General features: G+C 27.7%; 14 protein-coding genes across 35 annotated transcripts; 6 read left to right on the forward strand and 8 right to left on the reverse strand.

Moving 5' to 3' along the window:
• Positions 1-756: 756 nt before the first annotated feature.
• On the reverse strand, positions 757-6041 carry LOC141526183 (peptidylprolyl isomerase domain and WD repeat-containing protein 1). Its single transcript, XM_074241023.1, has 8 exons — positions 5803-6041; positions 5578-5680; positions 5297-5493; positions 4162-4355; positions 3739-4076; positions 2892-3081; positions 1513-2088; positions 757-974 (listed from the first exon to the last, which is right to left on the reverse strand). The coding sequence occupies exons 1-8, from the start codon at positions 5897-5899 to the stop codon at positions 831-833; spliced, it is 1839 nt and encodes a 612-aa protein (XP_074097124.1). The 5' UTR covers positions 5900-6041; the 3' UTR covers positions 757-830.
• A 632-nt stretch (positions 6042-6673) lies between these two features.
• Positions 6674-9154, forward strand: Cnbp (CCHC-type zinc finger nucleic acid binding protein). 4 transcript variants are annotated; one of them, XM_074241105.1, is made up of 3 exons: positions 6674-6834; positions 8331-8605; positions 8749-9154. In XM_074241105.1, exons 2-3 carry the CDS (start codon positions 8351-8353, stop codon positions 8968-8970), a joined length of 477 nt encoding a protein of 158 aa, XP_074097206.1. In that variant the 5' UTR covers positions 6674-6834; positions 8331-8350; the 3' UTR covers positions 8971-9154. The 4 variants fall into 4 exon arrangements, with proteins under 4 accessions (XP_074097206.1, XP_074097222.1, XP_074097214.1 ...); XM_074241121.1 differs by lacking the exon at positions 6674-6834 and adding an exon at positions 7003-7113; XM_074241113.1 differs by lacking the exon at positions 6674-6834 and adding an exon at positions 7042-7182.
• A 408-nt stretch (positions 9155-9562) lies between these two features.
• Positions 9563-14738, reverse strand: Mrpl14 (mitochondrial ribosomal protein L14). The gene is made up of 3 exons (XM_074241183.1): positions 14604-14738; positions 13695-13891; positions 9563-13620 (listed from the first exon to the last, which is right to left on the reverse strand). Exons 2-3 carry the CDS (start codon positions 13873-13875, stop codon positions 13367-13369), a joined length of 435 nt encoding a protein of 144 aa, XP_074097284.1. The 5' UTR covers positions 13876-13891; positions 14604-14738; the 3' UTR covers positions 9563-13366.
• An 18-nt stretch (positions 14739-14756) lies between these two features.
• Positions 14757-19016, forward strand: Pms2 (mismatch repair endonuclease PMS2). Its single transcript, XM_074241012.1, has 5 exons — positions 14757-14943; positions 15019-15178; positions 16270-17507; positions 17583-17832; positions 18673-19016. The coding sequence occupies exons 1-5, from the start codon at positions 14845-14847 to the stop codon at positions 19014-19016; spliced, it is 2091 nt and encodes a 696-aa protein (XP_074097113.1). The 5' UTR covers positions 14757-14844.
• Positions 18948-21568, reverse strand: L(2)09851 (WD repeat-containing protein 1 l(2)09851). Its single transcript, XM_074241048.1, has 3 exons — positions 21334-21568; positions 19685-20596; positions 18948-19560 (listed from the first exon to the last, which is right to left on the reverse strand). The coding sequence occupies exons 2-3, from the start codon at positions 20581-20583 to the stop codon at positions 19071-19073; spliced, it is 1389 nt and encodes a 462-aa protein (XP_074097149.1). The 5' UTR covers positions 20584-20596; positions 21334-21568; the 3' UTR covers positions 18948-19070.
• Positions 21569-22105: 537 nt separating this feature from the next.
• On the reverse strand, positions 22106-26768 carry Aps (diphosphoinositol polyphosphate phosphohydrolase 1 Aps). Of its 5 annotated transcripts, none has more exons than XM_074241162.1 (4): positions 26750-26768; positions 24485-24599; positions 24043-24207; positions 22106-22767 (listed from the first exon to the last, which is right to left on the reverse strand). In XM_074241162.1, exons 2-4 carry the CDS (start codon positions 24581-24583, stop codon positions 22468-22470), a joined length of 564 nt encoding a protein of 187 aa, XP_074097263.1. In that variant the 5' UTR covers positions 24584-24599; positions 26750-26768; the 3' UTR covers positions 22106-22467. The 5 variants fall into 5 exon arrangements, with proteins under 5 accessions (XP_074097263.1, XP_074097254.1, XP_074097245.1 ...); XM_074241153.1 differs by lacking the exon at positions 26750-26768 and adding an exon at positions 24801-24959; XM_074241144.1 differs by lacking the exon at positions 26750-26768 and adding an exon at positions 24768-24959.
• On the forward strand, positions 26562-30305 carry Ppt2 (palmitoyl-protein thioesterase 2). Its single transcript, XM_074241084.1, has 4 exons — positions 26562-26821; positions 27564-27813; positions 28831-28949; positions 29029-30305. Exons 1-4 carry the CDS (start codon positions 26666-26668, stop codon positions 29380-29382), a joined length of 879 nt encoding a protein of 292 aa, XP_074097185.1. The 5' UTR covers positions 26562-26665; the 3' UTR covers positions 29383-30305.
• A 21-nt stretch (positions 30306-30326) lies between these two features.
• Positions 30327-37229, reverse strand: LOC141526190 (venom serine carboxypeptidase). The gene is made up of 2 exons (XM_074241036.1): positions 36756-37229; positions 30327-31764 (listed from the first exon to the last, which is right to left on the reverse strand). Exons 1-2 carry the CDS (start codon positions 37062-37064, stop codon positions 30646-30648), a joined length of 1428 nt encoding a protein of 475 aa, XP_074097137.1. The 5' UTR covers positions 37065-37229; the 3' UTR covers positions 30327-30645.
• On the reverse strand, positions 31870-35776 carry LOC141526205 (uncharacterized). Of its 2 annotated transcripts, XM_074241071.1 has the most exons (3): positions 35655-35776; positions 34993-35564; positions 31870-33444 (listed from the first exon to the last, which is right to left on the reverse strand). In XM_074241071.1, exons 2-3 carry the CDS (start codon positions 35123-35125, stop codon positions 32639-32641), a joined length of 939 nt encoding a protein of 312 aa, XP_074097172.1. In that variant the 5' UTR covers positions 35126-35564; positions 35655-35776; the 3' UTR covers positions 31870-32638. The 2 variants fall into 2 exon arrangements, with proteins under 2 accessions (XP_074097172.1, XP_074097162.1); XM_074241061.1 differs by having other exon boundaries at positions 34993-35679.
• A 1038-nt stretch (positions 37230-38267) lies between the features above and the next one.
• On the forward strand, positions 38268-40616 carry LOC141528511 (uncharacterized). Its single transcript, XM_074244594.1, has 2 exons — positions 38268-38466; positions 39208-40616. Exon 2 carries the CDS (start codon positions 39227-39229, stop codon positions 40232-40234), a length of 1008 nt encoding a protein of 335 aa, XP_074100695.1. The 5' UTR covers positions 38268-38466; positions 39208-39226; the 3' UTR covers positions 40235-40616.
• A 216-nt stretch (positions 40617-40832) lies between these two features.
• Positions 40833-66375, reverse strand: Piezo (piezo type mechanosensitive ion channel component). Of its 12 annotated transcripts, XM_074244488.1 has the most exons (18): positions 65901-66375; positions 62026-62139; positions 55886-56787; positions 55055-55186; positions 54745-54792; positions 54581-54619; positions 53457-53568; positions 53281-53390; positions 50358-53205; positions 48510-48572; positions 48064-48209; positions 47379-47555; positions 46581-46874; positions 46446-46522; positions 46074-46148; positions 45691-45759; positions 45313-45393; positions 40833-44189 (listed from the first exon to the last, which is right to left on the reverse strand). In XM_074244488.1, the coding sequence occupies exons 2-18, from the start codon at positions 62087-62089 to the stop codon at positions 41357-41359; spliced, it is 8070 nt and encodes a 2689-aa protein (XP_074100589.1). In that variant the 5' UTR covers positions 62090-62139; positions 65901-66375; the 3' UTR covers positions 40833-41356. The 12 variants fall into 12 exon arrangements, with proteins under 12 accessions (XP_074100589.1, XP_074100619.1, XP_074100594.1 ...); XM_074244518.1 differs by lacking the exon at positions 55055-55186; XM_074244493.1 differs by lacking the exon at positions 54581-54619.
• Positions 66376-66980: 605 nt separating this feature from the next.
• Positions 66981-70578, reverse strand: LOC141528519 (peptidyl-prolyl cis-trans isomerase 6). 2 transcript variants are annotated; one of them, XM_074244605.1, is made up of 7 exons: positions 70541-70578; positions 70157-70455; positions 69632-69836; positions 68749-68951; positions 68537-68679; positions 67595-67687; positions 66981-67225 (listed from the first exon to the last, which is right to left on the reverse strand). In XM_074244605.1, exons 2-6 carry the CDS (start codon positions 70208-70210, stop codon positions 67657-67659), a joined length of 636 nt encoding a protein of 211 aa, XP_074100706.1. In that variant the 5' UTR covers positions 70211-70455; positions 70541-70578; the 3' UTR covers positions 66981-67225; positions 67595-67656. The 2 variants fall into 2 exon arrangements, with proteins under 2 accessions (XP_074100706.1, XP_074100714.1); XM_074244613.1 differs by lacking the exon at positions 70541-70578 and having other exon boundaries at positions 70157-70262; positions 70356-70444.
• Positions 70579-72234: 1656 nt separating this feature from the next.
• LOC141528502 (carboxypeptidase B) lies at positions 72235-76858 on the forward strand. The gene is made up of 8 exons (XM_074244580.1): positions 72235-72375; positions 72461-72691; positions 72777-72971; positions 74011-74133; positions 74797-74930; positions 75020-75195; positions 76070-76301; positions 76382-76858. Exons 3-8 carry the CDS (start codon positions 72833-72835, stop codon positions 76742-76744), a joined length of 1167 nt encoding a protein of 388 aa, XP_074100681.1. The 5' UTR covers positions 72235-72375; positions 72461-72691; positions 72777-72832; the 3' UTR covers positions 76745-76858.
• A 1001-nt stretch (positions 76859-77859) lies between these two features.
• On the forward strand, positions 77860-82375 carry Jasper (JIL-1 anchoring and stabilizing protein). 2 transcript variants are annotated; one of them, XM_074257309.1, is made up of 9 exons: positions 77860-78171; positions 78424-78494; positions 78585-78742; positions 78814-78977; positions 79767-79947; positions 80124-80219; positions 80313-80542; positions 80653-80905; positions 82030-82375. In XM_074257309.1, exons 1-9 carry the CDS (start codon positions 78091-78093, stop codon positions 82041-82043), a joined length of 1248 nt encoding a protein of 415 aa, XP_074113410.1. In that variant the 5' UTR covers positions 77860-78090; the 3' UTR covers positions 82044-82375. The 2 variants fall into 2 exon arrangements, with proteins under 2 accessions (XP_074113410.1, XP_074113345.1); XM_074257244.1 differs by lacking the exon at positions 82030-82375 and adding an exon at positions 80976-81236.
• Positions 82376-128321: the final 45946 nt, after the last annotated feature.

Genomic DNA, 128321 nt, shown 5'->3' on the forward strand with positions numbered 1-128321 from the left:
AAAGGGTAAAAAATCGAACTTTTTTTTTTGAGGTGAGCCAATTTACGATTTTTTGACTTTTTGATTTTTTTGTTGGTTTAACTAGAATATATATGTTTTATGAACACATACAAACTAATTTTTTTAAATTCCGATCACCGTACGAGAAGTGAGAATGCCCGCAAATTGATGTTTTTTTTTTACGGCGGCTATTTTGAAAAAAAAAAATTAAAAAACAATTTTTTTCTGTACTTTAATATATAATAAATAACCCTACAAATTTTCAAAATGATTACTTCATTCTTTCCCAGTTAAAAAAATCCTTAAAAAACGGTAAAAATTAAAGCGTTTACATGTATCTCTCCCCTGAATAATATAAATTATCCCCATACAACCGATTATAATTTAAATTTAATTCTTAGACTTACTCTTGCTAAAATCACTTTTATTAATTGTACAGAGATTTTCATCAAACTATTTCAAATTACAAAATTCGCAATTACAGAAACCATCTGGTTCACCTTCTTGTGTTCAAATTCAACGTCTTAGAACAGAAATTAATTGCATGTAATTAAATTCCTATTAACAATAATGTGGTTTAATTTTGTGGGGAATGCATTTTTACAATTTATTCTAAAGAATTTTAACCGCTTGAGCGTTAATATATTTATAAGTACTGTATGATTGCAAGTAATTTAATTAAAGCCATTATGTATAATATTAATTAAAGAAAACCCTCAACTGAAATGATTAAAATTATAAGACAAAGTAACTTAGTTATTTGTACAGCAAAAAGTTTATTAAATTAGAGACAAAATTTTTCCTTGGCATACAAACATATAAAAATTTATTTATTTAACAGTGATGCTAATTATCCTTATGTCATCATAAGGCTTGTCTGTCTTCGGATTAGTTTTAACTTGACTTATATTTTGTACAACTTCCATTCCTTTGATAACTCGTCCAAATACCGTATGTTTATTGTCTAACCAAGGCTGAAAAAATTAAAAAAATGAGATTATTAAATTAAAGAAATAAATTTTTAGGTAAATATTTATAAATGGGGTCAACTATTTTAATTTTTATTTTTTTGAACGAAATTTCTGTTTGTTTTTTTGATACATTTTTTTTTAATACATAAAAAAAAAAAAAAAAAAAGTTGATTATCACAATTTTAACAAATTTTAAAAATTTTCAAAAAAATTTATAAATTTTTTATAAAATTGTGATTCAACTTTTTTTTAAATTGTTAGTTTTTTATGTACTTTTAAAAAAAAAGAAATTTTATCTAAAAACATGAACCGAAAATTTTTCCAATCTTTGAAGGAAAAAAGCTATCGAAATCTTTATTTTTTTCTTTCACGATATTTTTTATCTTAAATGCGTCATAAAACAAAGCAGAATAAAAAAAATTTTTAAAATGTTAATTTTTCACCTAGATCTAGCCAAAAATAAGGTAAACCTCACTTGTAAATAATTACCAATTTTTATAATGCTTAATTACAATATAAAAAAAATAAAATAAATAAATACCGTTGGTGTGAGAGTTATAAAAAATTGACTGCCGTTGGTATTAGCTCCAGCGTTAGCCATACTTAACGTGTAAGGTCTATCGTGTTTCAAATGGGGCTTGAACTCATCTTCGAATTCTCCACCCCAAATAGATTCACCGCCAGTTCCAGTTCCAGTAGGATCACCCGTTTGGATCATAAACCCTTTAATAACACGATGAAATATGTGGCTGTTATAGTACCCATTTTTTGAGTGTACACAGAAGTTCTCAACGGTCTTGGGAACATCTTTGCCAAATAACGATACGTGAATATCACCCAGAGCTGTGTGAATAATAGCTGTGTCGTAAATCTTTTGCATAATACTGGCTTCAGTTGAAGAAATAATATCTTCTTTGGATGGTTTTTCGTTGAAGACATCTCTGTCATTCTCTTGGCCTTCTACTTCTTGAGGTCCACGTCGTGAGAATAAGTAGAATCGATTTTTTTTATGCGCTGTACAAAAAAGTGTCGGGTCGGGTTTTATTAGATCGAGCGTTGGATTATCTGCGGCTTGCATTTCAACTGTCACAGCTACTCCTGTTTGACGTGCTTTACCCTGTAAATTGAAAAATCAATATATTAATAATTAACGAGTCATATAAATGTATTAAGGGATTACATAGGTTTCTCGGTTTCAAAAAATCGACTTTTTTTGTCTTATTAAATTCTACAACATCTCTAGAATAGTGTCCTAAAGTTTCAAATCGATTCAAATAATAGTTTCGGAGATACAGTTTTAAAAAGTTGCGCGCTCAAGGCGCTGTTGTATTGTCACTCAAAACTTTAAACGCGTTTTTCTCAAAACTATGTTTTCAAAAACGACACCTAAGATTTCTCGAGAACTACTCAACCAATCTTGATGAAATTTTAGATAAGTCTTCAAGATATAATTTACAAGGTCTTGAACGGAAGATTTTTTTTTTCACTTACAACTATTTAAAAAAAAAATGCCGCGAAAATTTAGCCAAATTTTTAATATTTTTTGTAAAAACTTCTGCCAAAAATCCAATTTTCATTTTTTTTTCCTTCGTTAAAGACTTAGTTTAAAATCTCAACTAAAGCACTTTTTTTTTTTTTCCATTTCAAATAATCCTGCTAGGAGTTCTGCTGATCACGCGAACACATATTTTTTCCGAGGGCTCGCCGGAAATGACGTTACATTAGCAGAGTTTTTAGTATTTTTTTTTTAATTTCAGTAATCCTTTATTTAACATATATATTCAAGACTGTAAAAATTGGGAATAAAATAATTTATTTTTCTATTAAAAAAAAATTTTTTAAAATAGGCCATTTTTCCCCGGAGGAAACCCATGTAACCCCTTAAATTATTTATGTTATTTAAATTCATAAATGAGTTACCTGAAATAATGCTAGCTGCATTGGCCGAAGATTTTCGGGTTTTCCTAATATCCGTATACAACGATTTGTATATATATTTACTAATTTTATTCCCAACATGGTACTGTACATTATTATATAACCAGATTCATCGAAAATTATATTGCCTAAATTAGTTTTCGTTTTATCTAATTCACGTTCAACTGCCATTCTGCAACAACGAATACATTCTTTTAATTAACACTTGATTAGAAATTCAATAGAAATGGAATATTAATAACTGGTCAAACTCTAATGCTTTTACTCTTGGGATCGTCAGTGAATATTACAAAAATTGATTAAGTAGTCAATAAACTTATTAAATAATCAGTGTGTTGATTGAAGCTTATAATAAAGGTAAATTAATAGGAAACTCAAAGGATGCATATAATCTAAAATAATTATTCAAATGGTCAATTACTGATTGCTAATATTAATTCAGAGTAAATAATTATACGGCTCTATTTGATAACTACAACTAACAATTATAACTGATGATTTATATTCTATTATTGTACATAAGATTTTTATACCCTGAGAAAAAAGTTGACTTCATTCAAGAAAAAAAATCTTGACCGAAAAATACCATTTTGAAAAAAATTTTTTTTTTGCGTCAAGATGAAAAATTCTTTAACTAAAATAAATTTACCTAAATCAAGAATAATTTTTTTTTGACTCAAGAAATTCATTTTCTTCAAAATTATATTTTTGGGTTAAAATTTTTTTATCAAGTTAATTTTTTATGGAAATAAAATTATTAACAACTTCTGCAAAGTAATTTTAAAAAAATTTTTGTTATTTAATAAATGAGTAAGGAATATTATACAACCTTCGACCGAACTCCATATTTGGAAGCTGCTGTGTCATTTGTTGAAGTTCACTGAATTTTTGTAATGATTCGTCAAACACTCGGTACAATTTACCGGTTAAAAAAGTGAATATTCGTATTTTACGATCACTACTCAGCGTCGCAAAACGTTTGCCATCAAGAGAAACAGCTAATCCACATGGATAAGTTTTATTCTTAGCAAATTCAAATAAGTCAGTGTCTAATTTAGACTCGAAAGACACTGATTTTGGAAACTGATACTGAGATTTTTGGCCCGTCCAATACTCCAGTATTCCGGCTTGGTCAATTGATATACAAGTATCGTAAGCTACATTAAACTGTAATACTAAAAATATTAGAACTGTTTATTTTTTAATTATTGAAATAAATATTTTTCAACACATACGAGTATATTTGTAATACCTTCATTACAATAACGGGTTTACGGTGAAGATTTTCAAAAACATGGAGGATTTGGCTAGTTTCTTGTCCATTGTATACGTAAATTTTTGATGAATTTTGATCAGCGACAGCTATAGCTGGTATTGCATCTCCAGTTGAGTAAACCCACTCGACACACGATGGTTCGTATGATAAGTCGATTATATTATTCATATCTGTTCAAAATTTTTAAATAAATTAAAGACGTTGACTTAAACACAATGTTTTTGATCAACAAATTTCGCGTGCCAAATGCCAAAAGGGCGTACAATATTTTTTTGTCAATCGTTTTGTAAACATGTTCAAAGTCTGAAAATGAAAAAAATTTCAAAGCCAAAAGGGCGTATGTCTCGAGTTATACATCTTTTTGGTTTTAGAAAATTGAAAATTTAGTGATCTAAAACCAAAAGGGCGTATAATTTTTAACTTCCCGCTATGAAAATTAAAAATTTTCTAAAATCGGAATTATATGGGTTTTACTCCGTTTTTCGAAAATAGAGTTTTCATCAGATCTATATCCAGCTCAAAAAAATTTTTAACGGTTAGCTTATAATTTCTTACTTAGAATAAAATGTTTTTTATTCTATATATACATATTATGGACTTTAACTACAATTTTACGCAACGGAATCGGTGGTTTGAATTTTTAGGCGAGAGTAGAGCATACTTACGCTCGCGCTTAAGGTACACAATTAAACAAAAATGTATCTTTTATTGAGAGCTTTTATAAGGAGTAAAAAATTATGATAATTATTCGAAGTTAAAAAATACATGAAAAAACTAAAATCAAAATACGGAAATCTTTTACATTTTCATCTTAAAAAAAAGAAACTTATAAAAAATATGAAAATTTTAGTACGCGAAAAAATTTTTAATTCATATGTGTTTTTAATCAATGGACTGTCCAAAATTATGAAAATTTAAAGTTACTACCATTGAAAATGTTGACTTTTTCAAAAATTTTTTTTTATACAAATCTCTGGACAATTTTGAAGACGGTTGTTCGAAATTTTGAAAAATCCTGATTTTTTTATACGCCCTTTTGGCATGGAACTTTATCAAACTGCTGTAATATGTCCGTTTGGTATTTGGCACGCGAGTTTTAGCTTATAATTACCAAAATTAGTAACATCGTAAACTTTTAAAACTTGATCAAGACCCACAGTAGCAGCAAAAACTCCATCATAACTTCCCGCTAGACCTTTTATAGCCTTTGTATGGCTTTTATAATTTTTTACAAACTCTATTGACTCATCCTGCTTTTTCCAAAATTTAACAGCACCATCGGAACTTGCAGTCATTATGAAGTTCGTTCTATCATCAAACAAAAAAAAAATTAATTTAATTAAAAAAATACTTTATATCCTATGTAAGAAAAAAAAAATACAACATACTTACTTTGTTACCAACAAGTGTGTCACAACATCTTTGTGCATGTAAGACTTTTCATAGCACTCGCTCGAAGGTAAATTGTTAATATAAACTTGTTCATACTCCAAAACTAAAAGCAATCATAAAAGTCATATATTTATTATTTTTAAGATTAAAATTGTTAATAAAAATTATAGATGCAAATAATTATAATAATTAAATATAAATTTCAATAAATAGGTTACAAAATACCTTTTTGTTTTTTTACCGGAGCAGCTTCACTGGGTGTTGGACCAACCCACTCATTATCGCTATCATGAGTCTCTTCAATATTTCTTTTCTCAGACATAATTTTTTTTTTTTCTTAAATCAAAGCCTTTAATGATAAACAAAAATAAATATTTATTAAACAGTACTTGTGTAGGAAGTAGCTGTCACTTTTCTGATATTTTGAAAGAAAAACTTGTAAAAGCCACCGTAAAATTCTAAAAAAAAATGTCGCTCTAGTTTTCTTCCAATGTTTTGCTAAATTTCTATGTAACCCTTCAACGACGGAAGTAAACTTCAAATAAATACAATCTCTTGAATGAAAAATTAAAAAAAATTATATGAAGAGTTTTAATAATAGATCCAATAAAAAAAAGTAGGAATAAATATGATAATATAATTATTTACCAATAAATAAAATGCATCAATAAATTAAATAAAAAAGTCTCTACAGCCATTTGCAACGTTGCCAAATAACTGACCATGCGTGTCGTGATCTGCGCAAGTTTTTGGCAACCTCGTGCTCCAAGACGCCGGTACGCCGACACTATTTCAACTCACCCGACATTTACACGGACCAATTAAAAAATTCAGCAAGTCAAGTTTGGAAAATCGTTACATTTCAAACAGATGAATCTCCGGGTGAAAACTTGCCAGAATCTGAAAAATAAAATTTTTATTACTTAACTAATAATCAATTATTAATTTCAGGAAACAATTACAAGGAAATAAACGAAAAATTTAAGAATTGTAAAAGTTATTTTGACTTGCGTAGTACTGGAGAAGGGAAAATGGTGGCGTTCGTATCGCAAGTAAGAGGTTTGGCGGGTAGCTAGCGCGCCGATTGGCCGGTCTCGTTCCCATAGTTGATGGTAGCCGTAGTCGTTCGGTCTAGCATCGGTTGTATTTTTACAAGCACTCGAAAACATTATTAATCTCGACCTCATTGCTTCAACTAGTATCGTCTGTTGTAACAACTCGTGGAGATATACCACATTTATTCACCTTTTTAATCAGGTAACTACTTGTAATTTTATTATTAATAACTTATAGTTTCAACAATTATACAGCGGCAACATATACATACATATATACATATATATAGATTTCATACATATCTGTCGCGATATATACACACATATATATATATATATATATATATATATATATATATATATATATATATATGTAAATCCATACATATATATGTTTAATCGAGGCGGTCTAACTATTACTGGATAATCATGGCCCGCTCTGTGTAACTCCACACGTGGTCCTCGAAACATCTTACTAGGCGTATGTAATATTTATAAGTGACAAAAGAATATTGTTATGATATTAATTTATAATTGTTTATTATTTTAGGTGTGTATTTTATAAAATAATTATTAATAAAGCATGTGCAGTGACGTTAAATATTAACCGTTGATGCAAAGAAAAAAAAATTTATCAACGGCGTCACTCTCGGTTGCCATTTTCGCGCCGTGGCGTATGTGCGTGGTTATTCGCAAAGTGGGGGCGCAAGCCACGTTGCTCAAAAGTCCAACATTTATTGAAAAAATATTATTTATTGCTAAAATAAGTCAATTTTTTATTTAAAATAATTAATTAATTAATATTAAAATATTAAATAGATTTTTTTTTAATTTTACAAATTTTTTTTATGAAGTTTTGTCAACTTGGATTTATTTCAATTTTTTTTTCTAGTTATTTTTTTATTACATCGCAAATGCGACACCATGTTCTATTCCAGTGTGTAGAATGATGCGCAGTTTACAATGACGCCCTACTAAACACGTGTACCCTTCATACCCCCGGTGTATCCTTACTAGTCAAGATGCCATTTTATTTACCTCGCGAACGTTGCCGACTCACGATTTTGGCTTTATAAGAGAAAGATAAAATAAAACTAGTATTAAGAGAAAGAGAAAGTTGAAAAATTTTTTTACATGTGTTCTCACTTTAGTACGACGGTGGCGCAACGGGATTGAGAGGAAGAAAGAATAGGATACGAGTAAAGAAATAAACGTTAACGGAAAAAGATTTAAAAAAAAAAAAAAAAGCTAACAAGAGAGAAGAAGAGAGTCGGACCTCCCCATTTGTGTAGCAGCTATGGCGGTGTTGGTGGTGCCGACGAGAACACTCTCCCTTCGTCTTGCACTCCCGGAGCTTTCCCCTCGCGAGTGATATATTTTAAGAATGGAGTAGACTTTTTAAATGCCATGAAAGAAAAAAAAAATATGTATAATCAACCGTCAATTCGTTCATCGCAGTCCTGGCATCCTTATCAATTAAGTAAATTATCCAACCCACCATTCATTTTCTTTAGTGTAATAGTATTCTCAATAATACATTTTTTTTTTTTTTATTATTTATTGTTTTTTTATTTAATTTTCTTTTGTTATTATCAGTCGTATTGAATATATGTGATTTGATAATTTATTTTTTTTTTTTTTTAGTGATTAAATAATGTTGATTTGTTATAAATATATTTTTGTTTTATTTATTTGTAGAGATTAACAATCGACGAAAAATGAGTTCGAGTACTTGTTATAAATGCCACCGAATGGGTCACTTCGCGCGGGAATGCCCCCAGGGTAATACCGGCGGACCAAGAGGAGGAGACCGTGGAGGACGCGGTGACAGAGACGGCGGTGGTTTCGTACGAGGCCGCGAGAAGTGCTTCAAGTGTAACCAATTTGGACATTTTGCTCGTGACTGTAAAGAAGATCAAGAACTTTGCTACCGCTGTAGTGGTGTAGGACACATCGCAAAAGATTGCCAACAGGTAACAAAAACATTCAATATAGTTTATAATTTTTATCAACTTTTTTAAATTCTTCCTTTTATTATTTAATGGTGGAAGCAATATCAGCTATTAAACGTGATTATTCATCATTTATTTATTTATTTTTTTTTTTAATGATACAGGGACCCGACTTAAATTGTTACATCTGCAACAAACAAGGTCACATGGCCCGTAGTTGCCCAGACGGTGGCAATGATTCCGGACGTTTTTCTCAGAATTGCTACAACTGCAATAAACAAGGACACATTGCACGTAATTGCACCGAAGGAGGCGGCAAAATTTGCTACATTTGTGGCAAAAGCGGTCACATAAGCCGTGAATGTGACCAAGATGACAGGAAGTAGGAGACAACAATAATCTGAGGCGCTCGCTTAACGATTGCGATTAGCCGTTTAGCGTGGTGCACAACGCCTACATCGAGAATTGTATCTAGGTAGAGGATAATTATGTTGAAACAATTTTATATTGTCAGCTAAAGTTAACACGGTTTGATGTGCGTAAATAATAAGTCTTTTTATATATATTAAACATTGTTTCGTAGTAATTAATCTCTACTGACGCGTCATATCTCGGTTGCCCAATACACCACAATAATCTCCTATTATAATCCCGGTCCTAAAATCCTGAATAAATATTCCTCTCTATTTCCCAGTTTATTAAATTCGATTTCCCTTTTACAAAGTATACCCGAGGTTGTTCTCTTCGTAAATAAAAAAAGGCTTAACATTTTTTTTTTTAATTATAATTATAATAATGCCTTTAAGTTTTTTTAATTGTTACACCGATCACGTGCGCGTGCGCGCAACGACATGAACACTATTATTATTAATATTATAATTATACCTGTGAGGATGAAGAAAGCTTGACGACGACGACGACGATGATGATGATGATGATGAATGATGATAATAATGATGATGATGATGATGATGATGATGATGATGGTCGTGATAATGAAGATGGTAAACGAGATGAGGAAGATTTAAATATTTATCGAAAACAAAAAAACTTACAGACACAGTACATTATTAATAAGATGTAATAATAATTATAACAAAAAAAAAAAAAAACGAATGAAAGATTAAGTACATTTGATTGATCTAGCTAGCGTGTAGGTATGAATCCTCAGCTCCCATTTTTACCTTCTGCTTGTCTCGTAATGGCATGTTGCGATGCAAGGTGTCTGGATTTTTTTTTCGTGTTGACCATAATCACAATTGATGTGAAAATAAAGATGAAGGAAACTTATAAAAAATTTATGAGATAACAAAAAAATTACTGATAATTGTATTGTACATTAACTATTATTATTATTGTAATAACACAAAATGGTTTTTTTTTATTGTAAACCGTAAATATTTATTCACGGTCGATCATGAATATTTTGTTTTAATTTAATGGTGATTATATGGTTGGAACATAAAAATTTTTTCTTGTATAAAATGAAGACTGAATTGAACAGGCTTTTAATTTTGATTTTCTTAAGTAAATGAGAGTTACAAATGGGTAAATAGTTGTTATTGTTAATTTGTGTTTTTCTTTCCGATATCCACACATCTTGTATCTGATCCTCCCTCTCTAACTCTCCCTAGCTGTTTAAAATTTTATTATATGGGACTAATATTGATAACAACTCATTCAATTACTATACGAAGAAAAAATTTTAATTTTAACTAAACCAAAGTCGAAAAAATTTCGGCTCTGAGTGCATACAAGAAGAATTTAATAGCAATTGTACGCAAAATGCGTGAGGATATCATCTGTTGTTTTTTTTTTTTTTTTTTTTTTTGTTAATTAATTTTCACAATTAAATGATACATTTATAATTTTGACAATTTTATAAATATTTTTTTAACGCTAAGAATGTTAACGGTGCATAAATCCGTATCATTTGTATTTCTACTAATTAAATTTATAATATTTTACACTATTAGAAAAAAAGAAGATACATTAAAAAAAATAAGATTTATAAATATGTCCTCATACATTTAATTAATGCGTTACTAGATACATGTATATAATACCATGTACGTGTATACACTACATGTATACATGCATGTCTACAGAAGATGTATTTTTTACTGTAAAAAGCTAAGTATACTCTGGTCGTTGCTGGTGGCTAATTTCTAATAGTGATATTATTTGTACATCTTGAACGTATTAACTGTACACGAAAATAAGAAAAAATTAACTATCTGATTTATAATAATTAGAATAATTTTTTCTTTTTTATGAATTGCGAGATTGTAATGTTACAAAAGATTTTCACTTACTTAGACTGAAAATAGAGTCATGAGAGCACTATTTTTTGAGTGTATGAAAAAATTTTAAATTTATAAAATAGAAAGAAGAGATGTTTATATAACTATCAAATATTTTTATTAACACCTATTATGAGTGATAATAAAAACTTTTGTCCAGTAATATTTTATAATTATATAAACAATTGTTAGTATTAACATGTGGGGTAAACAGATCGGTCTAGAAGTACGTGATAATAAATTAGAAAAAAATAAATACACACGACAAAGAAATAACACAATTGTTGATTGAGATTATTAGTCAAGAGACTTAAAAATATTAAATTAATAATTAGTGCGTAAATCGTGTACTGTGTGTTTATTTAATGAATGAACTGTTTTTGTATATCATTTTAAAAATAGTTAAAGCAAAATGTATCTTTACTCGACATAAAAGTATGATATTATGCATTTATTTGAAATTTTATAGAGGTGTCTTTTTATTAATACACGATTTACCGAGGCTAAAAAAAAACTCAATACTAAATAGAAATTTAAAAAAATAAGACTAGTTGCACCAGCAGCGACATTGTGTGTATTTATTATCAACAGCCAGGCGTGCCTGAGTTGGTGGAACTGAGCGTTTTTATTATTAAATAATAGTTCAGATGTCCTGATACGATAATCAATTAATTTTTTATATGTACTTAACTCTTCAGGACTGAATCAGATCTCACGCGTTATAACGTGGTATTTCTTGTAGAGTTAGTACGCTAGTTCATCTGATAAGATTTGGAGGATCAAAAAAATTAATAAGAAGTAAAAGATAAAATTGTATTTCGTTATTTACTGATATAATGATGATGGTCTTTGATATTAATCCCACTTCCTATGGATATACATAATAATTAATAATTAAAAAGCTATAAATTTAAAAATAATAATAATAATAATAACTCTTAGTAATGTTTATGATGATGTAGAACTTATTTTATAAATTGAAATAAAAATTATGGGAGGATGTGAATTTGTAACATCAATTTATTAATGATAAATATGAAGTAACTTGTTTTTTTACGTACTTTGTAGAGTATGGTGTATTGAATAAAACAAAATTGCCTATCTTTCATTCGAGTGTTTATGAAGTAAAGTTAATTTTTCTTTTTTTTTTTTTTTTTTTTTTTTTTTTTTTTATTAATTTAATTATCAAAATTAAAAAAGCTTGTAAATTATGATTATATATCTTCTGCTGAGTTCCATATATTTAATTGATCTATTTTCATGAATTACATAATTTACCAAAAAGAAAAAAAATATAATTATATCTGCAATTGAGTGAAATTTTTAGAATAGAAATAGAAAGACAATTTTGAAAATTTTTACTTGCTTTTTTTATTTCATATTTTTTTATATTCCATTTCATGAGATTAAAGTTAGCTATCACTTGAAATTTTTTTAATTTTCTTTAGCAAAAAAATTTGTTTTAAAAAATTGCATTTTTAATTTATTAAAATTTCTACAAGTCTATTTTTTAAATAATTTTTTTTGCTATAATTTATTTGTTAACGAAAATTAAAAAAATTGTGAAGTGACAGCTAAATTTAATGTCTTCCCATTTCAAAATACTTTTATATTTCCATTAACACTTATGTTAGTAACCAACTTTATAGCTTAAGCTTATTTGAAAAATTAAATAAATTAAATGCACTTGCTACTAACTTTCTTTTGAGTTGAAAAACGACGATTCGAGAGCTTAGTATGAAATCTTTCGTACCACTCGAGTGGGCCAAATAATTTCATACTAACTTTACCATCTCTATACCTCTACGTGTAAAAAACGCAATTTTGAAAATTAATTACTTAAAAACCGTGCGGTGAATTGATCTGAAATTTTGGTAGTAAATTATTAATATATTTATATTTCAATAAAAAAAATTTCATAATTTTCTATTGAAATACTTATCACGCAACAACGCGGCTGCCCAATTTCAAAACACGGTAACTGATAATTGTAAGATTTTAAAAAATTTTTCTTATTAAAAAAAAGTTTGCCCGCGAAATTGATAAAAAATTTGATTTATGAATAGAAAGTACTTGAATATAAATATTTTTAAGAAAAATTACTTGAACTTAAGGTCTAAAAGTTCTAAGAAATGCAGCAATACTGAAAAAAATCAGTTATTATAATTTTGCAGTTACTATGTTCTAAAATTGGACAGCCAAACTACTTAAAAATAAAATATTGAATTTTCATTGGGTTATTGATATAAATACACCGCAGTGCGTACCCGGTTACTAACATAAGGGTTAAAAAAATTAAAATTAAAATTTACCCTCTGTATTTTTTATTAATTTGCATGACAGATGAAAGATGTAATTAATGGATCTGTTTTGTTTAAAATTAATGTATAATTTATTTTGATTGAATGAAAAATTTTACTTTATTACTTACAAACAATACAACTTGTGTTTCATTAATTTATTGATACTCAAGTCTATTTTATACAAATTTTGGAGCAATGGCCAATAGTTTGGTATAATCAGCACCCTTAGAATGTGTTTTTTGTTTGAGTATTGTCCTTAAAATAAGTGGTATCGGTACATGGATACGTGTGCCAAGTGGAGTACCATTATCATCAATCAAGACAACATTATTACTATCAAATCTTGGTACTTTGGGCTTTTGATTTTGCCTCAAGCCTACTAAAATTCCTTTTTTCATTTCACCTCTAATTGCTACCAAAACACGATCACCTGGATAAAAATTAGTTTTAGTATTTGTTATATTTTTTTAAATTAAAAAATGAATACGTAAAATAATTAATTACCTATATAGCCAACCAAACTTTTATTGTAAACGTGAATACACTTTGGTGGTTGACCTTCCAACATAGCTCTCTTACCTATGTCACTATTATCCACAACTCTCAATCGTGCCATTTTACGAATTTCATTATTAATAGTTGTCGTATGAATATTACGTGCAAGAACCAATCCACGTAATGCCATTGTTATTGTTAATTTTCTGAAAATTCATAGCAACATTATTGTTGGGTTTGTTTAAATAAATAAATAAATAAATAAACAATTAAATTGCAAGTAAAAAAATACTTTAAAGATATTGCACAAATTTTTCAAATTTTTTACGTGTAATTTTTATGAAATGAAAATTAATTTAGCAGATATTATTTAATAATCTTAAGAATTTTTTTAACAAATAAATGATGGAAAAAAAAAGCGAAAAAAAATTGACATGTAGAAATTTAAAAAATTAAAAATCTAATTTTTTTTTAATAATTTTTCTATAAAAATTTTTTTGTTAAATAAAATTAAAAAATGATCAAATGACTGCTAATTTTTATGAAAATTAATTTAGCAGATATTTGATAATTTTTAGAACTTTTGTTAACAAATAAATTGTGGCAAAAAAATAAGAAAAGAAAATGACATCTAGAAATTAAAAATAAAAAAATACAATTTTTTTTTAAATAATTTCTTATACTTAATTTAATTGTTAAATAAAATTAAAAATTAATCAAATGACAGCTAACTTTAATGTCATGTAATTTTTTCTTATAATTTGTAACAATTCTTTCAATAAAAACAATTATAAAAATTTTCAGATGGCTAATTTAATTTTCATCATATATTAACGTAAGTTTCAAACTAATTATAATTACTTTTTTAGTATTTTATAAAAATTATCAAATCAATATAAATAATATTTGTTACCTTACCTCAATGATAATAATAAAAGTTAACAATATTAGAATAACAATAAAAATAAAGAATTATAAGGTTATCTTAAAAGAAAGTATAAAAGTTTACATTGATAATGCGCATGCGTTTCAAAAAATATGCGCAGATTTGATTCGCTGCATTTTATTTGAAAAATTGTTTACATTTATTTTGTCAACATGCCGGTAATTTTTTAAGTGTTATTTTCTTCAGATTTATAATAAGAAAATACCAAGAAATATGATGGAAGAAAACGTAGAAATTGTTGCTACGACTGCGAAGTCAAAAAAAATAAATGTCATTAGTAAAGAAACTGTTCATCATATTTGTTCAGGTCAGGTAAGGTTAAGCATCCATAATTTTTGTTTTATACTTTCAAGAAATAATAATTAATGATTTAATCACCAATGTCAGGTGGTGCTGGATCTTGCTGTAGTAATTAAAGAACTTGTGGAAAATAGCGTTGATAGTGGAGCTAACTGTATTGATGTAAAGCTAATAGATTATGGAAAAACATCAATCACCGTCAGTGATAACGGTAGCGGTGTTTTGGAGCATGACTTTGAAGGACTAGGTGAAACTATTTTTTAAAATTACTTTTATAAGTCATTTGTTTTGTAAATCATAATACTAAAGTTAGCCGACGTTTTTAACTTTTTGATTTTCTTTTAATTATTAAATTAGAACTAAAGAATATTTTAAAAAATTTCACGCCTTGTTTTTCAAGTTTTTTACAATTGAAATTTTATTTTTATTTTTTTGTAATCATTTTTTCATTAAAAAAAAATTCTAAAAATTTTTAGTTGTCGGCTAACTTAATTTTTATTTGTAAATCTAATTAATTATGATTTTGTATGGAAATAAATTAGTTTTAAGGGGGTATTCTAGTTTAGAAGCATGAATTTCATTTTTTGAAGTGCCGTAAAAAAAAAGGCAATCAATATTTTTACTATCCATTTTTTTATAAGTTATTTATTAACATTACAAGAATACAGAAAAAAATTAAAAACTAAAAAAGATTATTAATCTAGAGTAATTTCGCTATGGCATGAACTGAGATCATCCCCAAATTTCAATTTTTAGTATTTTTTAAAGATTCGAAAAAGTCAAAAAAAGTAGTAAATTTTTTTTTTTTTTTTTTTTTTTTTTTCAGGCAGTCACCATTTTATGAAAAAATTATGACATTAAAATTAGCTGTCACTTGACAATTTTTTAATTTTCTTTAACAAAAAAATTTGTTTTAAAAATTATTTAAAAAAAAAATTGCATTTTTAATTTATTAAAATTTCTACAAGTCCATTTTTTTAATAATTTTTTTTTTTACTATAATTTATTTGTTAAAGAAAATTAAAAAAATTATAGTGACAGCTATAAATTTAATGTCATTAAAAAATTTTTTTTCAACTTTTCCCTAGTTCATGCCATAGCGAAATTACTCTAGATTGATAATCTTTACTTAATCTCACTTCATCAGCTGCGAATTTTTTGAATTTTCAACTTTTTTAATTTTTTTCTGCATTCTTATAATGTTAATAAATAACTCATAAAAAAATGTATCATAAAAATATTGATTGCCTTTTTTTTACGACACTTCAAAAAATGACCTGAAATTCAAGCTTCTAGACTAGAATACCCTCTTAAAATAAATTGAAAATTATATTCTAGGTTTGAAGCATCATACATCAAAACTTCGTGATTTTAGTGACCTCTTAGAAGTATCAACATTTGGCTTTCGTGGGGAAGCATTGAGTTCACTTTGTTCATTATCAGATGTAACAATAACAACGAAGCATTTAGAAAATGAACATGCATATAAGTTGCAGTTTGACCGAAATGGACGTTTGGAAAAAAAAGAAATATGTGCACGTGAAACTGGAACAACCGTATGTGTTAAAAACATATTCAAAAGTCTTCCAGTGAGAATAAAAGAGTTTGAAAAAAATCTTAAACGCGAATTTTCGAAAGCAATACAAATTTTGTATGGTTACTGTTTAGTGTCAACTGGAGTAAAAATAACATGTACCAATAAAGTGGATAAAAAATCAGAGGCTAGTATTGTTGCAACAAATGGAGCTGACAATGTTTTGGATAACGCTTACTGTATTTTCGGTAAAAAAAATCTCAATGGTATCAATATTGTTGATATAGTAACACCAGATCAAAATATTAGAGAAGAATTTCATTTACCGGAAGATTTGAATGTTGATTTTTCGTGGGAATTTTACGTGAGTAGTTGCGAACACTCAATGGGACGAGGATCACCAGATCGGCAATTTTTTTTTGTCAACGGACGTCCCTGTAATTTAACTAAAATATCAAAATTAATTAATAATTTGTATCATAAATATAATAATAAGCAATACCCGTTTGTTTATTTGAATTTAAAATTAAATCAACAGTCTGCTGATGTCAATGTCACTCCAGATAAGCGAACAATATTTTTATTGCAAGAAAAATTAATATTCGGTACTATTAAAATGAGTTTGCAGACTAAATGGGACAAAATGCAAGGTAATTTTACGGAGCAGGCTTTAACTCAACTGCAGGTATCATTTAAACGTAATCTTGTACGAAAAGGTTCAACATCTCCACCTTCAAAAAAACTACAATTATCTTCCAATGATTTAAATAAAAATAAAAATAATATCAATGAAGAAAATAATTGTATTAAGAATGAATTCGTGAGACAAGAAATAGATGTTACTAAATTAAAAAAACTACCGGACAGAGAAATAAAAATAGATTTTGAATCAGTACTGGCAGCTGTTGAATTAAAAACTAAACGACAAGAAAATAAAGATTTAAAATATAAAATTAAATTCCGAGCTGAGATCGATGTAGCTAAAAATAATGATGCAGAGGAAGAATTAAAAAAACAATTGACTAAAGAAAATTTTATGGAGGTAGTTTTAATTTTTTTTTTTGATAAATTATTTTTTATTCATAGAAAACTAAATATATTTTTGATAATTTTTCAGATGAAAATAATTGGGCAGTTTAACTTGGGATTTATAATTACGCAATTAGACGGAGATCTTTTTTTAATAGATCAGCATGCAAGTGATGAAAAATTTAGATTTGAGAAATTAAATAGTGAAACTAAACTAAAAACGCAAAAATTAGTAATACCAAAGCCTTTAAATCTAACAGCTGTCAACGAGACAATTTTACTTGAACATCAAGAATTTTTTCATGCCAATGGTTTTACTTTTGACGTCAATGAAGATGGTAAATATTTTTATTACTCATTTTAATACGGTTCAATTCCAGATGAATAGATAACAAATATCAGGATTAAATAAATCTATCAAATTAAAAGCATAGTGCAATTTATTATTTAATATTTGACAATTTTTAAATTTACAATTTTAAACGTAAAGGCAGTTCAAATTTTAGTTAATCTCCAATTTCAAGTTTAAAAAAATTAAAAACTGTAACTGAAATCCTATTACGTAAACCGTGCAATTGAAAACTAAGAGACCTAAGACTACTATCATACTACTATATTATATTATTCACATGTTATTACTATATTTCTACTAATAACACCTTCGAGTGCATATCTACTATTTTTATGTTTGTAAACTTATGGCCGTCAGGGAACATAGTCCTACGATTAATTAAATAAAGCATTACATTACATTACATTACATTAAATTACCAATTTATAGTTGCAATGAAAATTATATTAAAAAAAGATCGTGTATGTTTTTTTAATTTGACAATCGTTTAGACATTGTTGAGAGTTTGACAAAGTCTTAAAATTAAAGACGAAACGTTGCAATTCAATGATTGTTAAAATTAATTTAACTGTGTTTTTCCAACTATCCGTGATCCTGATTTTTGTCATTTTTGTTATGACACTAAAGTTAAGGGACATCTGATAATTTTAAGAGATTTTTTAACAAAAAAATTATAGCAAGAAAATTTTATTTAAAAATTTCATCTTTAGAAGCTTTGAAAAATTATAAATGACATTTTTGTAAATAATTTTCTATGCCTAATTCATTTTTTATTACTATTTTATTCACTCAATTTTATAATGATTAATTGATTATTTTTTTCTAGACCAAGTGGGTAAACGAATAAAATTAATTGGAATGCCTGTGAGTGGATATTGGCAATTCGGTCAAACAGACATAGAAGAATTAATATTTTTAATAAAAGAAGGTGACCCCGAAGGTGTGAACAGTAATCTTTTGGAGGGAAAAATTTTACGTCCAAGTCGAATACGTCAGATGCTTGCTTCAAGAGCTTGTCGAAGTGCCGTGATGATTGGTACAGCTTTAAATACTTCAGAAATGCAACGTTTGCTGACACAAATGAGTCAAATGCAAAACCCATGGAATTGTCCTCATGGTAGACCCACCATAAGGCATTTATTATCTCTGAATCTCTTACATAATTCATAATTAATTCAGTATCAATAGTAATAGTTAATATAAAAATTTTTTAAATAATTTATTTTAAACACTAATCGTCCGGAAAATATTGAAGCCGGAAGCGGCTGTCGATATCAGAGTGCCAGGGCACTGCGGGTGCCAGTGCAATTCTTTGACATCTGATTGACCTTGATGGATAAACATTAACTGTGGTGGTAAATTTGCCAATTCGCTCTCACCAGCGACTGAGTCTGATTCCACCGAAAGATCCCATTGGTCAATTTGGTCATCTGCACCACCGGATGCAAAGACTGCAGATTCATCTGGATGCCACTCGACAGTTGTGACTGCTGTCAAGTGTTGTTTAAATGTCGCCACAGGAGTAGCGGCCTCGGATTTATTTGAAAATTGCCGTAAATCCCAAATTTTTACCGCGCCATCGTCGCCTCCAGATACAATGAAACAGCTTTCTTTTTTATTCCATGAAATGACGTTTACATCAGCTGTGTGAGCATCTGATGCCGTTAACATGCATGCTGATTGTGGATTTACTCTGGTGTCCCAAATTTTGATACTAGATTAAAAAATAAAAATAGTATTATTTTAACATAAAAGTAATAATTTATAATTTATAATTCAATTATTCAACCAATCATAAAATAAATAAATTAATTTCAATAATAGTAAGTAATAAGTACCTTTTATCTATAGAACAAGAAGCTAAAACATTTTTCTCACTTGGCGACCATTGAATATCTTCAACACTGTGAGGAGCATGAGAATTATAAGGTCTCTGGTCAACATTCCAAGTGGCGTTTCCTGGCTTCCAGAGATGAATATTGCCTTTGCAGTCTCCGGAAGCTAGTACACCAGGCTCCGTAGAACACCAGTCAAGCCCGTACCCTTCAGCTAAATGTCCTTTAAATGTGAAAAAAGGCTTCGGGCTCTCGGCTAATTTCTCAGCTCTTTTATTGTAAGCCGACAATGTGGCTGGACTCTCTAATGCTCTCAGCTGTTCGTCTAAATTCCACAAATTAACTCTTCCAAGCTCACTCCAACTCGCAGCAAACGTCGCGCCTGAAAACTGGGTACATCTGACTCTGTTGACACATCCTTGGTGTTTTATCGAGGCCACACTCATCTTAGGACCATTTTCAGCATCCTCGTCCTCATCCTCGGATTCACTCTCATCATCGTCTTTATCTTCATTTGTTCCAGTTAAATTTGTTATTTTCAATACTAACAAACTATTCAAATGTGTTTTAGCAGCCTGAGTTCCTGCTAACAGATACATTGACAAAGGATAAACTTCACGTCCTGATCCAAGATCATCCTGGATTACGTCGAAACTCAAGCAAGGAGCTCCAGTTTGAGCACTGTGTAGCATTCTATAAGCTGATTCATCAACAACCAAATGTTCATCTTTATCTAAAGGTTTTCCTGGTAAATAAACTTCACTCTCTTTTTTTTCCTCAGTGTCGACTCCTTCGTCCTCTTCCTCCTCCTCCTCCACCTCTTCTTCGACAGCATCAACGTCTTCGTCCATTGAATCTTCACTCTCCTCACTTTGCTCCATTTTTTCAACTTTGTCTTCCATAGTTATCTACAATCTATTAATTATTTATTTACCAATTATACATATGATTAATAAATGACATTAAAGTTAGCAGTCAGTTGACAATTTTTGAATTTTTTTAACAAATAAATTTGCTCCAAAAAATTATTTTTAAAAAATTGCATTTGTAGTTTTTTTTAATTTCTAAATGTCAATTTTTTTTATAAATTTTTTTTTTTGCCATAATTTATTTGTTACAAAAATTATTAAATTTATCAACTATCAGCTAAGTTAATTTTCATTTAATGATACTGAAATTGAGAGACATCCGATAATTTTAAGAATTTTTTAACAAACAAATTATAGCAAGAAAATTTTAATTAAAAATTTCATCTTTAGAAGGTCTGAAAAATTATAAATGAAATTTTTATAAATAATTTTCTATGCCTAGTTTATTTTTCAAGAAAAATCAAAAAATTGTCAAGTGTCTGCTATCTTCAACCTCATTATTATTAATTGTATAAATTTATTATTAAATTTTACGAAAATTAAATTAGCCGACATCTAAAAAATTTTATAATTTTTTTTTTATTGAAAAAATTGTGATAAAAAAAATTTCATTTTTTAAAATCTTGAAAAACTATAATTGCAACATTTAAAAAATATTTTTTAGTTTTAATTTAATAAATAAAAAATAATCAAAAAATTAAAAACCTCGGCTAACTTTAGCATTCTTTATTATATATTTTAAATAGAAAATAATTTAAATTTAAAGAATGTCATTTATCTTACCTAACCTCCAAGTTTAAAATATTATTTTACAATTTAAAAAAGATTGGAATGATTTTAGTTAAATTCAAAATTATTTATGGGATTATTTATTATTAAAAAACTTTAATAAATAATGTTTAAGCAAACACTTGAGCAATAAAATAGTAAATTGTCACGTGTTTTTAAAAATATATAATTGTACACGTGTTTTGTGTATATGATTGAAACGAAATATGAAATCACACATCAGTCGTTGGTAGTTTGGTAAAAATGCTGACACCTATTTTAAAGGGGATAATAGCCACGATGAGGATCGAATTATTTTTTTTTTAAGTCCAAAAAAATTTTTAGTTTCAAGAAAAATTTTTTTTTGCATTTCTGCACGTTTCATATAAAAATACGTCGGTTCCCAAAAAAAAATTTTTTTGTATGAAACATTTCGAAAAGCAAAAAAAAATTTTTTTCAAACTAAAAATTTTTTTGGACTTAAAAAAAAAAAACAGAATTTTTATTATATGCCCTTGTGGTTCCTGGGTGCCATAGGGGTGTATTAAAATTATACGCCCTTATGATGTCGGTAACGCGATATTTTTGAATAGATAAATTTTGATTTAATATTTTTTTTTTTTTTTTTTCCAATTTCACAGTGACTATCCTACTTAAAGCGTACATTCCTAAATATGCTACAAGTAGCTGCAGCACAGCATTGTAAGCAGAAAATGTAATGGGACATTTAGGAAAGTATGCACAATTTCCTCTTGGAATTATAAAATACAATAAAATAGATAGTTGATTAGCATATAAATTTCTCTTTATTAATGTATAATAATCAATCTTCTAGGTGGGAGCCCAATACAACATTTCATTCAATTTTTTCATCATTATTTATTTGTTTCTAGCGTTCTGCATAAATGAATATAATTTAGTTGATTTTTTTTTTTTTTTTTTTAAATTTTGTTTCAATATATAAAATACAAGTGATAGAGTTGTCGTTGTCACTGCTGTACAACTGCAGTATAAAAGAGTAGTTTTAGTGATGACAATACTTGATGATGTAGATGAAAATGCAGATGTAGATGTAGATGATGATGTGATACGAAATACTCAGTATATCAATATTATAAAATCTAACCAACGTTCAATTATTGATCAACATTAGCTGTGTTTACTGAGGTGAGGATCGCCAGTTGAATTAGTTACAAGCTGAATTGGAGTGGGCAAAGAATGAGGATGAAGTGGTGTGGGATTTGTTGACGCACCACGTCGTGGATTCGAGTTACGGAGGCTGTGAATGTATGAACGCTGGATGGGTTTGTGCTGTGCCAATTGTATTAATGCATCTGATATTGTAAACCATTTTCTTTTACGCCCAATGTTGCGTGAATCCTCCCACTCGGGTAATTCTTCAGTAACTCGCATCACCCAAACTTGAGTCCGATGTTTATGTTCAATATTCTAAAGAAAAAAAACATTTATATTATTTTTAAATACATTACAGACAAAATAGCTGGTTAATTAGTATTATTTGAATTTTGGCAGACTGTAAATTTCAAATTATAATAAACGGCATTGGCATGGTTATTGTTTCTAAAGATAATTAACTACTCTACAACTCAATATATAACATGTTTTATGCTGATGTAAAGAACAAACATTAAATTCGGAGTTTTGAATTAATGAAATAAATTTTCTTAGAATAAATACAAAATGCACATATTTTTAAGGGAGATAGCCACTGTAAAATTAAAAAAAAAAAAATTTTTTTTTTTAATTAAATCAAAGTTTATATATTCAAAAATATGTATCTAGAGTTTTGTATACATCACGTTACTATATTATTTTCCAGCATACTAATTTTTAACTATTCATTACTTAATAAAAAATCAAATAATTTAATTTTGAAATTTTTTTTGCGCTCCACAAAAATTCTTATCACTTTGTAACAACTTGATATTTTTTAATAAAAATTTAGAAGAATGACCTTTAATGTATACTTTACAAAACAAAAAAAATCCGATCCCCAAATTCAATTTTTATCCTAGTTAAAAAAATTCTCGAAAATCATCTATTTTTTCAATCCTCACAGTAGCTATCTCCCTTAAGCAAATAGGTGCGGTACATGGAAAGAACAAGATGACACTGGAAATCATCCCAGATTATACTCAGTGATATCTGAAGTGAAAAATTTTTTTTAGATAGTAGCTAGTATAATCCAGATTATACTGGGTGATTTCTGGATTATACTCATTGTAATCTAGATTATACTAGCTACTATTTGAAATTTTTTTTTCATTCAGTTTAATCTGAGATGATATCCAGTGTCATCTTGCTCTTTCCGTGTACATAAAAACAAAACCATTTTTCAATTCATAATATTAAAATTAGCGAAAATCCGTAAATTCAAAAGTAAAAATCATTTTAATTTTTTTTTATGAAAATTTAATTTGGAATTTAGCGTAATTTCTTTGAAATTAAATATTATCTAGTAAAGAATAAAAAAAATTGTTATTTTTAAATTCCATTTTCATTTAATGAATATCGAAGTACTTTTAAATGTACTCCAAAATTGAAGAGAGAATTTATTATTCTCTAAATTTTAAATCGTTAATTTAAAGATCATGAAAATTTAAGAATTATCATGCAAATATTTAAAATCCAATATTTTTCAGAATTAGCAGATAAAGATGAAGCTCTATATAAAAATAATAAGGTAAATAAAAGTTAAAGTACTTTATGAACCTCAAAGACACCAAGACATCGTCCTAAATGTCCGAGGACACCAGCTTCTTCTCTGACTTCGCGTAAAGCGGTTACAGCTGTATCTTCATCGGGTTCAACTCCACCACCAGGTACTATCCAACTGTCTGGCCTTCTACTTGATGTTACGAGCAGTACCTGGTAAAAAATAAAAAAGAATGAGCTAAGAGCTAAAAAAGTCGACTAAAAATAATAATTATTATAAATGCCTGGGTAAACAGTGTTTAAACATATGGGTAAATTTAGAAGCATTTATTGACAACAATCAAGGTGTTGATTGACTTTATTTATATATAGCATGTACATAACAGATTGAGCAATAATAAGCTTGTAAGTGTATCTGTATATGTGTAGTGATAAAATGCAAGAAAAATAAAAAAAGATGCCAGTGGACAGTGCCCTCTATAAGACTTACCTCATCCTCGAGGTCGCTCTTGACGCAAATGCACGCTGCTCTACGTCTGTAGCCCTCAGAATCATAAATACGAGTTGAATTGGGCTTTTCTTTAACCATTATAAATTAACAAAGACTAAAAAATATAAAAATTATAAGATTAAATTAATAAATGTCGTAATTATTTGTCAAACGGCCAAATTGGCCATTCTATCATGCCACACTATCCTAAGGATGATTTGAGCCGACATTATCGACCTGTTTTTTTTTTTTTTATTTATTTATTTATTTATTTATTTATTACACTTTTGTAAATTATTCAAAGTTTTTAACTAACTGCCTGCACTTGGTTACTTTTAGTTATTGTTTTTTACAATTCTATTGTGTAAGGATATTTATCAGCACTGACTAATAAGATAACACTATTTAAGACACAGTATTGTACTACTTGATCTAATATAACCTTAAAAGTTTCAAAGTCACCATTAAAGATGAAAAACAGCGACACCAGAGCTTTTTGTGTTACCATCAAATGCGCATGATTGCTTTTAATTACTGTGACGTTATAATAATTTGGTTCTTGCGACCTCTAGTTAATACCGCGATTTTTTAATTATAAAAAATTGTTCTTTTAAATTTATTATTTTATAACAATATAATTATAATAACGGACTGTCTATTCGGACACTGTGAGTGAGTTCCGCGTGAGGCTAGCGTGAATATTACAAATTATTTGCCATGCTGAAATTCACGCTACAGTGTCCGAATAGCCTCAGCCTTATAATAATTAGTGCTAATGACACTGAAGTTGGCAGACATTAAAAATTGTTTTAAAATTTTACAATAATGCAATTATTATAAAAAAAATTTTATTAAAAAATTCCACATGTGAAAATTTATAAAAATTACAAGTGAAAATTTTTAGAAGTATTTTTTTATTGTAATTTATTTGTTATTAAAATTTTGAAAAATGATAGCTGACGGCTAACTTCAGCATTATCTAGTGTTAAAGAAATTATACTATAATAACAATTATAATACTGAAGTTAGCGATCAGCTGTCAATTTTAAAAATTTCTTTAACAAATTAATTACAATAAAAAAATATGACACTGAAGTTAACAGACGTCTAAAAATTTTTGATTTTTTTTTTTATTAATTAAATTACAACTAAAAAGATACTTTTAAAAAATTGCACTTATAGTTTTTCAAGTTTTTTACGTGACAATTTTTTTTTTAATTGTTTAATTGAAATTTTTTCAATAAAAAATTTCTAAAAATTTTGAAATGTCGGCTAACTTCAATGACATAAAAAATGACATCAAAATTAGCTGTCACTCGACAATTTTTTAATTTTCTTTAACAAAAAAATTTGTTTTAAAACATTGCATTTTTTATTTATTAAAATTTCTACAAGTCCATTTTTTTTATAAATTTTTTTTTGCCATAATTTATTTGTTATCAACTATCTGCTAAGTTAATTTTCATAAAAATGCTTCTAAAAATTTTTACTTGTAATTTTTATTAATTTTCACACGTGAAACTTTTTAATTAATTTTTTTTTTTTTTTAATAATTTAATTGCTATAAAATTCCAAAAAAATTTTTAATATCTGTCAACTTCAGTGTTATCAATAATTAGCAATTATGATAAAAATTTAGTGAAGATATTTTACATGTAGAAATTAAATGAAACTCTAAGTGTAAATTTTTAAGAATATTGTTTTTATTATAATCAATTTGTTGTAAAAATTAAAAAAAATTATCAGAAGTCTGATTTTTCACTTTTAGGACATCGAAGCTTCAAAAAATGCAAAACTAATTTCATAACAATGAATCCATCAATTAATTTCAGTTAATTACAGATATTAATTACAGAAATTGACAAATATTTATCCTCACATATAAGTAAAATTTTGGAAAGAAGAAAAAAAAAATTCTTATTGATTTATTAGAGTAATCTTTGATAACTGTGAACTACTATCGATAAATAAGAAATTACTATTTTGGATTGACACAAAAAACATTTTCTATTTTTTCTTTACAAGTTTCTCATAAACAAAACGGAGCAGCTGAAGGTTATGCATTTTATCATTCTGACAAACTTATTTGTCATTCTTATGGTTAAAAATAACAATAGATGTAGATGGTTCGTAGAGTAAGCAATTTGTTTCATTAAATTTAGTTCAAATATTCAAATAATTATGACAGATATCAAGTGTACACCTTTCTATTATTTATTAATTATTTTTCTATTAGTTAATTTAATAAAATGTAAATCTTATTACCCTGTTGTAATTATTCATGGTGTTCTTACTGGAAGTGACAGTATGGAGCAAATAAGTAGTCGCATTCAAGAGGTAATTTAAATACATTCACTTATCAATCCACTGAAATATTTACCAAGTTTTTTTTTAATCTACTTGGTATGTAATTGAACACTTTCAATGATACAATTTTATGATAATTATTTACGCAGTAGAAAAATCACCAGCTGACGTCGAAATGATTTTTTTAATTTATTCACTTATTTGTGTGTATTCTGTTTGTAATATGACATTTAAGTTAGCTGTTACTTGACAATTTTTTAATTTTATTTAAAAAAATTGTTTTTAAAAAATTCCATTTTTTATTTTTTTAAATTTCTACATGTCAATTTTCTTTCTTATTTTTTTTTAATGTCATTAAAGTTGGCTGTCATTTAACAAATTTTCGATTTTATTTAACAATTGAATTAACTCTAAAAAATTATTTTTAAAAAATTGCATCTTTAATTTTTTTAAATTTCTAAATATCAATTTTTTTTTTGCCATAATTTATTTGTTATAAATTTTTTTTAATTATTAAATATGCGCTACATTAATTTATGAAAATTAAGTTAGCTGACATCTAAACCTTTTTAGAATTTTTTTTATTAATAAAATTATTACAAAAAAATTAAATGAAAAAATTCCACAAGTAAAAAATTTAAAAAACTGTACGTGCAATTTTTTAAAAATATTTTTTTATTGTTAATTCAATTAATAAAAAAAAATAAAAATTTTTTGCTGTTGGCTAATTCTAGTTTGATCATTAATTTTTTTGATGAAAATTATTTTTTAGGCACATCCAGGTACGCAAATATTCAATACACCTCGTTATGCTGGATGGAGCAGTTTAGAACCAATGTGGCATCAAGTGGAAGAAATCGGAGAAGATTTAATGGCTATTTCAGCAGCGTTTCCTGAAGGAATTAATTTATTAGGATATAGTCAAGGTGGTTTATTAGCTAGAGCTATTCTTCAAAGGTTTCCGCAGCATAACGTCAGAACTTTTATATCCTTAAGCTCACCTCAAGCTGGGCAGTATGGAAGTAAGATTTATACTAATTGATGATTGTTGAAACAGTACATAATTTAATTTATAATAATCAATGACTTTGATTTGTTGAGAATCTTAATAATATTTAGATATCTTTTTACAGAATGATATATTTTTATATTTTTAGAAAACATTCATTGACATATTGACCTTAGATCAATGGCACATCTTATTCACAAAACAGAAAAAATTTAATCATTTATAGGGGAGATAATCAAGCTTTTATTCGTCCAATTGTATGTTTTACATTTATTCGTAACTCGAAACATAAACATAAATTTATTTATTTATTTATTTCACAATTTAGAAATATAAATATTGAAAAGTTATATCTATATAAGGTCTAATATAAATTCATTATGACTATATATATATAAATTTCTTTCTGTTGAAATAAAATTTACCTTTAAGGAGAAAATTTTCGAACAAAATTCAAATATAAAAAATTTTTTTTGAAATAAAAATATTTGGTAAATATTTACAAGTGGGGTTGATCATTTTAATTTTCATTTTTTTGAACGAAATTTTAATTTGATTTTATTGATATATTTTTTTTTAAATACATGAAAAAATGAACAATTAAAAAAAAAAGTTAATTATCACAATTTTAAAAAATTTATAAATTTTTTAGAAAATTGCGATATTCCATTTTTTTTTTTAATTGTTTGTTTTTTTATGTACTTTTCATTTAAAAAAAAAAAAAAAAATATATATATATATATATATATATATATATATATATATATATATATATATATATATATATATATATATATATATATATATATATATATATCAAAAAATATGAGCCAAAATTTTTTCCAACTTTTGAAGGCAAAAGAGCTATGAAAATCTTAATTTTTTCTTTCACGACATTTTTATTATAAATGCGCCGTAAAAACATTCAGAATAAAAAATTGTAAATAATTACCAAATATTTACTGAAGCAATATATCTTTCTTATCACAATTAAATTTTTTCGCTACTTTATGATAAATTTTTTTTTCAGCAAAATTTTTGCACTTATTTTTCCCGGATTTAGTCTGTGAAACTGCGTACGAATTGTTTTATTCAAAAGTCGGTCAACATACAAGTGTCGGAAATTATTGGAATGATCCTTATCATCAAGTAAGAATTTATAATCTATGTAACAAGTATTTAATCAATACTACTGTTTTTTTGAAATTATTATAATTATATTTTTCAGGAATTATATTTCAAATACAGCAAGTTCTTACCATTTGTTAACAATGAAGAGCAATCTGTGAATACAACGGATTATAAATTAGGGCTGACAAAATTAAAAAAATTGGTTCTAATTGGTGGTCCTGATGACGGTGTAATTACACCTTGGCAGAGCAGTCAATTTGGATTTTATCAATTCAATGAGACTGTGGTCGAAATGAGAGATCGTGAAATATATCGAACCGATGCAATCGGATTGAAGACTTTAGACAAAGCAAAAAAACTAAACATTCATACGGTTCCTGGAATTCCACATGATCAGTGGCATAAAAATATGACATTAGTAGATTTATACATTTTACCTTACCTTGATTAATTGTTTAGTAAATAATTAATTTTAAAAGATTTGTACATTAAGTTAACAACACTATGTTATTAATAAAATAAAATTTTATTAATGCATAAAGTTGTTAATTAAATAGGTCAATATTATCATCATTTAGCAAATTTTTGTAAAGTTAAATTTTAACTTAATTAAGACTGAAGTATATTTTACAACAAATAACTCATGCATATCTTTAAGATATCTAAATGATTGTACTATTGTTGAAAAGGTCAATTATTTATAAAATAATCAAGATCTTATTTTAAAATTTTAAGGATATTTTATAAATTAATAACCAGTTAATTATTTTGAGAAAAATATTTTGTAATTAGAAACTTAAAAGTTGTTTTTTTTTACATTTATAGTATGTACAAAAAATATTAAAATTGTGTACATAAATTTAAGTAAACTTTGTTCTATCATTTATTTTGTTACAAGTAAGAAATTAAAAAATTTTTTTCAAGTATTATCTCTTATATTATAGCATAAAGACACTAATCCAATCACATTGCAATTAAATCAACAATTGTAATTAAAAATATTAAAATAACTAACCTTGATAAATATTTGATTATTAACACTTATTAATATTTTATCTGTTTAATTAATCATCGGTAACCTGAGCGTTAATATGAATTAGTCTAGACACTGTATTACCTTTTTGTAAACTTTTGAGGTCGGTGTACAAAATGAAATTATTTTTATGTTTTTTGACCCATTGTTTAAAAAATAAATTTTGGGAGATGGGTTATTTTTTTTTTAATATTTAGAGCAATTTGAAGACGAAAGTTACTCTTATAAAATTTTCCTAAAGTTGATAGTTTCTAAGTTATGAATTTCCGATTTTCAAAAATTCATAACTTAGAAACTTTAGGAACATTTTATAAGAGTTACTTTCGTCTAAAAATTGCCCAAAATATATATAATAAAAAAAAAAAAAAAAAAAAAAAAAAAAAAAACCAAATCCCGAAAAAATTATTTTTTAAACAAATTGTTATAAACAATTGATGGCCCGCGATTTCAAAAAAATAACTGCGATATTCGGCTTCAACGGGTCAAAAAACAAAAATAATTTAACTTTCTACACCGACAAAAGTTTACGAAAAGATAATACAGCGTCTAGATTAAATAGTTAATTCAAGTAAACATTATATATAATAAAAAAATCAATTATATATATTACTTAAATTTCATAATTACAGTATCGCCAGTGTCTTTATCTATATTTTTAATATTTAAAATAAATTTGTTCGATTAAAAAGTCTTAACGTTAGTAAATCGACTAATTAAATCAAATGCCCACTTCGGCTGATCTGCAGGTACCATGTGTCCAGCATTGCGTACAAGAATTTCAATTAAATTGTGAGCATGTTTGACATATCCAGCAATTTCATTGCCAACTTTCCAGACTCTGCGATCAGCTTTTTTATAAGTGTCCGCGCCAAACCATTTTAAGTTCCTCAGATAGTTTTCTGTCAGCGGGAAAGCAACGATAATGTCAAGTTGTCCATTGTAAATCAGTACTTTGTAGTACTGAAGCAGAGCAGCGACTTTATCAGCCTGGGACCGAGTGATGTCGTTTTTCAAATGCTCTTCCACTTTTGAAGTTTCAACATTGAAAGAACAGTTTCCGACGTGAATAGCGCGCCTTGCACCAACGCTTTGCACCCATTGGCTCATCCAATCTGACTCATTAGTATCGCTTGTGTGTAAATAATTAAAATAGAAATTGAATCCAGTTAAATTTTGAAAAAGAGTTGGTGGAGAACTCAAATCACCATCAATGAGTTTGTTGAATATTTTAAAAGCTTCGTCGTATTTACTCTGATTAATAAGCGCCCTTCCTTGATCTTCATAAGCATGAAACTTTTCCCTGCCATTGAAATCAATCAAACCCAACTGGTAAAGATAGTCCCCGTAATTCAATTGATTTATTGGATCAGTGAGACCGTTACCAATGGCTATACCTTTCAAGTTTATTTTTGTTTTTGCTGTTAAGTTGTTTTGATGAATTGTGTACGCCACTGCTGGGACATACTTGCCGGCATATGATTCGCCAGTTACATAGAAATCATTGTTTTGGAGCTCTGAGAATAACTGGAAAAATTGTACTAGCGCTGAATATAAATCTTCACCTACTTGGGTTTCATTTTTCGCATATCCGTCATCGTGGTCTGTGAAACTGTAACCCGTACCAACTGGATTGTCTATGTAGATTAAATTGTGCGATACACTCCAACTATATTTGCGCATTTGAAGAGTTATGTTTTTGTCAACTCTGAAAGGTCCATTTTCAGTGAAGAGACCAAAGAGAGAGCTTGCTCCCGGGCCACCTTGAAGCCACAGAACTACTGGTGCTGTTCGGGGTTTAACCTGAATAAAAAAAATTAATTAAAAATTATAATCAAACATTCTTTAAATTTTATCAATTTTGTTTGAATCAAGCTCACAGAAAACTAGGTCTTTAGTTTACTTAATCTGATGGTATTAAATTTTTATTCTAGACTTTTATACAAAAAAAAAAATCAAAACAGATAAGTTCTGATTTTAAATTACAGTTCTGAATAAAAGTTGTAAATAAATAAAAAATATGACCTTAAAAAACTAGATTGTAGCAAAAAGTCAATTAAAAATAAATTAATAAAATGGATAATACAAATTAATATATAATATAAAACCGTGTATGATCGCCGAATAAGTATCGCTATGTAATTTAATTATACGTTTTTTTAATTATAGTTATCCTTTAAATTCGTTATAGTTATTAAAAATTATTAAAAAGCACAATGATAAAAGGGCACAACACGGTAACAAGCGTATGTGTTGGTCTAATCTCGAATAGACACATGTTAAAAGGGCGCAATAATATTACCCGTACTTATGTATAAATAAATATACATAAAAACCATGATTATAACTTGATTAAAAAGTTAAATGAAATTTATCGAAAAATTTTTTTGCAATAATTTGTAAAAAAAAAAAAAATAAAAAAGTCATTGCAAAGCATAGTATATTAATTTAAAAATCTTTAAAATTTGATCTATTAATTAATCTAAAATACCGGCTATTTAGGATTAATTGTCGGGGATATTTTGTAATGGATATTTTGTCCGGGAAATCAAAAATCATGAAACCGGACAGATATTAATGCGTATTCTCTTATTGTGCTATGTATTTTATGTATCTGTTTTTTACTGATAACAAATATTATTATTGATATTATAAATCAATAAAAAAATTAAACAAATTATTTTTGTAAGTCCACAGATGTAGTTGCTATAAAAGTAGATGATGACGGTAAAGTACTACTCTGCAATGGTGACGAAGAAGGTGAAATAAAAAACTTTGTGACTGGAGTTTCAAAGGGAGGCTGAATATTCATAATTTGATTCATTTCTAACTCCTGTACAACGTTAAATATTTTAGATTTCGCAATATTTAAGTGATACGGACTTAAAGATTTTAAAGTGGGCGCTAATCCAGTAAGAAATGCGTCTACTGGATGAGTTGATTGCTGGTTCGTTTTCTCATTTTGCTCTAAAAGGTATTTCACCAGATTAATCGATGTTATTTCAGAGTTGTCGCACTTCAATAAATCTTCATCGTCAGCTTTTCGTTTTTTATTTATCTCCAACGATACAGGTTCTTTTGAAACGTTATTAATTAAACCATTTTCTTCAATACAATTCGGATTTATTAAAATTTTTCCAAACTGGGAACTTTGTTTTGACTTTGTTACTGTAACTTCATCTTGATCTTGGTCCTCTTGGTCAGTACCTTCACTATCTTCGATGTCACTGTCATCAGACTCTTCAGGATTGTGCTTGATGTTCGCTAAAGGGTCCATCGCGACGGAACTATTAGATCCGACAAAACTATCTAAAATGTCATCAGTGTCTCTTATTTTGATAAAAGGCATTAAAAATTCTAATTGATCTTCATATTTATATTTCTTCGATTGCGTTACTTTTTCTTCATCTTGAGCCATTCTTTTTTTTAACGATTTACGGAAATTGTCTCTAATATTATTCCAACGGGCTTTACATACTGGAACTACAAACAAAAGGTATCTTATATATCTATTTTTTTTTTTTCACAAATTTTTAGCAAAACGACTTTTTTTTTGTCTAAACTCGCATGTTTCTTAAAGGGAGCAATACATGTAAAATTTTTTAAAAATCAAATTTTTTTTTTTTCACCAATAGTTAGTATAATATCCTAAAAATATGCCTGTGAATTTTCAAATATAAATTCGCATTATTTTGTGAGTTATAATTCGTTTTTCTCAAAACTACTTTTTTAAAATTGGCGGGTAAGATTACTAAAAAAGTTCTTAATCGATTCTAATGAAATTTGATACACATTTTCTATTAAGTATTAGCTTCTAGTTGAACCAGTAAAATGCCAAAAAAATTTGCAAAAATTATTATTTTTGACCCAACAACCAGCGAAAAAAAAAGCTAAAAAATTAAACTTTTTTTTATGAGGTCTACAAATCTGGAATTTTTTTACTTTTTCAATATTTTATAGGTTTAACTAGAAAATACATATTTTGTGAACACTGTTCAACTATGATTTTGGATATTGAATGACTACAACAAACGCTAAAAATCCGCGAAGGTCTCAGGAAACTGAACTTATCAGTATGGTGGCCATTTTTTAAAAAATTAATAAAAAATATTTGTTTCTTGTATTTGAATACATAATGAATGGATATGCTGACGCTCGAAAAGATTAATTTATTCTTTCTATATTTTTTAAACCTTTGAAAAACGGCCAAGAATAAGGCAGTTATATGTATTGCTCCCCTTGAAATATTTTAGAAGGTTGCGGTCATCAACCAGTCAGATCTAATCGACAACATTTCGAATTATCAAAACGATAGAAAATTTTAAATTCCTCTACATTTAAAGTTTATAAAATACATTAACTTAAATAGAATATCAGTCGAAAAATATTTATGTAAATTATAAAATACCAAGCTCTTGAATATAGATAAACATAAATCTTACTTTCCTCAAGAGATAAAATTAATTTAATTTCGAAAAAGGTTCGTTCCGACGTATATTAATCCGAATAATGATTCGGCCGAGAATTACTCATCCAAATAACTATATATTTACATTTTTTGGCTAAATAAGTGTTCGTCTGTTCATTCATTTTGGCGTAAAAATTTTCGTTGTTATGTTTTTTATTTTATTGAAACTTTGTGACTTTTAAAAATTCTATTAATATACCTTTAGGTTTTTCCTCTATTCAACATTATATTTTTCGGAATTTTAAAATTTGTAAAATTAATTGTTTTAAATTACATTTTATATTAACTTTTCAAGTTCTAGTAATTTATCAATTCAGAATATTGTCAGTCTGACTTAGTTGACTGCAAACCATTTTAATTATGTTACTGCCGACCAAATTTCTTTGAATTAGATAACTTACAATAAAATATATTTAATATCTTTAGATTCTACCTCTGATTGACAATAAAAAGATGTAAGACTGATAATATACCCAGATTATTAATTATCTCTATCGAGTACAGTATATCTCAAAAAATTATTTATAAAATTTGTCACGGAAAAAAATAATTATAATAAATACCTGGTTGATTTAATTTTAGTCCGATTTTGTCCCATTTTTTTTTTTTATAATTTCCATTTAAATATTGCGAATGTGAAAAGTCATATAATCCTCTGTAACTTTTAACGCAATTTATCAATTTTTCGTCGTCCATTTTCTAAAAACTTATTCGTTTTAAAATAAATAAGCAATCTGAACAGTTTCTATGGTTTAATTTTATTGATGGTTAAATATTGTAGCATGTATCAGTGTTTTGTCTAAAGTATAATTCTTTACAATAAGACTTTCAGATTTGTATTATTCATTAAAGATCATTGTTGAAAAGACTTTGTTGTTGAAACATAAGAATTAATACTGATGATTATCAGAAGAATCTGATACTGATACTGAAGTAAACAAGATATAAAGTATAATAAATATAAATCAATAAGTTGTTTACATCAGTTCACTGCCCACGGACGACGTGATTTTAACGGATACGGAACCGAGCCGTAAATTTTGAATCAGTAAAAAACTGAAATATTTAAAAATTACATTCTTTCTAATTTAGGTATACATCGCAATTGAAAAATTAGTCATTGCATTTTTTGTTGCTGAAATATAAAATTTATTATTAAATAATCATTTATTTTTTTTAATTTTTATTATTCTAATTTTTAATATAATACTACAACTGAAGTTACCTTAATCTACCTTAATTTTAAACTGCTTGTTAATTATATTTGTCTAAGCTGGTTAATAATAAATATTTAATTATTTTTAAAATAAATATTCTTATTTAAACTATAATTTAAATATAGTTTAATTTATTTTAATTACTTGAAAATAAACTGTGCAACTATAAGATTGATAAATTATAATTTAAAATATTTAAGATGAAACTATGATTGTATAGTGTAATATAAATTGAAACTACTTATGTATAAGCTTACACCGAAGTCACATTGTTAAAGAATATGTATTCTCAAACAATTATAATAAAAAAAAAAAAAAAAAAAAAAAAAAAAAAATTAATGACATTAAAGTTAGCTATCACTTGACAATTTTTTAATTTTCTTTCACAAAAAAATTTGTTCTAAAAAGTTATTTTTAAAATATTGCATTTTTAATTTATTCAAATTTTTACAAGTCCATTTTTTTTATAAATTTTTTCTTTGCCATAATTTATTTGTTACAAAAATTCTTAAAATTATCAACTATTTGCTAAGTTAATTTTCATCTAAATTTAATGAAAATAATTTTAGCAGATATTCAATAATTTTTAGAAATTTTTTTAACAAATAAATTATGGCAAAAAAAATTAGAAATTTAAAAAAATTAAAAATCCAATTTTTTTAAAATCATTTTTTGGAACTAATTTTTTTGTTAAATAAAATTTAAAAATTCTCTAATGACTGCTAACTAACGAAGATTAAATTAGCCGATATCTAAAATTTTTTGGAACTTTTTTTTTATTGAAGAAATTATTTAAAAAAAAAATTAAAAAAATTTGCAATTGTGAAAAACTTGAAAAACTATAAGTGCAATTTTAAAAAAAATTTTTTTAGCTCTAATTTAATGAATGAAAAAACATCAAAAAATTATAAATGTCGGCTAGCTTAATTTTTATTTAACTTTAATATAATAAAAAATTAGTAAATAATCAGTTACCGGTTATCAGGCAATGTAAATTAATTGAATCCTTTCAATTTTCTGTGAGCTTTTTTGATCCAAATGTTTATAAAATTATTATGACTATTGATGACTAAATTTAAAAAAATATGATGAGAAAAAAATATCTTTACCTGTGCAGGGAAAAACCAGAAAAACATATTAGAATTATATTTTTTGTTAACTGTTAAGTATCCGGCGTAACTTCCAACATCCAGCATGTCTTTATGTTGAACGGTAGCTAATTTTCTAGCAACATCGAACTTTTCTTTCTCGATGTAGGGTGTCAAAAACAAAGGTTGTCCAGCATCTTCGCCATTCTTCAGAGGATAATTTTTTAATTTCGGATAAACATTTGTAAACCCTTGAGTGTCACCAAACAGATTGATAACAATAAATATTATTGCTATCAGCGAGCTATTGAATATTTTGTTACCGGACATGACTGAAAGACAAAAATTCTGTTTTTATTTAAAACTAAAAAAATAATCTGAGTATTTTTTATTATGCAATACTATTATTCACTATCTAATTCCTATTTGTAAAATAATAGACGCGAGTGTTACAGAGTATTGTTGGATTTTATACTATTAACGTAGAATGATATGTGAAAATGACAATCGGGATTGAAAATCAAGAATTACTGCGCACAACAAGACACGCAAACATATAGGATATTGGATAGACACTGCTGCCAAACGGACCGTTACAGATACTTTTATTAATTTTCAAAAATTTATCTAATGATTATTTAATTTGTTTTATCGGTTAGTAATTACTTTAATGATTATAAGGTAATAAATATTTTATTGATAGTTTTTGATAATATGGTATTAAAGTAGTTGTTGAGATTATTAAGATTTTTTTATAACACTTAAGTTGACAAATATTAAAAATTTTTTTTGAATTTTATAGCAATTAAATTATTAAAAAAAAAATTTAATTAAAAAGTTTTACATGTAAAAATTAATAAAAATTACAAGTGAAAATTTTTAGAAGCATTTTTTTATTGTAATTAATTTGTTAAAAAATTTTTTTAAATTGACAGCTGACCGCCAACTTCAGTATTATCTTTTTTTTTTTTAATTTTTATTTTTACGGGTACAAATAATACAATAATGACATGAGGATAAAAAACTAGAAAATAATACATAAACTTGGCATTATAAAATTAAATTAAAGAGTGAAGTGATACTTAAGTGTTGGATCAAGTGAAAAATAATTATATTTTATTGAATGTTGTAATTTCGAGTAAATCGCGTGATTAATTCCAAAGCTCATTTCGACTGATCTGCTGTGACAGTTACATGTGAAATTTTTTTGTAATAATTTTTTTAATAAAAAAAATTGTAAAAATTTTTCGGATGTCGGCTAATTTAATTTTTATACATTTCAACCACTTTGCTATGTTTATTTTCGTTCATACAAGCTATAGCTTTTTTTTTTTCAGTGCATTTTTCAGTGAACTTTTGCCTTATATTAATAATCAGCTTTCTAAAAAAAACTATTTTTTTATTATTATTATATTTTAACATTTTTTTTTTCAAATCTAAAACTTAAGCTTGAAACTAAAATACTGAGATTAAAAAAAAATTTAATTTTTCCCGGTTAAAATTTAAATTTATAACAGCGCCATCTATCACATTAAATTATTTTTCCGAGTTGTCAGTTAAAAATAGCCTAATTACTTCTATCATTAACGTTTTTTTACATATTATTTAACAACTTTGATCAATCAAAATAGTCTTGGATCAAGTGATTAATAGATGATTGCAATTAAACAATTCAAGAAATAATAAATCATTTTCTCCTACTGATTTTTTTACATTTTATAACCCTCAAGAGGTGAGTTTGGTTATCACATGTCAAAATATAATTAAATATTTATTCACTTGATTGTAAATTAAAGATAATACATTTATGAATTTCTTGTTTCTTCTATTACAGGAAATTTTTTTTTTTTTTTTAAGCTAAAAAATAAAATTATAAAAAAAATACAGACTTCTGGCAGTTTTTTAAAATTTTTTTTTGTCAATAAATTAAACATTTTAGAGAAAAAAGTGTGTAAATAAATAAATAAAGAAAATAATCTTTAAGTAGCCGGTATTTGACAGTATTTGAATATTTTTAAATACACAACATGAAATTAAGAAAAAAAGACTACAATTATACTTATTAAAATTATGACATTTAAGTTAGCTGTCATACTTGACAATTTTTTTATTTTCTTTAACAAAAAAATTTGTTCTAAAAAATTATTTAAAAAAAATTGCATTTTTAATTTATTAAAATTTCTACAAGTCCATTTTTTTAATAATTTTTTTTGCTATAATTTATTTGTTAAAGAAAATTAAAAAAATTGTGAAATGACAGCTAAATTAATTGTTTAATTAAAATTTCAAAAATATTTTGATTTGTAATTCTAAAATTTTATTATAATTATACTCAATTTATTTGTTTAATAATAATAATAACATGTTACGTCTGCCACTATTTTTTTTTTAAACTTATAGATTTTTAAAATAATTTTTTCTTGTATATAATTTTGTTTAAATTTTTAAAAATGTCAAAAAAAATAATTTTCAGGATATTTAAATAAACCAAGATGCAAGACGATTCATTTTTAGAAGAAATGAACTTGGTGCTGCCAAAAGACCGTAGGGGAAATGCTGTTCATCGTGGAGACAAATATAATAATGTAACAACACGTCAATTACAATCACCAATCGGTACTCCAACTTCTGAAAGGGAGGATCTTGAATCTGTTCTCCGACAGCAAAGACAGTCTACAGTTTCTCCGTCAGTTATGTTGAAAACAACCAGTAGAAGATCTATCGAAACACTCTCGCCGATTCTGCATGTTTCAGATCCACATTTAAAACGCAAAGAAGATTTGAAGGATAAAATGTCTCCTGGCACTAGAAAACAATTTAAAGACACAAAACACGGGTCGTCAGTGAAGACAAAGTCTGACAAGAAATTAAAAAATGAAGAGAAATTGAAGCCTGTGGAAAATATTGACCGCTCTGTAGACACATCAAAAGGAAGTTCGGTATCGAAAAGTCGCTCGGGATCCAAAGCAGCGGGATCTAAAGAAAGTAGCAGATTGTCTGATGGATCCTTCAAAGAAAACAGTAGACCTTCAGATTCTTCTGAAGACATAAGCACTTCAGACGGTACCAAAGAGTGGCGACCTATAACTACGGAGATTATTAAAAATAAAGAGTTTTCCGGTGATTTCGAGTCACTTGCGATGCTGCCAGCCGTTAAAGATATCGTCAGTCATTATACCAAGGTCGAAAGCAATAAAGTTATGACGGCGATGCAAATCGAGAGCTCTAAAATAATGAAAATGATGCAAGACTTTTACATCAACTCTCAGGCCAATATCATTCAACAATTTTTGCTCATGTCGGATGACTTGTGCGACAGTCGGCCGATTAGTGATAATTCGCGTATTCAATATCTAACGCAAGAAAATAAACGGCTTATTGATAATATTGCCCTTTTGAATAACCGCATCGAAGAATTGCAAAAAATCGTTGATACTGTTAATGATCTTCGTAAAGAAAATAAAATACTTAAATCAAAAGTAAAAGAGCTTACCAAGTAAATCTTTTTTTTTACACACAATATCCGGCTGCCCAATTTTAAAACACAGTAACTGACAATTTTGAGATTTAAAAAAATTTTTCTTATTAAAAAAAAGTTTACGCGCCAAATTTAAAAAAAAAATAATTTATAGGTAGAAAATATTTGAATATAAATATTTTTAAGAAAAAATACTTGAAATTAAAGTCTTAAAGTTGTAAAAAAAGCAGCAATACTAAAAATAATTACGTATAAAAATTTTACAGTTATTATGTTTTAAAATTGGGCAGCCGTACCCTTTTTTGGGTTTTTAGTACTCGTACATACGAACAATTATTATTATGAAAGTATTTAATTTTAAAGTATGTAAAAAATAATGTGATATAATGAATTCTGTTTTTTTTACTAATAATATTGTTTTGTATAAGAATTTATTTGTAAGTTTGAAATAAAAAAAAGAATGTTTAAATTTAAAAATTTTTATTAATTTAACATTTAATATAATTATTTTTAATTTTTAATTTATCGTTATATTAGTAAATGTAAAAACGCCAGCATTCGCAAGTATAATGTGTATGTATATATACAAATATTTATGAAAAAACGAAACATCTATTGATAAATATAAATATTTAGTATTATATAATAATAATAATTGACAATAATCGATTTAATGAAAAAGCCTCACGCGTACATACGATAATGAATATAAATATATTTTGTATAAAAGAAATTATTTTGGCAGTTATTACGCAATACCATTTTACAAATCAATAAATAAATAATAATTGCAATAATTATAATATGTAAAGTAATAATCTACGCACTCTGTTGATAATTACGTATTAAGATATAAATATTAAATATTATTTATCTTAATCACAAAAATAATATCATGATAAAATATAATTGAAATAAAAAATTAATTTAGCCGACTTTTGTTAACATGATTAAAAAAAGAATTATAATTGTCATACTTTCTCTTTGGCCATGTATAAAGAAATGCATTTAGAGTCTTTGAATCTTAAATTGATATTAGTATCGACTAAATTCGTAAAACTTATTCTATTTTATTACTTATCATTTGATATTTAATTAATTATAGTAAAAAATATTTAAAATTACAAGCTGTCTTAATATAATCCTAAATTTCGTCGCTCCTTCGTTCGTTAATTCGCTGTCTTACCTGAGGGCCATTGTCATTTACATCATCATTCACACCTACATCTACATCATCATCATCATCATCATCATCATCATCATCATCATCATCATCATGATTGTTATTATTACGGCGATTATTATTATCCGGCTCGTCAAAGTCTTCATTGTCATTTCCGTCATCATCTTGGTTAGACTCAGGCGGCCTCGTCCACCTGATCAGGGTCTCCGGTGATCGATACAAGAAAATAAGTTTGGCAAACAAGTCTTCTTCTAAACTCAGCTCTTTACTTTCTCGTACCAAGTAAATGTCCAAGCAGAGTTTCAATATTCTATCAACGTACGGCATGTCATCGAACATAATCTTGGGTGCCATGTCACTGACGATGCGCCTCATTAGTTGACTGACAACAATAACAGCAGTTGTATACAAACCGAGGATCCCCATGCCGCTGAAGAAACTGAGCCCTTCGGGAAAGGCTTTTTCATTGAACATAAACATGACTATATTATTGCTGCAGTCGTTCAGTGGAACATTTTTGAGAACTTTGTTGTACAAGTTATCGTTGCATTGCTCTTGGATGATCCACCACTGCTGTCCGAGTTCTGAAACTAATTGCAGAGTTACATTACGGTACAAATTATCAGGACTGTTGGTTATTATTTCGTCTTGCATATAAATTTGCGTTGGCGCGTGCATCAATTGTTCTACTACGCTGGTATTGCGGCTTGTTATTTTAAGAAACTTCGGAAATACGTGCGGTAACGATAGAGTTACATTTGGATTATCACTGTCGGAGGATAATAATAATGATAAATTAGTTCTTATTGGATTGAACTCGCCGTTGACGTAAGCTGGCAGTGGAATGATATTTGGCGTTGTGGATATTCCTGAAAAATCTTTAGCATCGGTTTTTCTTGAAACCGCCCATTCGACGTGAATATTCATTGTGATGTTTGATTTCAATTCATTTCTCAGCTGGTCCTTCTCTAAAGGCGTGATTCCCCAAATTCTTTGAGTCGATTTGCTCAATTTGACAGTCGCAACATCACCAGATCCGTAATTATCCAAGAAAGTATACGCCGGTCTGTCAGATGTGTAAATTCCTTTTAAAGCTTTGAACTCTTCGTCAGTGTAAGAAAATATTGAAGCGTCTTGAGCAGTTGCTGTGTAAATAGGCTCGTGCGAGCTAATTTGGATCCTCAGTGAGACTTCTGAGGGTATATTTGACACACCAACAGTGCTACTCAGCGCGAATAGTAACAGTGGGAACCAAATGAGACCTATTATTACTAAAAGCAATCCACCGCCGACTAAATATTTGCTCATTTGTTTCTTTTTTTCTCCACGCGGCTGCGGAAAATCAGACTCCAATCCACGCATACATTTTATTTGATATATGCTTGCAAATATGTCCTCCATTTTGAACCAATCCATCACCGTCATTGAGGTATCTGTCCAAATCCAGTCCATCACCGCACGTAGTTCAAACAAAAATGGTATCAGCATAAATCCTTTGAACAAACAGTAGTTTACAATGTTGTATTTTTTGCAGAGGAAATTACCGAGGATGCGAGTTGGGTAGCCAAGTCGCAATTGGTAAGCTGCTAATAATAAATAAAAGCATTTGATGATGTACCAAATTTGTGGTGGCAAACTGTCGTTGAATGCACGTCCTGTTATACCGGGTAAGAAGAAAAACATCCAGATATGGATGCCGACAATTAAAGCGTATTGAAACGCTAGCTTTCCTAAGATTGATTTTCGCAAGTACAGCGCACGGTCAATTACTATTAAAGCAAACTGTATCAACATCATTATCAAGAATGGCATTGGCACGCGGTTTTCTTGGAGGTAAGCGGTTACACCGCCATCACCTTGCTGGTTTCCAAACGAAGAGAATCGGAAGATTATCAAGAGAAAATTGAAAAAGTCACATAAAAACATGTAAGCGTAGACATTTGTTTTTTCTTTGCCATCGGGGTTTAAAATATTTGCGAAAAAACCTTTCGCTGGCTCGAGGTATTTTTTAAACGTCATACTGACTGCGGTGGTAAGTTTTGCATCGCAGACATTTGTTTCTTCGTTTCTTATTTCTACAGGCCGCTCTTCGTCGCTGTCGGTATTGTGATAATCCGAGTTGGTTTCGCCGGACGTACCAGCAGCTTTCGGTAGGTCTTTTGAAGTTGATACTGAGTTAAGATCTTGGTTTGATTGAGTTTGTTCTTCATTTTGCCATTGAAGACGAGTCGAGCCTGCTTGACTAGGACCGCTAGCAGGAGACAGACGGTCTGGACCTATTATTAATTTTGACGGAATTATCTTTCTAGTCGCATAAGGAGTCGTCCACTGGCCTATAGACTTGAGCATGAATCGGTGGAAGAATACCATCAGAAGAAGCAGCAGATCCCAAAGTGCGTAATTAGCTTTGCGGTCGACTCCTATTATTGTTGTCGTTGCCAAGGGATTTCTTCCGGATACCTGGTTCCATGCGATCAAGTCCCACTGGAAGATACACTTTATTATCACGATGGCTTCGGTGTACGCTATTATTGTCACCCAAAATGTTTTGGAGGGCCGGGGAATTGTTAGTGAGCCCCAGAAGAATACCATCAGTGGCAGGGGCACTGACAGCACCGAAGCGTTGTTAATTTGGTGTAAAAATATCATGAAATAACACATAAATGTTGAGTGCGCGAGAATTCCAAACCAGATTGATGCTAGCAGTTGAATTATTGTTGGCTGGTCCACTTCTGATAGCTCCGGTTCTTCTTCTTCCACTTGTGATATTTGCTGTGTTCTTGTCAAAATTGAGCTGTGAAATATACATTTTTTATTTTATTACATTTGTTAGTTTGTCTTCACACCCACAAATATCAAGGATGCAGGATTTTTTGCATCAGCCTTTTTTTTAATGTACAGTGATAAGCATTTTATTGTTTTGATAAATAATTTCGGTAATTATTTACAAGTGGGGTCAAACGTATTTTTGGCCATATCTAGGTGAAAAATTAACATTTAAAAATTTTTTTTATTCTGCTTGTTTTCACGGCGAATTTAAAATGGAGATATCGGTTTTAATTTAAAAAATTAATATTTCAATAAATTTTTTGCCTTCCAAATTTGGAAAAAATTTTGGCTCTCATATTTTTGGATAAAATTTTTATTTTTTTTTTTTTTTAATGTTTTTGGCATATTTTTTTTTAAAAGTACATAAAAAAAAAATTTATAATTTTTTTTGAAAATTTTTTAAAATTGTGATAATCAACTTTTTTTTTTTAATTTTTTATTTTTTTATGTATTTTTGGCCATATCTAGGTGAAAAATTAATATTTTTTAATTTTTTTTATTCCATTTGTTTTTTACGGTGAATTTAAGGTGAAGATATCGAAAATTAAAAAAAATTAAAATTTCGATAAATTTTTTGCCTTCAAAAGTTGGAAAAAATTTTGGCAGTCATATTTTTGGAAAAAAAATTTATATTTCATTTTTTTTAAAAGTACATAAAAAAACGAATTAAAAAAAAAAAGTTTATAAATTTTTTTGAAAATTTGTTAAAATTGTGGTAATCAACTTTTTTTTTTTTTTTTAATTGTTTTTTTTATGTATTTTTCAAAAAAAAAAATATATCAATATTAAAAAAAAATGAAAATTAAAATGGTAGACCCAACTTGTAAATAATTACAAGTTCTTTCATAAACGACTTTTAAAATAAATTAAAATCATTTTAATATAATGAAAGTTAAAAGAACCTTTTTATCATAACATAATAAATTTTTGTACTAAATGTATTGAGGCTGAATTTTAATTAGTAAAATAAAATAGAAAGCATGCAAAGGATAGTACTGTAATAAAAGAATGCAATAACATGCAAAAATGTAATTTGTGGGATATAATTAATAGTAATTATTATTTTTTATGTGTGATGAAACCGATACCTGGAGGAGGACCCGTCCAATCCTCGCTCCAAACTCGGCGCCAGGATTCGGATGTGTGGCACAGTCAGCAAGCTCTCCTTCCTAGTAAAAATAATCACCGTTTCTCTAATAGTAATTACTAATTTATACTACAACTAATTATTTTTGGGATGATAAAAAAATAAGAAACTAAAATTCACATGTTTTTGAATTTTGCTTATTTTTTTGACATTTTTATAAACTTTTTTTTATTTCTTAATTTAAATTCAAAAGTATAAAAATAAAAAATAATTTATAAAAATTACCTTGGATTAATTTAGGATTAAAAAAAAAAATTGAATGATTTAAATACTTATTGACAATTAAATCTTGATGACAATTGAATGGATTGAAACTTACTGAAGGATTTTCATTGGGATTTTGAAGGAGCGCTGCAGACATTCTTGCAACCAGGAAGGGATTTGATGCCTTGTTTAAAAAAAAATTGGGATGTTATCATGCGTTTATTTATGAGTGTATTAAAATCGAATTATTTTAGTGCGAGAAATATAAAATAAAAAAATTTTTTAATTTAGTCTAAAAACTAATAACTAGGAAAATTAATTAGTCGAATGAAATATTGTTAAAATTAAATGCTGACGCCGTGAGAGAAATTTGAGAAATAAATAAAGTGCGGAAGATTTTTTGAGGAAACCAAGCTACCAATACCAAAGTCGCACACCAGAACCTCTAATTGCGTTATAAATTATTAATAATATTCGTTCTTCAATAACAAGCCCTACCTTTCGCTCTTTGCTTCTAGTTGATCTGGATCCTCAATAGCGACCGTTTCTTTTGAGCTTGCTTCCGTCTCTGATCTGTCAGGGCGAGCAAATTTACAAACTAATTTTCTAGCAATACTATTATCGAGCAATCCGTTAAATAATAAAATAATATTCAAAAGCTCGCGTAATTTTATAAAATAATTTATATAAACGTAAAATTTTAAAGCACTTGAAAGTATTGAATTTTTCTTCCATTGGCTTGTAACTTGTTGGATAAAGCTTACAATTTTATCTAAAACTACTGTAAAATATTTATATCTAGCTCATGTATTTTACTCTACAATTTATAAATAGTAAATAATAATTATTAGTTACAAATAATTAATTTACCTGTCTTTCATTAAAGGTATTGGTTGCCAGATTTGATTGATACCCAATCTCATTCCCATTCGGAAATCAGGTTTAGCCTGAAAGTTAATTTTAATTAGTCATTGAAGTATTTAAAATTAATATTAATTAACTGACCTTTAAAATTAATTTTTCTTTGCTCAAAACTTTTCGAATATACCGATAGTCCCTAGAAAACTTGTTTAAATGTTTCGTAGCAGAAATCATAAAACTGTTTATCAGCTCAAATAAAAACTTGAAGTAAGTCAAAAAAGATACTCTTTTTTTAACTTCATCATCTTCCAGCGATGTAGCGCTGCTGTCTTTGTCATCAGCATTTTCACCAGAACGAGATGGACTTTTCTGTGAATTTTTCCTTGATTTTCTTCTAGCTTGTGCTTCTCCAGAAATCTCGCTACTGCGATCCACTTCCTAATAAACAAGTATTTTATAAAATAAAATAAATATTCAAATTGATATTTATAATTAATAACAAATAAACAATGCGGTTCAAATTTAGCTGAAGAGTTTAAAGTTGTATGTTACAGTAGTCCAAGCTAAAACAAATTTTAATATTTAAATAATCGTTCGTGTGTATTATTGTGAGTAAATATAAACACAAAAATGAATGACTAAGTTCCAATACCTTTAACAATGCCATAAGACAAAAAGTAATGACTTATGCTTATGATATTTATGATAAATGATTGGCGTATTACCTTGGACATAAAAATACAAATATTAAGCAAAATATTTCTTAGTTTAATCATGAAAAATGACTAATGAATAATTGGTAATTATTTAATTGAGAAAAAGTAAGAGGCTACAGCAGCGAGATGAGAGGATTCAAAATAATTAACAGGTAAATGTTAATAAATATTTTGTTAGAGTACGCTAAATTGTTAGATTTTTTTAAGGATCAAGGGAAAGGCTCACATCGGTCGTCGCGGCAGTCTCGGTTTCTGAACGTGCGCTCAGATAGGACATGGATGATTTCTTGCGGGATAGCGGCATACTCTGACGTCTCAATCGTAGTGCATCCTTTGATGTTCCTCCGTACATGGCTACGTGTGTCGCGATCTCAATGTCTGTCTTAAACAGCGTGGACATCAGCTGCAACCATCACTCAGCGAATCAAAATCCATTTTATAGAACGTATTCAAATGATTTATTGACAGTTTTAAAAAAAATAAAAATAATAAAAATGATTATTCAAATACAATCATTGGGATTTTGTGCGATTAATAATAAAAAAGTTAATTTGTGCTGTGGTAAAAATAACATTGTGCAAAACAGAAAATAATATTAGTCCATTGTTGTCCAGCTTGACAATCAGTAGAAAAATAATAAAATATATTATTATTTATAATTAAAAATAAAACAAGTATGAAGTTTTTAATTAAGAAAAAAATTTGTATATTTTTTTCTAAAATTTATGATTGAATTGTAATTTTAAAAGTATTCATTTTGATTAATGAAAACTAAATGATCTTTTTAATGAATGAAAAAAAAAAAAAAAAAAAAAAAAGTTTCATCGCTTTAAATTTTAATCATAAATAATAAAAATAATAAAAAAAATAAAAATAAATGTTAAATATATGATAAAACAAAAAATACTGACCTCAGAAACAGTCATTCTACGACCTTTGTGTCGTTGCAAACGACGTTGCTCTTCTTCATCAATTTCCATTTCTGAATCAGGCAATGCTTCGGTAATATCTTCATCATCCACGTCGTCGAACATGTAGTAATCTCCAGATCTTACAGCTACATAAAGAAAAATTATTATTAATATATCCTGCATTATTTTATTAATATAATTTAAACATCACAAGGACACCATGCACACAAACGTCTACTTAAAATTAAAACATCAAAATTATTTACAGGATATTTTACAGAGGAACAGGATTGATTTTTTTACAATTAATTATGGTGATTATTGTACAAGGAAATTTACAAATGTCTGAAAAAAATTTAAATAAGGATTAATTAATTGGATGGAGTAAAATATTTATGCAGGATAAGTTTTAGTAATTCTAAACAAGAAAGAAGTTTCTCAATTACCCTCTCTGTTAGTTTTTGGAGCACGATGTTTGTACAATGGACGATCTCTCGGATAGAGCGAATCTAATAGAGAACACATAAATTAAAAAATAAATAATAATTAAATTATAATTTAATTTCTGAAATATAAAATTTTTAATAATTCAAAAAAAAAAAAAAAAAAAAATTCCTTCAAATAATTTTTTGTAAATAATAAATTAATGTGACAGTTGTTTCTAAATGATGTATAAAATAAAAAAAAAAAATTTTTTTTTAAATAAATAATGAAATGTGCATGTGCAATAGTCGCATTCAAAATCATTGCTGTGGAAGCTTATGTACATAGTACGATGACCTAGGCTGGATGTTTCTTGATATGATCGGTTACATGTATGATGAGATCGTTGTGACCGCGAAGTGATTGAAATGACAGAATGCCCAGAGATTGTTGGTGCTTCTGGATTCCAATTAGTCCCAGCAAGACTGGATTGACGTCGTCGATGGATGCTTTTTAAAAGAGACTGGCAAGATCGATCGCTGTTTGCTGGCTGATCGTAAGGTGGTGGCGAAAATACTGGAAAGGTCTCATCAGGTGACACGCCACGTGGATTCAATTCACTACTCGGCGGCGAGCCGAAAGATATTCGTGTGGGCTCTAGATAACCCTCAAGACTCACTGATACAATAGCTGAGTTTGGTGACGGCGCTTGCAATAATGAAGAAGCGCGTGGAGTCAGAGGTGGTGGGTCATATTGCTGTTTATCATCTTGCAAATCTTCGCTACTGTTGTCAGTGTCACTGTCATCTATTGGCGTCTGATAACCCTGCGGTGGCGTGTGTCCTGAAGAGACATACGAACTTGCGCTACAAGTTCTTGCCAGTGGTGCCATTCCTTTGGCACAATTATAAGTTCATTGATAGTTTTAAGATTATTTTAGTGTAAGATAAATATTGAGATTTTGATTTGTTTAATTTGAAGTGAAAATTAAGATTATTGTAAAGTATTAAACCTAGATCTTGTAAAATGTCAGAGTTGATTGAATATTGAAAGTATATGAATTAAAGCAGTCTAAAAATTTTTTAATTTTTCTCCATTTTTATTTTCTAAATATAAGTGTTTAATAAAAAAAAAAAACCTTTATTATCCACTAACATTTGGAAAAAATAGAATAAAAAATTTATGTCATTAAAGTTAGCAGACGTTCTAAATTTTTTGATTTTTTTTAACAATTAAATTAAAACAAAAAAAATTTTTTTTAAAAATTGCACTTGCAGTTTTTGCACGTGTAAGTTTTTTTACACGTGCAAATTTTTTTTTTTTTAATTTTTTTGTAATAATTTTTTCAATAAAAAAAAATTCCAAAAATTTTTAGATGTCGGTTAACTTTAGTCTTATAAAAAATTTTTATTTTTAACCACTTAAGAGGTTACATAGGTTTCACGATTTCAAAAAATCGATTTTTTTGTCTTATTAAATTCTACAAATTTCAACTATTTAAAAAAAAAATGCCGCGAAATTTTATCCAAATTTTTAATTTTTTTTTTGTAAAAATCTCTGCCAAAAATCCAATTTTCATTTTTTTTTCTTCGTTCAAGACTTAGTTTGAAGTCTCAACTAAAGCACATCTTTTTTCCGAGGGGTTGGCCAGAAATGACGTCACATTAGCATAGTTTTTAATGTTTTTTCTTTTTTAATTTCAGTAATCTTTTATTAAACATGTACCTTTAAGACAGTAAAAATGAATAAAATATTTCATTGTTTTTATTAAAAAAAAATTATTGAAAATTTGTTGAAAAGATAATTTTTTTCCGGAGGAACACCATGTAACCCCTTAATTATAAATATTAAAAATCTATATATTTTCTTACCAACTTTATGATGTGCTGGTTCTTGCCAACTTGGTCCATGAATTTTTTGCTGATCAGCTTTAATTTTATCCATTTTCAGCTTAATATTTTGCAGAATAGTATTTTCAATGCTTTCTTGATATTCAATTCGTTTACGATGAAGATTCTCAAGCAATTCAGCGCCACGAGACGCCAGAATACTCATCGCTTTAGTCTCGTCGACGATATGAAAGAAGTAATAACTTTTAAATAAACGTTTTTGTATAATAAGAAACGCGAAGCAGAACCCGTCCCACATTAAACCGCTGTCATCTTGTGGCATTTGACACTTTATATCATCAGATACGTCTATTTTGAATTGGGAATTTCTATATTGATAACAAGCTATTCCCAATAATTGAACTAGCCAGCAGGCTGATTTTTGGAACTGTGTTATAAGAATACATCCAAATCCTTGGAACAGTACTTTCAAAAATATAACGACAACGTTGTAGCCAATCAAAAAGTTCCACCATCTAAGAATGACTCTCAGCGGTCTGAGATAAAAGTCGCTTCCTTGCCAGAGGAAAATAAACGATCCAATCAAGTAACCAAGCGAGAAGATATTTGTTCTATTGGTGCCAGCAAGGAACATCATTGACAGTGTTATCCACATGAAACTCATCATCACTCCTCTTTTTATAACATCTAGCCAGTTGTGGATAAATGACACATAATCTTTGACTGGATTGACAAAGTTTGGCTTGTCCATGTCTCGAAATACTGAGTAATTATGTCCCGCTGGATGTTCAATGTTATTAGCGCTACAATTAGCTTCGATATTGAAGACCAAACTTTGTCGGACGATCATATACAGCAGGAAGAAATCGCATATCAATTTTCTTGGATTCGGTGCATTGTCTGGGTCGGGCAGATACATCCATTCTTGAAGTCTTCGGTATATATTTACCCACGGATAGTTAATACACAACCATGTAGGTGGTGCGACAACGAAGAAATATTGCAGAGGTAAAAGAATAATGGCAAAGACTTTGAAGAATGGCCAAATTTTAGCAGTGACACGTCGTGATTGTGCGAAGAAAACCAATAACCATACACCATAGACGACTGAATAAAAGTCTATGCGTGCTCTGATAAGTATCACAATGCCTATTAAGCAGAATTCAAGACCAAATTTGTAGAAACCGTAATTCAGGAAGAATTTAAGGCATTCTGCGATTCCTTTGTCCGCTTCAGCTCGTTTTATTTTTGGGAACATAACTTCTGGCATTTCTAGTGGCTCTCCACGCCAACGGCGATAGAAAGATTGGCGGACAGTAATGATAGCTCGAAGCGTTGTCACAATAACAATACCAATGTAACCTTTTAGTAAGTATGCAAGCATTTCTTGCTCAGAAGGATTGTCGTTGGCCGGTGGTACTTTATTTGCATTAGTATTGAAAGTGTCGCCCCAAGCAGCAGATGCTTTCTTCAACCCGATCCACTCGGCAATGTTATAAGTTTTAAGTGTTTGATTACCATTATCTGGATTTTCTCGCGTGCAATTAACGTTGAACTTGTCAGGATCGATGTACTGAATTTGATAAAGCATCTTCGTAACCATCAACAGTGCTATTACTACAGACATGCTGTTTATGCCCATTATTTGAATCGGACGTCTAAAATTTATAATTATAACAATAGCTGTTACGAAAATTAGATTTATTGCGCATACGTCATTGATGCAGAGTAATATTAGAGACGTAAATACTATCTTTTGGATATGAATTTCAAGTATTAACCAAATGTAATTGTAAAAATTAATTAACTGCTTAACAGTACGACGGAAAAATGCAGCTCTTTCTAATTTCGACATGTGTTTTAGTTGTCGTAAAGTAAATATTGTCGAGGCTTCTTGATCTGGACCCAATAAAACGTCCAAAGTAGACGTTGGTGGTACTGTTGTTGCTTCTGAATCAGCACGCTGTAATTCTGGTAGTACTTGTATCTTATCGATGTCCGTGGCTTCGAGGAAATTGTCATGGAAATAATGTATCTGAATTACTGTGATGATTACGAAGAACGTGGGTGTCAAAAGACGAACGAATAAGTCTTTTGTTTTGTATACTTCAAGACCTATGTCATTTTGCAAACGTTCGTTGATTCCTAAATGTTCCCAGTAGGAAGTAAAATCACGAAATTGATATGTATATACAAGAATTAACATAATAACTGAGTATGCAATAACAGTTATCCAAAATCCATACATCATTTTTCTCCAAGCGACCCACGAAATTTGAAATGAAATCACGAAAAAGAGAAATAGTGTCATATACATGATACGGAACATTGTCATCCGTTCTCCGGTTATTCCACTAGTAAAAAGCATTATTGCGACAACGACAATCCAGAATTTAGTCAGTAATTTTTTGACAACAAGACCGACGTCTTTCATAAATTTACTTTTTATTTCAGGCATTTCTTGATGCATTGCAGTGGCTGCCGATACTGAAACTCTGAGTGGCGCTATCATATCTCTGAGGGCCGATGTTTGTCGGGCTTGGTGTCGCTCAGACATATACTGACGCATTGTTATCCAAAACATTACCATAAATCCACATTTCACCATCAAGTGCCAGCTTTTCAATTCATTTGCATTTGGAAAACCTACTTCTAACATTGGAATCCCACCGATTATTTGATCTGGCCTTTCTTCAGGTGTTAAATTCATACTGTAGACATAACAGATAAGAAGAAGAATTGTTCCGTACATTACGACAAATGGTGAGCATTTCATCATTGCTGAACGCTTGTTAGGTGCCATCCATATTATTAATGCCCAAAGAAGAAAAACAAATGTCGTCCAGCTGTGGTACATGATAGACCAAGTCTTAAAGTAAAATGAAATACGATAAGGTTAAAATTTGAGTTATTCAATTGATTTAGATGTATTTTTGGTACTTACCATCATTATAATGTTTGTTGCTAAGTAAGATGAATGAACAAATAACTGGAGAATTGAATAAATGGCCATGATTACTTGTTCAATTACGCCTAAATTATCTTCTTGAGTATCTGTTAAGAAAATTATATAAATGTGAGATTAAATATATTAGTACAATTTTTAATATTTAAATTTACCTTCAACAATAGATTGCATTTGTATGTTATCATCATTTTGTCCATCTTGAACGGTAACACTTCCAGTTGAATCTTGTAAAAGTCCAGCTCGTCCAGATCCAAATCGCATTAACTGTTAATACCAAAGCAAAATTTTTTTAAATTTCATCAAGTCATTTAATGAAAATATTTATTTTCAAAGTAAATAACCCAATACTATAAAATTTATATTAAATTTTAAAATAAAATCCATTGTATTCCCTGAACATGAAAAAAATTTACTTTAAATTTAAATCTTATTTAAAAAAATTAAAGATAAATAAAAAAAAAAAAAAAAAGGAATATTCTATTATTAATTTAGAGTTAATTAAGGAATTAGGGGTAGTCAGAATTTTTGAAAAATCGATTTTTTTACATTTTCTTTAAATATCATATCTTAAAAATATTCTCTGAAAATTTGAAGTGAATCAAGAGTGCAAAACTTTAAATGCATTTTTCTCAAAACAGTGTTTTTTAAACTGGTGACCACTCTAACTCGAAAACCGCTCAGTAGATTTTAATGAAATTTACACAACTTTTGAAAAACATAAAAAATTAGTGCCTGATCAAAAAAAAATTTTTTTTTTAATTCCAATTTTTTTTAAACAATTAATTGTTGATTTTTTCCCGAAAATTTAGAGAAAAATTTTCTGAGGCCGCGATTTTGTTAATTTTCAAAACAAAAAAAAAATTTGATCAGGCACGAGATTGTTTATTAACAAAACTAGTTTTTTTTTGTCCGATTGATTTTGGATAAATCTCTAAGAATTTATGATGATCACCGCAAGGACCTTTTCTTAGAACTAGATCAAGACAAACAGCCTTAACTTTTAAAATTATTTATTTTTTTGAAGTCAAGTCAAAACATTGTGTAATGATGCCATATTTTTTTAATGAAGTAAAAATGACTTGTTGACAAAAAAAAATTATTGAAAATTCTAATTTTCTGATTACTACTAATCCCTTAATATTCAGCAACATATCAAGCTTAGGTATTGGGTAGATTACTAACTATTAATTAAAATTACAAGTGCATATAATAATGGTTGTACGGAGTGCTTATCGCGTTTACAAAATGTGATTACAATAGTAGCAAAAGCTCTCACCGTGTCAGTAATGTTTGTAGCACTATAGGTATTATTATTCTGCAGCAAGGATGCGTATACGTAAATAAATAAATTACATAATTATTAATTAATTTATTACATTAATAACTAAAAAAAAAACTATTCTAAAAATAAATAAGCAGCGTCGCTATTTGTATACGTACGGGCGTTCTTTCATCCGGCTGATTTGCAGAAGTTGCAGTAGTAGGTGTCTAAAACACAGCAACCAAAAAAAACCATAGAAGACATTCCCGAAGAGTAAAGAAATATGAAATGAAAAAATAATAAAAAGCACATAAGAATTAATTATTAATTAATTAACATATAAAATTAAATTAGCAAAATCAAATGATATGTTAAGTTATAACAAAGCAAAGCTTAACATGTACATCGTAATTCATATCATCTACAAACATTGATTTTATATTTGCTATTATTGTTATTATTATTATTAATTAGCATAACAATTCTCACGTATGCTTTCCGACGTGCAGATTGCCATCTTTGCGATGGCGTTTTACGTCTCATAGACACATGACGCGTGATTTGTGTGTCTAGACTTTTTAATTTTTGACTTAGCCTTATTGGTTTATCATCAGACAAATTCTGATTCGTTCAAGCAGCGTCACGAAATTTAAAAATATTTTTATTAATATTTCAGTCATTTAAATTATTAATATTGAAGTAATTAATTGATCCATTAATTATAATTAAAATAATTCGCGACCCAAATCCCAAAAGGACGTATAAATTTTTTTTTTTTTTTACTAATCACTTTATTAATACTTTTAATTCTAAAAATAAAAAAATTAAATTTCCAAAGCCAAAACTTTTAACTTTAGGACATTAAAAATTAAAGCCAAAAGAGCGCATAGTTTTTTTTGCCGATTGCTTTGAATTGTGATTTATATGTTACTAATTTTGCTACAGAATTGAAAATATATATTGATTATTAAATTACAAATAGACCCAGTTATTGACACTTGCAATTTTATTTAAAAAAAAAAAAAAAAAAAAAAAAAAAAAGTCAACTTTAATAAAATAATAATTATAATTTTTGAATTATAAATTTTAAGAAAATTGTTTTTTTGAGAATATTTGATTTTTTTAATTAGAATAAAATTGCAAGTGTCAAACAACTGGGCCAGTGTCAATAAGGGCGCAATTCTAAGTTGAATAGCGAAAAAAAATTTTTTTATACGCCCTTTTGGCATAAAATCTTATCTAACTGCTGTAATACGCTTTTTTGACATTTGGGTCGCGAATTATATTGTATAAATGAAAAAACACTTGATACATGCTTACCGGTGATTGGAAAAGAAATTTCGATTGGAGCGCAAGGATGTAGTAAAGCCAAAAAAGTCTCAATGCATATGCATATCCATTTTGAGTCCAATCATCATTATCTAGAGTGAATATTGTGTTTCTTGGATCAGTACAGTTTGTTTTATAATAAGCTTCAAGTGCAAAATAACGTGACCATCGGCTGTCAACTGGAATGTACTCTTGAGGCCATTGATTTTGATAAGACATCAAAACGACTATGTGACCTACTACGACAACCATGACAACTCTGCAAGTTATTGCAAAGTTTCTAACAAGTTCTCGATTGCATGCCCACCAGGTAGCAGCTCCGAAGAACACTAGGAAGTAAAATCCGCCTTCGACTGAGGGCGACAAGGTCGCGGTATAGCATAGAGACGCCAGCACTATGTATGTTCCTATTCTTCCGAGGAAGTTTATTATTTTGGTGTTGCGTTCTTCTGCATATTTTCTTAATGAAGATTGAAGATTTTGGTCTTGGCCTGGAGTGCTCTCGAGGTCTTGGTGATTGTTTTCGGACGTGAATCGACGACACAGGATGTACAGCGTTACCATTATTGGTAGAGTAAGTATTTCTGGGAGTAGCCAGTAGAATACTTCTAATGTTGATGCACCATCCATGCGAACTAAACCAAAATGTCGAAAGAGCTCTTCTAAAAAGCTGCAATTCTCGGTGAACTTGGTCCAGATTGATGATGATACGACGAGAATTATTTGGAAGATAAACTGTATCACACTGGTGATGAATGTTAGGGCTATACATGACTTTAGGTAGTGCCCAGTTGTTCTTTTCATCGACTCGGAAGTTGGTATTGGAATAAATGGTGAAATGAGCATAAGTATCAAGTAGATAAGTGAAAGTGCTGTTGGTCGCCATATTGTACCTGTAATAATAAGTAAACGTTAGTAAAAATGTAAAAATTATCAACTGTTGTTGTTTACGTTTATTTTATTTAATTAACAGTGAAAATTTTCTTTTCGGAAAGTCATAGACAATTTAATAAGTCGCGTTCCTAATGCCAAAAGAGCGCATCTCAACATCTACGCTTTTTTGGCTTTGCAGAACCAAAAGGGCGTATAAAAAAAATTTTTTTCCTCCAACCGACTTAAAAATGTTTATAACATTCAGATCCGCAAAAAAAGTGGATAAAAAAATTTTTTTTTTTTTGTATACGCCCTTTTGGCTCTGAGATAAAACCATTTTAAAGCTAAAAGGGCAAATCATTTTTTGTTAATCATAATTAATTATTAGCCTTAAAAAAAAAGTTATAACACCGGTAAAAATAATGACTTTTCATCTCATTTTATTTAAAAAGAATATGGATTTAAATTTAAAAAAAAAAAAAAAAAAAAACCAAAATAACAATAACATTCTATTTGAAGAAAAATGAATTTGACTCAATTACAAAATTTTCATTTCTATTGGCCCAATAATCATGTCTCCACTTACAAAGTCTAATGAATTATGTTTAACTGTACAAATTACAAAATCATATCAGATTAAAGTACTTTTTTCAAAGTTTATAAATTTACAAGCAATAGATATTTATTATTTTTTACTTTCAGAAACAAAAAATAATGATAATGGAGACGGCATCGGAGTAGTACCTAGTTAAATTGATATTTTAGTTTCTTCTTTAATCAAATACATTTTCTCCTCAAATAAAATGAGTAGAGGAGTCATTATTTTGACCAATGTTATAACTTTTCTTTTTTTTTTTAAGGCTAATAATTAATTATGATTAAAAAAAATGATACGCTCTTTTGGCTTTAGAATTTTTTTGTCTTAGAACCAAAAGGGTATATACAAAAAAAAATTTTTTATTCACTTTTCTTACAGGTCTAAATGTTATAAATATTTTTAAGTTAGTTGAAGTGAAAAAAAATTTTTTATACGCTCTTTTGGCATTAGTAACGCGAAGTATATTTTAATTAAATTGAGTATAACTGATAATATTTAAAGAACTTAATCTTGGGAATTTGGACAATAAATTAAGATGTTAAACTATAAGAATTGCAATGTTTCGCTGATTTATTTCAGCTTCATTAAGCAAACTAAAAATTAAAAAATTAATTTTTAGTTAACACAAATATTTGACATAAAACAAAAATAAATAAAAATTAATTTTTTGATATTTTGTTTGCCTGATGAAGCTGAAATAAATCAGCGAAATGTTGCAATTCTTATAATTTAACATCTTCATTTACTATCCAAATTCTCAAGATTGAGTTATTTAAATATTTTAAGCATGGACGAGAACTTAAAAAATAACTGATAATGTTAATTAAAGATGAAAATGAAGTTAGCCGACATTTCAAAATTTTTAGAAATTTTTTATTGAAAAAATTTCACATACAAAAAACTATAAGTGCAATTTTTTAAAAATATCTTTTTAGTTGTAATTTAATTAATAAAAAAAAATCACAAATTTTTAGACGTCTGCTAGCTTCAGTGTCGTAATTAAAGTTATTATCATTTGCAGAGTCTTGATGAAGTCTATAGTCCGTTGACTAGTTGATGATCTGATGTAAGGTGAAAAATTAATCTGAATTATTGGAAAATTAAAATCCCAGGCTTCTTGCATTGATAGTTTATAGACTAATTAACAATTACTAATTTATTATAAATGATAATTATGTTACACTTCACAGTTATCAAATATTAATTAACGGACATCATCTTCATTGAATATACTTCAAAAGTATTGTACTAATAAAAAAAGATTTTAATGAAAATTGATAGAGAATTAACTGATTTACAAATCACGTGCCCTAATTATGGGTTAAATTGATAATTATTAAGAGATCAAATGATTCGTGGATGTTATAGAAACATAAATTATTAATATGGAATTCGGATTCAAAATATTACCGATTAATTTTAAATTACTGTAAGCGGTATTAAAATTTAGTTTCAACAACGAGAGAGTTAATTGAATAAAATCATTTCACATATTCTGGTATAACTTATCTATGATCCATTAGAGATGTTCTAAAATAACAATGAAGGATTAAAACAGTCCATCTATGAATCTAACATCAGTTAGAATAAATAAAAATCATTTTTTAATTTCATAATATACTAAATAACAAATTATACTCTAGTATTCTTTCGAGTCTTTTTTTAACTACACAGACGGAGTTTTATTAAATTTTAACGCTGAGTTCCAAAAATAATTCAAAATTACACTGTCATTTGAAATGTAATTGGTTCAATGAATTAAATATGCATTTTTTTTTTTTTTTTTTTTTTTTTTTCAAATATATACAATTGCTTTAAATTTAATTCTTATAGAGCGATATTTTTTTTACTGAATGTAAAGCATAAAATTTTTAAAATCGTTTTTCAAATTTAAACAAACTTTAGTTATTATTAGATTTGTATTAAAAGTGGAGAAATAGTTCCATAAACAAACTTTCAATGCATATTATTTTAGTGACACCGGCATTACTTATTTTTAGCTATTCCAACGAATGGAAACGCCATTACCCAAAAAATTTGAATCAAATCATTTATATTTCTGGCGACAAATCGTGGGTGAAGTTCTTATATAAACATTATTTAGATTAATCCCGAACTCAATAGAATATTTTCTTGAATGAATCGTAAATAATTCTTTAACTGTTAACATTGCTTTCATTATTGGTAAATAGTGTGCTGCTTTCAAGTATGAATTAAAAATAGTGTAAAATACAATTTATAGTGGAAGTTCATTTTTAACTCATAAAAAATCGGGATATATTTATAGAAATAAATTACTTTAACTCTATTCAATCCTTTGAAGTTTTCTACTCAAATATTGATGATTAGCTTATACTTTGTGTTAGATAAATTGAAAGAATGTATACATATATGTAATACGGAAATTAAAAATACTTTTTATTAGAAATTTAATAAAAAAACTTGTTTGATTGTTTGGACAGAAAAAAAATTTTGGATGTAAAATGAAATATGTAATATTTTTATAGCAAACATTGTAAATATCTGTGTATATATTTAGAGTGTAAAGAGCGATGCAAAAGGTCAAATAGTCAGTAGGTATGTCGTACCTATGTAGAGATTGAAATGAATTATAAAAGATATGTGTTTCAGAATATATATCATAACAATACTTTCGAGTATAGGAAAGGTTGCGATATTTAAGAAAATGATTTAACGAATGTATTTTTTGGAGAAAGTTGTCTCAATGCAAAAAAATATTTATACATGAATTTTTGGCTAAACAAATTAAACTTTAAATGAAAAATCCCAAAAAAAATTTTTTGATGATAAAATTATGCAAAATAGCAAACAAAAAATTTAAGTGATTGGTTTAATTGATTGAATATTATTTTGTTTACTATATCATGCTGATGATTTGGAATTGATTAAAAAATGAGTCACTCAATCTGACTCACTTTTAAAGATAAAGTTCTTTAAAAACTTGTTTTTTGAATAAAAAAATAAATTGATTTACTAAATTGTGATAAAAAATATTTAATAATATTTATTTTAGAAAAAACCGGAGCGCAGAATATTTAAAAAATTTTTAAAATAGCAAAAATAATTTTAATTTGGTATTATTAAAATTTTTTACTATTATTTTAATTAACTTATTTTTATAAAATATAATTATTAACAAAATAAGTTCTAATTACAAACGTACAAGTTAAGTATATTATGACATATCACGAGAGTTGAATATTAATCCAGCTAATTATAATTAATAAGCTCAAAATAAGTGTAGATAATAGCTTCCTAAAATAATTAAAAATCATAAATATTTAACTAACATTAAATGAGTCATTTATTATTGAATAAATCGAACTAGTTGTGAGTGGATAATATAATGAAACTCTAAAAATTAATCCTAATAAAATTAAATTATTATAATTTAAATAAATTCCGTTGAAGCATAATTTAATTATATCATCGTGATCGCTTATCATCTAAATACTTTAAAATTTTGAGGCGGTACTAACATTACTAATAACCTTAATTAAATTATAATTAATTCTGCGCTTGTTACGATACTAATGTAATAAGAGATAATATCTTGTAAAATAATTATCTTCACTGTGACATATTTTTTATTTTAATTTCAACTATATGAATAAATTCTTTAAAAATGTGACATTGACCTTTAAATTTGCGTAATTTTAATGTTACTCTGAAGTCATTCGACGAGTTATATAATATTAAGAAATAATAAGATACAAAGAAAGCATGAATAAATATTATCTAAATATAACATATGTGATTTGATTATATTTTCAGTCTCTCCGGCTATTTTGTTTATTTTTACAACCGACATATCATTTACAAACACTTGCCGCTCGACGGGTCGCAGTAGTCACAATCTATTAATATTGAGATATGGTTTTGATTGGTTATTTATTTTTTGCAATAATTTAAGAAAGTACTCGCGGTAATTGCATTCTTTAGTTTATTTATTTTATAAATAGAAAGAAAAATCTTTGTTGAACTAATATTTAAATGAAGTTATGTTTGTTTGCTGTTTGAGCGCGGAGCTCTCTAATTTTGGATTCCCCTAAATGTTCTACTAAAGAAATTTCTCTTGTAATAACCAATGCTACAATGTTAAAAATAATAAGGAAGTTACTTGTCGAAAGTAGAGTAAAAGTATTAACTTCAATTATTATATGTATTTAAATTAGAATTCTAAATTTTTAACAATAAACTAATTTAAAAAGTTAAATTAATGATGAAAAATTACCTTTCAGATAAAAACAGAATGATAAAATAATTGTAGAATTAAAAATTGTAAATATTAAATTATAAATTTTTTAAATTCAGGAAATTGGTATTTTAAATTATTAATATAATATAAATTACAATATAAAATAAAATAAAAAATAATATATTTAAAAATAGTTTCAAAGTTTTCAAATTCAAACTAATTATATGTTACGAAAATTAAACTAATCAAGCATAACTAAATACTGATCAGTTTATCATAAATGTCACACGTGATTATTGACTGGGAATATAACTACGAGTTGCTGATAGTTATTTAATATTTCAAGAGACTGACTAATGTAACTAATGATAATGAGTTATAAAAAATAAAAAAATTAATTTATGAATATGATTTATATTTACGATTTATTGTATTACTCACACGCTGTAAATATTCCAGGTACAGCAATCCTGAGAATCGCGACGTTAAGCCAATATTGCCCCATTGTAATTTATTTTTTATGTAATCTTCGTTTTGTTATGGATTTTTTATGACCTGTGAATAAAATAAAGATTTTTAAAGAAGAAATATTTATCATTTAAATGTATGCTGAATTTAAATGTTCAAATTAATAAATTACGACTTAAAATAAGTTTTAACGAGAATAATTCGATATAATAGCACAGTTTTGAGTGAACTGAAAATATTAATCCATAAAAGAGCTAATTCATTATTAATGTCAATTATTTTAACTTGTGTTAATCGCACTGATTAATGTTTTACGGGAAATGTATTGAAAATAGAGGATCATCAATATCATTACTATGTATCGATCATTTTTTATGGTTAAATTTGGTATCGTTGAAAAAGTCTTGACCTGAAGTTGTGAATTTTCAAGGTTTCATATCACTCTCACCAATAGTCAATTTATTATGATAAGTATTTCGGCTGAATTTAAAAATGCTCTATCTCTAGATACATAAGTAAGAAATTACCTTGTATCTTCTGAACTATTGACATTTTCAGAGATATAAGCTCATCCTGATGTTACACTCATCAAGACCTTTCATTTGAGCACCCACATCAATTTTTCATATATTTATATTATATATATATATATATATATATATATATATATATATATATATATATATATATATATATATATATATTATATATATGTATATATGAAAAATATATGAAAATGCATGTGGGTACTCAAATGAAAGCTCTTGATGAGTGTAACATCGGAATGAGCTTATATCTTTAAAAACGTCAGTAATTAAAAAAAATACAGCGCAATTTAACAAAAGTCGTTATTTAATAAAGCAAAATTTTATTTATTAATAGTTTATAAGTTAGGCAGACACATAGTGACTGCAGACTTGCTAGTTAATTATCATTTTAAATTTAAAAATTAAAAATTTATTTAAAATTAAAAAAAAAAATTATTTAAAATTTAAAAACAAAGAATTATCAGATTTTTAATACTATTTTTAAATTAAATTATATTTTCGATTGCTTTGTGAGTATAGAATCAAGAATTAAAAACATTCACTTGTGTGAAATTAAGAGTTAATTTGTTTTTTTGCTGTAATTTGTTTGTAAGATTAGAAATCATGACGGAATTTAAATGAGATATAAAGCATCAAATAAGGTTGCGTAGAAGGAACAAGGTATTGTCTTACTGAAGGGACAATGTACAATTGTACAAGATTCTTAAGTTTAAATATGAGATATCCGAATGCAAGATAAGTAAAAATAAAACAATGTAAATTTGAATCTGTTAATAACAATAACAATTTGAAAAAAATGTAAATAAGTGATAAAATCCCTGATATTAGAAATATTTATGAATTAAATGTTATTTGTAAATAAAGTAAAAAAATATTAAAAAAATATTGGATTTTAAATGAGTGAAATTTTTAATTAAACTGTAAAAAAGTATTTATGATTGATTTGATTGTTTGAAAGTGGTCAATTTTGATTATAACAAAGGAGACTTGTTTGACCATCTTGTGTGTCATCGGATGGGTGGAACATAAACAATGATATGTAGGGTACGATCGATCGTCCGAAATTCCGGTTTATACTCACATGAACCACTGGTAAAGTATCAGAAACAAAAACCGCAAAAGTCGGTTGATTTAAAATTATTATTATTAATATTAATGTAAAAAAAAATACAGAAATTTTAATGAAAATGACTTTATCTTCAGATCTGTCAATAAACTTAGCATTTATTTCAACATAAGTTATGTTTATTTTACTGACAATTATCTTAAGAGATTTGTTAATAATTAAATGGCGTCACACCTCTTAACTTAGTAGAGAAAGCCTTCTGGTCTGCAAGATAATAATATAAAAATAAATTAAAAGAAAAAGCTTGTGTTCATTGCGTGAGACACGCAAGGGATGAAGATTAACTTAACTTAATTTAAAAATGCGTGAATCTCATCCCTCTTTGTTTGTATGACACAATTAACTTGCTGTATCATTAACTTACAATAAATAACATTAATGAGTTTTATCTTATGATAACAAAAATTACTTCATATTTGTTGATATGTACATATTAATATATAAATGACTCATGGCTTTAGTTTAATGGTTACTTTTTAATAGAGTTATTTCGTTTTCCATTTAAAATTTCAAAATAGGTTTATTAGTAATTTTATGTTCTTTTACACTTAATTATCTTTTATATCGTCACGTACTCACGGACGGCCTTTAATCACTGATGCAGGAAGTATTTGCATTCTTTGCGCGTTGACCATTTTAAAGAATAATATAAGTGTATGCACCATAGTATTAAAAATATACTACATACGTACATATGTGTATATAAGGTATATTTGTTTGATTATTTGTCTTGTGTGGACATTATCGCCAACAGGGAAATAAAATATGGTTTGATACATTATCGATAATATATCAAAAATGACAATAGAAAAATGATAAGAAATGTTCCGTAACAATTATGTATTATTTTTTTTTATTATGATGATGATTTGTGTTTAAAATATACGTACAGTATAATAATGAAAGTAGTAAATATTAAAATTGAGCTTTACTTTTGGTTAAATATTTGCTTACTCATCAATTAAAAAAATAATATTCTTTTGTGATTATTAATTAATAAGAGCTATTGATACTGATGAACAATTATTCATATTGCCTTTAAAATATATACATTTTTTATTAAAATACATGAAATTACTTTAGTTTTTTAAATTTTATAATTGTTTTTCTGTACACTGAGCTATAAAATAAATATTTTTAAAAAACTGAGCAATGTTATCATAAAAAAATTGATTTTTTGAAAATTTTACACAATTTTATTTCTTACTCAAATAAATAAAAATTTTTCTCACAATAATTTTCCTGACAAAAAAAAGGTTTTCTAGATTTGGGAAAAAACAATTTTGAATAAAAAACTGTAAGTTATCTACCTAAAATTATTCTTTTTCAAAAAAAAAATTTTTTTTCTTCCACAAGGAAGTTACTGTAAGAAAAATTTTGATTTCTTTAGCTAAGAAATAAAATTTTTAACAAATTAATTTCTTATTACAACAATGCCCATTTCTTTCAAAAGATATTTTTTTTCATTAAAAAAATGATTACAAAATAATAAAAAAAAAATTTCATTTGTAAAAATCTTTAAAAACTGTAAGTGCAATTTTTAAAAAATTTTTTTTTCTTCTAATTTAATTATTAAAAAAATCAAAAATTTTAAAGCGACGGCTAATTTTAGTATCATAAAATATTTTATGACATTTAAGTTAGCTGTCACTATTATAATTTTTTAATTTTTTTTAATAACTAAATTTGCTCCAAAAAATTATTTTTGAAAAATTGCATTTTTAACTTTTTTAATTTTCTAAATGTCAATTTTTTGTTCTTATTTTTTTTTGCGATAATTTATTTGTTAAAAAAATTTTTTTAATTAATCATTATCTGCTAAATTGAATGACATCAAATATTACATTAAAGTTAGCAGTCATTAGAGAATTTTGAAATTTTATTTAACAAAAAAATTAGTTCCAAAAAATGATTTTAAAAAAATTGGATTTTTAATTTGACCCTCATAATATTTCCCTCATATTCAAAATAAATAATTAAAGGGAATTATAAAACTGTTCGTTAAGAATAAAATTTTTGTGCACAAAAATAATTCATCTAGTTTAAAATAATTAAATTTCACATATCGATTGTAATACGACTTACATGTAGTCAGCTGACTATCATATAAATATATATAACATTGAAAAATTACATTGAACATCACGTTTTGTACATAAACAATCAATATTTACCTCATTAAATGCAATTATCACCTTCAAATATTTCCTAAAAATTATTTTATGTCAAATGTATAAAATCACTGATATTAAAAAACTACGTTCACTTAGGAAGAAGAAAATTAATAAATCTTTAATTATTTTAACTAATTTTAAATGTCAGTTTATTTGACGATTTGAATAAGTATTTCTTCACATTTTTTAAAGTTGTTATTACGTTTCTTTTTTATTATTACAGGTCACTGATAATAAAATTTACTCGTCTTTAATACCGGCATTATGTTGGTTATGCGAGAACTAAATAACATTATATATGGTACTATATAAATATTAAATACAAAATATAGCTGATTAATAATAAAACAGGCTGTACATATTGTATTGTAAATATGAATGTTGTTTTCAAAACGGATAATTGTATTTATGTAATGCGAGTTATTATAATAATTAAAAAAAATTATAACGACCAGTCGCTCACGGTCAACCGGTGATAACTGAAAACTCATCATTCAGTAAATATACGTGCTAAGCTAACCTAGACTTTATAATCATAATAATAATAACAATAATAATAATAATAATGGTAACTAACGTAGTTGACAAGGAAGAAATTAAAATTTAAACAGTGTAAAGTCACCAACTTTACCGTGACGCAACAAGTAATGCACCTATTTTAATCTTCATGCGATAAAACCATTTAATGTATAAATAATATATAACACAAGTTTTTCGAAATAAAATAATCAATTTTCATTCCAAATCGAAGTGATAAAAGTTTCTTAGATAGAGTTAAGTAATTAAATGTAATCGATACCTAATTACAATTAGATTTGTTAAATATTAAAATTTATGTGTATTGTTTTTTTGTACAAGATTTCTTACTGACCAGCAGCCGATGGATAGTTTTGATATTTAAAAATTAAAAAGGAGATAATTATTTATAAATAACAGATACCTTTATATGTATAGTAGAGTCAGGAGAAAAATATATATGTAAAACACCTTGTAAAACGCAATATTTATGTGATACAAGTAAAAATAAATCTAAATCTATTTATAAATAATTATTTATATTATAAATTATGAAAAGCAATATTGAAGATTGTAAAAAGATTATTTATTAATTCATTACAAATTAAGTAATTATGGTAGTTGTAATTTGTAATTATGTTTATAAATGTATTGTGAAATTTATGATTTAATCTTGCTTGAATAATTTTTCTGTTTCTTGTAATTTTAAACAGGAGGAATCTAATTGTCTCATTACCCAATGGAAGAATCCAAGTATTGAAAAACTAAATGATAGTGGAATGAAAGTCGCTTTGATCCATGCCCAGGCACTAAAAAAATAACAGAGTGAAATTATAAATGTTAAAGCAATAATTAGACAATTTTTTCATTTTTAAACAAATTAAAAATTTTTCAATTCTTTAGAAATTTTTTATTCAGAAAAAATTTCAATTAAACAATTAAAAAAAAAAAAAAAAAAAAACTTGAAAAACTATAAGTGCAATTTTTTAGAAATATCTTTTTAGTTGTAATTTAATTAATAAAAAAAAATCAAAAATTTTCAGACGTTTGCTAACAGTGTCATAATTATTTCTAATATTTTTTCATACATAATTTCTTTAAATAATATTTAATTTGTGTATAAAAATGAAATAAGCGTCTTGCAGTATTAAGTATCTATAAAAAAATTAACTACTTACGATATGATACAAATAAAAACTACATTCTACTTTAATACAATAAAGGAAGTAATGATGTGTATCTAGAGCTCCTTGGTAACAGTTTCATTTTGACTTAAAAAAAAAAAAAAAAATAATAATTACAATGAAAATTTACAACTTAACTGATTATATTTTATTTTAAAAATATTTAATATTTCATATTAAAATTTATAAAATCGTTAATACTTATCATTATTTTGATATTTATAATTTAATTATAAATTAACTTGTTTTTAACTTTAAATAAACTATTTAAAATGTAATGATACGTCCCATCTATCTATGTATAGTGTAGCTTGAAATAAATGTTAAATACTAATTTAATACAACTCATAAATTGTGATTGATCAATTTAGATGACCTACAGTATTAGTGTACGTGTCAGTAATCTTTAGAACCAATCGGTTCTAATTTGTCGCCATTGAAAAATTATTCGGATAGTCTAATTTACAAATGACCTAGTGGCTTTCAATCGTAACTGATTTTACAATTTACAGCTGTTAATAGATCTACAAATGTATTTTAAAGTACAGTAGTCATGTTCATGTCTCTCGTTGTTACTTGCTCACGTAATAGCAAAAATTTTACACGTATGAAGACCATCGTATTGTCTAGAGATTTAAATATTTAGGTCAACCAACATAATAATATAAGTAATCCCCTAACAAATACAACAAGCAGTCCTTGACATTCATTTTTTTTTGTTTCTCACAACTTTCTCCTAGTCTTCAATTGATTTATAAGAACTTATAGTGAAGCTATTTTTTTACAGGCATCACTTACAGTGTCTGATTTTTAATTACTTTTGATCTACACTAGCTGCTACTTTTATTTCAATCTACTTTAATAATTAATCGATTATAAATAATAATTACAGTTAAAAAAAAAATTAATTAGTTATAATATTATAATTAATCATACTCGTAGGGATCTTCGGAGATGAAAAACGGTGCAGTTATTGGAAGTTTTCCACTCTTGAGAATGACAACTGGTGATATTGGTGCGTCATTCACGTCCGTTTTCGTTTGCTCAATTTTAAAAAGTACGTCTTGACCTTTAATTACCTGCAATTTTTTACATTAATTGTATTATATTATAATATTATACAAAAACAATGAAGAAAAAATGTATACCTTTCCAAAAACAGTATGTATTCCATCAAGCCAAGGTGTAGCAACAGTTGTGATGAAAAATTGACAACCGTTTGTATTTTTTCCTGCATTAGCCATGCTGATGAATCCCGGTCCAATGTGATTGTAACCAGAGTCTTCATCATCGAAGTACTTTCCGTAGATACTTACTGATCCTGAACCATCACCTTTATCAATATCACCACCTTAAATCATATTAGAGTATATTAGTTATTAAAAAGATCATCTTTAATCCAGCTTTAATAAATTCTTAATTTATGAATTTAAAGTTTCATTTTCATTTTTAATGATTACCTTTTTTAGATTCATTAAAAATCGATGTTAAATATTAATTTAAAATCGTTTTATTTAATTTAACTTGTGATCTTTCTTTGCTTTAAATTATTTAATATAAATTATACTTAATTATTATTAATCAATTTTACAATAGCAATAATGAAATATTTAATCGTCGTACGAAGTATTTCAAATACTTGTATTTTGTATTTCTTTAAAAAAAAAAAAGAAAAAAAAAGAAAAACATCTTTTAAAAAATTCTAAAAAAAATTTTTTTTTTTCTAAAAAATTTTTAAAGAACTTTTGTAAAAATTTTATGTATAATGCATATAATATTGCTAATATTTAATAATTTTGTATGTATTAGATGCTTGAAGAAGTCATGGATCCATGGCGAAACGTCGCTGAATTGAAAATAAAAAAGAATTGATCCATAATTTTAATTTTGAAATATTTAATTGTAAAAAATTTTTATGGATATTTAATACTACAAAGAATAAACAACTGAATTGGAAAATTGAAAAATAATTAAATAAGAACTGAATCATTTATTATACGGTAACTTTATTGAGCAATAAAATTAAATTACCTTGTATCATAAATTTCTTGATGACACGGTGGAACTTTGAACCTGCATAAGTTCGTCCATTGATTCCTTCCGTCGCAATTGTCAAGAAGTTTTTCACAGTCTTTGGCGCAGCATCCCCAAATAAACCAATTACTATTCTACCAATAGGATAATCGTCAATCATAATGTCGAAATAAACTTGATCTGTGATTTTATACGTCGACGCCTGTAACATATTAAATTTTGCGCTTATTTAAATTTTAAAAATCAATTATTTCATGCGTGTATGTATAAATATAAGAAGAAACCTTATACAGATGTAAAATGTCCCAACGAATAAACTATTTTCCCCTAATCTAGCTGTCAACTTAAGGGACTTCGGCTTAACTAATTTAATTAATTTCATAAATAAAATTAGTTAAAAATATATTGTAACAAAAAAAATAATTAAAATTTTTTAATTAAAGTAAACTATTAATGTGTAAGTTCAGAGCAAATAAATTGTATTAGTAGATAAAAAAAATTATAATTAACTAATTACTTTACCTGAACATTTGAATATGCGATGACAGTTGATAATATTATAAATAATAGCTTCATCTTGGATGGAGATTTATTGTGCAGAGGAAGTTAATTTTGTGATGTGTGTTCTCTGAGATATATTTGGATTTTAATAAAATATACTTGGTAATTGGTGCTAGTGAAAGCAGGACCACTCCACGTCGACGTTTACAACAATACTCACGTTATATTAATCCGCCTGAATGAGAAACGTCGACGTATAAGAAGTATACTCGACAAAAATGTGGTCGTCAACCACCACGAGCGTATATATCAATCCGCCACTGGAGTCGTCGACAAGCAAACCCAACACAACAAGTATATGTTTAGTTATATATATTATATCTATTATATATATAGAATACTTACCATGTTAACTTAGCAAACGTGCGGGGGCTGCAATATGACGCTGTTGCCCTCGTATCGTTTCAATCGTCTTTAAATGATTTAACTATGTCGCACAATATAGTTCACTAGGTGCAATATAGATCGTAGCAGATTTTACTAGATCATTACTTTACATCATCTTCATTGTACAATCATGGTCATTAATTTAAGTATGTTTTTAATATTACTGGAAAATAGCCGTTATTAACTCTAAATTTGGAAATTAGTTGACAATTTCATTTGTACGATTACTCGCAAATAAAAAAATTATATTATTGAAATTAGCGAAATGTAAATTTCATCAAATGTAAATTCAGTCATTTATAAAATAGCGAAAAATAAAAATCTATGGCTAAAAATGTGAATTGAGTCAATTCTTACTGCAGAAGCTTATAAAATTAGTAGATTGTAAACTTTTTGAATTGTAGATCAAAAAGGCATCCAAAAGAACTTCTATAAATTTAGTTTTTCTGAAAATTAGAGTAGATTCAACCGACCCATTCAAAATTTATAAGAAGTTTGAAAACAGTTAATTTTACAATTCGTAAAGTTTATAATCGGCTAATTTTACAAGTTTCTGCAGTAAAAATTGCTAATATCATTTTTTATTTGCGGCTAATTTTACAAATGAAATTATCAACTAATTTTCAAACTTATAGTTTATAAACGTTCGAGTTTACAAATGGCTATTTTCAAGTAAATTTAAGAATATACTTAAATTAATGACCGCGACTGTATATATATGATGCTACTTGAATAATAATGTTGTTTTTAATATCATAAAATTATCTGTTATTATAAATAGACATTTCCTCATTCATTCATTAATTTATTTGTTTTCTATTCATTAGTGCTCTTTTATCAAAAAAATTTTTTTCTCGATTGTTAAGAATAGCTTTATAGAGTATTATATTTTTAGTAGATTCAAGGCTAGAGATTTAATAATTCATAATTTCATATATTGAAAATTGATTTTTATTAATATTTTGATAAATTATTTGCAACTAAAGTTTGAACTAAAAAATCTATATTGAAAGTTTTTAAATAATCAAAAGTTTATTGATAATTGATTTTTTTTCAGGCAATATTGTGCATACTCCATAATTTATAATTTGTAAGTCTAGAGTACTTTTTTACAGTAATAATGAATTATGAATAGAAAATATTTTTTCTATTACTTCAAAAAATTTAATAGAAGTTATTATTTTAAAAACAAAAATTTATTTCATTTTAACTGAAAGTTTCTTTGAAATAAAACTACAAAATTTTAAGAGAAAAATTATACTGAATAATAAGAGAAATAAATTATTTTAACAATTAAAAAGAAGAAGAAATTATAATACTTGATAATTAATAATAACAAATAAAAATTAAATATTTGTTTGTTATGTTTTAATCGGCCGTAAAACTGGATTGAAAACTACTACAAAGATTTTAAAAAAAATTTAGTACCGTTGGAAAAGATGATGATGATAAATAATGATACTGATTTTTACACATGATTATTAGCTGGTGATCGTTTGGCATGCTTTTTTGACCTTCCTATTTCTTTCTCCCTTTCTCATGCTGACAGTTGACAACATTTATCTTGTCTGTACTGATTCTCACATTTTTCTCAATGTCAATCCAACGGTTCCATAACACCCGCAGAGGAGATCCTGCGATAGAAAATAAATAACGACCATAATATTTATAAAATAAATAACGACCATAAAAGTTTATAAAAGACATCGAAGAAAGGTGATCGGCTGTTTGCGGCACTTCCCGTTATTTAACATCAGCGAATATTATAAAAGGAGGCTCAACTCACTGGCAAGGTCAGTTTGGCTCTGAGGATGGCCTCTTCTTCCTACAAAATGAAGTTTGTTTGTTTGTGTTATTATATTGTTATTATTTATTCAGTACAATCATCATTCGCACTTCCTCAGAGATTTAAACGTGATGTTAATATCACGGGATTACGTGAACTTGATTCCGTTCCTATCGAAGCCAGTAGTGAAGTCGTGGATACGGTTATTGTCAAAGCTGTCGAAATACCCGAAGAAAGAGTAACTTATGAGGGCTCACAATTGTGGAGAGTCCTTGCCGACAATGAACAATCTGATTTTGTGTCTTATCTTCAAGATACTGGAGGTTTGTTTGCATTTAACTTTGCATGGATAAAACCCAATAACTCTGCCATAAAAAATAATTATAATTATTGTTTATACTTTAACAGAAGTTACCAAGTGGACTGGAAATGATTCAACGGTTGATGTTCTTGTTCGTCCTGATATGATTCCACGTGTATCGCGCTTTTTACGCGAACGTCAGGTAAAATATGATGTGATTATACCAGATATTCAACAAGCGATAGATCAAGAAAATCCATTGCCCTCACCTGAAGAACTGGAAGAGCTTGAAGGAAGAAAAGGTACATTTAATAATTGCGCTTATTTTATTAAAAATTAACCATTAACCCTTCAGATAATTATTAGTATAGGGGAGAGTGGGGCAAGACGGCCCACCTAAGCTAGTTTTTATTTTTTGTGGCTTTCTACTATCAAGTGGATTTACACTCGTCCAACTTTGACTCAATTCACTGGAATTTTTCGAAAGTTCAAAAAAAAATTTAATTTTTTTTGCGGCAAGATGGACCACCTCCAAAATATGATAAAAAAATATTAGAAAAATAAATTTTTGGTCAATTTTTGAGGTGGGCCTTCTTGCCCCAGGTGGGCCGTCTTGCCCCACCCTCCCCTATGTAGACAGAAAAAAAAATTTCTTGAACCAAGAAAATTACAAGGAAGACCGAAGTTATTTTGGAGCAAGAAGAAATTTTTTTGGCCTTAAAAAAATTTAACTTCATCCAAGAAATTTTCAATCTTCCTTAAGATTTTCTTGATTTAAGAAAATTTACGCTTGACTCAAGACTTTCTTTCTTTCTGTGTAGTGCTTGATTAGATTTAACTATTTCTTCATTTATATTCCAGTGTAGTTGCAATCTTTAATTTTAAAGCAATTAATCAATGGTATCTTAAATTCAGCGGGTTATTATAAATGCTTGGGTATTGAAGTCGATAATTAAAAAATAAATTAGTTTATAAAATAATAAGTCAAATGAGATTTTATAAAATGGGGTTATCAACCTCGGTTGGAGACGAAAGGATAACCCAGTTTCATACTTGATCGACAATACTTATTAACATAACAGTTACCCAGTAGTCTGTACATCGAGTTTTCACACGTGTTTTGATTATCACTTGAATCACTTGCATGTTCAATTTATTTATTTACATTTTTATTCTAAACTTGACTTTGAATTTCTTGAATCTAAAAAACCGACGATTGACGATCAGAATTAATTTTAATAATAATGAGGATGAAAGTCATTATCATACTATGATTATGATCAAACCTTTGCTTACTCTTAGGGTAGAAAAAACGAAAAAAAAAAATATAAAATTTTCTAGCTCGTTATGCTTGGTGGAAGGAAGTCAAGTTACGACGTAATTTATATTTGCGTCCTCGTGCTCCTCTTCATTATCCTGTAGCTAGTGTACATGGTGATGGAAAAGGCCTTTGGCATTACAAGGGTGAGGTTTATTCTTCTTGCCTCCCATTCAAATCTGACCTACTGCTACTTTACTTTTTATGGGTTTTTTTTTCTTCCTATCATTCAAATATCACAAGTACATTTATTTATCAATTGAATCTTTTGATTATGCATTTTTACTATTACATCAGAGCTATTAAAAATTAACTTCGAGATTGATATAATATTTTGACTCTAATTAATTGATTATAATAATTTTAATGGACTTTTATTCAAAATAAATCAAACAGAATTAATAAACATGAAAATATATTTTATTCTTTCATTTATAATCTTAATAAAGTTATAATTATAAATAATATATTTGATAATTATTTTAATAAATTTTAGTATCTGTCGTTTATCCCAATTTATGAAATTTTCGATTACGTTTAAATTAAATGTATAGTACTTAAAATTTATTAATAATTACTATCCTTAATTGAACGTTTAAATTAATTTGACGGATTAAATAAATTATATTCCACTTAAAATTAACTATATTTTTAAAATCCCGCTAAATATTTTAAATTCAACTTGAAGAAAATAAACGTAATAAGAAGAAAAATTACATATTAAAATGTCTTACATTTACGTGTGATATTTGAAGATAATTAAGGAGCTTTTGCCAAAAATTGTGTTAATAAAAAAAAGTTTTGATCAGGTCATCGTATGGAGTGGTCGAGCTATCACCGATTGGAAGATATTCACGGTTTTCTGGACTACCTTGCTGACACATTTCCCGATCTTTGTTCAGTAATGTCTATCGGAAATTCCGTTGAGGGCAGGCCTCTTAAGGTATGTAGCTTAGTAAATGCATAAATTATATAATTTGCACAAACAAACTATTAAGTTAACTTACTAATTTATAAAATAATTAATAAAAGGTCTTACGAATAAGTAAAGGCGATCCAAACGTACCAGCTATTTGGATAGACGGCGGAATTCACGCTCGTGAATGGATTTCTCCTGCATCTGTGACATATATTATTAATTATTTGGTTGAAAATAGCGATGAACTTCAAGCTGATTATTATATTTTACCGGTTGTTAATCCTGATGGGTAAGTTTTTCATTTTGTTTAATTAAATTGAATTTATTGATTTATGACAAAGGCTTCGCTGGCCAAATTGCAAAAGAAAAAATATTCATTATGTGAATACAATACATATTTAAAGTTTTTTAGTTTTAACAGGATTATTAGAACTTATATATACTTAAATATTATAAAATTAGAGTAAAAGTAATATTGCTTAAATACTATTTTTGTAAAAAAAAAAACTGTTTGAATGTAAATTATTGCTAAGTTAATTAAATCCATAAGTGCATATTTTTTTTTATGGCATTAAAGTTAGCGTTACTTGACAATTTTTTAATTTTTTTTTTAATAAATAAATTTGCTCCAAAAAATTATTTCTGGAAAATTGCATTTTTTACTTTTTTTATTTTCTAAATATCAATTTTTTGTTCTCATTTTTTTTTGCGATAATTTATTTGTTAAAAAAATTTTTTAAATTAATTATTATCTGCTAAATTGATATAACATTAAAGTTAGCTGTCACTGGACAATTTTTTTATTTTTTTAACAAATAAATTTGCTCCAAAAAATTATTTTTAAAAAATTGCATTTGTAGTTTTTTAAAATTTCTAAATGTCAATTTTTTTGCCATAAATTATTTGTTATAAAAATTCTTAAAATTTTTAACTATCTGCTAAGTTAATTAAAAATTTTTTTTTTATTTAATTTAATTCAATCGACTCTAGAACAAGTGTTCCCTAAGTGCTGTAAAGTACAGAGTATTACATTAATAGTGAGCAATTTTATAAATTTTTTTTTTTTTATAAATTAAAATAAATTTTTATAGGTTTTATAAATTTAAGTGAACATTTTAGAATCAGTTAAATAATAGTTATATTAATTATTTTATTTTCTGCAGATACGAGTATACTTTCCGAGGAGACAGATTGTGGCGAAAAAATCGTAGCAGCCCCGAAAAAGGTGGTGTGTGTATCGGCGTGGATTTAAACAGAAATTTCGGGTACCGATGGGGAGGTCTTGGTACAAGTAAGCAGCCTTGCAGAGAAATTTTTGCAGGTTCCGGGCCGTTTTCAGAGCCTGAAACAGCGGCAATGAAAAATTTCTTTGAAGCCAGTGCTGCTAATTTTAAGGTAGAAAATTTTTTTTTTATCCTGTTATTACTTTTACAGTAAATTGACTTTAATAAATAATTTTTTTTTGTCTTGTCTAGGCTTATTTGTCATTCCATAGTTATGGTCAATATATTTTGTATCCTTGGGGCTATGACAGAAGAGTACCACCAGATTACGCAGATTTAGAACGTGTAGGGCAAAAATCGGCATCAGCGATGAAAGCTGCGGGCGGTTCTGGTAGTATTTACACAGTAGGTAATAGTGCAACGACACTTTATGCGGCTGCTGGTGGTTCTGATGACTGGGCCAAGGCGATTCTCAAGATCAAGTATGCTTATACAATCGAATTGAGAGACAAGGGTAAAAGTGGCTTCATTCTACCGGCTCGTTATATAATTCCTACGGCTAAAGAAGCACTTGCTGCTGTCTTAACTATTACTGAAGCTAGTAAATCTGTATAAATAAGTAAATATTTATTTTAATATTTTTATTTATTTTACAACGGTTGAGGAGTTTGTGATAATTTATTATATTTTTATACATTTCTTAACCATTATTTATAACTTACACGCTCAAGTGGCACAAAAAATTTTTTGGTAATATTTTATTGAATTTAAGTTGACAAATATTAATTTTTGGTTTCTTCTTAAATAAAATTTACCAAAAAGTCAACAGTTTTTTATGCGACGCTTAAGCAATTAGTCTATATTTAAGTAATAAATTATTTTTTCATCTAACAATTGTATTTATAATAAAATAAATGATTAATTTTTAATAAGATTTTGAATTTTATTTAATCTTACCTTTTTGTAAATTGCTAAATTTTATATGACATTAAATTTAGCTGTCATTTCACAATTTTTTTAATTTTCTTTGATAAATAAACTATGGCAAAAAAAAATTATTGAAAAATAAACTTGTAGAAATTTAATAAAATTAAAAATGCAATTTTTTTTAAATAATTTTTTAGAATCAATTTTTTTGTTGAAGAAAATTAAAAAATTGTCATAAATAAAATTTATGACATTTAATTTAGCTGTTACTTGACAGTTTTTTAATTTTCTTTAGCAAAAAAATTTGTTCTAAAAAATTATTTGAAAAAAATTGCATTTTTAATTTATTAAAATTTCTACCTTTTTTTTAATAATTTTTTTTTTTGCTATAATTTATTTGTTAAAAAAAATAAAAAAAATTGTGAAGTGACAGCTAAATTTAATGTCGTGTAAAAATTAATAAAAATTACAAGTGAAAATTTTTAGAAGCATTTTTTTATTGTAATTGATTTATTAAAAAATTTTTTTAAATTAACAGCTGACTGCTAACTTCAGTATTATTAAAATAAAAAACAAATATGCAACTTAAATTTTAATTATTAATCTTTGATTATTTTATAACAAAATTTATAAAAAATTTTTACATACAAGTCACTTTTCACTGACATTATTATATGAACACAATTAAAAAAAACGCGGGTAAAACCAGTGAGTTTCATGCGATACAGGCATAAGTAATAATAATAACAATAATGAAGCTAGCGCTAAGACACCATTTGCCGGCACCGCAGCAGCGCGTCGTATCGTAGCGCGTATGTTTTTTTCTCGTGATCCCCTTCCTCTTCTTACGTTTCCTCAACAAATATTACGAGGTTTATTGTGCAAATGGTTGCGCGTTCAATAAACTCAAGTGTTTTTTGTAAATTAATATATTTTAATCATTCAACAAATTCATAATATTAATCGATAAATTATTTTTATTATTGACACGTATTTAATAATTATACTTTGTTATATTAATATTGTAATTAATAATGGTTAAACTGGTAAAAAAATTTGTTGTCGGTGACAAAGTATTTGCTAAGGTTCGAGGTTATCCGCCTTGGCCAGCTAAAGTAAGTTTAATTACACATTTATTTTATTTATCCTCTATAATTATTGATAAAAGTCATTAAAATTTTATATATTATTTACTCATCATAAATTGTTACTGTTTTTTTGTCAATTTTATAAATTAATAAAATTATCAGTTAGCTTTTTCATACAACTGCTATGTCAAGATTTCATCATAATTGGCTGGCATTTTTTCTTTTTTTGCACATAATTTATTAAGTATACATTACATTAATTTATTTTCATTATTTCAGATTCGAAAAGTACCAGAGTCTAATAAAAAAAACGGTAAATACGAGGTTTACTTTTATGGAACTGGTGAAAAGTACGTTTTCTATTTTATAATAATTCCCAATATTTTTTTTAGTTGGAATTAATTGATTAATTAATTAAAAACACGTATATTTAATTGCAGGGGTGAATGTACTCTTGATAGAATATATGATTACCACGAGAATAAGGATAAATATGGTAAGCCTAGTAAAGCTAAAAAATTTCTTGAGGGTATGCAAGAGCTTGAACAAGACATTGACAAAGTTGAAGAGAAAACTCCGACTATAACTGAAACAAAAGGTATTTATCAACTTTTTAGAATGATCAATTAATTACCGTTTAGAAATTAATTCATTATTTATAATTTTTAGAAGCTGTTGCTGATGAATCAGATCATGAAAATAACCAAACGACAACTGAGCCCTCTGCAGGTGTTCAATTAGACAGTGATGTAGAATCAACATTGGTAATTGATGAGAGTGATAAAAAGAAATCGTTGAAACGTAAATCAATACTCAATTCATCGAATTCTACCGTAAGTATTGAATGATTGTTGAAACTATCTTAGCCGTACTAAATTACTGTATTCTAAATGGGGATTACATTTATATTGATATTATTAAAGTTTTTACATATCATGATAATTAATCCTGATATTAACTATAAGGAACTGCCGACAAGCTTACTTCAAGATTTATAAGTTTGTGCGATTATTCCTTACATTAATAAATAAAGCTTAATAATTTTATTTTTTTTTATAATAAAAAACTTCAGGTCTTGAGATATTAATATGTCATAAGGATCAGGTGGAAAGACCATCAGTAAATTATTACACAATTATTCGTTATACGACATTTCGTCGGTTTTATTCCGACATCCTCGGGTATCTAGTTTGACACATAAATAATACAATCATTTAAAAAAATTAATCATAAATAAATTAATTTAAAAATTATAATTAATAATTAATAATTATAAAATTAATATTATTTGTTATTAGTTGCTGATGTTTACATATCAGTAAAAGCATTGATTTTATATCAATTTATTTATAATTATTAATTATAATTTATTTATAATTTTTTTTTTTCAAATTATTGTATTATTTGTCTGTCAAACTAGATACCTGAGGATGTCGGAATAAAACCGACGAAACGTCGTATAACGAATAATTGTGTTAGAATTTATTGATACTCTTTCCACCTGATCCTTTACATGTTATTTTTTTTTTATTGATGATTATTGCCTCATAATACTAAACAATTTTTTAATTAAATATTGTGTAAGTAATTCTGAAAATATCTAAGTTATTTTTTAATTTTAGGAGACGCCAGAAACAAAAAAGAAACGTGGTCGCGGTAAAGCGTTAACGACTCCTGTGACAGAAGCAGGGAATGAGTCTCAAGGTGAAGAAACCCCTGGAAAAGAAGTCGTTAGTCGTAGTGGTCGAAAAATAAAACCTAAACGTTTCGCCGATTTTTCAGCCGACGATGAATATGATTTAGGTATGTAGACAATATTGAAGTCAGAGACTATTGGTTTTTTAAAAAATGTATACTTTTGGTATTAGTTGTGATATAATTAAAATTAATCGAATACAAAGTCTCTTTTAGTTAAAAAAACAACTTGTGCTTATTGAGTGATTGCTGAATAAATATAAATAATTATATTTTTCTTATAGATACTATCGGACGAGGAAGAGCGAAAGTTAAACATGATGAGCATAATGAAAACGTATCAACACAGGCTAATGCTAAAAAAAGAATGAGCATAGAAAGTAAATATGATTTTTTTAGTGAATTCATGACAACTTTTTTTTTTTTTTTTTTTTTTTAAATTAGATGTTTAACGAATTATTTTACTATTTCAGAAGACGATAAAAAGCTTATAATTAATGAAAATTTGAATCAAAGTGAAAAAGTTAAGCGGTTACGCACGGAAAGTCAATTGGTGGAATTAAATAATCAAATAAAGTCGTACTTGTCTTTGGAACAAGCAGACACTGAAAAATGTCTTCGAGCAATGGACGATGTACTCGGTCTTACAATAGATTCGTTAATGCTTAAAAAACATTCTAATGTTGTTGAAACTGTAAAAAGGGTAATTAAATCATCAAAATCTATAGATTATTAATTTTTAAATTATAAATTTGAATAATCAATCTATTTAGCAAAGTTAATAATGAAGTAAAATTAATTATTGTTTTATAGTTACGAAGATATATTGGTAATTTATCCGAGTGGTCGCTTTCTGAAGAAGCCGTTAAAAATTTTAAACAAAAAGCTCAACAAATAAGAGAGAAAGCTGAAGAAATGTATAATAAGTTCAAAGTGCTGTTCATTATTCCGGATGATCAGTCGTTTTGGCAGACATTTAGTGAGCAAGTTACACAGTTTAAAGAAGTTACGAAAAATATGCCTGAGCCCACAATATTTGGACTCTTGGTTGATCCAACGAATCCTGGTAAATAAAATTTATTTATTATAGTATTTGTTAAGTTGTACAGATAACTAATTAAATAAAAATAATTAAGAGTCTGCAAATGCCAATGATGTATTGTCTGGTGATGAAGGAGTTACACAAAATGATGTAGCTAAAGGAGATTTATCGACTGATGAGACATCATCTCCAACCTCCAAGTAACATTCACCAATAAATTAATAATAAAAATAAAAATAAATAATTTAATAAAATACATCATCTTCGCCATTACCAAATCGTTATTCGAATGAAGTCTTCAAGTTGTCTAAGATAAATAAATATGTTTAGATAATAATTAAAACAATTTATTCATGCTGTTTATTTAACTCTAATTATTTTTTATTATCATTTATAATTAAAAATAAAATTTTCAATAACAGTGTTTATTTATCTTTGATAACTAAGTGACATTTGTTTCAATGACAGTTAAGCGGCGTAACACAATTAGTTGAGTGATAAATGCACAATTCTATTGGTGGAATAATTAAATTTATATATATAATAATAATTATAATAAAATAATAATAATAATAATAATTTAATTGAATGAATAAAATAAATAAGTGCGTGATTTTTATTAAGTAATTACAAATATTTTACCAACTTTATTTACTGCGGTTGCTTTTTTATGTATACATAAGAAGTTTTTGTTATCAACGACTTACTTTATTTCAAATTTATTAAATAATTCTTTCCTTCACTATCTTGAGTAAGCAACAGCTTTTTTTTTCTAAAATAATTTTTCACTTAGTTTAAGTCAGAGATAATGATTGATATTTGGTTTATTACGCAACTTAATAATATTTCATTATTTCATACTCGTTGTTACATTAGATTTTCATTTAGTTAAGTTCTTTTTTTGTAACATTAATGTTTAGTAAATAAATCGAACACCATAGTTACAAGTAATAATTAACGAGATATTAAAAATATTCACTATTTCATATTCAGTTGTTGATTACTAGCAGTTCATGATATGATGAACTAAAAAATAAATCATTAGAATTTTAAGAGTTCTTTTTATAATAGACTATTACGTGTAAATAAATACTAATGTTCAATTTTTTAACTCAAGTAAGCAATAATAATTTTTTTTTTTTTTTCAGAAACGATTTATTAAAAAATAATTTTAACTTTGTAAAAAGAAGAGTATAAAAATTATATTGATAAAATTTTGTTTTATTTCCGATTTAATTTAGGCATGTTAAGATGATTGTTATCGAAATGGATATAAATAAAAATTTTGAATTTAAGTAATAGGTATGAAAATTTTATACAATGAATATGGAAATAAAGTGAAGATAAAAATAAATTTAATTATATTTTTGGTATCAAACAAAATTGCTTTGTATTAAAAACAAAAAAAAAAAGAAAAAAAAAACAAAATAATTATAACGGACTATTGTAATGACTTACATTTTAAGCTTCAATAAAATAGTTTATAACTTGAAATGAATTTATTCTTTTTTATTTTAATTATAGATTTGATTATATTTCTAAGTTTAAAATGTATAATAGTTTTAATTTTTTATTTTCGAAAAATGAAAATACATTTAGCAGATATTTAATAATTTTCAGAATTTTTTCTAATAAATAAATTATGGCAAAAAAAATTGACATTTAAAAATTTTTTAAAAATAAAAATAATTTTTTAGAACTAATTTTTTTGTTGAATAAAATTAAAAAATTCTCTAGTGACTGCTAACTTTAATGTCCTTTTCGAAAACCAACATCCGGTTCATTTTGCAGCAAGCGGGTTCAGTTTGAATAAAACCCGGCATGCGCGCGCAGATGTAATTCAATATGGCGGTTGCGCAGTGCAAGTAGACGTTACATGAATTTCCTCGGCAACTTTGTTAATTTAATAATAATTAGCATGTTGATCAATTAAAATTACTGTATAAAAGTATTTTATCATGTGTAATTGAGCTATAGAGTATTGAATTTTGACTATTTACTATCCAAAAAGTATGAAAATGTATGTGTTAAATTTTATGACCCTGAAGTTGACAGACATTAAAAATTTTTTTAGAATTTTATAGCAATTAAATTATTACTAAAAAAAATTAATTACAAAGTTCCACATGTGAAAATTAATAAAAATTTTTAGAAGCTTTTTTTTATTGTAATTGATTTGTTAAAAAAATTTTTAAAATTGTCAGCTGACGGCTAACTTCAGTATGAGGAAATTTTGGACACTTACTAACCCTATTGTCAACGGACGTTTTTGTTTATCAAAGTAATATTTATTTATTTAACAATTTATCAATATTTTAAGCATTAACCAGTAAAATTAATTAATTTTTTATTAACTAGGTGAAAAACCAGTTTCGAGATTAAACGTTTTCAAATTACTGTGTACACACTCGTCAAACTACGTCAGCGATTCGCCCGCCAAAATGCGTCATGCCACATCCTGCTGATGAAATCAACGAAAAGTGAGTTTTTAAATATCAATTTTCTACATTTAAACTTGTGTGATTTTTAATAATGATAAAATTGAATACATGGAAATTTAAAGTATAAGTATAGGTATTATAATTAAATGCTAAACGCCAAGTACAAGTAAATTAAAAAAAGTGATTAATGTGTTACTGAAGTTAGCTGACAATTGTCAATTTTTTAAAAATTTTTCTAACAATTTAATTACAGTAAAACAAAAAATGATTTAAAAAATCTCCACTAATAATTTTTTTTTAGTTTTCACACGTGAAATTTTTTTCATAATAATTTCATTGCTAGAAAAATTAAAAAAGAATTTCTCATGTCTGTCAACTTCAGTGTCATGTGGTCTAGCGGCCTAAAATTTAAGCTATTTTAAAAATTGTATTTCTATTTGAAGGTAATAACGAATGCTTTCAAATTTTTATTACAATTATTCTATTACTTATCAACTACACGAAGATGAAAATCAAAACAAAAAAAAAATTTTTTTTTAATTAGAAAAATGGCGCTGAAGTCTCCCTCTCCAAAAAAAAAAATGGACCTGACTGGTGCGTGTTGATTGACCTCTTCCTCTGATCTGAAATTAAAAAAAATGACTGATTTTTAATTAGTATTAGTATAGTTATCGTCGGAACTAGAATAAAAAAAAAAAAATATTTGATAAAATGGCGCGTAGTTAAAAGTACGAATCTGAAATTCATTTTAAAAAAATTCTTTTAAACGCACCATTTTGTCAAAATATTTTTTTTTTCATTCTAGTTACGACGATAACTATATTTATACTAATTAAAAATCTGTCATTATTTGTAATTTCAGATCAGAGAGAGAGAGAGAGAGATCAATCAACGCGCACCAGTCAGATCCATTTTTTTTGGGGAACTTCAGTACCATTTTTCTAATTAAAAAAAATTTTTTTTTTTGTTTTGATTTCAATTTTCGTGTAGTTGATAGGTAATAGAATAAGTGTAATAAAAATTTGAAAGCATTAGTCATTACTTTCATATAAAAATAAAATTTTTTTAAATAGCTCAAATTTTAGGCCGCTAGACCACCGGGTCCCTTTAATTGGGTTAAACAAAATTTTGTTGTTGAGAGTATAATTTTTTTATTTATTTACACATACATATATTTAAAATATCTGCACATGAGACTAATAATATTTCTTATTAGATACCATAGATATGTTTGGATAATTAAGGTAATATCTTATAATCGTATAACGACGATTTTTACTTTGCTTTAGTTCATAATTTCATTCACTTAATGTATTTATTTATTTATTGCAAAAGAACGCCGATCAGCAGTATACATTAGTAAATTGTTGTACAAAATTATTACTTCAATATTTTTTTTTTATAGAGTTTGTTTTAGATGACATTTTAGGATCTACAGCTCTTTAAGTTTAACTGCATAGTTAGGTAGATAGGAATTAAAAAATTTTAACAATTGTGTTTCAAATACAGTAGACACTCTTCAGTCTCTTAGGTGCATAAATTCGACATTTTTTCTTGTTTTTTGTTTCTCAAAAGTCGGTAGGAATCATGCGACCATAGGTTATACTTTTATAAGACTTTTTATAGTTGAATATTAAAATAAATTTAGTCAGTAGCTTCTATTCACACAAGACAGTAGAGTGTTCCAGTTATGTATGTTGTCCATGTAACGGAGTGAACATTTCACTTTTTCAAACAAATGTAAAGTTAAAACATAACAATGCATATCCCATATGTTGGCCGTATCTTTGAGCAACAAGCATGTTTATTCCCCGGATATTTTCCATCCTGTCATGTTTTACCCCCTCATCTTCTTACCACTCTTAGGATCTACGCGTTTTCTTCTTTTTACCTTATCCTCCATCACTTGTACCTTCATCTCATCCATCGACACCCCTGGGGTTTGCGTATCCCTTATTCATAATCCCAATTCAATGCGCTTTGCAAGCTTTTAAGATTTTAGACTCTGTCCTGTAAATTCGTACTGGGGGTCAGAAAAAAATATAAAAGGTTGTTAAAAAAATTTTATTGTCGTATCATATTACTCAGACTTACTCCGTATATTTTTTATAAATAGACAACTAAATTAATATAATTTATAAATATAAACAAGATAACTTTTATCGTAAAATATTATTCACTTTGCCTATCATAACTTTATTTATCAGAAAAAACTTTTTCCCATTTATGTACTTTTAAAAACCTATAACTGATCATTACAATCATCAAGTACTTTCTACCTTAGCATTATTTTATATTTATAAACTTTACTCGTCAATATCGTAATAAATATCTAAACTATGGATTCAACAAAATAAGTTGAGGTAAAATGTTAAAAGCCTTGACAATTTTTAGTGCTCATATTTCTAGCTTTAGCCTTCCGAATATGCTATTCTTTTTTTTTTTTTTTAATATATTTATACATACTGATCATGATTTTTACGCGGATGTTTATAATATTATTGAGAAAAAATACTACCTAAGGGAGTACTGCGAGCAAAAGATCGAGTTATAAAATGCATATAAATTCAAATATTTCGTTTTCAAGTGTGATTTTATATGCGTTTTGCGCGCTCTTTTTCCGTTATAGCGCCAGAACTTGTTGTATATTACTAGATAGACAAGACAAGACGATACACGATAAGAGTAATAGAGAGAACATATATTGAGTGAAGAAAAAAAAGATAGAAACAAGTATGTGCTTTCGACTCGTGTCGGTGCTCCGGCTCGTAAATATTATGAGGGTCGATATAACCGCCTGGGATTTCAAAACCCACGGGAATAAAAAACGAGAAGAGGTATCCCCCCTTTCGTATGTTCTGTGCCTATTGCTTTTTTTTTTAATTTTTTTAATTTTTGTTATTTATCCGTGATCTGATGTGTTGTTGTTGCTGTTGTAACTGTTATGTGAAATATGCTATATTGTACGATTTGTCTATACATATTAGATTTTTTTAGTGAATTTATCAGAAAATCTTTGACATCAGTTAGATTTATTATTTATATCTAATCACCTTTGACTTTCTGAAGTAACTTTCACTGGTATATATTTTAAGCTCAAGTGACTTTTTATATGTCACCATGTTATCAAAGTTATTATATTATTCATAATTTATAATCATAATCACGAGTGAAACCATTAATTTAGCAGTAATATCAGGAACATTTATTTTGAATAAAATTGTAACATTAAAAGAATTAGCGTTTGTATACTAGATTATAATAATAAGTTTAAATTAGACTTGATGAAACTTGGGAGATAAAATAGATTAATTTTTTTTTTAATTGATATTTTTATGAAATGCTTAAGTCTTTTTTGAACATTTTCTAATCACAAGTATATTTTTTTTACTCATAATACTCGTCGAAAATTGAGAAACGCTTATTTAACTTTTATACTAAAATTATTAAAATTCTTACGTTTGTAAAATTATTTTGTAAAGAACAACCATTGAATCGATCAGAATTCTTTCAAAATTTCGAAACTTCTTTACATTTTCGATGGTGGCCCACCAGGTAGTCTCAATTGAACTCACCGTTAAAGTTCATCAGACTTTCAAACTCAATAAACTTTTAAATCAAATTTGCAACGAAAATTATTAAATTGCCCACGTTCTCTAGACTATTCTTTGATTAATACAATTTGAGTTGATGAACAATATTTCAATATTATTAGTTCATCAATTTTTGGTAGTAATCCATCTTGTAGCTTCAATCTTGCCTTTTGGGATCGTTGGTAAAAATGATTTATGTTTGAGTGATTTGGGTTAACTGAGCTTCCATCTACTTATATTTTCAACTTGATGTCTCATATACGTACGACTTGAGTTTTTAATTTCGACCCTATGTCTTCTCAGAACATATCACTTAGATTCAAAGAAGTGATTATTTTTTGTTTTTAAAATTCTTTTTGAAAAAAAGATGCTTGTAAAAAGCGAAGCTTTTAATATTTCTATTTTCCATAAAAACTAACAAAAAAATTTATTTCTTAAAAAGTTATCCTAGGATACGGTTCATTCAACTTATAAAAAATTTTGGAGTATTAAAATTTTTTGGCAATTCTATCCGATTTTAAAATTTTACTTCAAATAATCTTTTTTAAAGTTTTTCTGAAGTTTTGGGATTATCTCAAATCTAACATAATATCATTAAAAAAAAAAAAGAAAAACTTTGATTTGGCATTTACTATATAAAAGGATCAAAAATTCATAGAAAACCCGAAATGAAGAGGTTTTACTGAGGGTTATACGGAACTAGCAATAAAAACAAGTTATTAATAGAAAAAAAAAAAGGAAATCTTTTGATACAAAGGAAACATAATATAAAAATGATTTTATGTCGTAACATTTGTTTATCCCCCGATCTCATTAGCCCGAGGTACTGTTGGTAAATATACGCATACAATATACCCCGTGGACATAAGTGCGAGCGATAATAATCTATACAAACAAGTGCAAACGAGCGTTTGAGCGATATAAAATAGTTTGGTATTATCGGGTAAAATATAAGGGCGTCCCCGATGTCAAGACCTGCAGAAAAAGCATGTATTAGTATTGAGTACTGTATGGACCCGAGAGTATAAATATAAATATATACATAATACATAGAATACACATGCACACGTATATACAGATATATGTAAGTTAGATAGAGTGAAGGGATCAAGATCTGTGGGATCACTCCCTTACTTTGAGAGCCATACAGTCATTGAAGAGCGGAACGATTTTTCCCCTTAGATTTTCGTCGCCGCTCATCGTGAGCTTGTGGTCCCCCTTGGGGCACTCAGAAGCTCATCTGCTGACAAAAGAGCATCTGCGAGTCTCGATATCTGTCCATATACTGCTAAACTACAGACTATAGACTATAGACAAGACAGAATTAAATATAATATCCTGGAGAGATGGATAGATAGATTTACTTACTGTGCTCTATGACGCTCTTTGGATTACTTCCACGTGATCCGATCTACCACCGATTGATTCACCCCTTACTGCCGCAACCTGTTCGCACCAACTCAAAAGTGGGAGTACTACGTATTACATACAACATACAACATCTATGCTTAGTTTATCATATCATAGTTCAGGAGAGTAGAGTAGCTTAACAGGGGAGTTGGCTATATGCTATATCCATACTTCTCTGCTGGTGTCTGTTGATCGAGTGTATGTACATTCACAGCGTGAATTCATTATACGGCTAATATAAACATATTGTTGAGATATATGGTGGCGCGGGACTCGACCCTGTCAGTCATTTTTGTTCGATCTTAGTCTGGTAGCTTTAGGGGAATTTATTTCTTACTTATGTTTTCACTCAGATCAATTTTTTTCTTTCAATCCATAATACTATTACAATTTATGAAAAACATCAAGTTACAATGAAGACTTTTTAATTCAAGAAAATTGATAATATTTTAAGTTTTGAATTTATTAGCAAATATACACTAATAGAGTAATTTTTTAGGGGCTTACAATGATAGAAAGATTTTTTATTATTTAATAAGCTTAATTAATCTTTCATTAAATTAAATTCATTTACTTTTAATGAATCATTTATTAAACACAATTTTTGTTATTAATTGTTAACAAACACTTTCATGAATAATTCGGATGCCCTATTTCTGATTACAGTAATTTATAAATCTTCGATTTTTTCACATTTGTCTTAGAAGGAAACAAGTTTACACTTTCGATTGATAAAAAATTTGATTTAGACAGAAGATTTATTACTAATAAAGTTTTCAAGAAAAAAACGATCAGATTGGTTTCTTGAAAGTACTAAAAAATGCAACAATACTGAAAAAAACACCAACGAAAAGTTTGCAGTTACTGTGTTTTGAAATGATACAGCCGATTTTTTTTTTTTTGGACCCTGAAAAGAAAGTGAATATAACAATTCTACTTTGAAACTTTATATAACGTCATAACTTCAATCGATAATAGAATTCTATTAGATCAGGCAAATTAATAACTTTCTTTTTAAAAATCATAAATAATTAAACAATAGTAGCAAAAATTAAAAATTTTTTTATCTGATAGAAGAAAAAAATGATTCGGTCTTTTTTTTTTTTTTTTTTTCCAAATTATATTTATTTATAATTAGTTTCACAAATTGATAGAGCAATAAAAAACCAATTAGTTTTTGTTCTGTTCTGTGAAATAGGTTCAAGTATTTTAGATAGAATTTTCGAACAAAAAATAATTGTGACTATTTATAAATATAGCACGAGCGTAGTTGAGTGTTTGTCTGAGGATTCATTAAATACCTTAAAAAATAAACTGATAACCATTACGTTAAATAACCAATTTAATTGATTTATTTGATCGAGAGACAATAATAACGGAAATATTTTGATAATAACTCAGGAATGTATTTTTTATTATTTGTTAGAGCTCAAGCTTCGAGCTATACTATTTTTGTATTTTAATACTAAAAGCACAGAAGCAAGGGAATTTCTGACTGGATTTTTTTTAACTATTTTTACTCTTCTAGTTATTGTTTAATGATTGACTCAGGTATTAAAAAAAATTGATATACATATAGACATCTATTATTTATTTATTTAAAAAATGACAAGTACAAGTTTTATTTTATAGTACAACAATCTGAGATATGAATTAAAACTAAAAGTAAAATTGAGAATATATGAAACAGCTTTTTATATTTATTTTTTATTAAAAAGAATTTTTTTATTAGTACGATAAAATCTTATCTTTTTTTATCCTAGCCATGATGGTGATGAATAGAATTACTATTATGAATGATGTCAATCAATTCTTGAGTTACGAAATCAGCAAAAACGATTACCAAACCATTATGTGGATTTATGAATTTTTTCGCCATTATTTCATTCATTGGTCGAGGACATTGTGATCGGAAGTCGTAGCCACCATCTTTCGCAATAGCTCGGCGGGTTTGTATGCCGTTAGAAAAGCTGATATCGTTAATATAACATTTTAAAAAATGACGTCGACTGTCTGTTATTAAATTCGAAATAGATTCCCACTTCTGAAAAACATGTAGCGGTTTTTTAAGCTTGTGAACCATCTCGTCATTTTGAACCAGACAATGTTTGTTAATATTGAAAGCACATTCTGAAAATGATTCATCAGAAGTTGCGAGCAGTATTTTACCTCGATGATCTTTAATATGATCTTCAAGTGTCCAATTTGTAGTTAGGAACCATCCACCATAAGTATGTTTTATGTGATAATCAATTATTTCACAATTGGTGTAATATTGCTCATTATCAGACATCATTGAATCAGGATCTTGATAGATTCGCATTATTACAAATTCTCGAGGGTGATGATAGAGAAACTTATACATTGGAATTAACGCATGATAAAGATTTATATTCAAAGAAATGTAACTCATACAGAGTTCAAATGAATTAATGTGTGGCCTTACAGCAATGTCGAAAACTCTTATCCCCGATGTTAATTGCTGCTTGATACTAAGTTCTTGAGTTTTAATTTCTTCCACAGTCGTCCTGTATGAGAATGATAAGTGCGTCCCGATCAAAACAAGATCATTTAATTTTGTTGTATCTGACAGACGAGCTAAGGTTTTAATACGCTTCGAATATGGTCTGTATATATGTTTTGAACAACCAAAACATGCTTCCGTTAAATAATTAGACTCATATACAGTTGATAAACTTAAAAATGCAATTAACCACTTATACATATTGAACAGTTTTATATAGACAAAGTATCGGCAAACAACAATTACGTACTCAAAAATTGGTAATGCCTACTCATTTGTTAACTCCCGACTAAACTTGATTTTAAAATGATGAGTCATAAATGTTATCGCAATTAAATTTTATTTTTGACGCTACAACTTTTTATCAGAGGAGACTCAAATATAAATTAATCTTTTAATTACTCTTTCTTCGATTGAAAAAAATATACTGTGAAACGAAAAATGATATCGTGGAGTTAGTAGCATACTAACTAAATGATAATTAAACCAATTATAAAATTCAACTGTAAAGAAATTAATTGGGTTGTTTTTTTTTTTTTTTTTTTTTTTAATTTAGAATTGCAGTTAATATATTTACTATTCAGAATCAATAATTGAGATATCCTATTTAATGTTTTTACTCTGAATCTTGGTATTTTTTCACAACAAAGTTATATTTGATATATAACTTGATATCAAAGGATACCAAAGTATAAAAAAATTGTTGAATGGCTTTTCACTTCAATATAAAAAAATACGCTTTTGAAGTGAAGAAATTATGTCGCGGAATAAATAACTAATTGGTTAAATAATAGTCAAATCAATTAGAAAATTTAGTTCTGGAGAATTTGATGGTATTTGTTTTGTATTGACGACTACAGTTATTATGTTTACTTAAAAGATTTTCCATTGCATCCTTGTACTCCATCATAATTCGAAAGGTGTTCTTCAAAGAAGCCATTAATAATCATATCAGTTTACGATGGTCTGATTAAAAAATGATTGTTAATGATTTTCTTTGAAAAGAAGTTATACCAAAATCTCTATTTTAATCTGACCATGGTGACTGTAAAAAATTACTGCTATTAATCGAATCGATTAATTCTTGGGTTACGAAATCAGCTAAAATGATTATCAAAGCACGGTGTGAATTTATGAATTTTTCTGCCATTAGCTTGTTAATTGGTTGAGCACATTTAGATTTTAATTTATAGCCACCATTTATTGCAAAAGATCGAGGACTCTGTTGGTGGTTATTAAAACTGATATCGTTTAAATAACATCGTGGATCAGTATTTAGCTTACTGTACTCAATCGAACTAACAATAAAATCCCATTTGTGGAAAAAATTTGGTGACTTTTTATACCTACGAATAACTTGATCTTTTTGAACATGGCAATGTTTTTCAATGTTAAAAGCACAGTTTGAAAATGATTCATCAGAAGTTGCAAGTACACGGAAAGAAAATTATGGGAACTTTTCCTATACCATTATGGGAATGGTTCCCATAATGCTATAGGAATGATTCCTATCCTATTATAGGAATGATTCCTATACTATTATAGGAATGGTTTCTATAATTTATGGGAATAGTTCCTATATCATTATGGGAATTATTCCCATAATGGTATAGGAAAAATTCCTAGAATATTATAGGAAGAAACATTTCTTTTTAATTTCTCTCATTTTCTTATGCACACAAATTATTGAATGTCTATTATTATTATTAAAATTATTATTATTATTATTAACATTTTCGTAAATATAAGCTCATTCTAATTTTATACTCAACGAGACCTTTCATTTGAGTACCCACATAAATTTTTTTATATATCTTATATTTATAATATTTATGAAATATATAAAATATATGAAAAATGCAAGTGAGTACTTAAATGAAAGGTCTCGATGAGTGTAACATCGGGATGAGCTAATATCTTTAAAAATGTCAATAGTTCACAAGATACAAGGTCATTTCTTAATTATTGAAATTTTTAAAGATATAAGCTCATTCCTACGTTACCCTCATCAAGAGCTTTCATTTGAGTACCCACATGCATTTTCATATATTTTTCATATATTCATATACATAATATATATAAATGTATGAAAAATTAATGTGGGTACTCAAAATAAAGGTCTCGATGAGTATAAAGTCATAATGGACTTATATTTACAAAAATGTTACAAATTAACGAATGATAATGTATTTTGTTAACTAATGATGTTTTTAACGATATAAGCTCATTTCCTATATATATATATATATATATATATATATATATATATATATATATATATATATATATATATATATATATATAATATATGAAAAATTGATGTGGGTACTCAAATGAAAGCTCTCGATGAGTGTAATGTCGAGATGAGCTTATATCTTTAAAAATATCATTAGTTGACCAGATACAATGTAATTTCTTAATTATTGACGTTTTTAAAGATATAAGCTCATCCCGATGTTACACTCATCGAGACCTTTCATTTGAATACCCACTTGCATTTTTCATATATTTAATATGTTTCATAAATATATATATATATATATATATATATATATATATATATATATATATATATATATATATATATATATAAGATATATAAAAAAATTTATGTGGGTACTAAAACGAAAGGTCTCGATGAGTATAAAATTAGAATGAGCTTATATTTACGAAAATGTTAATTATTGAGGAATGCCCATTGCATATTGTTAACTAATGATGTTTTTAACTATACGAGCTCATTCCTAAAATTTCTAAATTTAAGACGTGAGTCCAGGACAACGTCTGTCGGGTCTGCTAGTAATAAAAATAAAAAAAAAAGATAATAATAATAATAATAATAATAAACATATAATAATTTGTGTGCATCAGAAAATGAAAGAAATTTAAGAGAAATGTTTTTTCCTATGATATTCTAGGAATTTTTCCTATACCATTATGAGAATAGTTCCCATAATTATATAGGAACTATTTCCATAATATTATGGGAAATATTCCCATAATGATATAGGAACCATTACTATATCATTATAAGAATTTTTCCCATAATGATATAGGTACCATTACTATATCATTATAGGAATATCTCCTATAATATTATAGGAATAGTTCCTATAATAGTATAGGAATCATTCCTATAATTATAGATACCATTCCTATACCATTATGGGAACCATTCCCATCGTTATAGGAAATGTTTCCATAATTTTGGGAAAATTTCCTATAATTATGGGAACAGTTCCCATAATTCATGGGAACAGTTCCTATAATTACCTGGGAACTGTTCCCATAAAATTATAGGAAAAGTTCCCATATTTTTCTTTCCGTGTAGAATTTTACCTCGATGATTGTCAATATCATCTTCAAGTGTCCAGTTTCTCGTTAAATACCGTCCACCATAGATATTTCGTACGTAAAAATCAATTATTTTACAATTGTTGTAAACTGGATCACGATTAATTACAATCGAATCAGGAACTTGATTGATATGTATGATTATAAATTCACTAGGATTATTATTGAGAAACTTATGTATTGAAGTTAATACATCTTGAAAATATATTTTGACTGAAATGTTATTCACATAAAGTTCAAATAAATAAATTACATTTTGGCTTCACATCAATGTCTAAAACTTTTATCCCGTATTGCAATTGCTGTTCGATGTTCAGGTCTTGAGTTTTTGATTTTTCTGAGATCGTTCTGTACGAGAATGATGAGTGTGTCCCGATTAACGCAAGGTCATTTAATTTTCTTGAACCTGGTAATCTGGCTAAATATTTAAGACGCTTCGAATATGGTCTATATATATGTTTTGAACATTTAAAACATGCTTCCGTTAAATGACCAGGCACAATAATAGTTGGTAAACTAAAAAATACAATTAACCACCTATACATATTGAATAGTTTTCCATTTACACAGAATCGGCAAAGTACTCAAAAATTGATGATCTTTTCTTAGATTTCAACTCTCGAATAAACTTAATTCTACAATAATCGGTCACAACATGTTATCGTAATTAAATTTTATTTTTGACGGTATAACTTTTTATTAAAGTAGTCAAATATAGATTAATCGTTTAATGGCTTTACGGAAAAAAAAAATATTTTTGAAGCATACATTTCTGTATGGGTGAAAATTTTTACAAAATTATTTAGTTTGAAGCGTTCCTATATAATATAATAATTTTCACATGAATCAGATTATTTTGTCAGATAAATTGCGTTAATCTTAAAAACTTTTGATTGTAAATTTAAAAATTAATTGAGTGTTCTTTTCTGTTATTTCATTTTATTTTTTTATCGATTTTTTTTTTATAGTTTCAAGGATATGAAATCCAATAAAGAATTTAATCAATTTTTTCAATAAAGTAAAATATTTTGTTTTCTTAGTTCAAAGAATTCACTTTCTCTCCTGTGAAAACATTTTTGATAGTGTCAAATCAGGCTATACATACAGAAATGAAAAAATAATTTATTAAAATTCTTCAATATTTTATTTTTCTAGATATATGTACGCCAATTAAGACGTATTGAAAAACAATTTGTTTAATAGTTAATTAAATTAAAAATTAATATCAGATAAACTTCGTGATAGAGTCAAAAAATTTTTCAGTATTTTAAATCTCTTTATCAATAGTTTTTTCGTTTTTATATTATTTATAAATTTTTACAATTCAATTAAATAAGATTAAGCTTAGCGATTTTGATAGTTGTTCGTTTTGGCTTAACTACTTTAGATATTGATTTATAAGTATTTATTAAATTAAAATTGTTACAATATACCTAATCATACATCGTTATGATTAGTCAAAAAAATTACGTTTTAATTTAGAAATTAAACTCTTTAACACTTCAAATTTAAATCTCTTGTAAAGAAATGATTCAGCGATCAGGCATCTCCTGTCGGAGATTTTTAACACTATTTTCAATCAAAAAATTATATCTTGGCATGTATGACCATATCAGGTCACATAGAGACTTTAAGCCGCTAAATTAAAATGTTCGTCAAAGAACATTGAAGACTCCATTCAAGAACTTTATTGTTGATCAAAGCATTTTAGATTGCAATAATTACGAAGTATGTAAAAATTTTGCTAGTTCAGTGTTCTGTATCCTTACACTAAAAAGTATTATTTTAAAAGTAAACGATACTTATAAATCAATAAAAATAACTTATTATCAATTGATAACGAGTACCTGTATTCACGAATATTTTTTTTCTAATCTCCTGTACTAAGACTATAAAATAAAATGAAAGAACAATGAATTGAATACCAGACAGAAGCAAGTGAAACGATAGTAACCACTTTGCTTGGGCTTGTAGAGCCTACAACAAGCCCAACTCATCTGTATCTATAAACTGCGCGAGAAATCCTCCATTTTGTCTTAGCGCTGCGCACGGGTTGCCAAGCAACAGCCCTTACGCTCCACTCATTTATAATTCAGCAGCCAATGCGGGCCACGCGGCAGCACCAACTGCCACCCCCGCATTCTCTCAACGCGCTTATTCGAGTAGAGACTAGAACTCAACTCTGCTCACTCTTACTCTGGTGTACTGAACTCCCTCGCTTTCAAACGCAAAGACCAACGATCACGCACCCACGCACACACATCTCTTTATACAGCACAGCCAACGTATCAACCCTCCATCTCGATATATGTCTACATACTCTAAGCCTATAGACCACATACAACTCAACCCTTACTATACCTACCACCTTCTATACATCTTATCCTTCACAATGTCTAAAATCATTCTCTCACTCTTACTCGGGTACACACTCTCCATCATTCTCAGTCTCTCTTGTACTTAACTTTTTCTTCCGTCGCTTCTCTTTGTCTTGTGTATTCTATAGTTACTTTTACCCTCAAAGCAGTAGCAGTGGTAGTAAACCGTTATCTCTACTCTTTACTCTCCACTTGTTACACACACTCCGTATTTCCTCTCTTTCTCTCTCTTTTTTGTTTTATACTTTCTTTGCCTTGCCTTGACTTATCAACGCGTCACTTGGATTCTTTCCATACTCTATACTGTAAAACTTTACAAAGTTACTCAGAGCTTGGTAAAATCCCGCGAAAGCTTTGTTCTCTTAGTTTAAATAAATGTATGCTTTATACCATAGTTACAAATATTTTCAAATATTGGTGTATTTTTTGAGTACATTGCAAAGAATTTTTTACAAAAATTATTATATCATTCAATAAATTTATAAGTATCGATTCAATCTCGATGAAATTGTTTATTGACGAATAAATTTCAATTAAATATCACAAAAAACCGCGGAAGTCTGATTTTACTATTGACAAACAAAATAATTTATATTTTCCACTCAAGAATATCTTTATCTTGAATTCCCCCACGAAAAAAAATTTATATTTAGAATGTAAAAAAAATATATTTGAACTATATTCAGAATATACTTGCATATATTTCAAGTATATTTTAAATGTAAGCAAATTATATTCGGTTGATTGATCTTTTGACTGTTTTTGGTACATGAGAAATATATTTCATAAATATAATCGAAATATATAAGAAATGTACTCACGGTATGTGAAAAATACAAGCTGCAAAATATATTCAAAATATATCCAAATTATAATCAGAATAGATTTTTTTTCTTTTTCAAGTATTCTTTTGATATTTTGAATGATGAAAATTTTTTATAAAGCGAGAATATACAAAAATTCTTGAATGAAAACAGTATTATTTTTAATTGAAAGAAATTGAATTTTTTTTTGAAGAATTTGATCATATCTCACGAAAATAATATACTTTTTATCGAACTTGTAGAGTTTCTTGAGCTAAGAAAACGAGTTTTAAGATAAAAAATTCTTGAATGAAAATAATTTTCTTGGATCAAGAATATTCTTCTTGAATGAAGTAGTTTTTTTTTTTTTATTTTTTGCGCTGTGTATTATTCATAACATTATTTCTAGTTTACATTCTTAGTGCTGATTTCCGTAAGAAAATATTACATTCAAAGAATTAATTTCCATAATAACATCCGCAGTAGTCTACACAGTAAAAAATTTTTCGTCATTGTGTAGAGTGTTACTGAATTTATGTGTAGAATTTAACATTATCATGTGTTAATGATTTAATGATTTAACACACTAGAATGTTAAATTCTACACACTAGAGTGTAATATTCTACACTCAAATTTTAACACTCATATTACTCATGAAGATTGAAAATAATTGTTCAAATATATCATTACACAACTGTGATAGGAAATTGAAACCACTATTACCTTTTCAACTATACATTTATTAACAATTATTATCATAATTATGATGATTAATTAGCAACCTTACCGCATAGTTTATTTTTAATTTTAATGCCAAAAAAGAATAAAGATAGCTTTAGATAATAACGGATATAACGGGCGTGGCGAATGATTTGCGGGACGTCAGAGAGCCATAAGCGAAGCGAGGAGTTGGAGTCCCCAGTCTCGCTCTCATCTCATAATAAATTTATGGTTCATTATCATAGCGAATCATGGCCCATCAGGTTTTGATTGTCCTGTACATCGCTGTTACTTCAAACTAATGCGACTGCGCTCATACGACCGCTAGATGACCTTATATTAACCCACAAAGCTCCTCATCGTTATCCGACTTATTATACAGTTTTGCTATTATTATTATTATCATCTCAACTAAAATTATGAATTATAAATGAAATTGGATTAATATTGATAAGTGTTTTGTTGATTATAAGAATAAATAAAACTAGAAACATTAATTAATTGCAAGTTGAGGGAAATGAAAAGATTTGTGTCGACGCACGCATTAGTCTTTACCGAAAGATAATCGGATTCCGCACTCGATCAAGCATCGCTCTAATTCACCATTCAAATGCACTGAGAGATTATGGATGAGTACGGGATATAGTATCGTATAGTACCATATACTATGGTATAGTATTAGTATGGTACTACTATACACTACATTGTATGGTACAGCAAAAATAGAGTTCCAGCTTTATTGCGTCCATCAGTGGTAAAAGTACACGTTCAATCTGACGAATTAAAAATTTCAAAGCTTATAATATTGAATCTGCTTCTGCTTGTCTATCTACTACTACCGTGAATAATATATTGCATTATTTAATCTATTTCATATGAGATTTTGATGATGGATAGATATTGGAAAGGGTTCGGATCTGTTGAATTTGTTAATAAGAAAGTACTTTTATGATTAATTATGTTACATTAAATCGTTTAATATTCTATTTAAATAGTATTTTAAGTAAGAGGATACATTAATAGTTGGCATAAAATTTAGTTAAAGTTAATTTGTGATATTGATTTGTTGAAAATTTAATTTTTGTAATTGCAAAATTTTTAGATCTTCAAAAGTTGAGATATTTTTTTAGTTGAGAATATTCGTGCATGAGGCTTTATAGTAGATAAAAATTTTTAGTTTGCGTTTTTGAAGTTTAATCATGCAGCTGTCTGCTCTTAAAAACATTACACCCTTTATCGATTATTTAAGAAAGATATTAGGGATTAAAAATTTCATTCTTAAGATGTACAATGTTATGAAAAATTAACACATATTGTCAAAGTCGATTAAAATTAATTATTTATTATTTTAAATAAAATTTTAAAAATTTTTGGGGAATTTATTACCATATAGGAAACAGCGCGTGCAATGGAAACATGCAAAAATTCACCAAAAGATAAAAAAAATAAAGGTTATTGTTAAATCTATCATACTCCCCAATTTTTTTATTTTGCGCATAAGAAATATTCACTTTGGTGGTTGTCAAGCAACGAAGTAAGTCTCAAAAATTATTATTAAAAATTCGTTGACAATAAAATACGAGAAAAAATTCAAATAATAATTTTAAGATAAAATTTTTAAAATAATTGAAACTAATACAAATTATTACTAAACACAAATAATAGTAAAAATGATAAATTTCAGTTTAGAAAATTATTTCTAAAATAAAATTATTCATTCAATATTCGTTATCTTTCTTTTAAGTCCAGTATTTAACTAATTTGAATTTCACAATAATTGAAATGTAAAATTTGCTAATTCGAATTTCCTGTACATTGAATCATTAATCACAGATTATCTGAACGCAATAGATTTTTAATGACCATTATCATTTGCATAATCTAAATTGTACTGAGAAAAAAAACATGATGGCAAGGATAATTAATGTGACCCTGATCGTAATTGAGCAGACATTAAAATCCTGACAAGTTATAAACTATAATAAATTATCAATCTCAATAGAAAAGTGACCGTAGAAGTCGTTTACCGTCAACTCAACCGTACGACCATAGTTCCAGTTACCACGACGGGACATTAAACATTTATGTTAAACCTAATTTGCGTGCAAAAAGGCGTAGAGTCGTGAGTAAAGGTCATAAGGAGAATTCGAAGATACTTTTTATTCTATTATTCAAAAGACAAATACATACTATGTATGTTTATTTGTTTTTACACGCTATACATACTTTATAAATAACTATACACTGATAGAAAATTTATATTGACTCAAGAGATATTTTCTTGATCTAAGAATTTATTTTGGAAGACAAATGATTATTTTGCTTTAAGAATTTCTTGTCTTGATTTAGATTTTCTTGGCTTAAGAGCTATATTATCTTCAATCGATACATTTAGTTTTTCAACCAAAATAACATTATCGTTTAAAAAACTTAAAACAATTCATCAAAGTATATTTCAAAAACTAAATAGTATTTAATTGTTATACCGAAAAAAAATTATTTCTTGGAAATAAGTAAATTAATGACTCAAAAAAAAAGCCATTCTTAACACAAGTCGGTAACATCTTGAATCAATGTTATCGCCTATCTTGAACCAAGAGACAAAAATTCTTGAAAGAAATACATCTATATCTAGTTTCAAGAGTTCAAATTTTGAAGAAAAAAAGTTTCTTGAATCAAGATTGTTTTTCTATCAGTGTATATATTTGTAACACTTTAAGGCTCTTCATGAACAACATACTTGCCTTTGATTTATATGCACCCTTATATTTGTAACATAAATAAACGCGTAAATAAAAAAATTTTCAGGTGTAAAAATATGTATTTTTTTGAAGAATATTTATATATTTAAAATTCTTGATCCTTATACAATTGAAACCACTCGAGAACCCTAATGGTAATGGACAATGTCCCCCGTTCTTCGTCTGTCTAAAGTGAAAGAGGGCTGGCTCCGAGTTTGACAATCCTCTAATTACTTTAAAGTAGTTTTCAATTCCCCAACTTTTGTCGCGACTGTTCCAACTGCATGGGATCTTCACCGTATGTTTAAACATCAAGTGGAAGATCCCAGAGATTTAAAAGTATTTTAATTTTATTATTTTCAATCGTATTGCGGTTTAAAATAGGTATTGTACTAATAAATACATTTTGTTATTTTTTTTTGTAATTTTCAAGCTTTTATAAAATTGTTCTTTATTATTTAGCAGAGCTCTGTGATTTTTTGCAGAAATATTCAATAGATAATTGTGGAAAGGGGGTCGAAGTCAAAGAACAGGAGTAAATTTGGGCCGGGACGTGTGGTATGGTAAATGACGGCGTGTTGGGTACTGCATAATGAATAATGCCGAAGCTGGAACCACAAGCTATTCCTGTCTTTCTACTTGGGTGACTGAATGACAGGTTGGTCTAGGAAAAACCGCTGATTGGCCGTACATGCTCGTGGTTCACATTCCTGATGCCGTCTAGCGTGTTTATGTTTTATCTAACTCGACGTTGACCGAGCTAAATTTCTGGTTGGTTTAAAGAATAAAAGTGACTTGAAAGGTTTCATTTCACATTCAATGACGACCTGCTGGTTAATTCATCACCACGTTGACGTTTTACGTTTTAATTTTCACGGTTTTAAAGTTGTTGATTGATTTATAAATAGAAAATTAGTTGATCTTTTGAGTAAAACTCGCTGAAATTTTTCATTTTTTTGAAATTTCTACCAGATCGCACTTAAAAAAAAAAAAAAAATGTAAATAATTTTTAGGTAGTAATAAATCTACCTAAAAATACGAAAAATGTCTTGGTTCAAAAAAATTATTTTTCTAAATTGAGAAGTCTTATATTTTTTAATGAAAATGTTTTTTATCTTGATTCAAGAGTCAATTGTTTTCCAACGAAGAAATTAATTTCTTAATTCAAGTTTTTAATTCTATGAACTTTTTGAGTCAAGAAAAAACTTCTTTATTTGAAGAAATAATTCTTAAAGACCAAAATGTTCTTGATTGAAGTTCACTGTTTTTTTCTTTGTAGAAAAACACAAAACTTTGTTTGAAATTTTTTATGTAAGTGATTGAACTCTGAACGAACTTAAATATTATGTAAAATAACATTATCTCCGGTGAATTCATATTTGTATCTGAATGTACATCTTAAGAATGGATTTGCTTTAGATACTATAAAAACGATAAAGGAATCTCATGACGCACTTACCAAACGTTGAATCCTTGCTGACTCTTAGACGTAACAGGATGAATAATAAATCGAAGGATGATATCCATCTTGTGCTTCAAGAAAACTCTGTTGGAAGAAGATGAGGATAACGGTATTGCGTGACAGGAGCTGATGAATATTAATCGTGGTGAGAAAGTGCAAGGGCACATGAAAGATTGTGAATGAGATGAAGAGAAGCACCCGAAAACTTGGCAGCTTTATCTCGGCATTACTCGAAAATTTATTCATATATAATGAACGGGTAAATAATGCAACGGGTTAACCCCTTGTTCCTCGCGGCTTCTACCCCAGGAAGGCCTACTGTAGACCGGCTCCGGCTCCGGCATCACTACCAGCAGCATATCAACCTACGATGAGATCGGGGAGGCTGGGAGTCTAAAGAGTTACAGTGTACATACGAGAGTCAGGAATACCAGTTCTTCAAGTCCTTATCTACAACCTTCAACTCAAACTATATACGACTTCTATCTCCTCTTCTTATTCTCAAACTTATCTTATATTGCTCTTCCTTTACCCTTTCAATTCATTCCATTATACTTTACTCACACAAAAAAATGTATGTTTTTGATTGAGTACAAAAACTAGAAAAGCTGAATTTTTCTCATATCCCCTTGGTCATATCAGGCTATGCATGAGAATAAAAAAATAATTTGTTATATTACTATTATTATTTTTACTTATATACCTCTTGGTTTTTACAAGACTGTCAACGCTGTCAGCCTTTTATGCTCTCCACTTTTTGTTCACCCTTATTATCAAACATATATAAAACCTTAACACGGTTATATCAGGCCATATCTTTACCTTTCGACTATCCTTTTTCTCTCCGCATATATTGTTTTTGCGACTACGGACCAACTTGTGCTTTCTGTACTGCATTCGCCCTATTCTTCACCTCTTTCTAGGCGCTTAAAATAGTGACATAGGTAAACCACAGAGAAAACCCATGTCAGTACAGTACAGTTCAGCTACCGGAGCGACCCCCGGTGGCTATCGTTGAAAGTATATTGAAAGATTCTCATTGTAAATATTGTAAATAGTGTAAATACTCCCCCTAACCCTCACCCATTCTTACTCATCTCCTCCCTTCATCAGCCTTTGAAGGCCTATTACTGTTAAAATGGATTTTTTAATTCCTTTTTTTCCATTGCAATATTAATTATTGTCGTTAAGCGAAAGCTATTTAAAATTTTATACATATATTATATGTAAACTGTTTAACTTGAAAAATGAAGATTTTTTATAAAACCGAAAAAAAAATTGCTAAAATAATTTGTTATAATTTAAAAGATTGGAGCCCTCAAAACTCCAAACTTTTTAGTCTAATTTTTTTCCTGGGTTTTAAATAAAACTTCATTATAACTTAAAATTGAAGTCAAAATTCGGTCAATCTTAACCCGCTTATTTATTTCTGTAAGCGTAAAATAATTTTCATGACATTTGACTAATTTTCGACTTTTTTTGGTTCAGTTAAAATCGATTTAAAACAAAACAAAATGTCAAGTCAAAAAGTTTTCTTTTAATAACAATAATTTTGATCTAAAAATTGAAATGTATTTAGGGAAAACCACAGCGAAATACAAGAGAATAAACTCACTGCTTACTCTTCTGTCGGGTATATTTTCCGCGGAAATTATATAGGGGACGCGACGAGAATATTAAGTACCAAAATATTTGATTATTACCCTCTTAATCTAGCTTATTACGAAGCTAGATAATTTATATACATTGTATCTATTCTCTGATTCTCTTTGGTAATTTATTTAAGTCCTCGCGTTAAATTAATTTTGTTTATACACCCCAATGGAATAATGAATGCATTTTTGTGGTTTTAAAAATGTCACAAATAGACACTTAAATTCGGATATGAAAGTTATAAATATTATAATTTTGTATATATAGCGAAAGACATGGGACGTATTACTGAGAGTTTTAGTCAGATGGACACATGTATATGGAGAGAATGTCATCGTCGTTGTTGCTTCTTTATTATTTATTCAATAGCGCATTACGGGACCGAGCTAATTATAATTTATATCACAAAAGCAACGGCATCGCGGAACTCTGGTACATACATACAACACTGCTGTATACATGTATATATATATATATATATATATATATATATATATATATATATATATATATATATATATATATATATATATATATAGATACTGCTTTTCATAGCAACTACCAATCGCCATCATTTCAAACTCTACTCTCGCTGTATCATAACGAATAATGAGTCGTTTAACATAATATTTAATATTTAGTAATATAAAGAATTCATTTCATAATCACGTTCAATTAATATCAGTACTTAAATTTTATTATTTATTAGTTTAACAGTTATGATTTATATAAACATATTTTTACACTTTTGTTTTTGTTTAATAATATGTATGAGGAAGGACGAAAAATAATAGTAAATTAATTTTTAACAATCTTTTTTTCTTGAAAAAAGTATGTTTTCAACAATCACTAGAATTTCGAGCTCGAAGAGCTCAAAACTGCAGGCCCTGCAGGGTCAACCGTTCTCCAGATTTTTTTAAATATTTTTTAGTACTTAATTTCCTATACAATGACCAATGTCTCTAATTTTTGACTGTATAAAAATTGTAATTTTGAAATATCAAAAATCATTACATTTTTCAGCTAAACATAACTTTTTTTCAAAATTCCGTCATTCGTTCAAAAGACAATTTTTTAACATCAAGCTGTTAATAAATTAATCTCAACAATTTATTTCTTATTTTGAAATGTTACACTAGTGATGTCCATTAAGAAATTTGCTACCCTCTCTTAAGTTTATTTACTTGTAAGGTAAAACTTATAACTAAAACCAAAATAAAAGCATCTCTAAGCAGATTCCAAAGGTACGGCTAGTATAATCGTATAATGGAATGGAATAAAATGGTTATCTTTTTTCTTGAGAGTGTGGAAATAAATCCGTTTTCGAAACCCTTTGTAATTTAAGATGATCGGCTCGTTGTGACTTCGGACCGGGCAGATAGAAGGATACGAGAAACACTAAGATATAATAAAAGACGAACGTGGATTTTTTTTTCTTCTACTTAGGTTTTTGTTTTTATCCCATTGAACTGCATGTCATTTATCCAGCACACACATATAAAACAAAGGCAGAGACCTATGTTTGTAATATTAGTAGGTAGTACGGTTTGTTTATAATGCAAAGAAGGATGGACCTAGAGGGATGGATATATTGGTTTGTGTGTGCCGTATATGAAGATAAAAGTTTTCATTTGTCTGTAAAGCAGTATAGGCGTATGTAGATCTATCTTGTGAGTGTACTGAGCAAAAGCAAATGACGAGTAAACTGGAGTGGATTTTGAAGGTTACAAGGGGAACAGGAGAGTGCACGTTGATGGCTGTGAGCTCTCATCCTCTGCTTACCGTACTTGTGTCGCTTTTGGTATCATCTCTATCTTTCTCTTAGCACAGTCGCTATAACTACTATCTTCTATCCGGTCGTTTTGAGATGAGGAAACAGAGATAGAAGATTAGGGATGGAGATTGAGCGGTAAAGGGCAGAATGAAGAGATGAGTGCGGGTGTGTGGGTGGGTATGAAGAGAAAGGGCTGGTTGGATAGGAGGATGAGTTAGTACCGAGCAGAGCCATAGATGCTGGAAATGAGGAAGAGGAAATAGTGGCATGGTGCTGGAGAGATGGAGGAAAGGGAGTTGCCGTCAGCTTGTGCTTGCCAGACCGGCACAAAGCCTGCTAATGGATGTCCACTCTCTGCGAAATGCTGCTAGATATAACTACATGCAATCTATTCCACGCATGGAATGAGCTCTCCCCAGCTACCAGCCACCGCACTGTTTTAACATATTCCTCTCTTCATATTTCTGTGTAATATTATGTATGCTAGCACACATGCACAGTCCGACTAAACCATTCACTTCACGGTTTTGTTGTTTTAATCATTTTAATAAATTTATATTTTTATTTTTTTTTTTAAATATGAAAAATTGTTTATATACGTTTTCGGTAAAAAAAAATAAATTAGATTTATGTAGTAAATATATTTTTTATCTTTGCTTATGTATTTTTATACATGATTACATGTATATTTTTGTATATATTTTTTTCGTGGAGGAAATAGCTTGCTATGACCTTAAAACGTGTAAATTTTATGAAAACTCGATTTTTGAAAATCGGGATAAAATCAATAATTTCTTAGATTGTGAAAATCGTTAATTTAAAAAACAAATAGAAAAATTTTCGAAAAATAGAAACGTTGGTCGCCGGTCCTGATAAGAGGTTTAGAAAGATCAAAAGAATTTCTAGGCCTCTAGGGGAAAATAATTGAAATTCTTAGTAAATTTTAGGATCGATTTACTCATTTCCAATTAATTAAAAGAAAAAACAACTTTGAAGTGTCAAAATTTCGATCAAAAAATAGAAATTTCGGTTGCCAATGGTTCTGTCAGGAAGTCTCGAAAGTTCACAAAAACTTTAGAGCAGTCTCTAGATATTCAGGAGGAAAAGTAATTTCGAAATTTTCTGCAATTATTAAATTGATTTAACTAGTCTTACCCAATTAAAAAAGGAAAAAAAAACTGAGTACATAAAAAAAATTTTAAAGAATTAATCAAATTTTCTCATTTTATAAATTTGGATTTGTCAAAGATGAAAAAAGATTTTTCTGAGCTGAGAAAATTGTCAGATGGGAAAATAATTGTCTTGGTGTAAGTAAGAGTTTTCGTCAGAATATTTATTTTAGGACCGAAAATTTTCGATATCGATGATTGGTATCTACTTTCAAATTCTCTCCGTCTGATAAATTTAAATTCCATTTAATTTAAAATATTCAGGTGACTTTTTGAAGCAAAGTAAATAGAAAAACCATGCCACGAAAAATAATCGTTTAAATCAGTTTCTCCATCTATTGATACTTCAACGGTTATAGTTATAGTATGAACTAGTCATAAAATATTCCAAAATAATAATCAAAAATTAATCAACTTGAAAGTTGTTTAGCCACTGATTCATTCTATTCCATCCTAATAAATCGGGTGATCCAGTCCAAGATTTTATTTATAAGAATTCACTCTAAAATAATTAAACTTCACTAGACAGTAATATATAAAATATAAAAATTCGTCTAGCAACAAACCATTTTTATATACACCAAAAAAAAGCTTATTAATAAACGCTGTCGATGAAGTAGTAATAGTCAGAAATTTAATCTCGTCTTTAGATAAATAAAAGCTTTATTTAACTTACTCACTGACGTAGAAAGGTAATTAAATTTCCGTGTTTTCGAATGTAATATACCGAGTACTTCGCAATGTAAAAATAATCGCGACTGACGGTGAAATTAAATCTAGGAGTAGAGGTGTTTGTCTGTGAACGACGCTGTTAGAAATTATCGGTCGACAAAAAAAAAATTATGGATGACAATTTTTTGTAAACTTGGATTCTATTTTTCGAGGAAAATATTGGGTGCACTTTATTCAAAGCAAATTTGATTCTTTATCAATTTTAACATGTTTCATTTTTCTGACAGTATTTTAATCATGATTGAGTAAATTTTTCCAAAGTACCACAGAAAAAAAGGTTGCTCCAAGAAAATTTTTTAAAAGATTTAAGTTGTTTTGGAGTAAGAAAAAATTTTTTTGAGACAAGAATATTTTTTTTGTTCCATAAAACTTTATTTTAGCCAATAAAATATTCTATTTTTTCAATACTTTCGTAAGTTAAGAAAATCAGTTCTCTTAAAGAGAATTTTTTTCTTCTCTGTAATTCAAAATATTTAACATTGTCAAAATAAAATTTTTGTAATCCGAGACGTTATTTTTCATGAATTTTCCATTCTTTTATCTGAGCAATAATTAAATATCTTTTTCATTAATTTTGTTATTGAAAAAATAAACATCAAGAATCTAATAACTTTTTTGTGATTCTTTAGAATTTTCCAAGTATTTCGGTTGTTGACAAAATTTTAATTTTTAATCTGACAATAGGAAGTGGAGGTTTTTAACAAAAGACTGTTGTTAAAACCAACCGGTGAACTATTGGCGTTGTTGCTTGAACTCAAGTCTTTTCTTCGGTACTATTCTTATATATATTTTTTATCCGTGATGTATATACACGTATAAGTTTTTCCACAATCATGAAAGTAAAGTTACAAAGCAGAACACTGATATTGTGTTATTGTGATAAAGTTGGCTGACGTAACTCGCCGTGAATCGATTATTTATTTTCGTTTAACCCGTCGCGGTGAAATCGAAAATACAAAATTAGATCAACCTTCGTCTCGTTATCTCTCATCACATTCGATGTTCCTTCGTTTCTTCGACGCCAGAGAGAAATTTAATTATTTTATTTTTCTGTATTTAAATAACTCACAGACAGAATTTTCACTTTAAAAAATAGCTGATGAACTGATGTATACAAAAGTATTTCAAATAACAACAATTATATCGGGTTATACAGCATATGATGAACTAAATTATTTATATTTGTATTTTATTTAGCATTTTGGTAAACTATGATAAACTTTGCCGGTCAATAATACATAAATATCAAGTTAAAACGTAAATAACCTCAACTGTTATCAGGCAAATACACATGCATGCACATTCGTACACACATATAAAAAGCATTGAACTTTTCGTCTCTGGTAAAAAGAGGACACTTAACTTGACTGAGCTTAGTCAGCGTAGAAAGACCGTCAATAAAAATTTTTCATGTTTGCGGATGAAAATCAAAGAACGACCCTCATCTTCAGAGCCTCTGGCCAGGCCACTTATCCAAAGAAGACGCGAAAGAAACCCGAACTCTGTCCAAGGAATAAAAGGGACACACGGTTTAGTTTAGTTTTAGTTGATCATGGGTGACGAGACTGAAAAGAACAGAACCAAAGTAAAGGTAAAAGAAAAAGAGAAACTGGGGAGACAGCCAGACTTTTCGAGGTAATCAGAGAGATAAAATCCTGAATTCGTAAAATACTTTACTTTAAATGAGTAAAACTAAATAGAAAGTGAAGAAAAATGACTTTTTTTTTTTTATTAATCCTTAAATCACAACTCATTTTTTTTAACGTGTAAAATTTTCTGATAGACCATACGTGGCCAATTTTATATCTGCTTGATATGGCCATGGATTGCCTGATGTGAATCAATATGGCGCGATTTGGTCATATCTGATTTTATCAGACCATATCAGGACATATCAGAAAATTTATGATGGGTAATTTAAGTACTTCCATCTGAAAAAAATTTTTCCCAATCGAGAGATCGACATATTGTCCATATTTTTACCATCAAATTAAGTATTCAAGTTTCGTTAATTATTTATTGGATTAAATCTCGAAACGTTGGATCATTTTTTTCCGTATCCTTTTATGTAAAAAAAAAAAAAAAAAAAAAAAAAAAAATAAAGGAGAAAAGTTGAATTGCATTGCATTGAATATTTTTGGTTTCCTTTTATCCGTTATTTCGTCGAGACTTCACAGTTCTAGTACAATTCAAGTGTTTTTAATGTCACGTCGATAGAAAGAGGTCACTTTAATTATTCATCAATCGTCGTCTCAACGATTGGATTTTCTAGTCTGTGAATTCACAGTTATGCCATTACATATAATACCGCAAATTCTCCTCGTTGTATTATACACTTTATTTTAGACTTCCTGTTGTACATATCCAATCGATATAAGTTAATAATCAAATAGTAAATAGAGAATGTGGTTTATAGATTGATACTATTTTTTTATTTTCTCAATTGTCGCTCGAAAATGGTTATCGCATTGATGAGGCCAGGACAGAACGACACTAAAAAAGTAGACAGGGGGCTGGAGGTCGTCACGAGTTTCTGTATAATACGGAGATTATGAACCTGCTCGGGTTCTGATCCTAACATAAGAGGTCAAAGGGCTCGTCAAGCGCCAGTAGGGTTGCGTTTGCGTTGTTGTTAATATAAAAGCAAAGGGAGAGAATATGGTGTTGTATATCTATGGAACATGCATATAAGTGTGTGTTGGATTTTTTTGTGTGCATATGTGAATATATGGAGAGTGATTTGGATGGGTTAGAAAGTGTCCCAAGTCGGGAATTCATGGGACAGGAGTGAGCCAGACAACCATACGCACGTTACATACTTTTTCCCTATGTACCCCTGGGACGGGTGGGTTCTTTATGCTCGATATAATACCGCTCGAAAAACATACACACTTACCAGCTATCCCGACCCCCAATCTCTTTCTTTCTCTCATAAGCCGACAATAGTAGTTTACGGCTATGCAAGACTAGCCAGAATTCATGAGTCTTCGTTAATTGTTGCAGTTTCAAGTTTTATTCTTTCGTCTTCGAGGGGTTGCGTTATTAAAACAATGTTCTCAAATAACTTTTTATCCATAACGACAAATTGTCTTTCACTAGGGACGTTATTTATAGTTCAAGTATATTGTTAATTTTTTGGAAAACAAAAAAATTTATTTACTTTCTTTCTATATATTAATTTTTTCAACTTATCGCTTTGAAAATTTATATATTTCGAAAATAGCAAGTCAATGATTCCATTCCCATTTTTTACAATGGAGTTTTTTTGTTATCAGATCAAAAAAATCAAAATTGAAAAAAACGTTCAAAAATGTTGTAAAATAATTCTCAGATTTTTGAGCTCAGTGTCAAATCAACTAATTATTAAATTTTCGAGCATATTAGCTCGAAGACAGAGGGAAGTTTTAGGAATTGCCTTCAGGGTTGGATTTGTTTATTTATTTTGTTCATAAATTGTGGTTTAGAGCGAGTTTTCTTGGATTGTTTTCGATCGTGCAAACAGTAAAATATTATTGAAAGTTTCTAGAATTTCTTTTTGCAATGTAGATTCATTATAGTTTTTATGTTTTCTATATGATATTTTTATCTTATTCTATTATTCACAATAGGCGTACAATATACAGCTCATATTTATAGTCTTGTAATACAAGGGAATAAGTTTTGCTTTCGTATTTTATGCAACAGTGAAAGGAGTTGTTAGTTGTATATAAATAAAACACAACATATAAATTCATAGAAAGAATTATGAATTTAATATTATCAAAATATAGTGGAAATGTTTCATGAATAATCCATTTAGTCTACAAAAATAAAATCTATAAGTAAAGAAAATTGTTGATAAGAAAAGATTTTTCATTTTTAATCAAAACAAAAATTTTTAACTGATAATTAAGAAAACATATTTACATTTTATGAAAATAATGATCGAACAAATAATACAAATGTTAATGGAGAGAAAAGAAGAAACGAAAACGACGGAAATTTTCCACGCCCATTTAGTAATCCTCTGACGATGGTTAGAAGTTTACAAGGAATATTTGAGTCTCCGCTAAGCCGGGATTAAAGGAGAGAACATCTTGATTAATGGAGACAGGCTTTTGTTTTTTGCGTCACCAAACTACTGTTTACTTATCTTTTTACCTTGGATTTGCTCAACCTAACTTATTCATGTAATTTTACTAAATATTAAGTACAAGTAATAAAAATTATGACAACAAGAAACCTAACATTGTTCAGTTTTGTTTTGTATGAAGTAATATTTTGATATAAATTCGAGGTAAAATAATTGGGGAGTAAAATCATCATTACCCTGGACAATAAGAATAAAATACTTGTAGAGAAGTATTTCAAGCTGCGCGTATCACATAATGTAGCATAGCTGATGGTCGCCTTTATCTATTTTTCTCATGTACTTCGTTGAATATGAATAAGGTGGTTGAGATGCAACGACAATTCCGACAATGTGGTAGTTCTGCAATTGTTCGAGCTCTTTTTATGTGTACTGGTATATATGTTCTATTTTCAGTTTTTGAAACAGTATGATTAGTTGGTTGCTATGTACTTATACTGATCCGTCTATTCTAGAGTCAAGAACATCTACGCGACACGTATTTTTGGAGGAAATTGGACGTTCTACAGAAAGGTCTCTTATGATTTTTCGATAAAATTATTTTTTTAAAAGTTGATCGGAGTTAAAGTGGGAAATACCCTAAATTGTAATTTTTTCTTTTAATATCAGTGAAGTTTGGATAAAAAATCTCTATCTATTGTATAGAATATCCAATTCTTATTCTACATATTAACTAAAAATGATCAATTGATTGCAATTGATAGAAACTACTGTAATTAGGTAATTATGAATATGCAGTTTTTAATTCTAAAATTAAAGTATTCATTATCCTCCCAAATAGCTTGATATGGCTATTGAGGTTCAGATATGTCCACATCAAGTCATATTTAAAAATTTATATCATGATCATCATCACATTACTTTTGTATGCGAAGCAATGCGAGGGAAAAGGAATGCAAAGGGTAAAAAAATTTTTTTAAGAGTTTTTTCCGTTTTAAATGTCTCAAATTCTGGTCCAAAAATTATTACAACGAAACTTTCAAAGATGAAAACCAAAAAATTGAAAACAATTATTTTGAATCAAAAGAGTTGAAGTTAATAAAAAATATATGAAGAGTGGTTGGGATTAAAAATGTTGTTAATCAAATTTTGAAGTCATAGATTTATAATTTCTTTTTCATAGCTTTTATTACAAGATTTGTAGCATCTGGGCGATTTGGTACTGTATAATATGAAGGAGAGAAATAAGTCGGGCACCATTGTCGACACAAGGCAAAGTACTCTCCGGTGGCGGTAACAACGCGAGTATAGCATGGGTCGACAAGAGAAAAGAAAGTTAATATTTTTTCAATTAAGACTGAGTCGTGAGGGCAGAGAAAATTCTTGAGTGCCGAGGGTGTTTCTAGTGCCATTAATGTGACCGTAAAACATCCCGCAAGAAAAAGAACCTGCTTTATAGAAAGAGAAAATAAGCTACTTGCTATCGTTGTTTATGACGTAAATATAAATTTACACCGTAATGTCTGCGTTAAAACTTTAAAAAAAGTTAATCAGCCATCACCCCAGTTACAACTCTAGCATTAAAATTTTTTTATTGCATACGACTTTTAATAATTAACTCCATCATTTCGACTTAATCTGTTTTTATTGTTTTTACGATTCACTTAACAAAAGATACAATTGGAAGACGTTGTTTTTTCAGAACTATATGTAAAAAATTGCTTTTGCTGAAATGACACTGATAGAAGGATTTTTTAATATTAAATAAGTTTTATTAACTTAAACCGTACTCTGTTTTGCTTCTCTCTTCCTCATAAACGAATGAATTATTTCCGAATAAATAATATCTTAAACTTTTATTTAATTTTTCTATCAGTGAACCAAAAAGATCATAAAAAAAATGTAGAAATACATTCACAGGAGACAAAAATTTTTCAATAATTCTAAAAATAACAAATACTATTTATTCTAATCTATTACGACACCCTGTCTAATTATCAGCAATATCTATTGTCTCCTTCGGTCTGTAACCACAAAATTATCCAAAAGGGGATGATGTCACCCTCAGCTACCTCCGACGATACTTTGGATTATCTCTACTCGTAGTCGCTCTGCTTGGACGAATAGAAGTTGGAAGCGGTTGGAAGATTAGACTAACAAGAGAGAAAGATTATCTGTAGAAAGAGAATACGGCGCACCGTATATAGAATTTGGTTGTTGAGGATAATGTCGAGAGTGAGATAGAGAAAAGCGCGAGAACCGGCTGATAAAAGGGGATAGGGGTTAGAGAGGAAAAGTGGTTTTCGGGAGGGTCGGGTAGGCCATAGGGGGTGATTGTGTGCTGTTTCATGTATAATTCACCTCTTCCATCGCTCGAGTATCGTGTCGGCAACTTGTCTGTGTACTTGGTTGCATATATTTATATGTGTATAGCGTGTATGTATACATACATTTATTTATCATTTCTACATATACACATACACAGAACGATATTTTTCCACCCCTTTAGCAAGTTGCTGTCGCTCAAATCGTAATATCTGCACAGCAGTATTCTCTTCTCGCTTTTATCAGCTAAACAATCATCCAGATTACTGTCTAAATGACATTCCTTCAACTTGCATTTTGGTACTTTTGTAATTTACAAAATTTTTAATTGGTAATGGTTCAATTGTCGAACAAAAAAGTATTATTTGCATGGGGAAAGAACTGTACAAAATATTACTAAAAAATAAAATGTACCTTCAATTTTTGTACATAGCGCTATTGAATTTCATCATTTCGGTACTAAAAAAAACTAAATGGAAAAAAATACTGTAATTTTTATAATTTTTGCATAGAAAAAAATGCTATACTTAAAAAAAATAGTATTTATCATATCAGGAAATTTGATAAGTTTCTATATGGTCTGAAATGTCCATTAGGGTGTTTCAAAATGTAACTTCGATGATGGACTTCTCAAAATTGGAATTTTGAGTTCCGATTTTAACAGGAGTTGTGTTTAGGTATTTCCCGAAATATTTTGAGCGTGAGAGATTTATTTGATTCTCATAGAATTTTTTACAGAAGCTTTGTTTGGATACTTCCGGCCAAATTTGAAATTTCAGCGGAAATGCCCAAACAAAGCTCTTGTTAAAAAATTCTCTGATAATCAAATAAATCTTTTACGCTCAAAATATGCCATGAAATGCCCAAACACAACTCCTATTAAAAGCGGAACCCAAAATTCCAATTTTGAGAGCTCCATCATCGAAGTTACATTTTGGAACACCCTAATGTCCATATATAATTTTTAACACGTTACACATGGGTATATCAGAACATATCGGGCTTGATATGGTTTGACATGACTTAATCTGCTCATATATAGTCTGATACAGCCATGTTGAGTGAAATAATGGTGTAAAATTCTCTCGGTGTAAATTTTCCATCCGTGTAATTTCAACACGGTGTCATCTACTTTTTTTTACACCATTGCGTTTTATCCGATATATTTCTATTTAATGAGCTTCAATTGATCATTGAATATTTTTAAATACTTAATTTTTATTTTAAATTAATAACTATTAATTGTTAGGTTATTTCCCTGAGTATTTATTACCTAGAGTAAAGATGCGTACGCGTGTCTCATGCTTCTCCGTAGTTGAATCATCCCCGGGACTGCTGGTTCAACTAACCCTACATAATTTTATGACAATTAATAGTAAATGAAAAATAAATAAATAGACTATTATATCATTACAAACGAAATTGGGGATTATAAAGTATAAGTACACACAACTAATACAATTCAAACTTTATCAATTAATTCAAAAATTCAAATACCATTAAACAATTTGTTACCAACCGAAAAAAAAAAGTTTACATACCTAAAACTACAAAAATTGTTCTTTCATGAAGTTGGTTTTATTTTTATCTCTGTATTATAATAAACTACAGACAATTTTCGAGACTCCTTCTCTCTATTTTTAAGCCAGATATATTTCAAGCCTAGAATTATTTTTCATAGCAAAAACCTCCGGCATTATTTTAAAAAAGCCTATCATTTTTTTATACACGCCCGTTTTTACTGCAGCGTGTGCTCGTGCTGGGAAAGCAAAAAATGATAGTCCAAAGTTGACATGGCGCCAGTGAACTACGACGAGAAAGTTTATTTCTTTCTTGCTATTTCTTGTTTGTTATACAATAATTTTTTGCGGTATATACGCATAATTCCTATAACCTTGCAATTTGGCGTGCCGAGGCTCACTTTTGATGCAATGCAATAGAGTTTAGTATCTTCCCTGTCTATGGAAGGTGGGTTGGAGTTTTTAACATGACCATATACTTTTCTTCGTGCATATACATTTTGTTAAATTATTCATAGCGCACTTGTAACAACTTTTTATTGAAAAAATGCTCACTGACCAAACTACCTTTACGTATCCCCCTTTTTTCACAATTATATATATTATTTTCTCATTTTTAATTCATATTATACATATATATTTATATATATATATATATATATATATATATATATATATATATATATATATATACACTGATAGAAAAACAATCTTGATTCAAGAAACTTTTTTTCTTCAAAATTTGAACTCTTGAAACTAGATATAGATGTATTTCTTTCAAGAATTTTTGTCTCTTGGTTCAAGATAGGCGATAACATTGATTCAAGATGTTACCGACTTGTGTTAAGAATGGCTTTTTTTTTGAGTCATTAATTTACTTATTTCCAAGAAATAATTTTTTTTCGGTATAACAATTAAATACTATTTAGTTTTTGAAATATACTTTGATGAATTGTTTTAAGTTTTTTAAACGATAATGTTATTTTGGTTGAAAAACTAAATGTATCGATTGAAGATAATATAGCTCTTAAGCCAAGAAAATCTAAATCAAGACAAGAAATTCTTAAAGCAAAATAATCATTTGTCTTCCAAAATAAATTCTTAGATCAAGAAAATATCTCTTGAGTCAATATAAATTTTCTATCAGTGTATATATATTACGGTGTGCCAAAATGTAACTTCCTTGATGGACCTTTTAAAATTGGAATTTTCAGTTCCGCTTTTGAAATCAGCTGTGTTTAGGCCTTTCCTAAGATATTTTAGGGTAAGACGATAGATTTTATTTTCATAGAATTTTTTAGCAGGAGGTTTAATTGGGCACTTCCGGCAAAAATTTGAATTTTCAGCGGAAGTGCCCTAACTAAGCTCCAGTTATATATATATATATATATATATATATATATATATATATATATATTGTATTTTGAATTATTTACATCTCTTTTTTTGCTCCTAAATTTTCCTCATTTTTTTATGTCTATTAAACTCATATTTTCATTTATACAAACTTTGAATAAAATATCCACAGCGGAAGTTAAAAGTTAAAAATTTTGTGTATATGAAAGTTGTCCGAACATATATAGGTACTAGCTGATACCCGCCCGCTTCGCTGGGCATACAATAAAATTTTATGGTGTAACCTAGACGAAAAATATAAACAAAATAATTAATTTCAAAAAGATAATGAATATAAATTTTGAATTAGAGAAAAGTGATTGTTTGTGATGACCGGTGTTAGCAAGTATTAAATATATGAGAAAAGTATTTTATTATTAATAATCAATCAATCAATCAATCAATGGGTCAGTTAGTCATTAAATCTGTCATTACATAGATTTCCGCATCACCCATGAGGTACTGTGTAGTAAGATGCGTTCCCATTATTTTACATGGCGGGTCCCCAGTAGGCCTAAACCATGTAAAAATTACCAACATGAAAATAAATATATATTATATTTTTTTTTTAATTTTTTAAACCCATTGAGTTATATTTTTTAGTAAATTTCACTTTGATGTTCTTTATTTTTTATGTATGGCAATTTTTATAAATATCAACGAAATTTTTATTTTTTATCACATTAATTTATTTCTTTCAATTATTACATTTAAGAACATATTATTATCATATGATTACTTATAATAATTGTTAAAAATATATAAAATCTAAAATAATGTACTTACATGTTTAAAACTTCTTTATATACAACATTCTTCGTTCGCTTCTCTGGTTGAAGAATGATGAGATTTTCAGAGGAACTTACTCTTGAACATGCTACATAAAATTGACCATGGGAAAAACAGTCACTTTGTAAATCTACACCAGCTAATTTTAAACTCTGCCCTTGAGCTTTATTAATAGTCATCGCGAAGCAAACTCTAACTGGAAACTGCAAACGCTTAAATTTAAAATGATAATCTCATGGAATCAAAGGTATTCTTGGAATGAATATATTTTCTCCCTCATACTTTCCTGTAAAAATGGTCGCTTCAATTAAATTTTTCCGCAGAGTTTTTACCTGTAGTCTGGTGCCATTACACAATTTGGGAGGATTCAAGTTACGCAACAACATTATCGGTGTACCAATCTTTAGATGAAACATATGAGGTGGTATGCCTGGCGGGTTAAGTGTATGCAGAAACTCAACAGGATAATGAACAGTTTCCTCTACTTCTATGACTGTATCCACAGACTCATACTTCATATGTTCAGTTGTTTGTTGTTCTATCCGTAAGGTATTAATCCTATCAGCTGATTCATTTATTGGAGTCAGAATAGCTCTTTCTTTTAACCATGATAAACTATCTAATGCACCACGTTGAATATTCGGGTATATTCTATCAATCAAAGTAATCAACTCTCCCACAGTTTCACAAAGGTTACTTGGAATGGTTATTTTTCTTTCTTCTTCTGGGAGATTTCCGTTACCTATGTCAATTAATAATTCTGAAAACTCTTTCGCTCTCAAGTCATTTTGAAGACATACCCTCATATTAACTTTCAACGATAGGACTTTTATATTAGGCCATAAAATTGAAGATTTTAGGCAGGCTTTAATTTCATCTGCACGTGTCCCTCGTGGTACAACAGGTAACGTTTGTCTGAAGTCACCAGCTAAAAGAATAGTCAACCCACCCATAAGTCGATTATTCTCTCTAATGTCTTGAAGTGTCTGATTAAGAGCCTCAACACCTTTCTTGTGGGCCATAGTACACTCATCCCACACTATAATTTTTGTTTCTCTGAGTACATGCGTCATGTCACTTTGCTTTGAGATATTACAAATGGGATTATCGAAATGATTCAAGTTGAGAGGTAGTTTAAAAGCTGAGTGCGCCGTCTTGCCTCCATCAATTAACGTAGCTGCAATCCCTGACGAAGCAACAGCAACAGCAATATTTTTTCTACTCCTAATTTTAGCAAGCAGAAGATTGATCAAGAAAGTTTTCCCAGTTCCACCAGGAGCATCAAGAAAAAACAACTTCCCTGAATTAGAATCAATACTGTTCAAGACTTCATCATAAACTTGTGAACTATGAATTCCTACTGTCCCAACAATCAATCGATAAAAATCGATGTATTTGCCTAACATTGTATAGAATAATACTGTGGAATAATAATTGTATAGAATATTTGTATTTAGTAACTTTCTACTTTTATTCTAATCATTCCTCTGAATTTAGTTTACAACCGAATTTGTTATTATAATTTATTCATTTTAACAGTTGTTATAGCAACGGTAACCATTGCAACTGTAACCATGGCAACTGTAACCATGGCAACTGTAACCATGGCAACTGTAACCATGGCAACTTTATCCATTGCAACGGTAACCATGGCAACGGTATCCATTTCAACTATAACCATGGCAACGGTATCCATGACAACGGTAACCATGGCAACGGTTGATTAGCGTGGGTGGTTGCGCTGGGGGAGGGGGGGGGGTGAGTTCTATAATTGATGGGTGCCACTTGATGGGTTTCTTAGATTGGCGAATCAAAATGACATTTTCTAAAAAAAAAAAAAAAAGAGAGAGAGATATAGGGAAGGGGGAAGAAGTCACGGGAGGGGAGGGGAAGAATGAGAGGGAGGGGAGGGAGTAGCATACGTGATGGTAGACGAAAAATTCATTATAGCTAGGAATTGCGTAAAATCCGTTCTTAGTGAGCGTCTACATCACGAATGGAGTAAGTATGCTAAATTTCAAGTCAATCGGGCGAATAGTTTCGGAGATCTCGTGATGAGTGAGTGAGTGGTATTTTGCTTATATATATATAGATATTTACTTTTTGAAGTTTTCAGTTGATTCGAAAAATCAACTTGCGTAATTTTTTTACTAAATTTCTAATTTTTTTAATTTACACTAAAGTTGATCGTTTTTTTTCTCACAAAATTCGTTTTATTGTAAAAAAAAAAGCGTGAGATGCTTTTTAAAATATTTTTGTAATTACTAGTATTAATATCTACCAATTAATTAAAACATTTATAATAATTTATATCAAGCACCCTGCGTGTTTTTTACAATAAAGTGAATTTCTGGTTGAGCACTATATTTTTTATTTAAACCTAAAATTTTTAAACTTATTGAAAACAATTCAAAATAATTTATTACTTTTTAGTTCGGTTTTGAATTAAAGTGTGTTTTTAAATTTTTTAAATTAAATTTATTTTCTTTAGCTTCAATTTTATCTCTAAAATTTTTTTTTATTCGCTATCAATTTTGATATTTTTCGAGCATATTTGCACACAGTAATTATTTGAAAAAAAAGCATTGAACAGAAAATGAAAATAAAAGCTCCTAATTGAACCAATCAAGATTCATAATACAAAGTTTACATTCAGCGGACAATTGTCCGGAGGCAATTGTGTAACACACTATAAGAGAGCACCCGTCGAAAGTGGAACGATAAGGCAAACAAGATTTGTAACACAAAAGCAACCTTGTCGCTTGCCACATGTTCCCTCGTTCCTGTCAAGCCAAGTATATACACATTTGCTTCTTGTGCTTCACTCCGATGGTTGTGTCTTTGTTTGAAATGTTCCCGCCCTCCTCCAACACCAACACCACCACAACCATCACTTCCTCTTCTACTCACTTTACGATACACATACATGTATTCATATATTTAGCGAGTATGTATACAAACGTGTCGTATGGATGTATATATATATAAACGTCACGCATCCACATATCGAACATGCTCACAGGACCTCGGTCCTTACGGGCCTCTCTGTGCGAGCAAACAAACCCTCGAGTCTTGATCGTTGTTTACACGTTGCACCAATTACCCGCGAGCTACTGATTGCCACTGCTCCTAGTTCAGTTATCGCTTGTTCTCTATGTTATATGCTATACTATGAATTGTTTCATATGAACCTGATGGCATGCAGGATTAATATCTGGCATTAAATCAAGATACAGCAATCTACCAAAAAAAAAAAAAAAAAAAAACAATGCTATTTATTCAATTCATGAGATTATTGGAAATTTAATGAAACTTTTTTGAATTCTCGAATAATTTAAAGAACAACCAATAATTTCTTACTGATTGAAAATATCAATTTTTTTTATGTTTTAGCAAAAAATTTCAACGTTGAGAAAAATAATTCGTTGATTCAAGAAAAATATTCCCTTTAAAATTTAAATATTCCGATGAGATATTTGGTTCGAATTAATTCAGAAAATCTCAAAATCGTTTCAATAATTATACCAGCATACAAAAAAAAGTAGTTTGTACATTTGACTAGACCTACCTAGGGTTATGTATATTATGTATTTTGTTGATGATTCAATAGAGTCATTGGTCATCGTGTCTATACGTGCTCGGTTTTTATTTCAAGATTTTTTGCTAGTTTTACCGTTTTTCCGCAATTCATCCAAAATTAGAGGGTGTACAAGTCAAAATGACTTCGGATTTGGATTCAGCCCATCGAAGTACATTAGAAAAATACTTGATTTAAATTAAGGAATTTTTATTCGTTTGCATAATTGCAATTTTTTAGCCTTTTTTCGCGCTTTTTCGCAATTCACTCTAATTTTGAAGACATGTCAAGCTAAATATTCTCCATATTCGGATTCATTGCATCGGAATACATAAGAAACATACTTGAGTAAAATCGAAAAAATTTTTTTTTCTTGTATGACTGAATTTTTTTGCGACTTTTGGCAGTTTTTTACAATTGACTCAAAATTTTGAGGCTGTGCTGGCAAAACTGATAAAAAATTCAAATTCAGCGCATCGAAATACATAACCCTAGGTAGGTCTAGCCGATAATTAAAAAAAAATCCTCTGTAAGAAATTACTTAATTATTATTTTTTTTTCGTTTAATCAATTACACAATTTATTTTTTGCTTGAAAAATAAATGAGCGTTATGAGGCGTGCACTTTTGGATTTTCCAAACTTTTGTACTTTTTAATTAATTTGATTATTTCTCTCTAGAATTACTCTTTTCGAAGATAATAAGTTTAAAGAAACAAAATTATTGTATCCAGACAACCAGTTCTCTTCAAAATAATTTTGTCCTTGTTTCAAAAATATTTCTCTTGGTAGTTTTTTTTTTCAGTGAAAAAATTTAAATTTAGAAAAGTTCCAAATTGTTCTTACCAAAGTTCCAAGTAGTTATTTATTCCATCGATTTCGGTATAATCGTAATTTTATTGAATATTCTTTTTATTTCAAGCTTTAATTATTTTTATATATTTTGAATCATCTCGTTTTTTTTTTATTTTATTTTATTTTTTTTTTTTTTGATTTCGAAGGTCGAAAGTCACTTTTATGTACAAATGAAATATTCCTATTTAAGAAACAATCAATGAGTAATATTTTGTTTTCTCTTGACCTACTTATGTATTTTCGAAATACTTCATCCTACTTTTGCGACTTGTATGGATGAATATAGGTTCTATTCTTTATTTGTACTTCAACAGAGATTTTGCTAATAAATAAGTAAACAATTTTGTGTAATAGAATGATATCTTCTTTAAATAAAAATGATTTAATTTTATAACACAGCGCTCGAACTTTTTTAACGTCTATGTAATCAATGTGTGTTCAATGCACACAGATGTAATCGGATAATTACATGCGATGGCACTTTTTTGCCCCCATAAAAATAAACATTTTTTTCCATATTTCCATATTTTTCTAACCTCTACTCGATATTCCAAGCCGATGGTCAATTCAAGTTGTTCGCTATTCGTGACTGCTTTTATAAATATGTAATTATCTGCAAAGAATGATAGTTAAACTTCACGCAATGTGATCACGTTTGTGGAGATTTTATGTGATCATTAAAATAAATAGTGTCTATAGAAAAAATGATATCAATCTGGTTTATAATTAGAAAGATAATATTGTATCAGGCATTTCTCAAAAAAAAAAAATTCAAATATGAAAAATGTAGGCTACACGGAATGGAAAAAAGAGAAATTGCTTCGCGATTGGAATACTCAATTGAAAGCTCAAAAAAAATTTTTTTTTCTTGTTAGGCTCACCGCCTAACGTTACTTTTGTCCTGCAAAATTATCAAGGACCAAGGAGTTATAAAATCCTTCAAAATGCACTATTCAAAATTGCTAGTGATGCGCTTACTACAAAACATTGAAAATAAAAAAGAAAAAAATTATTTCAAAATTCTGGATGCGATTTTTAATAAATAGTTGTCATGTATTTTTGAATGCAATAAGAACGTTTTTGATTATTAGTAATAGATATTGGTCATAACGACCATAATTCATCGGTCCTTTCAATGTTGTTATAAACGGTTTTCACTGTATTCTAATTAGCAAATTATTTAACGTCAACTCAAAGAATTCTTCATTTATGCACAATAAAAATAAGTCGAAAAATTCTTTTATTTCTGAAATTCAATTCAATATCTGTTATACGGATAATATTTTTGTTTAAGTTACTCAAACAATATTTTTTCGGACTATTATTATTTGGAAATTTCAAAGAATCTCCTCCTCAAAAATGTGGAGTTAGAGAATTTGCTAATTAGAACGACAATATGTAATATATAAGTTTTTGTATCTATGCTTATATGTTCTCATATATGTTTTTATAGATGTTTTTTCCGTGCGGGTAATTTTCTGAGTTAAGAATAATTTTGTTTTGATTTAAGGATTTTACATTTTTGGTTTAAGAAAAAGTTTTTTCATCCAAAATACTAAAAAATACTCAAAAAATGGATACAGTCATTTTTTTGAAATTTTGATACTCTCTAATCAATGTTACCGTCTATCTTAATTACAAAATAAAAAAATATTTGAATGAAATCTAGATTATCGAGTTTGAAAATGGTAAAATAATTTGTTTATGGTTAAACTTCTTGAATGAAGAATTTTTCTATTTATCCAATGGCTTCAAATTTTTCTTGAATCATGAAGGTTCTCTTGAGTGTACAATTTCTAATTAGAACCAAAAAAATTTTAACTAAAATATTTGTCAAGTAGAGGAACAAAGGATTGAGATGTATAAATAATGAAAATATCAATTTTATCAATAACATCAAGATTTATTTTATTATACTATATAATTATTTATAGTTGAGTAAAGTATCTGGAACAAAATTGGACATGAAGTTTATGTTAAAATCACTTATGGCACATGATATGTACAACAAAGGGGCTAAACTCACATACATTTTAGTTTAATTCATCGGCATTTCTGCAACTTCCCCTTTTTGACATTGCGTGCAATTTAAGATTTTAAATATTTATTTTTTTATTTAAGTCGAATGTTTTAGTTCAAATTCAACAAAATATACTTGCTCATGTGCAAATCATATTGTACCGTTTGATCGGTCAATACAGTAGAGCCAAAATCGAAAATTCAACTAGCGAAATAGCAATCAAAGATTGCTGACAAACTTATTATTATTATCATTTTTATTTATTAATTTAGTTTTTTACACAACAATTTACAATAAGTACATTCATGTCAGCCAAATATATATACAAATCTGAGCAGTATTTATTTATAATTTTAAATATTTATTGTTAATAACTCTCTTTGAAACTGTTAAAAATTAAATTTCAAAATTAACCTCACTATCATATAATTTAGTTTGTTAAATTTTGCGCGCAACGTACTCGCACATAAATTTCTACATCCTCAGGCAATAAAACTAGTATTTTATTTTTATTTATTTAATTTTTAGTTTATTTAAATATGATATGTCTCCATTACATTTTATTTCTTATACAACGTTCCATTAGTCCGAGATTACTCGCCAACAATTTTGACTAGAACGAATATTCCAATGGAATTATAGTAAGATTACTTGATTTATAAACATAATGATGATAACAATTTCTTTTTTTTTCTTTTTGCTCAAATTCCATAGATTTATGCCGTGTAAAAATGTTCGCGAGGAAGACTCGAACATTTAACAATTCGTTTGGCTTCTGTTTAAGTGTATCAGTGTATGTATTTAGTTATTTTATCAATAAATTTGTATAAACATTTAATTTTAATTAAATACATATGTTGTTAAATGTTTATTATTAATATTAATTACTTTTATTAGGATAATTATAATTATCATGATTATGATTAGTATTATTATTAATTCGACATCGTTATTTCTCGTCGTTCTTTATACAAAAAACAAAACTCGCGCACAAATATTACTATTTTTAGTTTTATTTAACTCTAAATAAAACTGTTTTTATTATTATTAATTTATTCTTAGTTATAGCTTATATCAATTACAGTATTCATATTTTACAAAACAATGAATTTTCTACGTGCACCACGTATTAAATGGCTGTTATTTAGTCAAAAGAACATCCATGATAATAATAATATTCCATTATTATATATCTATTGTAGAGTTTAAATAAAATATATAGTGATATATTTATTGCTTTAATTATGCATTCTTCATTACTGTTATTCAAATTGCAATATTCGTATTTTTATTATTTATATGCATATATACAAAATACATATGAGAAACTATTAAACAAAAGTGCTGGATTTATCTAAAATTTTTTATGCAATGGGAAAATTATTTTTTACAAGTTTGATATTTGGTAGACTTATTTTATAATTTGAATGTCGAGTTATTTTTTTTATTTTTCAAAAAAATGATACAATTTTTTGTCATTTTTTTATGAATGTTCATTTTCGAAAAATTTGTTGAAAATAAAGACCGTGATGATTAAAATTAAATTTTTAATATATTTTGATTGAGAAAAGCCGATTTTTTATTTAAGAATTCAGAATGATTTTTTTTTTCATGTATGAATTATTTTAATAATAGTAATAGTTTATTATGAACATAATTAGAAATTAATTTCCAATTTTATATTTCAATAAATATATATTTTTATCTACTTCTAAAATGTTTGATTCTGATTTTTTCATACGAGATTGAAAGAATAATAATAAATTCATGAATGTACTATTTACAATTCGTAGTAAAGAATATTTAAATCTAATCCATTTTCAGTAATAAATATTCAATTTTAATTCATGGCCATTAAGATTCCTCAAATCAATGTCATTCTTAAAAAGCGTTATTTTTACGATTCAAAATCCAACCTTTTTACAGTCTGATAACTGACAAATTTTTTTTTTTTAGATTTACCTGATCAAAACTTGAATAATTAACTAAATTTCATACTTTATTATATCATTGTGCTTTTTTTAAATCCTACAAACAAAAATCATTTCACCTTTGTCAAAAAATTTTAAATTGTCCTACTTTTAACCCGTATAAGTTATTCACGCCATTTCCGACCACTCTAATTACAATTTCAAATTGTTTAATTTTCATAGGCAATGCAACTAAAAAATTCAAAACTCACCTTTCGCCATAACAATAAACATTCATCAAAAAATGACAAAAATTTGAGCCGGTAAAAATGAACTGTAATAATCAAAGCTTGAAATAAAAAATATTTGGAAGATAAATTAGTGTAATTAATACTTGAACTATTTATAATAATGTGATTTATAGAAATCATAGGTAGAGTTAAAAATATTAAGGTATTTGAGCAAAAGTCATTCAAATGATTATATATTTTTTTATAGTGGGTTAAAAAATAACATTACTTGATAACAATTGTGCACTTTGGATATTCAGCTCCTCATATATACTTACATATATAATAATAATTATGATTATTATAACTATAGAAACATATTGCAATGACTTGTTACCCTGTGTTTGATACCTACAGAATATTTGTCATAAAAAAACTATTTTACAACTTTCAAGTATACGAGTAAATAAATCACAATAAATACAAATATATTTTTAAAAATCAAATCGATTCCTAAATGAAATATTTGATATCACCTGAATTTTTTGATACAATTTTATGTTTCTATTTTCAAATAATACTCCACCTCGAATACATTCATTCATGTGATTGATCGATTTTAAAAATGATAAAAAAATCAAATATATAATAATTACACGCTAAATATTGCACTATAAATTTTTTCCATTCATCCGTTTCTATTCCGCTAATGAGAAAAGAAAATCATTATTCGATAAGTCTATTTAATCTCTCTAAAAAATTTCTTACTCACTACATTTGTACAACTTACAAATATCTTTGCATTATTTACTTTAAATAAACCTGTTTCTTATTTTTAATTATCCCTTAGATTTTTATTCATTTATATTGGTATTGCTGTAATTACGTACATATTACTTGATACATTTTATATTTTTCTCCCTCTATTTTCTTCCCGACAAAAGTATGTTTATACGAAACAATATTAATAATTATAATAAATAAAAAAAAATAGAACATCTTCATTTCATTAGATGTATTGAAGGTAAATTTTCAATGAAACTATAAATCCAAATAATTATACAACGCAATTGTATTGTTTTTGTTCTAATGACGAAATGGTATTGCTTGATCGATGTAATTATAATACAGTCTTTTCACTGATTGTCCTATATCACTATTTAACTCTTGGTTAAAATTTAAATATCATCCGATCACTTTTTTTCAAGCTTATGTTCATCATTCATTAATTATATATTTATTCGTATATATTAGAATTATTATTACTCTAACGCTAAATAAATAATCAAGTTTTGTTTTAATATAGCTTCAGGATAAGTGTAGGTATTAGTACAGTTGATAACGTAAAAAAAATTTCAACGGATGTTTCACAAATTGAATATCATCGAATACTTTGAATTGCTTGATTTCCATTTTTAGTAAAAAAAAAAAAAAAAAAAAAAAAAAAAAAAAAAAAAAAGTACTCCGTAATTTTTTAAATTCAAAATCAATTTTTTTCTAAATTGTAAGCAATTTAATGTTTGGTATTAATTATTTTCCAAACGAGTAAGTTAAACTAGCCATGATGTGTTAAGCATGTTTTCGGCAAGAGTAGTAAGTCTACTCCTAGTTACAGTGAGCCCTTATGACCCATTCTAAAAAAATTGACTCAGTCATTGACGAATAATGACTGAGTTTACGTATCGCGAACTTTCTCCTACGTAAAAAATGTACATGAAAACGTATAAAAAATTTATATGCACACATAGATTTAATTTATATGTATTTTTACCGAAGACGGTATATGAAGATTTTTTCATATATTTTTCTATACATGATTTCATGAACATTTTTTCAGTGGGGGTTGAATGATTGCTGGCGCGAGCCACAGCCGTGCTTTTGGATTGGGTATTTTTTAATATTTTCTTCAACCTTTATGTTATTATAGTAAAGGTTGATTCTAAATTTTAATCATTAAATCGTTTATATATTTTTGAGTGAAATATAATCAATAATTC

The sequence above is a fragment of the Cotesia typhae genome, unplaced genomic scaffold (assembly GCF_013202065.1).
Source record: "Cotesia typhae breed Kobodo isofemale line unplaced genomic scaffold, CoteBio_Ctyphae contig_11, whole genome shotgun sequence".
Lineage (NCBI taxonomy): Eukaryota > Metazoa > Arthropoda > Insecta > Hymenoptera > Braconidae > Cotesia > Cotesia typhae.

Excerpts from the sequence above, each read along its gene's own strand:
- LOC141526183 (XM_074241023.1), bottom strand. The coding sequence starts at position 5,899 with ATGTCTGAGAAAAGAAATATTGAAGAGACTCATGATAGCGATAATGAG. Across the intron at positions 4,356-5,296 it reads TTACGATGTTACTAATTTTG|ATATGAATAATATAATCGAC; the intron begins GTAATTATAAGC and ends AATTTTGAACAG. Across the intron at positions 4,077-4,161 it reads AACCCGTTATTGTAATGAAG|TTTAATGTAGCTTACGATAC; the intron begins GTATTACAAATA and ends TTAGTATTACAG.
- Cnbp (XM_074241096.1), top strand. The coding sequence starts at position 8,040 with ATGAAAGAAAAAAAAAATATGTATAATCAACCGTCAATTCGTTCATCG. Across the intron at positions 8,113-8,330 it reads CTGGCATCCTTATCAATTAA|AGATTAACAATCGACGAAAA; the intron begins GTAAATTATCCA and ends ATTTATTTGTAG. Across the intron at positions 8,606-8,748 it reads TCGCAAAAGATTGCCAACAG|GGACCCGACTTAAATTGTTA; the intron begins GTAACAAAAACA and ends TTAATGATACAG.
- Mrpl14 (XM_074241183.1), bottom strand. The coding sequence starts at position 13,875 with ATGGCATTACGTGGATTGGTTCTTGCACGTAATATTCATACGACAACT. Across the intron at positions 13,621-13,694 it reads AAGTTTGGTTGGCTATATAG|GTGATCGTGTTTTGGTAGCA; the intron begins GTAATTAATTAT and ends ATTTTTATCCAG.
- Pms2 (XM_074241012.1), top strand. The coding sequence starts at position 14,845 with ATGATGGAAGAAAACGTAGAAATTGTTGCTACGACTGCGAAGTCAAAA. Across the intron at positions 15,179-16,269 it reads GCATGACTTTGAAGGACTAG|GTTTGAAGCATCATACATCA; the intron begins GTGAAACTATTT and ends ATTATATTCTAG. Across the intron at positions 17,833-18,672 it reads TTTTGACGTCAATGAAGATG|ACCAAGTGGGTAAACGAATA; the intron begins GTAAATATTTTT and ends ATTTTTTTCTAG.
- Aps (XM_074241162.1), bottom strand. The coding sequence starts at position 24,583 with ATGGTTAAAGAAAAGCCCAATTCAACTCGTATTTATGATTCTGAGGGC. Across the intron at positions 24,208-24,484 it reads AGAGCGACCTCGAGGATGAG|GTACTGCTCGTAACATCAAG; the intron begins GTAAGTCTTATA and ends ATTTTTTACCAG. Across the intron at positions 22,768-24,042 it reads GTGTCTTTGAGGTTCATAAA|AATATTGAACATAAACATCG; the intron begins GTACTTTAACTT and ends TTTTTTCTTTAG.
- Ppt2 (XM_074241084.1), top strand. The coding sequence starts at position 26,666 with ATGACAGATATCAAGTGTACACCTTTCTATTATTTATTAATTATTTTT. Across the intron at positions 27,814-28,830 it reads TCAAGCTGGGCAGTATGGAA|CAAAATTTTTGCACTTATTT; the intron begins GTAAGATTTATA and ends TTTTTTTTTCAG. Across the intron at positions 28,950-29,028 it reads GGAATGATCCTTATCATCAA|GAATTATATTTCAAATACAG; the intron begins GTAAGAATTTAT and ends TATATTTTTCAG.
- LOC141526205 (XM_074241071.1), bottom strand. The coding sequence starts at position 35,125 with ATGGACGACGAAAAATTGATAAATTGCGTTAAAAGTTACAGAGGATTA. Across the intron at positions 33,445-34,992 it reads ACTAAAATTAAATCAACCAG|TTCCAGTATGTAAAGCCCGT; the intron begins GTATTTATTATA and ends TTTTGTTTGTAG.
- LOC141526190 (XM_074241036.1), bottom strand. The coding sequence starts at position 37,064 with ATGTCCGGTAACAAAATATTCAATAGCTCGCTGATAGCAATAATATTT. Across the intron at positions 31,765-36,755 it reads TCTGGTTTTTCCCTGCACAG|GTTAAACCCCGAACAGCACC; the intron begins GTAAAGATATTT and ends TTTTTTATTCAG.
- LOC141528511 (XM_074244594.1), top strand. The coding sequence starts at position 39,227 with ATGCAAGACGATTCATTTTTAGAAGAAATGAACTTGGTGCTGCCAAAA.
- Piezo (XM_074244488.1), bottom strand. The coding sequence starts at position 62,089 with ATGGGGCAATATTGGCTTAACGTCGCGATTCTCAGGATTGCTGTACCT. Across the intron at positions 53,391-53,456 it reads AATGCAATCTATTGTTGAAG|ATACTCAAGAAGATAATTTA; the intron begins GTAAATTTAAAT and ends TTTTCTTAACAG. Across the intron at positions 48,210-48,509 it reads TCCAAAAACTAACAGAGAGG|CTGTAAGATCTGGAGATTAC; the intron begins GTAATTGAGAAA and ends TTCTTTATGTAG.
- LOC141528519 (XM_074244605.1), bottom strand. The coding sequence starts at position 70,210 with ATGAAGCTATTATTTATAATATTATCAACTGTCATCGCATATTCAAAT. Across the intron at positions 68,952-69,631 it reads CAAGAAATTTATGATACAAG|GTGGTGATATTGATAAAGGT; the intron begins GTAATTTAATTT and ends ATATGATTTAAG. Across the intron at positions 68,680-68,748 it reads TACATACTGTTTTTGGAAAG|GTAATTAAAGGTCAAGACGT; the intron begins GTATACATTTTT and ends AAAAAATTGCAG.
- LOC141528502 (XM_074244580.1), top strand. The coding sequence starts at position 72,833 with ATGATTCCACGTGTATCGCGCTTTTTACGCGAACGTCAGGTAAAATAT. Across the intron at positions 72,972-74,010 it reads AGAGCTTGAAGGAAGAAAAG|CTCGTTATGCTTGGTGGAAG; the intron begins GTACATTTAATA and ends AAAATTTTCTAG. Across the intron at positions 74,134-74,796 it reads AGGCCTTTGGCATTACAAGG|GTCATCGTATGGAGTGGTCG; the intron begins GTGAGGTTTATT and ends AGTTTTGATCAG.
- Jasper (XM_074257244.1), top strand. The coding sequence starts at position 78,091 with ATGGTTAAACTGGTAAAAAAATTTGTTGTCGGTGACAAAGTATTTGCT. Across the intron at positions 78,172-78,423 it reads ATCCGCCTTGGCCAGCTAAA|ATTCGAAAAGTACCAGAGTC; the intron begins GTAAGTTTAATT and ends TCATTATTTCAG. Across the intron at positions 78,743-78,813 it reads GACTATAACTGAAACAAAAG|AAGCTGTTGCTGATGAATCA; the intron begins GTATTTATCAAC and ends TATAATTTTTAG.